The sequence below is a fragment of the Antennarius striatus genome, chromosome 7, assembly GCF_040054535.1.
Source record: "Antennarius striatus isolate MH-2024 chromosome 7, ASM4005453v1, whole genome shotgun sequence".
Taxonomy (NCBI): Eukaryota; Metazoa; Chordata; class Actinopteri; order Lophiiformes; family Antennariidae; genus Antennarius; species Antennarius striatus.
In genome coordinates this window covers 9,209,276-9,335,200 of record NC_090782.1, presented here as the reverse complement: position 1 = coordinate 9,335,200, position 125,925 = coordinate 9,209,276, and the positions used below count along the sequence as shown (strand labels likewise).

The 125,925-nt window shown below is 41.2% G+C and overlaps 6 protein-coding genes, 2 long non-coding RNA genes and 1 pseudogene across 17 annotated transcripts; 2 read left to right on the top strand and 7 right to left on the bottom strand.

Moving 5' to 3' along the window:
• The first annotated feature begins 10,255 nt into the window (after positions 1 to 10,255).
• erich3 (glutamate-rich 3) lies at positions 10,256 to 20,687 on the top strand. Its single transcript, XM_068319266.1, has 14 exons — positions 10,256 to 10,352; positions 11,306 to 11,399; positions 11,833 to 11,958; positions 12,071 to 12,142; positions 12,335 to 12,463; positions 13,661 to 13,819; positions 14,057 to 14,260; positions 14,579 to 14,759; positions 14,860 to 15,046; positions 15,218 to 15,444; positions 15,558 to 15,704; positions 15,974 to 16,309; positions 17,322 to 17,456; positions 17,563 to 20,687. Exons 1-14 carry the CDS (start codon positions 10,333 to 10,335, stop codon positions 20,685 to 20,687), a joined length of 5,142 nt encoding a protein of 1,713 aa, XP_068175367.1. The 5' UTR covers positions 10,256 to 10,332.
• Positions 20,688 to 21,443: 756 nt separating this feature from the next.
• On the bottom strand, positions 21,444 to 31,936 carry tnni3k (TNNI3 interacting kinase). Of its 6 annotated transcripts, none has more exons than XM_068319916.1 (25): positions 31,796 to 31,936; positions 31,397 to 31,505; positions 31,163 to 31,248; positions 30,768 to 30,865; positions 30,476 to 30,586; positions 30,287 to 30,385; positions 30,066 to 30,204; positions 29,801 to 29,945; positions 29,566 to 29,670; positions 29,397 to 29,491; positions 28,883 to 29,032; positions 28,716 to 28,799; positions 28,581 to 28,637; positions 28,168 to 28,260; positions 28,018 to 28,075; positions 27,738 to 27,932; positions 26,325 to 26,429; positions 26,188 to 26,240; positions 25,840 to 25,892; positions 25,268 to 25,400; positions 24,839 to 24,948; positions 23,728 to 23,787; positions 23,412 to 23,581; positions 22,265 to 22,431; positions 21,444 to 21,763 (listed from the first exon to the last, which is right to left on the bottom strand). In XM_068319916.1, exons 1-25 carry the CDS (start codon positions 31,833 to 31,835, stop codon positions 21,684 to 21,686), a joined length of 2,595 nt encoding a protein of 864 aa, XP_068176017.1. In that variant the 5' UTR covers positions 31,836 to 31,936; the 3' UTR covers positions 21,444 to 21,683. The 6 variants fall into 6 exon arrangements, 5 of the variants coding, with proteins under 5 accessions (XP_068176017.1, XP_068176018.1, XP_068176019.1 ...); XM_068319917.1 differs by having other exon boundaries at positions 22,290 to 22,431; XM_068319918.1 differs by having other exon boundaries at positions 22,352 to 22,431.
• A 416-nt stretch (positions 31,937 to 32,352) lies between these two features.
• Positions 32,353 to 36,181, bottom strand: fpgt (fucose-1-phosphate guanylyltransferase). Of its 2 annotated transcripts, XM_068319922.1 has the most exons (4): positions 36,034 to 36,181; positions 35,779 to 35,946; positions 35,594 to 35,686; positions 32,353 to 34,518 (listed from the first exon to the last, which is right to left on the bottom strand). In XM_068319922.1, exons 1-4 carry the CDS (start codon positions 36,104 to 36,106, stop codon positions 33,107 to 33,109), a joined length of 1,746 nt encoding a protein of 581 aa, XP_068176023.1. In that variant the 5' UTR covers positions 36,107 to 36,181; the 3' UTR covers positions 32,353 to 33,106. The 2 variants fall into 2 exon arrangements, with proteins under 2 accessions (XP_068176023.1, XP_068176024.1); XM_068319923.1 differs by having other exon boundaries at positions 35,594 to 35,705; positions 35,779 to 36,172.
• Positions 36,182 to 38,281: 2,100 nt separating this feature from the next.
• Positions 38,282 to 48,144, bottom strand: acot11b (acyl-CoA thioesterase 11b). Of its 3 annotated transcripts, none has more exons than XM_068318494.1 (16): positions 47,981 to 48,144; positions 46,753 to 46,947; positions 45,384 to 45,450; positions 44,610 to 44,670; positions 44,417 to 44,518; positions 44,131 to 44,266; positions 43,875 to 44,028; positions 42,637 to 42,756; positions 42,350 to 42,488; positions 42,144 to 42,199; positions 40,629 to 40,695; positions 40,451 to 40,534; positions 40,088 to 40,221; positions 39,695 to 39,826; positions 39,397 to 39,523; positions 38,282 to 39,243 (listed from the first exon to the last, which is right to left on the bottom strand). In XM_068318494.1, the coding sequence occupies exons 2-16, from the start codon at positions 46,928 to 46,930 to the stop codon at positions 39,067 to 39,069; spliced, it is 1,734 nt and encodes a 577-aa protein (XP_068174595.1). In that variant the 5' UTR covers positions 46,931 to 46,947; positions 47,981 to 48,144; the 3' UTR covers positions 38,282 to 39,066. The 3 variants fall into 3 exon arrangements, with proteins under 3 accessions (XP_068174595.1, XP_068174593.1, XP_068174594.1); XM_068318492.1 differs by having other exon boundaries at positions 38,283 to 39,243; positions 45,384 to 45,453; XM_068318493.1 differs by having other exon boundaries at positions 38,283 to 39,243; positions 45,384 to 45,453; positions 46,753 to 46,942.
• Positions 48,145 to 49,144: 1,000 nt separating this feature from the next.
• Positions 49,145 to 63,398, top strand: ssbp3b (single stranded DNA binding protein 3b). Of its 2 annotated transcripts, XM_068318495.1 has the most exons (18): positions 49,145 to 49,323; positions 50,015 to 50,087; positions 50,251 to 50,312; positions 50,420 to 50,504; positions 57,502 to 57,591; positions 58,609 to 58,683; positions 58,917 to 58,979; positions 59,079 to 59,142; positions 59,233 to 59,306; positions 59,739 to 59,803; positions 59,900 to 59,948; positions 60,235 to 60,270; positions 60,381 to 60,435; positions 60,526 to 60,590; positions 61,372 to 61,450; positions 61,606 to 61,634; positions 61,729 to 61,830; positions 61,997 to 63,398. In XM_068318495.1, the coding sequence occupies exons 1-18, from the start codon at positions 49,268 to 49,270 to the stop codon at positions 62,024 to 62,026; spliced, it is 1,152 nt and encodes a 383-aa protein (XP_068174596.1). In that variant the 5' UTR covers positions 49,145 to 49,267; the 3' UTR covers positions 62,027 to 63,398. The 2 variants fall into 2 exon arrangements, with proteins under 2 accessions (XP_068174596.1, XP_068174597.1); XM_068318496.1 differs by lacking the exon at positions 58,609 to 58,683.
• Positions 63,399 to 64,872: 1,474 nt separating this feature from the next.
• dio1 (iodothyronine deiodinase 1) lies at positions 64,873 to 68,184 on the bottom strand. The gene is made up of 4 exons (XM_068318497.1): positions 67,549 to 68,184; positions 67,332 to 67,475; positions 66,839 to 67,038; positions 64,873 to 66,524 (listed from the first exon to the last, which is right to left on the bottom strand). Exons 1-4 carry the CDS (start codon positions 67,883 to 67,885, stop codon positions 66,459 to 66,461), a joined length of 747 nt encoding a protein of 248 aa, XP_068174598.1. The 5' UTR covers positions 67,886 to 68,184; the 3' UTR covers positions 64,873 to 66,458.
• A 6,652-nt stretch (positions 68,185 to 74,836) lies between these two features.
• LOC137599096 (type I iodothyronine deiodinase-like) lies at positions 74,837 to 76,818 on the bottom strand (annotated as a pseudogene).
• Positions 76,819 to 90,116: 13,298 nt separating this feature from the next.
• Positions 90,117 to 92,125, bottom strand: LOC137599248 (uncharacterized). The gene is made up of 2 exons (XR_011036775.1): positions 91,166 to 92,125; positions 90,117 to 90,998 (listed from the first exon to the last, which is right to left on the bottom strand). It is a non-coding gene; the product is annotated as an uncharacterized lncRNA (long non-coding RNA).
• Positions 92,126 to 106,275: 14,150 nt separating this feature from the next.
• On the bottom strand, positions 106,276 to 117,741 carry LOC137599284 (uncharacterized). The gene is made up of 3 exons (XR_011036781.1): positions 117,493 to 117,741; positions 109,381 to 109,433; positions 106,276 to 106,499 (listed from the first exon to the last, which is right to left on the bottom strand). It is a non-coding gene; the product is annotated as an uncharacterized lncRNA (long non-coding RNA).
• Positions 117,742 to 125,925: the final 8,184 nt, after the last annotated feature.

The following is a 125,925-nucleotide window of genomic DNA, read 5'->3' as shown; positions in this document are numbered from 1 at the left end:
ACCAGACTTCCGTGACTTTTAATTGAATACCCTTGCCCTAACCCAACCCTAACCCTAACCCTACCCCAACCTTAACCCTAACCCCTAACCCTACCCGTAACCCAACCCTAACCCTAACCCCTATCCGAACCCAACCCAACCCTTACCCTAACCCAACCCTAACCCTACCCCTTAACCCTATCACTTAGCCCTAACCTAACCCTACCCTAAACCCAACCCAAACCCTGAACCCTAACCCCTAACCCCTAATCCTAGCCCCTTCCTAATCCAACCCTAACCCAACTCCTAACCCTACCCTAACCCTAAACCTAACCTTTAACCCTAACCCTAACCTTAGGGTTAGGGTTTTTTCCTGCATTGGATTTAGACTCAATTTTTATTATTGACATTATCTTCTTCGACAATACTTTGGTTCAGTCACAGTCACATGTCCTATCACTTCAGAAAGAGTTGTGAAAATCAGTTCTGTAGTTTCTACATGATTCTGTTAAAGATAAGCAAGCAAGCAAAACAAATAAACAAATCCAGAAGGGGACTTCTAGCAGTATACCTCCACAAAGGCCTAGTAGTCCTTCTAAACCAAATTAGACCTGTGTCTAACTCCCAGTAGGACTTGTGCACCGTGAACAGCTGCCCTCAGGGTTAGATAGGTAGATAGATAGTTAGAATGTTGTCGATTCAAAGTCTCATTTTAAAATTATAGATCCCTTTACTATAACCACATTTTTCTCTCTGTCTAACTCTGTCTTTGATGCTTGTTCAACCATTAAGACTAGGTTTCATGAAAGTCACTGATCTGTGGTTAAATAAAACCACTAACACACAAACTAAATTTCCTTACTTGTCATGATATGTAATAAATTAATCTTGACACTTTCTGCTAATGCGTGATGCTTGTAGGTACCAAGGATATTAGTTTTCTCATCTGTTGCTTCTTTGAGTCATTTTCGTAAAGCAGAACAGCCTCAGAAGACTTTCTGCATAACTGTTCCTCCAAACACGAACCTGTTTGATGAACTTACACAGTAAATGTCGCTCCTTATGAAAAACTGTCCTGCTTTTTTTAAATTATATTCCTACATATAAAGTAATTTTTCTAATCTTAGAAAATTTTATAGATGTCACAAAGATATTCAAGTATGAGTGGACTAGGGAGGACTCTTTCCTGGAGAAGCGATGGAGCATTTGGCCCCTGATAACCTCTATGAAAATCTCCTAATTTGCCACTTCCACGCAGAGCGCTGCTTTTCTTTGGAGCTACACCTACCCATTTATTTCATTAAAATCAGCACAAAATGGGATGGTTTACAATTGACACAACAAGTTTATCATGACCTTTTCTACTTGGTGCAAATGGGTACTCGTTGAATCTGAAGGTGGGAGTGTGGGGTGCAGGAGGACGTTAGGGGGGGGTGAGAGTTGCGTTGGCTAGGGGCCTAAGGGGGACTGGGTGGAAATCACAGCAGTGTGAAAATGGCAGTGCAGTGAAAGAGGGGCCTGATTGCATTGGGACAGCATGCGAGAGGGAGCAGCATGCTAAGCCCAATCAGAGCAACTTAAGGAAAAAGTGCTCTTATCAACGAGTAATGGCCCACTTGACAATCACACAGGCACAAAACTGCTCCATTTAGCACTGATTGCAAAAACTGCTGTCCCCCCACCCCCCATCTGAGAGCAGCATGACTCCCCGACATCTCCCAGTTTACAGCCAAGATCCTTTCCTGAATGGAATTTATAATCACCACTCCCCTATCTCCGCACTAATTGTTATCTTAAGACTTGCATTGTGTATTGGGCCATTGGTGTCGGTGAAATGCTGGCTTTGATTACTGTCTGTATGCATGTTGTGAGAATTTTAGCCACATTCATGTCAATTCCACCAATAATTTTTCAGGTAGTGAGTGTTGAAGCTGGTAACCTGGCGGGCTGCTCACCTTCACGTCCTCTGCTACCTGTGTGAGACCTGCTGCAGCGCACATCTGTTCATCACACCCTGCAGAGCAAAGCCTACACAACAGAACAGATGAATGAACAATAAAACCAGGCGTTAGCTTCCATCTTCATAGGGTTGGCCGGAAAGATAAGCATGTGTGCCATGTCTTCATTTTGGTATTACAGAACTGTACATACACTACAGGGCTCGAAATTAACTTTTTTTTCTTGGTAGCACTGGTGCTCCCAAATTTAGAAGTTAGTAGCACCAGCAAAGACTTTAGGAGCACCTACCCGAAAGCAAGGCAGTGGCGGAGCAATAGAGACGCTCCGTCCATCTCCGTTCCCCGCGCCTCTCTCCCTCGCCCAGGAGAGCAGCCGCAGCTGCGCTCTCATTGTTTCCTGGCAGGACCGCGGTCCTGCTCAGGCTGTTTTGCGCACATTCTCCGGCAGGTCCACAGTCATGTGTCCGCATCAAACAAGCTGTCGTGGTAGTGCGTTTGAGGGTGCACACTCGGTGCCTACGCGTTTTCCCCACATCCACACAAAACTGTATGAGAGACGCTAACCTGAGGATGCTGTGTTTGGCCCCGCCGGTCAGGGGCCAAACTGAGGCACTACCTGGGTGTGACTTAAATAGCGTATTGTGGCGCGCTGTCAGGCCAGCCCAGTACCTGGACAGAACCATTTTGGTTATTATTGGATTGTTTTGTATTTTAAAACATCACTAAAAGATGTTTTATGTTGCCCCAAACTCCACCATGCCTTTAGTGAACATTCGTTAACATTTTTCTCGGTCATTTTGCCATCAGCTCGGACGTCAGGGGATAATTCTGCGCAAAAGATCTGTGCTTTGTTTCATAGTGGAGCTTCATGTAATCACATTTAACTCATGCTACGTGTTACCATAGAGCATATAAGGTAAAATGGTTTTGAACTGCCTGATGGAGGAATAAACATAAATTTCATCCATTCATTGTTAAGCAGCAGTTTTCCCCGTTAACCTCCCTTCGTTTGGAGCTATGCTGTCTCCCTTCTTCTGTGCTCTGCTGTAGCGGTAAACTCACAGCGGCAGCGAGCTGTGTCACTTCCTGGTACGCTGACAGCACAGGGTAGACAAACGATCTGATTGGCTGAACTGAGTGGAGCTATTACCGTATTAACTGGAGGAGCAGCGCCCCCCATCTGTAGACGCAAAATGCAAGTAAAAATGCGCCAAGAAAATCTACTCTCATGAATTTATCATGGAGTGGTCACGGGTCCGGACAGAACCATCACGCGGTCTGGATGCGGACCGCGGTCCGCCATTTGGTGACCCCTACTCTATTGAGAGAGAGAAAGAGTGAGAGAGAAGAGGGAAAAAAAGGCGCACCAGATTTTTTCCCCTAGTCGCACCGGTGCTCCCAAATATATTTAATAGTCACATTGATTAAAAGTTGGGCACATATGTGACCAAAATGGTCGCAATTTCGAGCCCTTCACTATGCAATATAACTAACAACAGTCACACTCTGGTTATTTGTCCATTTTGCTTGCTCCTGGACAATCCTACTATCCATTGTTTGCAGACGTTAAGCAGCCACCAAACCTTGTTTTTTTTCACATTTCAATAGGCATGTCAGATGTTTGGTGACATATCTTAAGGAACTGAATTAATATCATCATTATTATTAATATTAATATTAATATTAATATTAATATTAATATTAATATTAATATTAATATTAATTTTAATTTTAATTTTAATTTTAATATTAATATTAATATTAATATTAATATTAATATTAATATTAATATTAATAATAATAATAATAATAATAATCCTGTATGGGGAAGTTCTTTATTTTTCCACTCTAAAATAATAATCACATGTGTATACAGTATGTGTACAGGCCTGAAAAACACACACACACACACACACACACACACACACACACACACACACACACACACACACACACACACACACACACACACACACACACACACACACACACACACACACACACACACACACACACACAATTAACAGGATTGTCAGGGTTGATTTTCGGATAAGAAAGAAGTGAATACAATTTAACCCTAACCCTAACCCTAAACCTAACCCAAACTTAACCCTACCCTAACCCTAACCCCTAACCCTAAACCTGACCTAACGCTAACCCTAACCCCTAACCCTACCCTAACCACTAACCATAACCCTGATCCTTATCCTAACCCAACCCTAACCCTAATCCTTATCCTAACCCAACCCTAACCCTGACCCTAACCCCTAACCCCTAACCCTAAACCTGACCTAACCTAACCCCTAACCCTAACCCTGACCATATCCCAAGCCTAACCCTAACCCTTATCCTAACCCAACTGTAACCTTAAAGGGACAGTAAAGTTAATTTAAGTGACATATATGTCATTATGAAAAATAGAAGAAAAAATACATTTTATATGTGTAGCATCATCCGTTTGGTCAAAAAAGCTTAGAATCTGCGCCACAGCAGCTTTCGCATTCAGTGGTCAAGTGGGCGTCATACGTCACTGGGGCCAAACATAGTTTAGCAGCCATAAGAAACAATGCAATTCTAGACGCGATTAACACCAAAAGTATCATGATTACCTGCGCAGTGAACAGTTGTGGCAACAGAACAGGGAAAAGACGCGAAGACAAGGACCTGTCGATCTCTGGGAAGGTATCACGCTAAAAGTGCTAATGCACTAGCCCGTCAATGGATTTGTCCATATTATGTTAGCATTAAGCTAACTGCATTTTTACTATTTATTACTATTATTACTATTGCATTTATTTATTTGGAAGACGCGTCTTTTTCCTGTTCTGTTGACACAACCGTTCACCGCTCATGTAACCGTGATACTTTTGGTGTTAATCACGTCTAGAATTGCATTGTTTCTTATGGCTGCTAAGCTATGTTTGGCCCCAGTGACGTATGACCCCCATGTGACCACTGAATGCTGAAGCTGCTGCAGCACAGATTTTAAGCTTTTTTGACCAAACGGATGATGCTACACGTATAACATTGATTTTTTTCTTCTATTTTTCATAATGATGAATAACATATATGTCACTTTAGCCTAAGCCTAACTCTACCTTAACCTAACCCTAACCCCTAACCCTAACCTTACCCTAACCCTAATGCTATCCTAACCCAACCCTAACCCTTACCCTAACCCAACGCTTACCCTAACCCTACCCTAACCATAACCACTAACCCAACCCTAACCCTTATCCTTACTCAACCCTAACCCTACTGTAACCCCAACCCAACCCTAACGCTTACACTAACCCAACCCTGACCCTAATCCTAACCATACCATAACCCCTAACCCTAATCCTAACCCTAACCCTAAACCTAAACCTAACCCTAACCCTAACCCTAACCCTAACCCTAACCCTAACCCTAATCCTGGGGTTAGGGTTTTTGCCTGCAATGGCTTCCCCCACAAGAATTGGGGACACACACAAATACACAAATAAACTAAATATCCTTTCTTGCCATGATATGTAGAGTATTAAATTAATCTTGACACTTTCTGCTAATGCGTGATGCTTGTAGGTACCAAGGATATTAGTTTTCTCATCTGTTGCTTCTTTGAGTCATTTTCGTAAAGCAGAACAGCCTCAGAAGACTTTCTGCATAACTGTTCCTCCAAACACGAACCTGTTTGATGAACTTACACAGTAAATGTCGCTCCTTATGAAAACTGTCCTGCTTTTTTTAAATTATATTCCTACATATAAAGTAATTTTTCTAATCTTAGAACATTTTATAAATGTCACAAAGATATTCAAGTATGAGTGGACTAGGGAGGACTCTTTCCTGGAGAAGCGATGGAGCATTTGGCCCCTGATAACCTCTATGAAAATCTCCTAATTTGCCACTTCCACGCAGAGCGCTGCTTTTCTTTGGAGCTACACCTACCCATTTATTTCATTAAAATCAGCACAAAATGGGATGGTTTTACAACTGACACAAGTTTATCATGACCTTTTCTACTTGGTGCAAATGGGCACTCGTTGAATCTGAAGGTGGGAGGTGGGGTGCAGGAGGACGTTAGGGGGGGGTGAGGGTTGCGTTGGCTAGGGGCCTAAGGGGGGACTGGGTGGAAATCACAGCAGTGTGAAAATGGCAGTGCAGTGAAAGAGGGGCCTGATAGCATTGGGACAGCATGCGAGAGGGAGCAGCATGCTAAGCCCAATCAAAGCAACTTAAGGAAAAAGTGCTCTTATCAACGAGTAATGGTCCACTTGACAACACTGGCACAAAACTGCTTCATTTAGCACTGATTGCAAAAACTACTGCCCCCACCCCCCATCTGAGACCGGCATGACTCCCCGACATCTCCCAGTTTACAGCCAAGATCCTTTCCTCAATGGAATCTATAATCACCACTCCCCCATCTCTGCACTAATTGTTATCTTAAGACTTGCATTGTGTATTGGACCATTGGTGTCGGTGAAATGCTGGCTTTGATTACTGTCTGTATGCATGTTGTGAGAATTGTAGCCACATTCATGTCAATTCCACCAGTAATTTTTCAGGTAGTGAGTGTTGAAGCTGGTAACCTGGCGGGCTGCTCACCTTCACGTCCTCTGCTACCTGTGTGAGACAATTTAAGTTGGATTCAGTAACACTGTCAATTCTAGAGTTCAAAACTTGAATGGAAAAATTTAAATTTCTTATTACTGCAAAACATTTGCTCTAACAAAAAAAGCCTTTTTTTCTTTCTTTTTGGGCCACCATATTGTCCCCTGTATCTCACCAGCAGCTCTGGTGGGCAGAGTTGTTGGTGAGTGTGAATGGACTACAAACACATCAGTAACATTGAATATTATAATGATAATATAACAATACTAATGATGATACTACTATGAAACTTTAAGATGAGATATTATATATATATATATATATATATATTTGTTTTTATATTATTGTGCATAATATTATTATGATGATGATTACAATTAATATTACTCATCATCATAAATCTAAATCATTAAATCATGATACACTGATGCTGACACACTTAATTGCAACTTATAAATTTAATATGATTACAACAGTTTGATCTGATTCTGTTGGGTTGCTTTTGTTTGTAGTTGGTTGAAACACACTTTAGACTTGTGTTAAATAGTTGAGAAATGTTTGCTGAATAATTGGTTGTGATTTAATGAAAGATAGCTTTCAGTTATTCCTTCCAGTTTCACCTGCTCTGCTGACAATCGAAGAACCAACGTGATGCCTGCAGCTATTTAACATCACAATGCAAAAGTCACTAGTGGACTGTAGAAAATAAACCTGTGTACTGTGGCTTTTTTTATTTTTACAACAAATACTGTATATTATAATATATTTTTAGTTCTAGTGGGAACCCGTGGAAATACCACGATAAAACAATAATATCAGACTTCATACCAAACATATGAAAACAAATGTTGTGTTGGCAAATCATGGATTAAGCTGACAGGTAGAAGCCATTGACTTGAAAGCTTCCTGTCCCTTAGATAAACGACATCTCTCTCATTGCAGCACATTGTCAACCAATTCATACATTGCATGTCACAAATCAATTTCAATTATTTTATTCTGGTACATTGTTGTTTTAATCCGTCCATTTAGTCCAATAGGCGTGCATCCTAGCACACCTCTTTGTCAGTTATTGAGAAGAGTCCAACTTTTGTTAATGTTCATTTTGTTATTCCTTTCAAGGGTTGTTTCTGGTCAATCTTATGATTTAAGCACCATTGGAGCAGCCATAGCATCTTGCGTGTGCTCAGTTACTGCACAAAAGTTACAGTGACTTTTGTTTCACAGGATTGACAACATGAAGTTTAATTCGCATTAACAGTGCAGTCCTTTAACCATCATTCACGTCAGAAATATAACCTTGCGAAATCATGTTTTTAAAAGCTTTTTTAAAGGCAGTTAGAGTTCCCATACTCCTAATTTCATTATCCAGTTTATTCCAGTGTTTGACACCAGCGAACGATAATGAGAATGTTTTCAATGTTGTTCTTGCTTTTTTCTGGACAAAGGCTGTGTTTTCTCTTAATTGGTAATTGGATTCATTAATCTGTATTTGTGATTGTATGTTTTGAGGTAAATTGTTATTGGCTGCTTTATACATAAGTTGTACAGTTTTATAGCTGATGATGTCATGTATTTTCAGTAGTTTAGATGTAATAAATAAATGGTTTGTGTGAGCTCTATAATGTTCATTGTGAATAATTCTCAAGGCTTTTTTCTGGGTCAGGTTGTAAGCCACTTTTATATGTTTCCCCATACTTCAGCACAGTAGTTCAGGTTGGGCAAGATTAGTGCACAATATATTAAATGGAGTGCCTTCTGATTTAATAGTTTTTGAGTTTTCCAGAGTATGGATACACTTCTGACTAACGTTATTGGCAGTTGTCTTACATGAGGTTTCCAATTTAGCGTCTCATCAATAATCACTCCTAGCATTTTAAATTCCTTAACCCGTTCAATATTTACTTCATTCACCTTAATATGAATTTTGTGTTTGCAGCTTTTCTTCACAAATAACATATACTTAGTTTTTGTTAGGTTCAAGGATAATTTGTTTATATCAAACCATAATTGCATCTTTGCTAATTCCTCATTGACTGTCTGGGCTACTTTATTTATATTATTTCTTTTGCAAAGGATGGTTGTATCATCCACAAAAAGTATCATTTTGAGTACCTTTGTAACCTTACATAAATCATGAATGTAAAGTATAAACACTTTTGTACCCAACACTGACCCCTGTGGTACCCCACACACAACTTTAGCTTTCATATGATGCTTTTCAAATACTATACCATATAATAATGTGTTCTTTTATGATTCATATTTAAACTTTAAACAGGAGAGTAATGTTTTCATTTGATCACGTGAAGTGGGGCTCCCATGCCGTCAGACAGAGACACGGCTCCCCCTACCGATCAACGCTGGAACTGAAATGAAACTCCACACGTTTGTGAAACATACAGGTCCTTTGACACGCGTGAATAAACCACCACACTTATATCTATATAGACTATATGACATATATTCATACATTTAACAGATGTGACTACTTGTCCTTTAGATTTAGAGTAATTCTAATTAACTTTCCTTAAGAGTATCCAAGAATCGGTGCAATCACCAAGCAAAATGAAATTTGTCCACAAGAGGGCGGTACAGAATCTACAGCTGATCTTAACTCAACTGTAAATAAAATACTCCCTCTGAAGTCATAGCTGGTCTTTACCACCGGTTCAGTCATGTTCTCATTAGACACATACTGTATATTCTGATCTTAATCTGGCTCTCAGTGACATTACACATCTAATTCATTACAAATTATGTAAAGTTTAAACACGTTCAATTCAATCTAATGATATTATACACTAATAACATCTGTAAGAGCATTCCTACATGGGTCTCAGAAATTATACACTGACAGTAGTGACAGCATCAATCAAATGTAATAACCTTAGTGTTGAGATACAGTTAAATACATTTACTACAATTTTTGCACTTATGTGGAATTCAGTCGTACTTATTACTTTTAATGTCTTTCATATAGACATAACTGATGAGTCACAGACCGATGAATCCTCATCCAATATGAATATATGTTCTTTCATCTTCACATCGTTGGAAGCATCATGTCTCTGCCCTGCTGTCACACAACTCTGTGACACAATACTTTTCCTATTATTTAATAAAATGTATTATTTCTTTCTTAACTCGTTCTACCACGTCAGATTTATGATCTGAATTATAGATTACAGTTTATCAGTTTTCAAAGTTGCATGGTAACAGGATATCATTATTTTACTTTGATCAATCAATTATTAGGTTTCATGAAACTGGTCAAATGTGGAGGAAAAACTAGAGCAGTCAATAATCTGCTCTCTTTTTAAGATGCACCTCAAAACTGAATCAACTCTTGTTTAACCCAAGATTGGCCACTGCTTTAATCTGCTTTAGAACTTTAATCCACAAGCATGAAAGTATAGAGAGCAGAAAGAGGACTTTATTCACAGAAGCACTCAAAGACACAGCTGAAGAAAAAAATCTGATTATTTAAAAGTAAAATGCCAACATTTTTAATTTTAGCAGCAGCGCTGTAAATCATTCAGTTTTGGTAAAGTGCACTTTTCGGCCACTGTTTTGTGTGTTGGTGGGACTGTAAATGGAAACCTGTCTTTTCGGCAGCATCGTCACGTGATCTCCATAGTAACCGAAGAGTGTCACCAGATTCACTCCGGGAGACGCGCAGCCAAGTTCCGACTCGACTCGACCTCCACGTCCACCAGAGACGCGCTGGTGGACTGAGACCATCTGCGTGGAAACCCAGCAGGACACTTTTGATTTCAAGACATCGGGGCTGCAAACCATGAGTCATCTTAATCCAGGGTAGGTTCGATTTAATCCCTTTAATCCGGACAGAGATCCAGGTTACAGCTAAAGGGAAGGGAAGTTAGTCCGTTTCCAGGTAGTAGTATTGTATTTTGCTTAGAAGACATCTTTCATTCACATCAGAATACTCTCATACTCTTGATTTTTCTTCTGTAGTCTTTTCAAAATTAACAAAGGAACTTTACATTTATAATGATAATAAACTACTGTGCTGTTAAACATGATGAAACACCTTAACACAGACTGAAAATACAAGTCCAGGTGGAGAGAAATGAGTCTGACTTGTTTCCTAAAATATCAGTAATACAATGAAAATGAAGTGTTACCAGTTCTGTAGTGCAGATAAGAGCAGTAGTTATGAGAAAAGTCAAACTACTTCATGTATGGGTGTTTGAGCATTTGAGTATCAACATTTTTTGATGTAATCTTCTCAGCTGAGGCAGGATGGAGGATGTAGAACAGTACCCATACTGTTCCTCCACACACCACACTTGGCTGACAGACACTTTATCACACAGCTATCCTAAACTAGAGGGGATGACACACTCAGATGAAATGGAATGTTCTATTTTGTGACAGTAGATCTTCTTAATTCCTCAAAATCTATCGCTGAACAGATGAAGATCATCTACTCCATGTCTCAGGAATAGGCAGACAGGATTAAGCCAGCCATCCCCTCTCCTACCTGTAATCAGACACCTGTAACCGATAGCGCTGAGATGTTGTTGTCTTGTACTAAAATACAGGAGGAAATCAAATCACGGTTGGAAAAACACCAAAGTGAGGCTGTGGACCTCAATGAGAACAACAAATAAACATGCTGTTGTGGTTTTCTGTTTGGAGAGGAGCTCTCAGATTGTTCTTGTGGGAGACTGAATTCAATGTCTGGATGAAGTTTGTTTGACTGTTTTAATTCAGTGTCTGTCGTGTGTCTCTTCTTGGTTGTGTAGACTTATTTCAGCCTACAACAGTTTGACAGACAAACATCTCGCCGGATACTTCAGCAACATTCGAATCAGGAGGCACCTGCAGAGAGCAGGACTGGTACGTCGACATGACACTGATCGATTGATCTATTGATTGATTAAACTTCCTTTAGGCTTGTCCTGTTAGTGGTCGCCACAGCGTGTCATCCTTTTTCCATTTTAGATGAATGCTCATGTTTGTTTGGCAAATTTTTTTAAACCCTCCGCATTTATCTGCCCTACCGTGAACAACATTTCTTGCCCGTAAGATTTTTCCTGCAGAAACAACCACATGAAAAACACATACAGAAATATCTCGTATGAAAAAGGAGAAGCTGTGAATGGACACTTAAGTGTTTAAGTGGAGGATCTCATTGCTCATGCTGAGAGGCTGAAATGATTTTGTCGACGGGCACAAAGCAGGAAGCTATTGGCGATAATTTGACACTACTGACAACCACCTTCAAACCTTCATGAAGACCAAACCCTTCTGGCTTTGTCGTTGGCTCTAGATCACCAGGAGTGGGCGGATCGTTCCAGATAAGGAGTACAGACACAAGCAGATCCAGAGAACCCACCAGAGACACGTTCGAGAATGCTTGGCTCAGGCCATTTTCCACCAGGTGCTCGAGATGGAGGTGGGAGTGACGCAGTTCACCAGAGGAAAAAACAGACTGATCCCCGGCAGCTAATTTGTGCTTCTCCTTGCATAATAACTGATGGTAATTATTGGTGTGCTCCTCCGTACAGCGTGTCCATCAAATAGAGATCAAACGGAGACTGGAGGAGTTTGCAAGGAGGGAAAGAGTGAATAAGATCAAGGTACATCATTTACATTTCAACGCTGATTCTCTGCCCTCTTTACAAACTAATGCACAAGTTGAATCTTTACCATGTCTTTACCATGACCAGTTTTTAATGATCCTATGTGTTTATTCACAGTACACTATTATACAAATATCTCTCATATCACAAAGAGTAGCAACAATATTAATGGATTCTGTTGTTTGGAAGGTGGAGTGCTCGAAGAGATATGAAGAAGACTTCACCCGTATCCTCTCTCCTCACCCACCCTCGGGTCCCAGGCGCCTCCGGAAACAGAACTCTGGGCCTGAAGGGGAGAATTCTGAATCCTCTGAGTCTGTGAGTCTAAACATCCAGTGGATGAAACATTTTTACCGTCACATTTTATGTTACTCCCTGTGCAGGAATGCCTGTCACCAATCACAAACACCACTTATCCAAGTTCCCACTCTAGTGCATTTGAAAGCTGGCCTTTATTGAAGAGTTCTTATGAATGATTCATCTCTAAATGACAGAACCTCTATTATAGAACAGTCCGTAAAAGACGCACAGATCCTTTATTAAACAAGTGAGGAAAATATGAGTCTCTATCAAAGTTGGTCCTGTTCTGTCTGAAGGATAAGAGCTGAAACGCTTCTTTGAGGGTCGTCATGAAATCTCAATTGATTATCTGGTAACTGAAAGAACTAAAATGAGGTTAAATTCAGCTGAATAACATATTGGGATTTCATCAGTGCATCAATCATCTAATTCTTCAGATTTACAGAGGAATAAAAGCTAAATAAATTTCTCATTTGTCAATTTAATATAGTCACAGCTCAGTGGTGACTGTGTTTCAGAAATTATGATTATTATACTCATAGTCAGGGGACTTTTGAAAAGCTGCCTCGCCTATGTTTTCCTCTGTGTGCAAACAAGAGTTGACACATTTTGAATTTACGGCATTAGAGGTGTGTTATCTTTGAAAAATGCAGAAAGTCACAGACCCTGACACCAGAAAAAAATAAAACCGTCAATCCTTGGCTTGTTCTCTGTTTGCTCTGTGAAATCTCTCTCCACATAAATCTGCAAATATATCAGACTTCAACAAGCAGAGGCATGTTTGAAATTCATCAATAGGTTGAATGAAATTTCAAGTCTTGTTTTTGGAGGTTAATAATGTACATTTGCAGAGTGTGATGTATCTACAGTGGAAAAGAGCGAAGAAAAATAATGCATGAAAAAAAAGCAGATGATAATAAATTAAAGTACAATAAAATATTTGGTTTTAGCATAAAGTGTGTGCAGAAACCAGCCACAGAGCTACAGAGACATATCCAGTAAAAAATGATGAACTACTCTATGGATTGAAATCATGTAAATATGAAATTAAAAAGAATATGGAACATTTAGAATAATAAAATATCACTTCTTCCAGTTATAAGTTCCTCAGACATGATGGATTCGTCACTATTTTATTTATTCTAACACTTATATAATACAAAGATAAAATTCATGGAACGATGCGACGCTGAGTGTGTGTCGTTGGTGCTGCAGCCGGGCTCTTCTCGACCCAACACGGCTCCAGAGAAGCTGCAGCGGCCGGTGCGTCTGAAACCGATCCACAGTGACAGCACCACAGCTACGCTAAGACACGGCTCCCCTTACAGACCCCCGGAGGCCTCCAATGAGAGCGGGCAGCTGTTCCCCTCCTCTGTAAGGCTGCGACACATGAGAAACATTCACTCATCTCCTCCTACGGAAGCTTTCAAAGACAGTTTGCTTTTCATAGATTCTGGAACGATACTCGTATTAGATTTTTTTTTTAAAAAACATACAAACTTTGCAATCCTAAATTTTCTCCTACAATTTCTATTTTTATCTTTTATTTGCAGCATTATCAATCGTTCCTACGAGCCCATGCTTAGTCAGTGTCATTAACCTCTCTCCCAGATGGAGTTCCGCAGACGTTTGGCCAGACCGGAGGCCTCCCATAGCATCTCACCCTACTGCCTACCGGTCATCAACAACTTTGTCACCCCGGTGCCTCCAGCCACAAAGAGGAAAGAGAGCAGGACGAAGGTCACCTCCAGCATCGCGCTTAGAAGCCGCAGATTTCGTCCTGCCACCTCCTTCAGTGGAGCTGAATTTAATGAGGCAACAAAGATTTCTACAACATATTTAATTAATGCAGCCCCTTTGTACTACAACCAAGGATTACATTTTAAAGCTTTTTTTGGAGTATATATTGTATGCATTTTATTGTGCATGAATCTTCTTGTCTAACCTTTACCAAAATACGGATATAGCACAATAAGAATATTTTGCGAATGATCTAGAATTTCATTCATAGAACAAAAAAAACCAAATGAAAGCAGAATGTCATCACATTCATTAAATACATTTTAGATTATTCTTCGTAACACTGGGACAACTCTTCCCTAACATGGCTGAAAATGTCTTTTTTTAATCCAGGACCCCCCCATCACGAGGAGCTCTGTGCACCAGAGCAGAGTGTCCGTCAACATGATGTACTTGGGCAAAACGGTGCATCTGTCCCGTGACCTGACCGACAGCAGGGACGAGGTCAAGGTGTTTCAGCAGCACTGTGGAGGAGAGAACCTGTGTGTTTACAAAGGCATGCTCCATGAAGGGGGTCAGTGTGAGGCTCTAAGATTTGTTACAAGTGAAAATAAGATCTCGGAATCCTAAAATTTGTATATGAACTCTCATCTACATTCTCATTGTTCCCTCAGAGACTTTCCGATTCATTTCAAGACGACACAGAGGTTTCCCCTTCAGCTTGACCTTCTTCCTCAACGGGCTGCAGGTGGAGCGGGTGAGCTCCTGCTGCGAGTTCAAACACAGGAAAGGCTCCAGACTCGGTGGCAGACACAGACACTTTGGTTTCTCCGGTGTGGAGGGAGCTTCTCCCTGCTACAAGTAAGTTCTCCTTCTGAAAGCTGCAAATGCTGAGTTGGAAAGGATTTCCTTGAACTGAACCGTGTAGCCTCCTCTTCAGTGAGAGAGGAGTGTTTAACAGCTAACAGACAGGCTTTCTGAAGGGTTAATGGATTTAGATAAAACATTGATTGATTAACTAATTTTTTTCAGGTGTATCATAGCGATGGGGCTGGACAAGAAGCCCACTCCTCCACCAAAGAGGCTCAAAGAGGATGGAGGAAGAGACAAGTCAGTGTTCAGCCCACAAGATGCTCCTCAGGTGAAGACAGAGGAGACGAGACAGGATCCTGCATCCCACTCAGAGTGTGAAACCAGCCAATCACAGGTCAGGGAGGTCAAAGAAGACACAGCTGAAGAGGAGGACAACATCAGACATGGTGAGGAGCCAATCACATTGTTTGTTTGCAGTAACCTCAGACTGTAAAACCGTTGTGCTATGAAAAGGCTTGATGTTTCCCTTACTGTGTACATTTTTCTGTTTCTCGTTCAGATTATGAGGAAGACTTTGAAGCAGACAATGAAGACCCTGCAGAAGATGCACAGACAAAGGCAAAGAAATCCCCGTCTCCATCCTGTGACTCACAAAGGCAGGTTAATGAGAAAGAGCGAGACTCAGAGACTGAGGACGAGAAGGACGGTGGGTGGAATCTACTGTTTGAAATCAATTTATTCATTCGACAGCAATATTTTATACAGCAATTTTTTTGGGTACCTTTCCAAGGTCTTTCCAATTATAATTTCTGCTTGTCAATTTCAATAACATGCTAATATTTACACGCATAAATAGAAAGTTTCATGTAATTTATATTTAAATGTTTAATCACTTATTTTTCTACTCTGGGAGGGTTTGCTCGTAAAGTGGAAGTTTGCACATTGATTATTCTGTGCTTCATTTGTCTCGCACAGAAGATATAAAGTCAACTTCAGCTTCCAGTTTCTCAGGCAGTGACCGAGAAGATAGTGATGAAACTGACAAAGACTCTGGAGAGAATGAGAAAGTGGAGAAGCCCAAAGCAGATTTCAAACGAGACCAAACTGATGAACAAAATCCAGTAGCAGCCAGTCCTACTGAAGCCGAGTCTGCTGTAGCCAAAGACAGTGCAGGAGACAGCACAGAGATAGACATGTCTGACACCAGCGTTCCCTCAGAGAACAAGAATAAACAGAATGATGACACCTCAGAAGACAAAGAAGTTGAGAAAATGGTAGATAAGAACAAACATGAGGAGGAACCGGAGAGGGGTGAGTAGAAGTCAGCTGACAGAGACCTGAAACCAGCTTGAATGGAGGTTTTTTCACTATTATCACCACCAGGGCTGCAGTTTATGTCATCTGAATCTGAACCAATGGCAAGAGTGGGTGTGGACAACCTTGACGGTTGTTAAGTAATTGCCTCAGTATTTTCAGGACAGTAGGTTTATGTTATTTCAACTAAGAATATGAAGGTGGTGTAAAATATGATAGTGGAAAATTTGATTCTTGTTTTGTGTGTGTGTGATTTGTGTTCTGTCAAATTTAACTTTGAAATTTTGTTTTCAATGTGATTTCTGAGACATTTAGATAGCAGTCCAAATTTTCACTTGTAAAACTCTTCTTAGTACATCATGCCAGTGTTTTCAGGTCTTTCTGAATTGTGTTTGCTTCTGTTTATTTTGTTTGTTCCATGTAGGCTTTCTTTATTCCAGTATGAAATAAATAAAAATTTCAAAAAGCAAAGATGAAAATAGTGAAGCTGCCACTCATACATTACAAACATGTCGTGATGTACAGTACAGTATAAGCCCCAGTCAGTCAATGGCTTGTTCAGGTTTATAAGTCAAATAATATTAAAAACACATTAAACAAAGAGTCCAGTTATTTTCAATCGGTACTCCTGTAATCCTGGAATATATTTGAACCAAAACTGAAGGTTTTTCTTTCTTGTTGTTTCTCAAAATAAACTCATTTGTTTGTGTGTTCTTGTTGGTTGTGTACTGAATATTTCCTATGCATGTGTTTGTTTCCTGTGCATGTGAATTATCATTTTGCATGTTGTGTTGCTGTGCTATGTGTGAACCTGGAAGGATTAAAGGCACTTTTTTTTTTTATTGTAAGGTTGTTTGTTTCTTTATTCAGTCGCACCTCCCATTCTTGTATGTGCTTTGTTCAAAGCGTCTCATTTATACTATCACAAAAATGTTGTGTATCATCATGAGTGAGTCATCATACATTTTCTTTAATGTTTGTTAAATGTTGTTTATTACTGTTTCTCAAGCTAAATCTGTACAGGAGAAGCTGGCGGAGGCCATTCTGAAGGAGTCCCAGCGCAGCTCTGAACCCGAGCTGAGCGACACTAGCACTGAAGAGGAAGAGGACTTAGTAAATAAAGGCCCACAAAAGGACAGCAAAGGTACAAAATGTATTAAAATGTCCTTTGAAAAAGTTCAGCACCAACACAAGATGACACTAGCACTGGGATAACTTTTCTGTTAACAACCTCTATAATATATCTGCAGATGTGCTTCCAGAGAAAGCGATGATGTGTGCAGAACAGCAGCAGAACCTCCTAGAGGAGACATATAATCTGAAAGAACATGAAGATGAAACAAAGCAGGAGCTCCTTCAGAAAAGTAATGGTCCTGAAGCTGCCAGCGTCAAAGAAGACAAGGAAGATGAGAAAGCCGAATCGGTAGAAAACACAGCAGTGAACAATGAAGCAGAGCTACCAGAGAACAGAAGTTCATTTTCTGTCCATGAAGAGGAAAAGCGTGACCAGACTACAGAGGCTGAAGAAGATGCAGCAGATAAATCTACTGATGGTACAGAGAAGGAGGAGGACAAGAGAGAGAGAACTGAAGCTGATGCTGACAAACATCTGAGTGAACCAGGGGAAGAGGCAGCAGGTTGTGATGAATGTGAGTCACACGTATCAGAGCCGGATAAAAAGATTGATGAGACAGTAGCGTCAAATAATCCAGAAGTGGAGGCGATGACAACAAACCAGACGAAGGAGATGACAGGAGAGGCTTCAGAGGAGCCAGTGGCCCTCGTGTGTGAAGAGGCACCTGTAACCAACACAGACCAGAGGCAACAGGGACACAGCGAAGAGCAGGAGGCGGCGGCAGACACACAAGTCACCACGGACAATTCAAGCAGCTCGATGGAGGGCAGCGGAGACACCATAGTAGAAAAATCAGCAGAAATAAATGAGGATAAATCACAGCCCGAGAGCAATAAAGCTGATATTGAAGAAGAGGAGGTGTCAGAAGCAGGAGCTGGAAAAGAACAAGAAATATCTGATGTGGGTGAAGAACAGGCAGGAAAGTCTTTAAACATAGATAATAAGGTAGAGAATAAATCTGAAGACGAATGCAAGGAGGAAGAAAAGCCTACAAACCCAGACGAGCTAGCAGAAGCTGACGATGGTGAGGAAAACAAAGTGGACGATAATGAGCGTAAAAGTGACTCCAACGATGAAGGAAAGGCCCCCGAACAAGTTGAAAAAACTGGTTGCAAAGAAGATAAAGCTGCAAATGAAGAGAGGGCAGATGAACCAGAAAAAACAAGGAAAGATGAAGACAATAATTCAGTCCAAATGGAGAATCACACAGAAGGAAATGAACAAAATGAAGCTGATAAAAATATTCAGGTTGAGAATATTACTGATGCAAACACAACTGATAATGAAAAAGATGATGAAGTAGTAGAAAATCAAAATGAGACTGAGGCTGAACCAAGTGTTGCTGCAATGAATAAATATAGTGGGGACTCTGAAGAGGTGGTAGCCGGACCTGCAGAGGAAGAGATAATCGAGACTGCAGAAGAACCTGAGAAAAAAATGACTGAAGATAATGTCAAAACACCTGATGAAAACAGTACGTTGGACATTGAGGCAGCAAATGTAGCAACAACTGTGGAGACAGTCAAGGCAGTGGAGGCTGAGGATGTGAAGAGAGAAAAAGGAAGTGACAAGAGTCAAAATGGAGAAATTGATGCTGAAAACGGAGAGATTTCTTCCAGAACAGACAACAAATCTCAGGTTGAAGGAGAGGCTGAAAGTGAGATGGAAAATCCTGTGAAAACAGCTGGAAACACAGCAAACGTAAATGAGAGCAAAGAGGAAATAGAAGTAACTGTGAAATCTGGAGCTGAAGACTGTGAAGATGACAATGTCGATCAGTCTTGTGACACCGATGTGGCTAAGGTTGAAGCCAAAGTAGGGCACAACAAGAAAGATGGGTCCGGTGAATACAACTGTGAATCAAAGACATCTGACACAGACATAGAAGAACCAAAAGGCTGTGAGGAAACCAAACAAGATGAAAATGGTAACTTGTCTGACCATGATCCTCAGAACAGAGATTCAGCTTTGATCAAAAACAGCACTGACATTGAGAGTGACATCACTGAAGCGAAAGTTCTTTCTTTAGGTGATGAGGAACAATTAATACCCATTACTGCAGATTTAGATGGTACCGCTCCCAAGTTAGAAGAATCAACAAAACCATCCAGAACAGACGGAGACCCACTAACCGGTGAAAACACTGCTGCTGTTGACCTTTCTGGTGTGAATGGAGAAGATGAAAATGCGGAGGCATTGAGCAAGGCCTCAGAGGAAGGACAGAGTCTTCTCCTCAAACCCCAAAGGCAGTCATCACCCAATACACAAAACATGGCTGCAAACACAGAAGCAATGGTTTCAGGAAGTAAGGGTACTCCAGAGGACCTTGGGGGAGAGGACAACATAGACCTGGTCAAAAACTGGGTGACCATGCATCAAGCATCCAAGTATTTTGAGACGTTTGTTGAACCTTTAGAAGACCTGAAGGAATCAGATGCTCAAGAATCAAACCCTTCAGAGGCTGCAAAGTTGTCGGGATCAGAAAGTAAAGTGAAGATTACAAAAATGGATGAGAACACACAAAAACAAATAGCTATAGATGCCAATGAATCAAGAGATAAAACCATAGAGGAAGGGTCAGAATTTAAGAGCCATCACTCTGAAGATAAACTCTCTGTCAAAGACACAGAACCAGAGGCAGAGAGTGAACAAAATAAGTGTGTGAAAGGACAGGATGTAAGATTAGAGGAGCACAAAGGAAGCAGGGGATCCTTGGAAGAAGGTAAACCTAAAGAAACTTCAATGCTGGATAACCCGGAACAGAGTGACGTTTCCAGAATAGAAGTGGAAAGCAGTTTAGATACTCATCATACAGTAAGCAGCGACAGGCCTGAGATCAGCTCTGAGATTCCAACAGAGGAGAAAGCTACTGAGAATGATCCAGACTTGAATGAAAAACAAAACGATGAAGAGAGGAAAGATGTGCTGCCTTCATCTGAAACAGAAAAGAGCCCAGGAGGACTTTCTGAATCGGACAGGAAAGAACAGAGATACACAAAGGAAATGGAAATGACCAATTCCCAAGGCGATGGCAGCCATGATGACCTTCGCCATAACGACGCACAACTTAAATCATCAGTTGTGAGCATCAACAGTGACGGAAGAAAAATGCGACTGATCCGAAATATCCAGCACACTCTCAGTAAAGACCATCTGAGCACCTTCTCAGCTGATGAAACACAGTTTGGTCACAGCTCATATCCTCTGCTGACGGCTGCAAGAGCACAGAGCGAGCATTAGAGCTGCTGCTAGTGCTTCCTCTTAGATTTAACTTTAAAATAAATACATATAGCAGCAGAATATTAATGAGTCCGGTGAAAGTGAGTCTGGACAATCAGCATGCCTGCTTTAACAGTTTGTAGCAGTCAGTGAATGTAGTTTTAGTTTGATAGAGAGCCTCATAAGTGGTTTGTAAGTTTACATCACAATAACTTCTGAGTTAGCTTTCATCCCTCAGTGACCCCAGAGAACAAGTTACACAATAAAGTTTGGGCCACTTTCCAAAATGTTTACAATACTTTATCTCATCCTTTTGTTGCTTACAAAGAGGTATAGCTTGTGAGCGGTATCATGTACGGCTGCTATCACCCATGGTCTGTAAAGGGATACGCTTCCTGTCATGCCCGCGAAGGACTGAATAATTTATAGCTGTTGGACTTCCACTACTCAGATCGCACACTTTACAATTCCACTGGTACAGTGTGACAGACTTCAGCTGTGATCAGCTGTTACTGTGTGTCGACAACGCACAGCAGAACAACATGATGAACCTCTATGACCGCGATGAGAAGTACACAGTAGTTGTAATAGTTATCCTCCCTTTGCACCTGACGTGTCAATTTGTGAGTCTTCATTTGTTCCTTTGGTTTCTGTGTACAATCGTGTTGACTGGCCACAATAAAAACAGCAGCATAGAGGATGACTTTCTGGTAGATGTGTTCTCTTTGAGTTCCAGCAAACATTTACAGGTTTGTCAAAGCTTTTATTTGAGATTCATGCTAATCACAAAGCTGAACATGAAAGTCACTTTATGTGAAACTCATTACAAATTTTATTACAATAATTAAAAACCTTAACAAAGTCTTAGAAAAAAACAGTTTAGAACAAATGAAACCAATTCGATTAAAGCATCCTCTATCATCCGTCTCTACAGCCTTGCTTAAAATAAAATGTCAAATATATTGATGAATTAATTAATGCAATAGTACTAGAAAAGACGTCAAAGCAGTCAAAAGGTTAGTTACTCTCCTCAAAGCTGCCGCTGTTGCTGAAAGATGAACAGAATCTCATGGTGCTCATGGGATCGGACACGTACCCTGAAAGAGACAAACCAAACCCAGCTGTTACTTCATGAGTGAATAAAGGTCACAGTCATGAATTAACAGTTAAAAGGCAACAACTAACGCTTTTAGAAGATCAAATTCAAACTTTGGTACGCTCAGGGACAGACAGAGAAGAAGAAGGGGGAGGCCAGTATAAGACCACGGATCAAAGCTAGTGCTTTGATCTACCTATGCACTAGCTTTGATCTATGGTCAAAGCTTGTGCATAGCTTTGACCTACCCTGAAAGGTCAAAACTATGTACTTGTCAGATAGATGTTGCAGTCTCTGACTGCCTTGTTGTGACTATGTGATTGTGTGCCTGAAACAGTACAGAAAAGTCCTGTTTTTCATACTATTTGGAAAGCCTAGTTCGTTTTTAGATTTCACTCTGACAAAGACAATGAACAAATAGATATACTGTACCGAAAATTAAGGGGATAGCTAAAAAAAACATTAAAAAAAAATTCTTGCATAACATAAACAAGAACCCAACCTTCAGTTTGAATCGATCCACTCACTGTAAGTTCTGCAAACACAGTTACTCTGACGGTATACGGCACCATGCATTCTGCAAACAAACCATTTCGATCAATAGGAGACAACTGCATGTTCCTTCTGAGTTCCTCCAATGAAAGTCCTGCAGACGCACGGCGGCGTTCACTAAAAAATAAATACATACATATTAAACTATCCCTTCCACATTAATCCACTAAAAATGAATGATAGATTACAAATGTAGTGTACCCTATAGTGCTCCACATATAAACAGGAAATTCAATACATGTTGTCTGAACAAATACAATGCTGCTCCAACTTTTCTTTGTTTGTTTTACAGTGTACAAAATAGATGGCATAGAACACACAGATGAAAGGAATTAACGTTCACAACGGATCTTTGATTTGTGAAAACTGATAAAGTTCTACATCCATCGAAGAAGGACCAGGGAATTAGAAAGTCATGGTCACAACACAACAACTCCTCCTGTTTGTGGGATCACTGTGTCCAGGCGTTTGATGGAGGTCGTCCTCATAGGTCAGAAAGCCATGCATGTTTTATTGCATTGTATCCTGTTTGGTATCTAAGCAACTCCTCACTGTAGTAGTAAGCATCTGAACTGGTAGACACAGCGTTCACTGAGAACAGTCGTTACGAACTCGGTCCTCCCCAGTTACACTGTATGATGATCGTGATGTGAGACTATAAAGCCTGAAACAGATAACTGAACATCCTCTTTGAGAATTACGTTAACAGACAAAGCTCTTAAAACCAAGACCATCAGGTCGTTCACATGGTGCAGAGATTAATAACAGTGTAAATGACCTAGAAATATTATGTGCTCTGTCTACAGTGACGACTATAAAGACAGTTTTATCCCAGATTCATTTGGTGGCAACTGTCTGCCAATCATTATACTGTTTTTAAACATTTCTTTCTCTTTTGTTCACAGCCATAATTGTTGCCTGGCAACTAAGTCTGAAAGACCCAATAGGATTTGAAAACCCTGTAAAAACAGCTTAGGCTGATCCCAGTCCTGATTAACTAACATCAGGTTTATGGGCTGAGTTTCATTGATACAGTAAATGTTCCTTCCGTCCCTCCAGACCTTTTTTTCATCTGTGGTGGTGCTTGATTGTCTTACCTCTGAGTCCAGAAAGCATAGGCGCGAGTATTGAGGGCATACTCGAGCTCAAAACGAGAGCGCAGGGCAGCCACGTGGCTCCGGCCGGGGCCGCTTCGCCCAAGCAGGCAATCGGAGGAAGAGGAGGGCGACAGGGAGCCGCTGCTGTTGCTTGAGGCAGGGGACATCAGCTGCCACGTTACACACGCACACACACACACACACACACACACACACACACACACACACACACACACACACACACACACACACACACACACACACACGTTATGTGCTGTAGTGTTAAATGGGTTACAATACGTGAAATGTAAAGCACCTCAACATTAGACAAACATTCCTCCAGGTTGGAAACCACCTCAGAGAACTCAGGTCTGTCCTGAAGAGACAAGAAAATTTAAATAAATATTTTTGTTTGAGTCCTGAACAGTAAGATCTATCAGGGACAGACAAATCATATTCTAACTCTGTACAGGTTGAACACATTTTGGTCCACCCACAGAAAGAACAAACAGTTCTCAGTAAGAGCTACTCAATTATACATGACCTCCTCAGACAACTGTGACGGCCTGTCAGTGTGCTGCCTCCATGCAGGAACACATGAAACATTAGATTGTGCCGTAAAAATTAAATCAGAATAAAAAAACATGTCACTCAGGATACTATCTGTGTGAGGTGATTTGGAAATGTCTGACATTGATGTCACAATTATAACATATTATTATAATTATCAGCAATTATGTACATCCTGCTTATGCTGCATCTTTCATTCTCTCCGGCTTTAACAAATACATCGTGCACTGCAAATCCTGTAAACACAGTGCAGCATGTTCCACTTACGAACCTCATAGGAGCTGCTGTACTGTGCAGTTGAGGCACCATGAGTTATTTGTACACATGAAACTTTGTGACGTCCAATTAAAATCTCAGTCTCATTAAAGGAAGTGTGTTGATGTGGTTGTACCGGGGATGAAACTATCACCGAGGGAGCGAGCAACGAGGTGACAAACAAGAACTGCATGAAGCGCAGAGGGAGAACTGTGCTAACATGCTTGGCTGTGTTGTAATTCCTCTTAATGAGGCCAAGAACAAAAGGCCTTGCTAATAATAGAACATGGCAGCGCCAAGGGAGGATCACTCATGGTCAGGTATTGCCGCTAAATGTGAAAAGACTGCAATCTTGTATTAACCGGGGACATGCTAGTGCTATTCATCAGCGACACACGCGCTTGCTGATGCAGCTGAGTCAGCATCAATTTCCTCTTTGTCTAAATGGCTAATAAGGTGGAAAAACCACAGTGTGATTTTATAGTTTGAAACCATGAGCCATGCATCGTTGTATAAAACAGACTTGATTAACCTGATGTTAATATTACTGTTTCATAGCTAATCAGATTAAATGATAACAAATTTCAAATCGCATCAGTTACCTCTGGGGAGGCGTACCAGCCTCGCATCAGAAGTGCAGAGATGGGTTTGGGGATGGAATAGCCAATAGGAGGCCGGATGTGGTGGTACGCCATGTCTGCTGCTGCAGCAGCTGAGGACGGAAGGAGATTTTTAGAAAAAAACATTAAAAATTTTATATGGAAAAACAATCTAAAGTTGATTGACAGCATTTTGTTCCGTCTTTTATTTTATGTCTAACATTAAATTCACCAAAAGTATTTTGTTGCCTGCTTAAATTACTTTCCAGGTCAACAGTACTCGAAAAATTCTGAATACAAAAACAGGATTATACATTTTGTTCACCTTATAACGCACCTGATTAATGATGGTTCTTCTTACAATCCATTAACACCTCACCTGACTCACAATGTGATTTGTCATACCAACTCTTTATCTCATCACTGAAGTACCAGGTTTTAAGTGAACAAAGGGAATCTCTCCGGTGAGCAGCTCCCACAGACACAGGGCGTAGCTGAACATGTCTGCCTTCACTGAGTAGCGAGTTGACTGTGTGAACACCTCAGGAGCCATCCAGCGCAGGTTCTATTCAACACGCAGACACAGAAACGTGTACAGATAAACAGAAATACATAAGGAAAAAAATGCATTGAACCAAGATTATAACATTCTTGTGATTCAAAGCAATCAATTGTCACACAGACGCTCGGAAACACAGAGTGAGGCCCAATTACTGACATGAACACTGTTGTCCTAACCAGTGAGCTTAAGCACTTCCTCATAACTGGTAGATCCCAAGAGATGTAACACAATTAATAGCAAAGTGCAGCCTAAGCACCGCGAGTAGTGCTGAGTCAGTACACTGAGATATAACATTCGTATAGGCAGTTTTTTAAGATGGTGAGTGATTGATGCTGACAGTCACAAGAAACACTGGCTTGATCTCCTACAAAACTCTTTAATAATAATATGCATTATTCGTCTCTTTGTATGAACTAAATCAGAAGTAAGAAAGAGCACTGACCCCTGGCTGTTTGGTCATATTATCTTCGTCGACGGATTGGAGAAATCTTGATTCTGCAGAGGAAGGGTGATATTATACCGTACTGAGTACAAACATTGAAGGTGAAACTAATCGACAATATTTAAGAGGAGCTACAGACGTTAAAAAGAAAACTATTAAGGCAGAATGAGATTAGCCATCAATAGCGACTGGTCGTATCAAATGAGACCACAGAACAACAGAAAAACAGACAAAAGTACAAGTACTTTCAATTAATGTTCTTGTTCTCCATATTTTAATAAAACTGAACTCCAATACAGATTTTTTTTTTTTTGTTCATTACATTAAAAAATTGAAAAATTCTTTCACCTCCAAAATCTGCCACCACCGCATGTCCATCCTCGTACAGCAGAATGTTATGACTGCAGGGAACATATCAGTAACGACAACAGTTATTCCAGCCTATCAATACCTCCCAGCACAGATGCTACTACTTCGGTACCCACCTGTTGAGGTCCCTGTGGATTATAGGCTGGGTGAGATTATGCAGATACTCCATGCCCTTCGCCACGTCAATGGCAATGATGAGTTTGGACTGCAAGTCGATGAGCCTGTCCATTGACACATCATTAAAGGAGCAGCCACTTACTTCCAGATCAATGGTACCTGCCAATCACACACAGCACTTTACACAGATCAATAGGACAGTCCATAAAGGCAGCACCTGGCAGCACCGTTTGCAAAACACTTCATGTGGATCAATGTGTGAGAGGACAATTCCAAAGAGGACTGTTGCCCTAAATAGTCAAATATGCTGTGCAAACATGTTGTAGTCAGACACTGAGTAACTCCTTAAGATGGTTTGATCAGGATTCAGGTAAGTGTGAAGTGTGAACAATCAAACATGATGTCAAAGGAAATGATTTTTTTTTGCACCTCTTGGTACCAAACAGAAGAACCTTCACTTGAGTTGAGTTTAGCTTTAACTTAACAGGAATACTTTGAATATGTCATGTGAATCTAACACAACAATAATAACATATCCCTAAGGGCTCCAGGTTGTAGTTTCAGGCAGTGCGTTGCATTATGTGGTCCTGCATTTACATATATGATGGACCAAAAATAAGAAATAAGCACAGCAACAATAATATAGTAGCTCAATGTCTACCACTGAGTTGTGCAAACAATGAGGGTGAGCAAACAAAAATCTTTTAAATCTGACAAAGCCGTAATTGTTTCATCTTATCTGTAACTGGGTCACTGGTTACGCTGGACTCTATCCCAGCTGACTATGGGCAGAGGCCAGGTACACTCTGGATAAGTCACCACTTTATTGCACAGCCGTTTAAAACAGCAAATGCAGACACATCACAGTTTTCTGAATCCTTATGTCATGTCTTAAAATAAAAAAAAGTAAAGAAATACAATTTTTTGTGATTGTTTTACAAATAGATTAATCACTTATTTCGGAAATAATTTAAAATGTCACTGTGAAAACATATTTCTATGTAAGTCTAATGTTCTCCTGCCATAATTTTAATCATCCAGCCATAATTTTTATTTGAAGACGAGACAACGAGAGGCGAGAAGCAGGGTACGTCCCGGAAGCATTGCCAGAGCATCGCTGGGCCACATGATAGACAATCAATCACTGACACGCCTACAGTCAGTTGGGAATTCACTTAAAGTAGTTGTCGGAGCTGGGAGGAAGCCAGAGAGAGCCAGAAGAGACATGGAAGAAGAATTGTGTAACACAAAGCAAAGTGTTCTGGCTGCATTCAAACCCAGAACTTTGAGGTTAAGAATCAGCATCCAAAGGAAAAAAACAGGGCAGGGAAGTCCAAAATTGAAGAGGTTTGTGTGTGAGGTGAGGGTGATCACACACTGTTAGCTTCATCTGGTAAAACACACCTCCTCACCTCTTCTGCTCATGAAGCAGAGAGAACAGGGAGCCTCCAGAGACGTACTGGGTCACGATGGCAAACTGACTGGGGTCATCTAAACACGCGCCCACAAACTGGACGATACAGGGGTGATTGAGACGACAGAGGATGGACACCTCCCTGCAGAACATGTCCACGTCCGACTTGGAGCAGTACGTGCTGGCTCGATACCTACACACCACAGCGGGGTTAAATGACCCATCAGGTTTCCTCTTCCCAGGGAAGGAATGCAAAAAGGTTGATAAAATGGACTCACCGTTTTATGGCAACAATTTTGTTTCGGCATTTGCCTTTGTAGACTCTTCCAAAGGAACCTGAGTATGAAGCAGATTTGATGCTTGAGTAAATTGAAGTTCACCTGAAGCCTTTTGTTTAAACATAAAACAGGCGTTATGAACACAGGTACCCGATCCGATCATCTCACTGAACTCCAGCTCAGACAGCGGAAGGTGGAAATGAGATGGGAGGCTGGCCCTGATCAGGAGGACCTCTGCTTTCTCTGGAAATAAACAACATCTTTGGAATCATTGAAGGGCTACAACATTATTGCCCATAACGAAAGTCAAGTCTTTTTTTGTGTAATCTTTCCAGGTTAATCTACATACTTCAGTATATTATTTTGTATTTCATGTGTTATTCTGAAGGCTCAGACCAATTAATACACAGATGATGACTAGGGTTCAATGTAGAGTTTGTTTGTTTGTTCATTTACCTGTCTACAACTGGAGGAGAACTTTTATTCTATATGACCGTGCTATTACAGCGTTTGCTGCAAATGCTTCTAAAGGAAGGTGATGTAAAGTATGGGCTTCACAGCACCTTTAGTCATGCTTTTGATCTTTCCCAGAGGAGACGGAACAGAGACATAGGACCCATCTGAAAGAGAACCGCATTCAGAAGCATATTCATAAACTTTCAAAGGACTCGATTTTTAGTTCTGGTAACAATATTCACCCCCTCCTGGCTGCGAGTACTCATTACAGGGGGCCTCATCTGGCCGTTTGTAGTGTTTCAGTAAAGTAACGATGGAATCGTGACCTGGGCAGAAAAACACAGCAGTGGTGTTATTGATTTCCATCAAAGCTTACCTGACAGCTAGGCTCACGTTCACACAAGCAGACCTTTTTCATAAGCCCACATCAGGCAGGTCTGCTCATCCTTCTCCCCGCTGGACCTGCTGGGGTCACAGGCAACCAGGTTCATGTCAGCTCCGCTGTCCAGCAAGAACTGCACCAGGCGGATGTGGCCATGAAAACAGGCACTGTGCAGAGCTGGAGACATTAGGGTCATTCTTTACTGATGATACAAGAACTAAAAGTATTGCCATATATGTCACAGTTGCAATTAAGAATTGTTTTCAATATGCAATAATCTGCTGGTTATCTTGATGAATTTGTGTCTTATTTGCCTCTCACAATATATGAAGCATTGATGAATAGAATAATCCAGAAATGTGACATGTTTTTTGTCCAATCAACAAGCCAAGCAACAAAATACTTCTGTTAACAGTAATTTAACACCAAAGGTTTTGACATTTTTGTGTGATGGGAAAGCAATTATTAATTCTCAATAAAATTAAGTTATGATAAAAATAATAATAATAATACAGCTGCTTTGAAAGGTATCAACAGTCACCTGTGTGTCCATCTCTGCCCTGATGGTTGATGTTCATGGCGTTCTGGCTCAACAAGAACTTCACCATCTCCAGGTCCTTCCCATAGGTGCACGCGCTGTGACACAAGACTCATTAACATGAATCTTGAGATTAAATGATGCTCATATGCATCTGTATGGGAGGGACTACCTGTGAAGAGCTGTCTCGCTGAATATGTTCTCTTTTGACAGACTTTCTGTGCCAGACAGTTGAATAATCTCCTTTACTGCATCAAATTTTCCGTTGTAGCAGGCCCTGGAACACGATACAGCACTTCAGACCCACCATGTCATTCACCAAACCTTGTAAAGGACTACTGAAAAACACGTACAATGTTGAATAAAAACTAAGTTAAAAAAAAAAGAAAAAAAAGCAAAACCCGTACAAATGTAAAGGTGTGTCCCCGTAGATGTTGATACAGTGAGGCTGTGCTTGGAAGTTGCCCTGAAGGAGGAAGCGCACAATCTCATGATGACCGAATCGGGCGCAGAAGTGAAGAGGAACATGATCCTCATTATCCTGAGCATTAACTGATGGAGGAGATTGGAACAGTTATTGATGTAGACAGTTCTAGCACCCTAGGAAAGTAAAGAATGTAACAACAATGCCTCAGTGAATTTAAAGTTAATATAGGGAAATTCAGGTCTCACCTTCAACTTTGCTTCCTTCCCCCATCAGCAGTTTGATAATGCCGAGGGAACCCTTGGCTGCAGCCAGGTGCAGCGGACGGTCCCCCACCTCACCACTGGCATTCACATCTGCCCCAAATTTCAGCAGCAGCTTTGTCACCTGAATGGTTCGAGAGAAAATAGTTTCAGACGGGATTTTCTGATCTGTGTCATTTTAACCAGTGACTACTAGAGCAATATACCTGTTCATGGCCGTGATAGGCAGAAATGTGCAGTGGAGTAAAAAACACAGCATCCTGAACATTCACATTAGCTCCATGCTGCAGGAGAATATCAGCTGCCTGTTGGAATTAAATATTTTATACAATTTATAAAGGAGCAAAGGCAATGGAGAGTCTGCAGGTGCAGGCAATAGGAAACTCAATTCTCACCTCATGATGCCCAGCCAGTGTGGCCACATGCAGGGCAGTCAGGGCGCCGTATCCCACCTGTTGCACATCTGACCCCCCATGGAGGAGCGCTGTCACCAGCTCAGCGTTATCCTGTGGTAAAGAAACATCCAAACACGTTCATAGCAGCCACCAGCCTCTAGTACATCATTATACAGCTCTTGTACTTGCACTCCACCATGTGGCAAAATGTCTTCACGACATACCAACACAATCTGAATAAAGATAAGACAATAGTTCATATTATTATTCAGTGATCTTTGATTCTCATCACCTTGTAAGCAGCCATGTGGAGCGCAGTGAATCCATTCCTGGACAGACGAGAAGGGCGCAGGCCTTTGAGTATCAGGGTACGGATATGGGCCTTGTTTCCTGTTCACATGGATTCAACATTATGAGCAGGTAAAATGTTAATTAAATGAAATGATATTCAAAAAAAGTCAAACACAGAAGAAACTGTATTCATTAGTGAACAACATTGAAAAACAGCATATTGTTTATGTTCTGTGTATAGTGTTTATTTAAAATCTACTGGTCGGTTTATTTTCTGCCTGACTGTATGTTTAAGGTCATCTTCAGACAATACTACCAGTCAGTCCATTGTAATCCTTCCTTTCACTGTCACATTTTGTCAGGCAGTTATTAATAGACTCCAGTAATCATGCATACCTCCACATGCGCAGCAGAGATGGAGCAGCGACAGCCCCTTCTCTGTTCGGTAGCTCACATTCACCTTCTGAAAAGCCTCATCAGAGCTTAGGAACAGAAAATCAACAGGAAATCACCATCCTCTGCCCATGATAAACGACTGACACATAAGTAGCCTGAGGAAAGTATTGTTATCATGAACATGCGCAATAAATATAGACACTATTATTCACACGGAGTGAAAAAAAAAATCACCTGAAAGCAAGTTTGAGGTCGGCCAAATCACTGTCTTTGAGCTGGAAGTCGTCATCCAGCTTCTCGATGATCACAGAGTATGACTCGCCCACCTTCTTCTTCCACTCGTCTTCACAACCCCACCATCAGAGTTAAACAATCATTCACTTTCATTCCTTCATTCACCTTCAGTTCAATATAATTGCCAATATGCATGATTATGTATCTTAAATTTATCTGAAGGAGTGTATGTTGTTCTGTATTTAAGCCCTGCTTTTGGACATCACGTGTGAAACCTGGATTTCAGCTAACAGGAAAGCCCACCTCTCCAGGCTTTCCTTCTTCACATCAAACCTGGTTCCCACCACGATGGATACATGACATAAGAAAACAATCTCAAAACCACAAACAAGAAATTACCTGTACACGTCTGGGAGGGTCTTGATTTGTAATTTCCCATTGATGTAGTCTTTTTCTTGTAATAGGTGCTACGTAGTTTGATTTACTAGAGTAGAAGCAATCCAATCTCTTTCTCTGTCTCTACCACAATTACACAGGTCCAGAAGTCCAGATAAAGGGGATCATGGCTGTGGGCTAAAAATAAACACATTTGAGTGGAATGCCTCACAACTACGACAACTGATCTCTGAATGCAGGCATGGGTGTGTGTAACAGTATGACTGCATGTATATGTACCGTGTACCTACTGGGACTTTTTCAGTTGAGATCTGGTGTCACCAGGACCAGTAATCCTCACAAGGACTAAAGTCTGCAGCAAAACATCATTTCTGAAGTCCTAATTAAATTTAGGAGTGAGGAAGGAATTGAGTTTCATCCAACTAAAGAATAAGTGCACAAATGATTATGTGTGTGTTTGTGTGTGTGTCTGTGTGTGCATGTGTGTGTGTGTGTGCAGTACAATCACAGAGGACATTTTAAAAGAAATAGCTGCTTTATTTCAATACAAAGCATTTTACACAGCACAATGTAGTGAAACTATAGTGCATTACACCCATCCCTGAGGAGCAGTGAGCCACTTCTATGGCTCCCAGAAATATAAAATAATTATCTGAAATAAAGCATTGATTACTAGAAAGAGTATTTAAAATAACAACAATAATAATCTGTTTAAACCTAATGGAAAGCCTCTCCACCATGTCTCATTCCCCAACAACCAACAAAGCAATGTAAGACGAGAGCATTTCTACGACACTTTCATATGATATAAAAAGACCAACCAACCAACAACTTTACAAGTCTCCATAAATCATTTTCCCATTGAAAACTAGAAAGCCTTTTTAGAAACATCTAAATAAAACGCAAAACTATTTGACACTGATAATGCACATTCAAAGTTTGCACAAAAAAATGTTTTCTGACAAACAGACGGACATGCATGACTGTATATCCCTGTAAATTTTCTAAAAATAAAGGGCCTGCATAGTATAGTATGAATGTGCAAAAAATCTGGTCTGATTATGGATTGTGCAAATCATCCCAGCGGAGGCATAAGTGCATGCACAGTTCACAGGAAGTACAGTTCACGTGCAAGAGAAGAAGTCCTGAGAAAGTACACTGTAGTCACACACAGTGATACTGAGACCACTGTCTCCATCTTAATGTCATTTATGGCACTATTAGTGTCAACAGATAATATACAACACACACAACCAGCGAGATCCTGTGCTCAACTTCAAGACAAAAAAAGTCTGAGTTAAAATGTAAACTCCATTAGTTCAAGTGTTTCTGTTTGATCTCATTATACAGTCCCTTCCTGAACTTCAACATCTCCTCCAGATTTTTACACTGTAAGGACTCTTCCATGGATATCAAAGGTGTGTCTTTTGGTAAGGTGAATGTAGATTTGTTCATGATGGCCCAGAGCATCTGAAGAGACATCAAGAATGAGCTTTGTGGTTCAGTGCAAACAGGAAACAAACAGGCCTTCCACAAACAACAACTGGATGCACTGCTGGAGAACCTCAGGTCTTCTTTTTTCAGCCCCCAGCGGGTCAGACAATCTGTCAGACTGAAACCAAAATAGCTTAAGTCATTCATAGATGCAGGACTTTCCACGGTGCGCTTCAAGTTATCATTAATGCCAAACATGACAGTAACAAAGCGAGTTTGCTGCTTGTGATTCACACAAAGTGAATGCATGAAGACTGCATCAGGAACCGAGAGGCCTGGACCGACCCAGCAGCCGCTGATGATGGAGCTCCTGCCTACAGAGACTCCTGCTCCCAGTCTGGAGTACTCCACCACCGAACCGGATTCAACAGTGCAGTCAGGATCAAAGATGCTATACATAACACAGCATCCCAAGGAAGACTCTGAGTTTTCATTCTTTTGTACACTGAAGGCAAACGAAAGCAAACCGAGCTCGTTCCTCAGCACCGGATCCTCAGTGAAGTGAAACAAGTACTCAGATGTGGTTCCCAGATGGTAAAACTTGGAGTTGTTCAGGACAACGACATTCAGGGGTGTCCCCTTTAAAAGATTGAAGATCTTTTGACGGATCTCCACCAGATTTCTTTCCTCTTTGGTGACATTCGAAGTGTTATTGGTGTAATCTATTGTGGCCGCAGAACCCAGAGCTTGAAGGAAGTCGCCGTATGCGTCTATCTCACAGTCCAGAGGCCCCAAATGCTTCAGCACATTAAGAAGAGACTTGACGGTCTCAAAGTCGACATAATAGGTGCTGTCTGTGTAGACAAACTCAGCATCAGAGAGAGGAAAACAACCACTCGGACTTTTAAAAACAGCTCCACTATCTCGCATTTTACTGATGCTTGGTTTGTGGAGAAACTGCATGCAGGGAAGGGTCGCCATGTCAGAGTTGGTAGACATTTCAAATGGATCTAAAACAAACACGCCATGAGTTGTCCCAATTAATAGCGGTGAAGGGTGAGCTAAAGCGGTAAAGCCAGGTTTGTCAAACCTAATGCTCTCATTTTCTGCAGTACTGTAGAGCTCAATATCATCTGCGCAGGTGACCAGTACACCGGGCTTCATCTGGGACGGGAACTCCACGTACATGGCCAGTTTGAGCTCCAGCATCTGGTACAGAGGATCTCCCAGAGGCAGGGCAGTGAAGATCTTCCCCAGAGCGCTAGCACTGGGTAAACGCTGACTCCATCCTCCTGAGTGACGGGACGAGAAGAAGTAACGTGACAAACATGCACACTGATTTAAATACTGAAACATTAGCATTCAACCCAGTCAGGGAAAATGGTTGGTCGACTGTGACTTTCTTTCAAGGCCTCCATGAGGCCTCTACCACCGTTCTGTCAGCCAGAGGGTAGAGATGACAGACTGTCAAATCATGTGGACGATACGCTTGTTTGTTTTTAGGCCAGTTTTACTGTCTGTGTCTAAATTTGATTTGTAGCATTAAAACCATAAGATAGCATAATTTCAAGATGACAAACTGGGCTTCAGATTATTTATAAACCAAAAGAATTGATTAATCAAGAAAAAAGATGAACTAATAAATGCTTGACACGGTAGTCACAAAAAAAGAGAAAGGAAGACCCCTTGTCACTATTACCAAAACAAAGCACTCCCTCTCAGAATTCACCTGAATTTGGAACAACCCAGATTTTACTAGCAACAAAAGATCACTTCATTTCAGCACTTGGAAAAACCAAGGTATTACACATCTACAACACTTGTTCACCGATGGCAGATTCTCCACACTTGCAGAAATGGTCCAGAAATTTGACATGAACAACAAATACTTCTTACAGTACCTGCAGAGTAAATCAATAATGAAACCCACATTAAATATCCTATCACCCAACTTAGAACTCTCTACATCTGTCTCACAGCTTATGAACATAACATCTTCTAAAAAGGTTCATATCTAACATCTATAAGATATTGATACAAACAAACAAAAGTATGAGCGGACCATCTGCCAAATGGGAGTCAGACCTTTCAATCTCTACCGATGCCAATTTCTGGACCCGAGACTTTTTTAAAATTTACTAATTTATATTAACATGACATGCACTCACACACACTTACACACTCCCTCCATCTCACACACACACAATCCTTTTAACCTGTCCCTGCTATTGTTCACCAGTGTTATACATGTTTAGTATTACATGCTATAATGTAATAAAGGGTTCTTACATTTGCTGTATTTGTGTGTGCACTTTTTGCAATAAAGAAAAACTTAACAGCAACAGGAAAACCACTTGAAGCCCAAACCTGCATGGATGATGATGACCCTCAGGGTGCTAAACGCCTTCCCATAGATGTCCTGTAACCGCTGCAGTGCGTACAGAGTGGAGCCCCCGTTGCCTTGGAGACACAACATCACCTTTAGAATAAACACCCTCCACTGTAAAGAAGTGCATTTAAAAAATAAATTTAAAAAAATCGGAATCACGTACCTATTTTACTGCCAGCTGGATCTGCGAAGACTTTATAATCAATTCCCAGAGGAATTTCTTTCTTGTCAACTTTCTCTGTGATCTGCAGCTGGTAGGATTCTCTCTGCTGCTCGTCCGCCGCGGTCACAGTCACCACGTCCCAGAACTGTCCCGGCAGCAGCTTCCGGTCTCCACACGGACAAATCAGCTGTTAATGGCATTAAATACAACAGGTACGTACACAGTGAGCTGTCACACAGCGGAGGTGAGACTCACCTCTCAGGGAGTTAAATTTCTTTAGTTTTTCTGCTGTGGCAGCTCGTAGCTTTCTGCTAGATTCCTGATTCATACTGTCGTTTCTATGTCGTCCTGTAGTAAAGACAGGTGAGCTGGGTCTGCGGCTCAGGTCGCACTGAAAGTTGTATCGCTTTGTGTACCTTGATTCTACGCATGCGTAGAATCTTACACAAGATGCGCATGCGCAGAATTTGACGTCTTTGTACTATGGTTTGTGCCATGTCATACGCCCGCCCTCAAAGTTCTATCTGACCAATCCCACGAGCCAAGGTGACAGATTTTAACCAATCAGAGAGGGAGAGTTCGTAGAATTGGCCTTCACCATAGTAGGAATCAAAATTCAGGCGCTGGCTTTCAATTACAAACGAATCCTTTTTTCTTTTTTTTATTCATAGAGAGGTTGCTGGATGGGAGCACATTCTTGTTTGGCGGCATTCCTCACAAATCACATATACAAGCAGGAGTGGTAAAATGAGAGAGAGAGAGACATATAATACAGCTTGTTAAGGGATAAACAAGGTTTAATTCAATGCAGGTATGCTAGATCACAAGTAAAAGTTATAACAAGGCACTTTCCAAGTAGATCAGGGAAAGAGCTGCTGATATGGAACCCAACTTGTCCCACATGAGCAAGAACATTGGTGACGGAGGGAAGGAAAATCTTCATTTTAACACGCAGAAATCTTGAGCAGGGTGGAGTGGTTGATGGATGGAGAGAGAGATTTTGATTTGATATTTAACATCACATTTATTCATTAAAGTCAAAATACAAAATAATCACGTAGACAAAAAAAAAATCCAAAAGAGATTCCCGTAAAGAGGATTTTAAATAATACTGTGCATTTTCTGAACAAAGAAACATCTACCCTTTCAACATTTATCAAACAAAAAAACAGAATAACAGATAGGGAGACAGAAACCAGAGGAAAGGAAAGAGACAGGAGGAGGGTGAAGGACCGAAAGACGAGAACAGGATCAGATATAATGCAGTTGCTAATATATGCAGTTTCATAGTACGTAGAGGAAGCTGCTGATGAAGCCTCTGATTACAGAGAGCTGCTGTACAGTAAATACTGTACTAAAAATATAGATTCTAATGCTTGCAGGGATGATAACAGTTGGGCTGATGATGTGCATCAAGGAGCGACCGTCACTGGTCCAGGTTCTGCAGCTCCAGGGACAGAAGGACCTGCAGACTAAAACAGATGGAACGACAACACAAGAGAGAGAGCAACCTACTATGGGGAAGAAAGGAAAATAGGGGCATGTATTTATGAAATGTGTATATAGAGATAGAGAATAGGATGGAGAGGGAGGTTCCCCCGGCAATCCAGGCCTATGACAGCGGAGCTACTGGATGGATTAACTGCAGGCTTTAAGGAGTCTTCAGTCTGCTTTAGAGAGATAGCATCTTTTTACATTCTGGAATGTGAGAAACAACATGTGTGTTTGAATGCTGTACTTTGAACACACTCTCAACACTGATTTTCTTGAATTGCTTATGACTCAGCTGCAGTTTGTCATTAGTAACAGATAAAAAAAAGTGACTATTACATAGAATTTCAATGGTATGAGGAAATAAACTCAATGTATTTCTCAAACAGGGTTTCTGCCGTTTTGCTGTTATCTAGATACCACCTGAGTACGATCTACTTGTTATTAACATTTTTTCTACACGGACGTTGCAAGAATAAGGTCATTCAATCTAAATTTATTTTCATATATGTGTTAAATAATGAATATATTACAAGAACCATGCAAAGGTCAGATCAAAGCAGTGTATAACCCAGAGTGATTCAAGTCCCAACAGTTTTTAAAACCAAGGATTTGGCGAGTCAGCGAGAAAGGAAATCATGAGTACTTCATTTATATTTTATATTTCCTTTATGTGAAAATTACTACTATAATTTAAGTTTATATCTTATATTATACTGAAACAGACTTATCCAACTTGTTATATGATATTTGTTCTATATTACTTACATTTACTGTATTGTTGCTTATAAGTTAAATGCAGGACAGAGGAAAACAATAAACTTTAAAAACCAGATTAGAAATGGCATAAAATCAGCAAAACTATATCATTCTAGGCCCAATGATGAGCTGGCATCTTATCCAGGGTGTACCCTGCTTTCCGTCCCTGTAGCCACCTGTCATAGGCTCTGGCAGACCTGTGACCCACAAAGTGGATATAAATAAATGAATGGATAGATATACCAATCTCTTATATTTTTATTGCTTGTTTCCTTGCTAAATGGGGAAATACATTTCCAGTATATGAGTGTCCAAGTAATTAACTGGGGCTACACCGCTCCACTCCACTGCTACCGTAAATTAAAACCACCAATTATAGTGAAATACAACAGGAAACTGACTTCTTTTACTCCTGTGCAAAAAATGATCATATAGACTAGTAAAAATGCAGGGTGAGAAAGGTGAACACCAAATACAACAGCAAAAAAATGACCATCATTCACAGACCTATTCTCTTTAATTTGCATCTTTGTTCACTTACATTTCAACTCTTAATCAAAAAATAAAAACGTTATTTCTGAGGTAGAAATGAACTATATCGGAACAAGGGGAAATGAATGAATGAATCAAGAAGAAAGTGATTTAAGCATCTCAGTCTGGACTACTTTTATCTTTCCTGACAGATTGTTGAAATTTTGTTTGATGTTTATTCTGTATCAAAATGTATTTCTCCATAAATTAGCATAGCAGCCTTAATGGCTCCACAAGACAGTCATAAACATTGTGCACTCTTGCTTCTTAGTTCTTTAATAAATTATGAAGCAAGATCTCAAGCTAGATTTCTTTAAGATTTTTTTAAAAGTAGAATATCTCTCATTTCCAGAACAGACAGTCAAACAATGACATCTCAAGTTTAAAGACGTAACAAAAACTACCAATCTACTGCAGAAATTCCTTTAAACTGTCATCTAAGTCAGGGCTCTTCCAGACTTCAGGCATCTCCACAACATGAAATAATGTGAAATCAGAATGATGATCTTAGCCCTGAGGGTCTAAGAGAGGAGGGGAGGGTGACAGAACATCCGTGCTGTCCTTGTTGGCCTCCAGGAAATGGCTACAGGCAGAAAAGACGCTGTAAAAGCTTGAAGAGAGGCCGGCGATGTCTGTGGAGATATAGGGAAGGACACCCGGCGTGGCCTGGTTGTAGTAGGTGATCTGAAATAAAACACATGGGTCATGTAGCGTCAAAAACACTGCATCTGTCCATTGCTTGGCTTTAGTTTAGCATTTATATTTTGCTTGTTTGGATGCAGGAAAGTACCAATAGCATCCATGATTGCTTAACAGCTTGTTTTTAATCAGACCAACCTTGGTGACAGTAGTGGACTCTTCCCAGATGGTGAAACCAGCACAGAGAACCTCTCCCCTGGTGTAGTTCTCGGTGGGAGGGTGAGTAGGCAACGTGACAGAACGCAGAGCAATCAGATATGGATCACTGAGCAGGACAAACCAGGATAACATCATGAGACTTTATGAAAGAACAACCAGGACACAGTGACACAATAATTTAACATAGAGGTGGAATATAAGGTGGAATAAGAAATAGGAATAGAATGGGAAAGAATCAAAATCAGCAATGTATTTATTATGTAGCATGTCACAACACCTGGTATCACATGGCTTCCTCCGAGATGCCAGTAAGATAAAGTCCTTGCCTTTGCCCCCTTTACTGACAGATGGTGTGGCTACACGGTAAATGGTGTCTTCCTCATCCGCCTCGTTGATCACCTCACACTCCCTACAGACAAGGAGCACAGGGTATGTGATGAAGATATAAAGGTGTGAAACTGAATTAGCTTTATGTCTCACATTGCCGTACTACCCTTAAACACAAATACTGTAGGTAATTCTGTAGGTTTTTGTAAAAGAACACATTGCTTACAAGAGAAAGATGTTCAAAAAGAAACATCGCTGGATTTTGGTTTGCGCACAAAAAGGAAAATGTAGAATAACATCAGGGTATCGTTTCAGATTATTCTGGTGATTGTATGCTACTGACTTATAGTGCTGGTCCCACTCCTTTCTCCTCCTCAGGTCTGAAAGCAGATGGAATGTCTGCTCTGCTGGCACATTGACGTACTTCTCCACCTTAAAACACAGCGTGCCATTCTCCTCCAGTGTGTACAACCTGACCTAAGAATGGAGCACATTCACAAAAAAGAAGGTGGGGATCAGTGAGTAAAGTTTAATTAAAATTCTGCTTCAGGCAGTATTTTCCGACATTCTGATTAATTCCATAAGTTATGTGACATGCACCAACCAGACCTGTCCGATAAATAAATCATGATGTATGGTAGCATTACGGCAACAGTAATTAGTTTCACAAGCTCTGTCTTACAATGCAAATACAAGCGATACTGACCTTGTTCTTCTCTGTGGTTAATACCCAGTTGTTTCTGGTATCCATTAGTTTCAGGGCAGATACATTATTGTAGCTCAGGTACATCTGAAAAACACGGGGCTTCTTCATTTCTCGCATGCAGTGGTAATATCTAATAAGCCTTGCTAAATCTACATACCCCTGCCTGATATTGCAATACCTGGTTACTTGGATCCCATGGAACAGACAGAGGCACTTCTGTTTGCTTGCAGGAGATAATGTATTTTCTGTAAATCATGCAGAGCACAGAAATTCAGATTCAGGGACAACAGAACCATCTGAAAACCAGGTTACTGTGAACCTGTTCTCATTCTAAGAATGACTCACCACATTTGGTTATCAACTACAACACTAAGATTATAGGTTACTGGAGGCTGGACATTTCACAGTTGAACAATGAATATATTATTCTTGCCAGCCTGTACGAGTCTGGTCAGCTCTGATACTGTTCTGCCAAGTCATGTGCTGCTGCAGAATATTATAAGTAATGGATTCTGTAGAACTGCACTGGAAAAACAAAGCTGTGACGACTTCCACTACTTCATAACGTGATATGTTCTACAATCTAGGATCCGGGCTTGGGACTGGCCTAAGGTTGACACTGGCTTGACGCACGCGCTCTACCACTGAGTTACATCCCCGGCCGATGTAACTCAGTGGTACATCGGCCACATATTCTGTTGTGTCTGTGTGTAATACCAGTTTATTACATCCAGCAAAAGAGTTATGTATTGTAATTGTCAGCGTTTGTGTGTTCATCCATCCACCAAACATCTTCACAACCGTTGCAGATAGAAAGATGAAACAAAAAGCACATTACTCTGGAAGCAAAGGGGATGAAAATGAGATGATGACCCTGAGAAAACTAGGTCAAATTTCAATTTTTGTACACTCAGGAACTTGACAAGATAGAGAGACGTGGGAGAAGGCCAACTTAAGACCATAGATCAAAGCTAATGCTCTGATCTATGGTCTGAGATATTTTCTATCCTGGAAATAGAATAGAATGCACCAGTTACATGTTGGATTATGGGTATTTTATCAAATGACCCTGACCTATGAAAGTAGGTCAGGGTAAAATTTTGAATTCAGGGGTGTTGCGGGATGTTGCAGTCTGTGACTGGGCCTTGGGCTTACAGGTGCAGGAAACTTGAGAGCACTGCAACACATTGACAGTTGGTGTGAAGCGTCTAGTGAAGCCACTTTTTGCTGCCAGGTTGTCAACCTTTTTTTCTGAGATAGACAGGTATGACAGAATTGATGGCAGCAACCATCACAGGAGTTAATCCAGATGGAGATAGATCTGTGATATTTGTTCAGTTCCTTTAACAGCTAAACATTGGGCTACTTTTAGTGTTTTTACCAATTCTGCTTAAACTACTAACAGAATTTCATGAACGATGGTGGAAAGGTAGAGTATGTGTCGAAGGAGAAACAATTACATTTTAAATGTTTGAGGGCAGCCATTTTTATGCCATACATTTCCTGTTGGAGACTGGATGAATTTAGAATGGAAGCAGATGACAGTGTAGTGAGTCCTTCAGAAGAAAGTAAATATGGTTTATGTTTTGCATATGGATCAACGTTTATACCAACAGCAGCATACATACAGTATTTACCGTGTCAGGCCTCTGATACATCAGTAGGCTGCGAAATAATTCTCACGGGTACTGACCTATCAAGACGAATCTTCTTTCTGGCAATAGCTTCTTGATAACGTCTTTTTCCATCCTGTAAAACATGTGAAAATCTTATGCTGAAATTTGTGCAAAAAAAATTCTCATTCAGTCAACTTTGTGCTCAAAATGTGCTTTTTTGCAGCTTGTCGTTTACTGTAGATCAAGGTACTTGACCCATTGACAGAACACTTAGAAAACTTACCACTGGTTCAGGTCGTATCCGTGGCAACGTTCTTTGTTTTCTGTCACTGTCCAGCACCTCAAAAGTCATAAAAGCACTGTTTATATGGCGTAGAGGTTCTCCACCCTGGTAGGCCTCAGCACACACTCCCACCTCCATGCTGGAGCAGGCCGTGTAGGAAGACACAAAAACAAATGCTCACAGACACACAATACAAAACCGCTAAGACTGCCAATGATTAAGCATTTGTTAGATGAGTTATTATCATTTGTATGAATGAGGATTTGTTGTGATGTTCAGAGAACTACCTGTGCTTGAATGCGTTGTTGACGATGGCTTTCAGCACCAGTCGATCACCGATATGAGAAGGGCCACGAAAATGAAACATGTCTATGCTCCTCAGGGTGGGGTGAGCCTTACACAAGCGACTAGATGAGAATAAAAGAAAAATATTGAAGATATTTGTTTGTCAGCGTTTTGAACCCAAGTTGAGAAACAATGTCTTAGAAAACTTATTAGAATTTCTGAGACTAAAATAGATGTTACCCAGGCCTTACATCTCAAAATGCTAACTGTCATGGTACCAGTTCCAGTTTTCCCTCCAGTCCTCTGTTTCCTGAATTCACTTCCACTCGTTTCTGACACCTGCTTCCCATCTCCCACCAGGTTCCACCCTACTTATGCTCTACTTAGACGTCAGCTTGCTGCCAGATTGTCATCGACTCATCCTACTCTCCAGCTTTCTTGGACTTCCTGGAATTTTTTTGCCTGTTTGTCCTTTACTTGCCTGATCTTTTAACAACCTGGTTTTTGATGATTAAAACTATGAATGTGGACTTGTCCCCTGGTGTACTGTAATTGGGTCCTAACCTCACCAGTGACAGTAAGAGATTAACATGATCTCTAATGTTTGCTCATTCCAAGTTAATACTTAGTAAGTATAATAAATGGATATTAGGGTTTTTTCCTTTTGTTGAACTATGTTTTTATGCCAGGTATAACACGTCCAGCAATTTACTACATTTATTCTCAGCAGAGACTCTACCATGCCATAATAGATAGATAGATAGATAGATAGATAGATAGATAGATAGATAGATAGATAGATAGATAGATAGATAGATAGATAGATAGATAGATAGATAGATAGATAGATAGATAGATAGATAGATAGATAGATAGATAGATAGATAGATAGATAGATAGATAGATAGATAGATAGATAGATAGATACTTTATTAATCCCGCAGGAAATTGTATATATCCACTGCTCAGGCATTACATAACAAATAATCACTGCTATTTCTCTGGCATTGACATAGCCTTGCTCTCAAATCTTGTGAAAACAGCACTAAAACAGGTGTTGATAAGTAGAACCTGTTGCCATGTCTGCTTTTTCAAATTCACCCTTTACGCGAGTCTAAAAAAGTGCTGGCTGTAATTTTGATCCTCTCATCAAACTTTGGAAGAAATTACATGAAATATTCTTCAAAATGTCAAATTACTACTTCAACTTTAACTTTTCGACTATGAGCTTGTTGAACACCTCGCTGCAATCGTAGCAACATTCTCCATCCAGGCCATGATCTGGCCTCCAAAGGTGCTGACTTGGTGGTTGGCATGTGGGGGAAGCACCAGCTCCACACTCTCCACTCGCGTCCGCTCGGCTGGCACTGCATCCTGGTACTCCTGGCATTCTCCTGGTCAGAGTACAAAAAAGGAGCTTTAGTCAGTCACATTTCAAATGGCACGGCCGCCTGGCCAACAGCAGTGTTATGAAGCCCTATTTTTAGCGCCTGTACCCAGTTGAGCTGTGCTGCTGCTCAGTAGGTCTGTAATGATCTCAGCGTGGATGAGCCTCATCCTCCTCCGCTCTGCTGCCAGGCTGTACTCCATCTGCTCAGTTTGTGTGTGAGGAATCATCTGCTTCAGCTGTACCTGTAAACACACACACATGCACACATAGATGCATGCACACGCACACACACACACACACACACACACACACACACACACACACCGACAGACAGGATGACGAAGCAGCTTTCATAAAATGCTCCTCCACAGATTTTTCTCATTGTCTCTTACCTTCCCAGCTTCAGTTCGTCTGGCAACAAAGGTAGCAAAAGCATGGCAAACATTCCACTGGCTGTCAGTGTAAAGGTCCTCACAGGTCACCAATATACCCACCTGAAATGAGCAGAATCCATTCATTTATTCATTCAAAGTATAAGCACAATGACCATTTACTATGCTGACAGAAAAAAAAAAGTACACCAACCTCCATACTGGACGTAAAGGCTCTGTTGACCTTGGCTATGATGTTGACTACTTTCCCCACCCTGAAGTAGATGCACACAGACGACACTCTTTACTATCAACATGGAGAAGTGATTGTGGTATCAACACAAGCTGAACATCTCTGCCATGACAGAAGTTCACTTGATTCTATGAGTTTGTCTATTTTTCTCTGTTAGTGACAGGAGACATCAAGGGCCAACCTTTCACTTTAGCAGCAGGTTAGTAATATTCCATGAGGACATCTATAAATGCATTTGTTAATTAGTTATTTACATGAACCCATGTATTCAAAAACTAATTAGGCTTTCATTCATCAATTTTGAATATTTTGGTAATGATTTCACATTCACCTTTGGTAAATTTTTTAAATACTTATAATCGAGAACAACTTAACTTAAAAATACCTGTACTTTATTTTTTTATGTTTTGTGTTTATGTCCTGTTATTATTTCTGGTAAGTCTTACGAAATGGCACTTCTGTATTAAGGGTAGTAATGCCATTTAAATGACATCAATTGGCAATTACAGATTGAACTTTAATAAATAATGACAAGAACGATTTAACTTAAGAACAATCTCTCGGAACCGATTGTGTTCGCATGTTGAGGACTATCTGTGCTGACATATTTTGTGTGTTTGCATATTACTCTTTAGGTTATCCCAATTTTAAATGCACACAATATGGTCTGTGTCTGTGACATGGTTATTCTCTTAAAGAAATGACTTGGTAGCTGCTTTGAGAATAATGTCTTACCCTATAGTGTGCTCAAAATGGATATCGTCCACAGAAGCAGTAATACAGGAACAACCTGCATGTCTCTCTGCTGAGAGAGGAGAGATTACACATATATTTACCTGTGAATGAGGAGAGATGACATGTTGATGACCAAGCATGATTCATTCATTCACTTTCTTGAAGGCAAGACAGTCAGTAATCGTGTCTCCTCTGTCTGTTAAAGCACTTTGACATGTCTGCTGATCTGATTAAGTGCAATATAAATAAAGGTTAATTGACTGACTGATTGATTCTTCAGCCACTCATCCTGATACAGTTCTTGAGTTTATGCTGGAGCCTAGCCCATGTGACTATGGGCAGAGGCCGGGTACACCCTAGATGAGCCGTCACTTGATTTCAGGGCTACAAGAGAGACAAACACCCATTTATATGGTCAGAGTGACCAATCCACTCATGTTGAGTGGGGAGATGTATAAGGTAGGAGGTCAGAACCCAGGCAGACTCAGGTAGAACATTCACATTCCATACAAAAAGGCCTCAGGTGGAATCAAACCCTGGATCTTCTAGCTGTAAGGCAACAGAGCTACCCACTGCACCAACATGCTGCCCTGAAGAATGATCATGACGATCATGATGATTATTCAAATTGTCCCTGTTTATTCCAGTATATATACGCATAATGTTTGATGAAAAACTACCAATTTTTATGCCTCAGAAATTCTCATCTGAGACAAAATGATCCTAAATTTACAGAATGGATCAAAATTCAACATGTAACCATGGAAACAAGAAAAATACAAATGACAAAATCCTGAAGCAGCTGAAGACATCACTGCAGTACTTGGTTGTTATGTGTAAAATGTTTCATAAAACTACATGTTTTGTTCAGCTCTGGAAAGAAAACAGGACCCCCTCCTGATTCTGTCAGGATTAGTATCTATCACAGGAAGATCATTTACAAAGAAACACTTTTTATTGTTTCATGTGGTCTACACAGCACTAAAATATATGAATGCATGTTGTGTTGCCTCCATGACGATATAAATGTGTCAGTCATCATAAATTTCTGTATACATTAATTAGTCAGTCTCATACCATATCAGTAGGCAAGCCATATCAGATATCGTTTCTAGAATCACTCTCAAAAAACACTATCTGAAGCGCCAGTGCTAGACTTTGTATCCATTGTTCCAACTAGAACACTTCAATATACAGGACAGGAAATTGTTTGACAACTATGATGTACGCTCAGCGTTATATACAAAAATGTGAGGAGTTTCTGATACAGTATAATTACATTATGAGCAACATGCTGTGATCTAATTAAAACTACTCATCTATAACTTACATTTTATTTTGAAAGTGAGTTTTTATGGTGTTTTCCTACCAGATAAGCAGGCTGTGGAGTCCATCCACTTCAACAGCTGTCCAGCACTTAGCTCTCCACAGTGGTTGGCATGACAGGGCAGCACGATCTGGCTCATCTTCACCTCGGTGGGGTTCCTGTACCCTTCCTCACTCTCTTGAGCGAACAGAGGATCTTCCGCGTGTTTAACCTCCAACATTGTAACTCAGAGCTACACTAACAAGAGACAAAATACTGATTACAATTGAACAAGTAAAATGGTCACATTGACATTGGCTCATAATCTGATGATGAAATAATAATCAGCACTACCTGTCATCCATATGTAAACAAAGTAGTTACCACATCACCATAAGTGTACAAATGATTGGAACCTAACCCACTGAATAAAACAAAGTCAGCAGAGTTAAGCTTGGATCAAATATGTGGTTACATTAGTTGTAAACAAAGGAATGACGCAGAGGCAGTTGCATCAAATATTGAATACAGTTAATGCGTACTGAACTCAGTAATCCAAAGAGCAAAATAAAACATCACTTTCGCATTTCATTTCCTATATTTATCCTCCTCCAGCAGACTTTATACAGTACTTTGTTTATTGAGTTATTGTGACAGTTAATTAAGATCAGATATGACTGGGATTCATTAAGAGACTTTAATCGAATAAAAAAAATCCACTTTGGTTACAGCTGTTTTCACCCACAATTTAACTTTATTAACAACTAAAAAAATAATTTCATAATTTTTTTATGACTTAATTTTGTTGACTAATAAATCTTAAAAGTGCTGAATCAGTGAGTAGAAGTGCTGCAACATAAGACGCTTTAAATAATCTGTAACTCAGTTCATCTGTGGAATTGCTCAACATTATCCTCTAGTAAAGGATCAGGACAAACTTTGCTATGTAAATTTTGCATTTCATGGTGTTAAATCTTAATGAATGCAAATGATAAACGCGATATATTAATTTCTGTCCAAAAAAATTGTATTTTAAGATCAGCTGAAAAATGAAAGACTTCAAGACGAACTATTTTCGTGGAGACTTTTTTTGCTGGGGTTCTGGGGTCTGACAATAACTTTGTACCCCAGCGGCACGCAGAGGTCAGCTGACTTTCATGTTTAACTAACCCAGACAGAAACTGACCTTTCCACTGACCTCCAGAGAAATCACACAGTCTCGGCTTGATTATAAAAACAACTTGTTATTCTGCAGAAAAAGAGTAAACTGACAAACAAGTCCCAGCCTTACCCAGTGTGCAGACCGCTGCTGATGGCGTGTTGGAGACAACGTGCCAACACACGCAGGGGGAAAAAAAAAAAAGAACGCTGAATGTCAAACTGCAGCTCGCACCGGAACTTTAACTCCTTTCCCCCATTCCTCACCAGCATTCACGCTCAGCCGCGGCGACCGAGTCCCGCAGCTGGAGGGGGAGAGATCCCGGGGGCCGGGCCCGCGCTTAAGGTGGAACCGGCGGGACCTCAAGTCTCATTACTGTATACAGAAAATGGGGTGAATGATTGAGAATAGACAGACTAGTCATCTTGTGTTTTATTGAATACTTAAAAAGAAACAAAGAAATAAACAAAAGGTGAATTCGCTTGTGCGCTTTAAATAAACATTATCTTCATTTTTTGGGTTTGATGAGGTAAACACTTGTCTTTCCGACAGTATAACCAAGATGAACTAAAATAATCTCACCCGTAAATCAGATGGGCTCCAGCAACCCAAATTGCCCCCGCGAAATAAGAGGCCAATAAGATGAATTAATGAACTACAATAATCGGAAAAACAAATTATGTGTCCCTTTAGGTCGAAATGTATTGACATATTGCAGTCAACGCGATATTTTTTTTGTAAATAAGAACATCCACATGCTGTTAAAGTCAATCCACTGGACGTTCTTAACGTCCAGTAGATTGACTTAAACAGCTTTTGGATAACCATGACCTGGATGACCGAGAATTTACACAGACGTCTCGTAAATAAGAGTAATCTTTTAAGTGGGGGCTCAAAAGAAATACAAACTTCGTCTGTATCCACTAGTTTAGAGGTTAAAGAACGTTTCAAGGCAACAGAATTTGGTATCGCATAGGTCTTATAATAATAGAATTTCGTTAATAAATAGGTTGCTATAGACAATGGAAGTCTGGCGCTTATGTAACATTATTGTATTGTAACATGTTGTATAGGGACAATAACATTACGTTTGATTTCTACTATTGACCCGCGTATTGCAAAGAAATTCTTAATTTTATCTTAATTTCATTACACTAATTGGAACCGCAGATAACAACGTCAAATCAGTAAACTAGGAATCCAAAAGGCAGACCTTAAAGCAAATACCGAGCTCTGATTGGCTGCTTGCAGCATCGATCACGCAAGCCCCGCCTCTTCCCTCCGGACCATGGTCGGTTGAGTCGTCGTCGGATTGAGCAAGAGTGTGGTTGGAGTGCGAAAGGGTCGCGGCCGCGATGATCTGACAGATGAAATAGCGAAAAAAGAAGCAGAAAGGCGGGCGTCCTCCCACATAAAACAATGTTTCCCAAAGGTAAAGGCACCCCGGTGCCGTCGGACGGCCAGGCACGAGAAAAGTAAGCGTATAAATATTTATTATTGTGTGTGCTCGCCTCGCAAGTTTTCCCTCTTGCTCTCTGTTGTTCGCTGGACAGGCTAGCGAGAGGCGATTTCCTCCTGCCGAGAATGGAATTGAATGAACCGCCTTGTCTGCTCGCCATTCCTCCCCTAAGCCGTGTTTCTGCTACATTTGACTTATTCCAGTCTCTTTGCAATTTTTCCCCCGACTGATTTTGACTGCAGTTTGGTTGTGTGTGTTTTGTTTTTTGTTGTTGTTTTTTTTAAACGGCAGTTGTCTCGTATTTTTTGCGTGTATTCAGTCGATATGACGGGGAGGAGAAAACAATAACACCGCGGCGCCACACACTACATTGTTTCCTCCGGTGCGCTCCCGATCGGCTCCGTCTTCACGTCCCCCCCCTGTTCCATCAGTGCCACCAGGATCCTGCACCCAGCTAATACAGCAGGCTGCTGCCGGCTTATTTTACGTTTCACATCACGACGTTAAATTTCACTGTTGCTCCACCACTTGAACCTCTTCATTGTGCTGCTTGTCTTTCTGCTCCGACTGGTGCGCACAGCCTTCCTCTACCAGCCATTGTGGAGAAGGCCTGTAACGACTCCAGTCAAGGCTTTAACACGCTGTGTGGTTTCATTTGACCAGTTTATTATAAAATAATATTATAAAATGATCTTTTGTCCATTCAGGTTGGCTTTGTATGTCTATGAGTATTTGCTACACATAGGAGCTCAGAAGTCTGCACAGACCTTTTTATCAGAGGTATGTTCAATTTTAAATAAAAGTTCAACCATACAAAAATATTCCTTTTGCAATTAAATGCTTTTATTACATAGGGATATAATAGATATGCTGTTTTAGTTACAACATTATGAATATATTTAAATGACATAATTGAATAATCATTGAAATCTCCATGTCCTAGATCCGATGGGAGAAGAACATCACGCTTGGAGAACCTCCTGGATTCTTACACTCCTGGTGGTGGTAAGGAAAATGTTTAAGATCTCCCCGACTGCAAACATGTCGTTTGTTTGTTTTTTTTGTTTTGTTTTGTTTGGTGTCATCTGCTTCATGACTTGTCTTGTCCACAGTGTCTTCTGGGACTTGTATTGCGCTGCACCGGAGAGGAGAGAGACATGTGACCACTCCAGCGAAGCAAAAGCCTTCCATGATTATGTGAGTGCTGATTACACAGGCAACTGTTGCACATGTGGCTCTGTCTTCTGCTAAAGATGACAACAGGTTTTCAGCTAAGGCTAATAAGTGGTGTAAATAATGTGCTTCACACTTAGGTTGTACAATCAGTCCAAATTTTTAGTTGGAACTTGCAGAGCAAAAATCGCCCACATTATATTTCAAGAGCGATACAGAGGGCCGATTCAGGTTATTGTGATTCTGTTTTAGTTTGAAGTTGGGCTGCATTGTATGGGAGAAAATATGGAGAAAGTGACATTGCAACATTTTCAAATAATAGCAGCCTGACACAATAAAAACATATTAAAAAATCAGGGCTTTCAGTCGATGACTATAGCTCTTTTGTAAGGAATTGATCATTCGGTGTCTTTTTTTTTATTCAAGCTGTCTCAGAGACAAACATCTCTTGGAGGTTGATCGCGGAAAATGAGGACCGTGGCAGTTTTCTTTTTATATCAAGTAGAAAGAAGGTGTACCACAATGTGTTTTGAGTTAATTAGCCTTAAGCATATTTAACATTGCCCAATCTGCAATGTGACTGTACTGTATGTACATTGCAGTGTTGACGCTGAGAGGATCATTTGTGTTGTACTAGGCTGAAGAACTACGATTCATCCCAAAACTAAATGTGGTTTCTCCTTTGTTTAGCGTCTTCAGTTTGAATTCTGAAGGTATTTCTGGGTTTCCCATTACCTATTTTTATATCGGTATAAACTACCTAAAGGATATTGAGTCCATAGTTTTTATACCACCAATCATTTTACTCTGCCAGTGGGTCAAGTGCGTCGCCCAACAATGAGTTTATAAGCTTCTGAGAAGATGATGCTGATTTCAGCACATCCTGCGTCAGACTTGTCCGGCGCTCCCCCCTCGTCTATTCCACGGCCGAGCCCCCGACCTCAGCTGTGTGCGCTGAAATTAACTCAGAGTGTATTCTGAAGAACTTCTTCATACACTCAGCTACATTTTGACTTGAACCTTCTGTTGCCCTGACGTTTCTGAGCCCAAGTACACGCTGACATCTTTCCTGTGCGGTAACAGAATGGATCCACTGTCTTTGTCATGCAGGACAGGTGTCCCTCCAGAAGGTGACACTTACATGGGTGTATGGTATTGGTGCTTTGCATCCTGATTACTGTGACATTTTAGCAGCATGTAGAACCTTATTTCCCAGTCTTTGTTAGCATTGCTGCATTGTTTGATCCTTGTTATTTTCTGACCTTTTTTTTTTTTTAACATTTTTTTTAGTTGAGATGAGATGAGGAAAGCTATGATGTATTTTAAATGAAGACACTTATTCAGGTTTTGCTGTATCAGCACAATCAATGAAATATTTTTGAGGAGTGGGAGGTTTGCTCTCAGGATGATATGCAGCCATTTTCCCCAGCTAGGGGGTGATATACGGGCCCATATGGGGTTGAAATGGTGCTGGTGCTCCTGGTCCTGGCAGAAAGAGACATCACACTGACAGACCTCCTGATTTGGGGGGTGACCTGGGAGTCAGTAGACGGACTGCGGCATGACTCTGTCCTTTTAAACAAAGTCTGTCCTTATTATTCAATCTCCTACCCCCCACGAAAACGGGATGCATTTTCTTTGCACCTGGCTTTTAATCATCTAGCCTGCTTTATCATCATTGGTCGCAATTACTGTAATTGCTGTTTGATTGCCTGTTTTTGGCGTCTTCTGTTACGTGTCACATTGCAGAACACAGGAACAGTGTCACACATGTCCCAATTTTGTAGAAATTATATTTGAAATCATTAATTACCATTAGTTACCCCTCTTCACCCCCCCTCCCCCCAGTTGACCGGGATAGGCTCCAACGACCCACGACGGCTGAAAAAGCGGGTTTAGGATGAATGAATGAATGAATGAATGAATGAATGATTACCACAGTGTTCTTAAAATTCTCAATTTAAAGACGTGACAAGAATCTGCAGTTGTTCAGCGTGTTCCTGTTTAACTGAGACCTTTTTCATAACGTACAAAGTGTTGGATTGATCTGATGGTTGCCTCTCCTTCTGAATCCGGTGCATCTGTTCATCTGTGGATCCTGTGGGGGTCAGTCGAACGTGTGTGTGTGTGTGTGTGTGTGTGTGTGTCTGTGGACATCAGCCCCTTGGATCCGTGTCTTTGTCTAGGTGTGGGGGGAGGTGAGCGTTGCTCTGTTCGCCGGCGGTCGTAAAGCCCCCCCACCCCACCCCACCCCAGCGGGTCAGATGAACGTTTCCCCAGGGACCCGTCGCCATGGTGTCAGCGTGTGATTGATGGCTGTCACAGAGCTGAGGGACAGACTGGAAAACAAGGGAAGGGGAGTGGCGCCGTGGCATATGCCCAGTATCCAGCACCGCAGACGAGCTGGGGGGGGGGGTGAGGGGTGGAAGGGACCTGCGAGAAGTCACGAGAGACAGAGAGAGCATCCAGTCGGGGTTTGGAGTGGGTTTTATGATGTTGATTGATGGTTAAACATTTACAAGCTAAACACAGGGGCTGGTTCCTTTTTAGTGTCGCCTCCAGTGGAAGAAGTGAGGACAGGAAGAGCGGGTGAGGTTGGTGGGGGGTGGGGCTGGCGACTGGGGTGGTCTGTGCTACAACTCAGTTTATTTAGTCTTTACATCCAAAAAATATTCTTCTTTCTGTTTCCGTTTCTGATTTTTTTTTTTTCTCCTTTTACACCACGACCTCCTGGTCGCTCCAGTCTCCACCCCCACCCCCGTCTCCCTTTCCGCATTTTTTTTTTCCTCACCCATGTGTTCCCCTCTCACCCTCTCTCCCTTTGTTTTTGAAAGGAGAGCAAAAGCACATCCGCTGCTGCTCTGGCCTTCAGTAACCCCCCCCTCAGTGATTCAAGAATTCAGGGAAATATAGTTGGCTTTGGCTTATTGCTTGTGCACACACTGAGTCATTGTGTGTGTGTGTGTGTATTTTGGAGGGTGTGGGGGGGGGGTTTCGAGTCTGTCTTTAAAGAGACTCCCTGGGGAGTTGTAAGGAGGACCCCAGACAAGAGCATCGTGGCCCCGGGCCGGGCCCAGACACACGCCCCCTTCCTGTACCACAGAGCATTCTGGGAGACGGGGTGTGTTCTGTCTGAACGCGGCTTCGGCTCGTCTGTAGGACGGTGGAACACGTCACAGCTCTGTCATATCCCTGCTTCATTTATTTGAGACGGAGCAGAACAGTTCTGTATTATTTTAAACAAGCTATAAATTATGGATTAAAAAGATCAACTTCCTCCTCCAGAGAGGACTGATATTTTTCATTAAAAACACAACACCCACCCTCCTGGCGCTGAAGAGTTTACTACTTAGTCAATGACTCCCAGAGATCTCACACTTATGATAATGAGGACTGATATATTTAAAGAGGAGCTTTAATGAAAAAAAAAAAAATAATCAGTGAGAATAAGGAGTCATCGTAAAAAGTACAATGAAAGATTCTTCGTCTTCGCATCTGAGATTCCTTCAGTTTTGTGCTGTTTTAAAACATACAAATCAAACAATCTGCAGTTATCTGCTATGCTAATCAGTGAATGACACCACTGTGTGAGTGATTGTGTGGTGGGGGTTTGAGGCAGGGGGGGGGGTCTGAATGGGGTCGCATGGCAGGAAGTTACAAAGAACTGTTGGTCATGAATTTTGAGGAGGTCAGAACTTTGAATAAGAAGCTAAGTGTTTAATGAGATCTGAAGGCAGCGGCAGCAGCTTTATGGTGTGGAGTAGCTCAGAGCCCACTTCTGCTGCATTTATTTGAAGATGTTTCATGTACAGTATGTGGATTATGTAGATAGATACCCAGAATCCACCTGTTGGGCTCGGCGAGCAGGTTAGACAGAGAAATTACTGAGTGACGTCTTCCTAGTCGATGGTTACGACTTGAAGGATGGGATCGTAAGTGTTACCTAACTCGCGCGTGGATGACTTGTTGGAGGGTTTAAATTCCTGCAAAACGGGTGCAAATGAGTGTGTTGGTTATTTAACAGGCTCGTGTCAGCAGCGCTGTCTTAGACATCAGATCAGATGTACATGAGATGCATAAGGCATGTCTACATACTCTCAGTTCATTGGAATACCTTTTAAATACCATTATCATGACTGTCAATAGATATTAACAGTCATGCCATGTACTGATGTAATTTCAGGAAGATATTCTATTTACATTAAATGTGTTTTGACGTTATTGCGGGGGTCTAGTTTTAGGTTACCTGTCATCAGAAGGTCAGCGTCAGACTAGAACATTGAATAAACCAGAAGACGCGTTATAACTGACGTACAGTCCAACCAAAATGTGCACGATCTACTTCAGCGATGCACCTGGAGTGGAATGTACCAAATGAGATGAATAACTAAATGTGTGTTAAGAAGTGTCTCCTCTATTAATATCATCTGGAAAAAAAACAAACAGGTGATAGATTAAAGAAGCCAGAGGGTGTTCTGGGTAATAGTTCAGAGGTGAAATCAGCTGCCTTGTCATTTGCATTGTCTCCAAACAAATGAAAGTCACGTGTGCTGATGCAGGGGGTGTTTGTGGAGGAGGCCATTGTTCAGTGTGACCAGGGACACATTCCTGCAGGGGATGGGCTTATGAAGCTCTAATACCATAGTAATAAATAATCAGTAATTCTCTACCAATCAGTAAGTATTGACCCCTCAAAGAGAATATTAAATAACTGGTGGGATAGCTTAAGGAAATGAGAAAGGTAAAACAAATTTGGATTTCAGAGACCTTTAGAGAATACACACACACACACACCTTTTATATATATTTTTTAAATTGTTTTAATAAGGGTTGAAAGCTTTCACTCGTGTAACCTGGTGATTTTTTTTTGCACAGCCTGTGACACCACATTGTAAAGAGATGGGATGGTGTGTGTATTGGTGTCTCGGCGGTGTTGGGGCCTGATAAGACTGTGAACGCCTCTCTTCTCTCCCTGCTGTGGTATTTCACAGTGGCCTAGCAGCCTGACCAGATATAATTAGGGAGGTGCAGTCGATATCATGGACTACGTTTTAGCCAGCGGTGTCTCACAACTCTGGACAGAGCTGTGTGTGTGTGTGTGTGGCATCATTGTTTTTTCCCCCCATACGTTTCCAGTGTAATTTTGGCGAGTATGAACAAGCAGCGCTGATGGAGCGCCTCACTCCGTAGCTGCTGAAAGCTACACCCACCCGTTCAGTGGGCATTAGCCCGGCTCAGATTGCTTTGGTTACAAGGAAGAAAACGCAGTCAATTATGGGCGTGTGACCGAAGCAAATGGCACATTAGTGAATTAGGGCTGTGGTTTGAGCAGGAAATTGGCTCCGTGGGCCCCTGCTGTGCAGCAGCACTCTGGAGTCAGTGACTCAGTGAACCCTGCTGGTACGTATCTGATCCACTGGATCGTCAGTGAGATCAGACCGGAGATCCACAGCAGACGTGGATCTCACGAGTGTTATTTCTTTCTTTGTGTGACTCAAGGCTGCATAGGATTCTTTTCAATGACGTCTTTTCACGATATACACATGAACTTGTTATGACTGCTAACTAGGATTTGGGTAGTTAATATCATCCATAGGAATATAATTTAATATCTACTGGCTTCTTGTACCATAATGCAAATCTGCTGTTTTTTCATTACATGGTCATAAAGGAGGCATATTACTATTATTATTATTAATATTATTATTATATCATATTGTAAATTATTATTTTTATTATGTATTGATATTCAATTTTATTTATTATTTATTTAATTTATTTTTATTAAACATTTTTGTTATGACCTGTTTCAAAAAAGTTGAGATGCTGTGTGAAAGAAGAAGAAGCAAGTCAACTTTAATGATCCCCTATGGGGAAATGATCTTTTACACTCTTGCATTACGCTCTTTACAGTTACATGCATATAGACATATAGAAAGAAATGTAAAACAGAATGCAATAATTGTCAATTCATTGAAATATGTGACTGAAAATTGTGCAAAGACAATAAATCAGTCGTGTTGGAACACAAAAATTTTGTGTTCTCTTACTTCTTTTCTACAGTTTGTTGTAAAACAGGAACAAAAGAACCAAAAAGCTGTGAAATGTTAGAACACCTGATTGAACCTGTCACACGTAATGACATTAACTGGAAGTAGGTCACAAGCAGGATCGGTTATAAATATGCATGTGGTACGTTATTCCTTCAGAGACTTGTTTCGTGTTTGGTTTTACATATTTGTGATCCAGTCGTCAATCATTCAAAGCCAGAATGTTTTATTACGAACGTTGACATGCTGTCAGTCGATTCCTGTGCCAACGGTAAGTTTGGTTCGTTTTCTTCCAAAGGTTCCAGTCAGCGTTGAGACGTCCGACCCTTCATTTCCTGTCACTTCACTGAAGCTAACAGATGTGACGTGTTTCAGCAGAATTCCACTTTCACTTTTTTGCAAACTGACATTCTTGTCATCTGTAATGACCGTCTTTAACCAAAGTGGTCATGTGTTTGTCATTTTGACCTATGACTGTGTCTATAGACAGAACTTAGAGTGTCCCCAAAGTTTTTCTGAACATTTTTGACAAGAAAACCCACGGTAATATGAATTCACTAGGAGCAAAACAAATCTGTAATAACATTTCATATGCATATTCCTGTTCCATAAGTGTATTGAGATTTCAGTCTTAAACGGATAACAGGCAAACAATTAGGCAGCTCGATAATGTCATTACCCCTAAAAGCAACAGAACCCTAAACCTACACCCCGAATCACTTTAGCGTCATTATTAGTTTGACTTTCCCTTTATTCCACTTCTAAAAGCTGTCATTTCTTCCGCGACTCATCCCCCACCGTCTCACCCAGTTTCGCGGTGATCCATCAGGTGGTGTTTGAGTTACAGACAAACGCAAAAGAAAGAAACTAACCCTGCTGGTGACAACATTGCCTCCTGGGTAGAGGTGATTTTATCTTGTGCAACACATTGACAGGTTGTGGGTTTGCTGTTGTGTCTCTTCCTGTCTTAGAGCGCAGCAGCAGCCCCCAGTCCTGTGATGGGAGGGATGGCCCCCGGCGAGGGTATGCCTGGAGGACCCATGCCACCCGGTTTCTTCCAGGTAAGCCTTTCACATACTTGTATACTACACAAACATCGGCTTCGCAGCTCGGTTAACTATCAAAGCGATGATCAAAACTTCCAAGCAGCTTTGCAAATGTTTCATCTGAAGCTGTAGGTCTGGTATGGTCTGCACTGTCTGTTGTTTTTCTCAATAAACTTGGAAGTAAATAGTCACAGACTTTGTGTCTGCCGAGCCCCTCCAGTGCTGTAAACAGGCAGGCGTGGCTCGGACATTTTCCCTAATGGAGAAATCGAAAGGTGCAGCACCTCCTGTAAATCAATATCTCCTGTAGATCAAGTCCTGGCAGACAGTTGTGTGGCTCTAAGAGGTGTGATCAAGTCACAGCATCGCTCGTCGTCCACCAGACCAGGCCCAAGCGAATCTAAGCCCACATTCTTATTACACCCCAGAAGCCACAGAGACACGACTCATTATGCGACGGCGTTAACATCAGGAGACATTTTTACACTGATGCACCAACAGACAGACTTTCCATCCCAGAAACCGATGGAGGAGGTTCATTTAAACTCCTCACTCCACCAGATCCGCAACACATTGTCGGTGTTTAGTGTTGTTACGCAACTAATTGCATAGAGTCTTAATTGGTGCTGTTAAATCAGGGAAATTAGCCCTGATAACATGCTGCATGCAGCAGGCCTCTTAATGCCTTGACTGACAGGCAAAAGAGCACACGTCCTCCCCATCGCCCCCCCCCCCCCTTCTCACTCAAGGCTTCATTTGCTTGCTCTGCTCAGTCTCTCCTTTACTCTGTTTGGTACATAAAAATTAGCATCTTATTTTTGTGCATTTGTTTTGTTTTTTGTTTTTTTTTGCGCCACACTTCGGTTCCTGCACTCGAACTGTCCTACCCTGCAGTAACCCCGCTTCTCTCTCTGCTCCTCCTCACCTCTGTTTATCACTCCCTCTTTCTCTATTTTTTTTTTGTCTCATCCTCCCCACTCTCCCTCCTCTTTTCTTCCTCCTTGCTTCCTTAATTTTTGTACAATGCCACAGGGTCCTCCTGGTCCCCAGGGCTCTCCTCACCCTCAGCCTCCTCCCCCTAACAGTATGATGGGACCTCACAGTCAGGTAACACTCCCTCTCGCTCTCTCTCTCTCTCTCTTTCTCTGTTTTGCAATCTGCAGTCATTTGGGATCTCTGGCTCTCAGTGCTGATGCTTCATGCTTTGGCATTCGTCTCAGCTCGATGCTTTTTGCTATTGGGAGATTAGAATACTGCATCTGAATATTTTACCCTCCCTTATACTGACTTCCAATGGGGGGGGTTTTCTTTTTTTTTCTGTTTCTGTTATGTTTTTGTAGTCTTTCATGTCACCTCGCTTTGCTGGAGGCCCGAGAGGTCCCCCCATTCGAATGGGCAACCAGGTAAAGCTAACACTCACATGATAGATATAGAGTACACAGCATGTATTAAAACTACTGGCTCTATGTCTCAACTGGGTCTTTGTCTCTTCTTTCTGGTAGCCCCCAGTGGGGGGACCCGGTCCTCATCCCATGCTGCCCAACATGGACCCTACACGACCGCAAGGTATGACTGAGCATTGTATCGATTAAACTACACTTGAAGAATTATTCCTATTATTGTGTTTTTATTTGAATTGTCTTTTTTCCCCTTCAGGCCATCCCAGCTTGGGGCCAATGCAGAGAATGAGCGGCCCTCGTGGCATGGGGCCCATGGGACCTGGCCATCAGGTGACGACTCATAGTCATGTTTTCACCTCAGACATATATATATATATATATCAGCTACTTCTGTGGTGTTAATATTCTTGGTTTTAATTACTGAACAAACACTTCGCCATTATATACAGTATGTAAGATAATTACAGTATTTTCTGCACTATAAGGCACACCTAAGAGCCTTTAATTTTCTCAAAAAATGACGGTGTGCCTAATAATCCAGTGCGCCTCACATATGAAAAAAAGTTTTTAAATAGGCCATTAATTGAAGGTGCGCCTTTTAATCAGATGCACCTTACAATCCAGTCCGCTTTATAATCCATTGTATCTTATATATTGAAAAACGTTTTTTTGATATATGCCTTTCGTTGAAGGTGTGCCTTATAGTCCAGTGCGCCTTATGGTGCAGAAAATGGTGTCGTTGATTTTTCACTGTCTCTTCAGAACTTTGGTGGTGGGATGAGGCCTCCACACAACACCATGGGTCCCGGTATGCCAGGAGTGAACATGTGAGCTTTTAAAAAATACATCTGTGTATTGTCTCACAAGTATTCCGAAGTCATAGTATTAGCTTTTTTTAATCTTCTAATGGTCTTACTATGTAGGGGCCCAGGGACCGGTCGGCCATGGCCCAATCCCAACAATGCCAACTCTGTGAGTGCTAATGCACGCACACACACACACACACACACACACACACACACACACACACACACACACACACACACACACACACACACGCGTAATTGCAGAGATCTCCTCTCAGAGTTGCTGAAGGCTAATGTGATCCAAGTTGTAGCCTGTGATGTAATTGTAGTATTATGTGTCACGGTTTCCACAGGCAGCAGGAGAGACGACTGTAATGCTATTAGGATGATCAGATGATGACATTTTGAAGTATGGAGATGTTAGCACTCACCCGTGTTTGCTTTGGTTTCAGATGCCTTACTCCTCACCCTCTCCTGGTGCATACGGGGTGAGAACTTACCTCACACCCACATATGGATTTAACGTTTGGAAAACAACATTTGAAAGACAGAATTTACATTCAATCATGTAAAATATGTCTTTTTTTTTTGTCCATAGGGTGCCTCTGGGGGTGGGGGACCACCAGGAACTCCCATCATGCCCAGCCCTGCAGGTTGGTGCTTCTCTGAGCCAAACTGTCAATCAGTACCCATTTCATAGATTATCCAGCACCAAAATGTATGAATGATCACATGTTTTCCAGATTCTAATAACTCTGGTGACAACTTGTACACCATGATCAACACTGGACCTGGCAACCGTAATAATGTGAGTTCCTTTTCATCACTCGTATGTTGCTGAAAAGGCAGAATAGTTTCAGAATACATTTCTTTATTGAAGGTAGACCTTTGTACTGTTGAATTTGTCAACACTGTCGATAAAGTGATTACACCTGATGTAATATCTTAATAACTTCCCATACTACTATTTATCCTCAATTTTTTTTCCCCACAAATCAGGAAATCACATCACTTTTATGTTAAAATGTTTGGAACTTTTATTTATCGTGCAAATTATTCTCGGAACAATTCATCTGATCATTGACTTCAAAGTTTGGTGATTCTAAGAGATCAAGATTTTGGTGAAATCCACTGGATTTAGTCAATTTGTTTTATGTTTTAAGTGACTTTTGACATATGTATTTTTATTTATGTGATTATATGTGAAATTTGTGTTGCTGCAGAAGAACTCAGTGGGATATGCCTGGTTAAATAAAGGCTAATGAATATATTTTTTATGGTTAGGACTAGAACTGGTCTTTGTGAAACACAGTTGTGCTCAGTGCTGGTGTGTCAACTCTCCTAAAACACATCTGTTACCTGCCCTTATCCATCTTAGACTGTGCAAAGGAGGTTCTTATAGAAACAGTATTAATGCATGTGCTATACCGGTTCTGTTTGTGTGTCTTTAAAACAAACGGGGAATGTTTCAGTTGAGACTAAAGAAAGATTTCATTTCATCTAACTTTGACCCTGCTGGTCGGTCTGACTTCCTCTATCGGTAAAACCTTGTGATTAGTGAGTCCATGCTGTCACGTTTGTGCCTCTAGTTCCCTATGGGTCCCGGCTCTGATGGACCTCTGGGAGCTATGGCTGGGATGGAACCACACCACATGAACGGGTCACTAGGTAACACCACTCACTACAACATGCTTACTAACACAACACAGTGTATTATATTTACTGTACATGGATACATAGGTAGAGGACAATATCCAAGCCCCGTTGTAAAGCTTGTTCTTCCTATAATACAAACTCTGCCTTTCATCTTGTGTCTATCTTAGGTTCTAATGATATGGATGGAATGAACAAGGTAAATATTTTAACCGTGCAAACAATCCTTGGCTTTGTAGTTAAATCTTTTCGAGAACACAAAATAATATTTAACTTTTTTTTTTTGTCTGCAGAATTCCCCAAACAATTTAAGTGGCATCAGCAATCCTCCTGGGACCCCGAGAGATGACGGAGAACTAAGTGGAAACTTCCTCCACTCCTTTCAGAGTGAAAATGTAAAGCTCCCCTCCTTCCATCTCACCTCTCTGGGTTGTAATAGTAGCGTAGTGACCGATGGGGTAGAGCGCTGCTGACCCCACAGTCTCAGCATGTGTTATCATCACTGACTGTAACAGTGAGGACAAGGCAACCACATTTTAATCCTCTGTCCTGTCTTCATAGTACTCTCCAACCATGACGATGAGCGTGTGACCGCCTCCAAACCCAACCGACATGATCTGCCATCATTCCGAGGACCTGCACTCACTAATAGGACACGGCCAAACACATCAGCACCGAATCAGGGACAGGCGCCATTTTGGTTCCACACTAACGCCAGAATGCTGATAGGAGAAAAATGGAAACGGCTGACAACCACTGCTCCTGACTCAAAATGAAGGACAATTTCTTCAATTATCACAACCCCCCCACATGTGACAAAACCAGCTACTGAAAATGCATACATGACACGTTGTATGTTCTGTGCGAAACCCTCATAACCCTCTCAGTTCCCTCTGATCTAGAACGAAGAGAAAAAAAAAACAATGGTTGAAGTTTACCTCTTGTACTTTTTAATTATTGCTTTGTGGTGCAAGATGTGCAGGAAATGTCTCTGCTTTTGTCACTTAAACACTGGAGAGTGTGTATATGCATTGTGGGCTTGGAACGTTTTTGTCTTATCATTTTTACTTGTCGCCATGCATACTGTGTCACGAAAGTCAGTTGACATAAGAATTTGCCTTTTATTCTGTGGCCACCTTTATGAATAATGTACTATTATTCCCAATGCCTACTCTTCTATTAAAAGAGGTTTGTAAGGGGAAAAGAATGGCTTTTATTCTGATGAACTTTCCTAGTATGTAAGTGCTCAGATGGTTCTTACAGTATCAAATCGAAACCATTTGATAAATTTCAGTCTCTTAGTGTTGACAGCGATGCGATCACGCACTCTTTACTGTTGTAATTGAAACAGTCTGACTGCTGTGGTGCTCTGTCAAGACATACCAGAGATCAGCAGAAGAAGTGAGTGCATGAAAGCTGAGAATCTGTGTACAACATACTACCTAGTGCTGCTCTTCTCTCTGTGGACACCTGCTTTAAAGATGTGGTGTATATCTTTACCTGTCTGTGCTTAACACTCTGTGCTCTTCATCGTTGTAGCCTTCTGTGTTATTTCCCACTTTGGTTGATCACAATGAAATGCCTATGAATGAGCTGCCCATTTTAATCCCTCTTTCATATTAGGTTGTTTTCTACTCACTCCCTATGTTCATTCGGCTGTCATCCTCTTGGCCCTGCTCTCTCATGCCCACCCGTACATTACTTTTCTTCTTTTTTTTTTTATACAGTCTTTGACGACATATATTGCCCCAGTTATTCAGTCAGTCAAAACTTTCTAAACTGATTCTAGTAGGTGTCATTATAAACTTAGCAGCAGTCTTGTAAATGTGATGAGAAGTTTTGTTAATTTTTTTCTGTGAACATTACGTATTTACACCTGTCCTATGTTGCCTTTATTTGCTGATATTTTTTTATTTCAAATTGAGAAAAGATTGCTTGTTAATATAATTTTACAATAATTTAACTACCTGTGTGGGTTGTCTTATTTTTTTCTTAGACTTTAAAGTTCACAGCTGAAGGTGTGGTTGTGAAGTTTATACATATGCAGATTATTAAAGTAATGCACTGAAGAATACCGCATAGAAACCTGTTTTGCAATAAAATGGACCAGCTCAGCTTTTTGCAACAGCTGTGAGAGAATTTATGCACAGAAGAGCATATGTTTTCCAGCAGCTAATGTTAAATTCACATCATCTCTTCTTTAATGGCTTCTTGTTGTCTCCAGAAACTTGACTGACAAAACGAAATCCTGGAGTACAAGGGCCAAACCGACAGCTGTGACACAAGGTCATACAGGTGGCAGTTTCACCATCAAAACCAGTGGCTGCCTTCCTTCAACTCCAGATGTTCACTTCTCAAATTGTTGAGGTCTTAATCTTTATGGGTATTAGTTTGAAAAGTCAGATGGTTTTACCTACCCAGTTGTTAAAGGTCCTTTACCTGCTTAGTGATGTAAATGGATCTTTCTGAAAACCGCCCCTAATCTACATAAAAAATGTCACCGCCCCAAGGACAAGTCGTTGAGAAAGTCTAACAGGTCCTGCAGGATTTGGAAAGCTTGCATGAAAATAAAAAGGCAGTTACCCAAACTTAAACACAAAAAGATCACATCGCACAGACTGAAGCATAAACTTCTCCACGGCAAATGTAGCCAGTATAAAAAAGGATTTAAATGCAAACTATTCTCACTTGGCTGCACTCTTCCTTAGGTTTGAGGAAAATACACTGCTCTCTGGGTTTGTAATTGTATATGATAGGCAAAGTTGTTAAAACCAAAGGTATTAAATTAAAGTTGCTGTATTTGTTTCATTATGAAAGTGATTCAGCCAAATTAATCATTCCAAAGTGCATTGACAAAAACAAGGCCTTAAGAATGAGAAAAAAAGGCTTCACATTGCCCTCTAGTGGGCATCAGCGACACATCTAGCTTGACACATACTGTATCTGGTGCATGCATGCAATGATGCTACCCTCCTACAGGCAAATGTGAATACTGTACAATGTGCAAGCCAGTTCGGTAACAACATTTGAACACGAATCCTGTCAGAAGTCTGTGGTTTGGAGGATTTCACGTCATTCTGGCTCCTGTCAGGAAATGAAGCCAACCTGCTGGTGGTCACTTGTTACAGGACCTGCATGGGCTGCATCCAAGCCTTGTCTCAGAGGTGACACTTCAGGGATGATGTTATGAAGCCTGCAACCACACATTGTTCATAACACCAAAATCTAGTAATAGACCAGACCGTTAGTTACGACCCTCAAGTCCTATTTGATTAGTCACAGCGTTGAGATGGGCTTTATATAATGAAAAACATCATACAACAAGATTTACTCTTTACATTGATCAGATAAGGCAATGACCTCTACCACTGCCCTTTATTACATAAGTCATTAACAATACTTTAAAATGACAAATGTAGTCCACACAAATATATGGATAGAGTGTTTTAATATACTGGTGATGGGAAGAAAAAGTGTCAAACACCATAAACACAGAGGAGAGGAAAGTGAAACTAATTACAAAAACTAAAATACTGTAGATGTAAGGTTTACATCTACAGTATTTTTGACTTTCCAAATATAAGAATTTTGTCATTATTTACAATTTTCACCGACTTTAAAAAGCCATAAAACACACATTTGATTGAATAAATGAGTGCCCTTACAAACACACAAACAGACAGACGCATAGTAGATGTGTAAGATCATCTTAAGAGCCACTGGATGCCAAATCCATTAATGTGTAAAGATTAAACAGTTATGTATTAAAGGTTAAGTATTAACTATAACAAGGCCTGAGTACCTCACATGTGTACATTTGTACACTGGACTGGATTTATGGAACTTGCATAATCAACATAAAGTACAGAACGTTTACCATTTATCACTTCCAGACGAGACGGTAAATAACAACCACATTTTATGTGCTGGAAAGAATGCTGCATGCATCAACCTTCAAACTCTGTAGCCAACTTTCTGAATAAATATGATGTCAATATGAAAACCACTGGAGTTTCCCAGCCCATCGCATGTTGTCTCAGTGGGATCAGGAGAAAGAGGGGGTCACATTGATGATCAGTGATGACACCAGTACAGTGGCTTACAGTTCTGGTGTCTCACATTTTAAAGATTTACTGTCATGCATTTGAGTCATCAATATTTTTAGTGATAACTGACAAAAAATATTTTTTAGATTTAAGTGGAGGGAGGAGTATAGAAATGAACTATGACAACCAGTGATAAAATAAAAGTTAATAGATTACCAATCAGCAGAAGTTTTCTTTCACCTTTCATTTATAACTTACAAATGTCAATCCAAGTCATCCCAGGTTAATGTTTATATTCTAATGTAACTGTGCTTGAAAGAAAATCTATTGTCATGTAAAAACATTCAAATGAACTGCATATTGTTGAACAAGATGCTCGCGGTACTTAGAGTTTATAAAATGCTCCAACATTATTAAGAGAACACCAACCTTTAAGCCATATTTTCTCAGATTACAGTATTCAGAGGTTTGCACTGTAACCATCATGTAAAAGGCAGCTTCCTGTGAAATCGTGTTGGAGCATTTAATAGACATAGAAACCTATGGTTATGAAGACGCATTCAAACACAGATTGTTTACTTCAAGCTGCAGGAGACCTGAGACACACGTTTTTTTTTCATCTCTTTGTTAAGATGTGGGTTCTGTTAACTTTAGTGACATCGCCTGTGCATTATCTGATACACCAGGGGTAACCTCTTGAATCAACCTTCTCTCTGTGTTTCATGTCATCTGACTATGGGCGCCAAAGGTTTACTCTATAGCCGTCATAAAGAAACACCAAGGTGAGGGTTCAAGCTCTGGACACGGCATTTGGTTTTATGTTTATAAGGCACAGGGCAACATTAGTGCAGAGAAAGAGATTTTCTGCTCATTAAATCATCAATATCAGACTTTCCAGTGAAAAGTCTGATTCCAAAAACAATGCACTGCTGGGTTACATCAACAATACTCTGACTGAACAATGAGTTCCAACCTTATTATTTCATCTTCTCCAAAACTGAACGCACCTCCTGTGGATCGTAGCCCCACGGTCCCGGAGCCCCCTGAGGAACACAGAGCGAGGAGGTGATGTGACAGAGCCATGTTACATAACAATCAATATTTTGATTTAAAGCATATTTCAGCATGAAGCACAGACATGTCTTTGTCATTCTATCAATGGCTCCACTCCAAGGACTTGAACATTCTTTCTTTCACTGCTCCTTTTCATGCAAACGCAGCAGAGCAGATTTTTTTTTATTCCCACAGTGCTAACATTACTTACACTCACGCAATTGCATTGGAGGTGTAATCGCCTTCACACAAAAAGAAGAGAAATTTGATCTCAATGTTTGTACTGGTGGTTCCCAAATCTCACCTTGTACACAACTTTCCCAGCCTGCAGAACGTAAAGCCTCTCAGGCAGCGCTCCGTACTTGATGCAGGTGACATCTTTCATTCCGTCTACGACCACTGGACACAGGGGATCCTTCTGGACCAGGATCTGAGCTGCAGACAGCCTCTCCTCCAGGGTGCGGTGCTGCTTGATGTCAAAGTTGTTGGCAAACGCCCAGCCATCTGATGAAAATAAAGAGTGTGATTTTATTAGAAGGCTGAGGAGTCACATAACTAAATAAGGCACATTAAAAAAGTTAAATACACCTATGTTGATTTTCAATTTTTGATTTGTCTCATTTAAAACACTCCATCTGCAGGATACAAAGTAAACAAGGTGCATAGCTAATAAAAGTTACATATTTCAAGACAAAGTTGATCAAGTACTTCTGAGGCACACGTTCACCTGGTAACTTTCATTTTATTTTTCTTATCTTTTTACACAAATTTGACTCCAGCTGCCATCTCTGTCCCACCTGTTGCGTGCGCCTCAGCGATGTAGACCACCAGAAAGTCCGCCACATCGTTCAAGTCCCTGACGAGTTGCTTGAACTCCTCAAGTTTGAACATAAACGGGGGTCAGGTGCAACTTCCAAAACTGAGCACCAGAGGTCTGTTGCCTGATGGTGAGACAGAAATGTTAAAGAGAGAAATACCTACAGCCATGCGTAAAGCTTCATCCTCACACCTCACCTCTCATGTACTTGCAGATGCTGGTTTTTTCACCCTCCATGGTGACTACAGGTGTATCTGGAGCTTCTCCTCCCACAAAAGCCTCTTGTCCGAGGGCCAGCCACATGTGACGAACAGCGGCTTTGAGGAATTTCATGGTCATAAATGTCAGAGCCCAATCTTCATACTTGAATTTAGGATCAATAGACATGGTGGACTTTTGACCCATTTTGAGAATTAATTTTTTGGTGAACCTTGGAGAAAAAACGTGTAGGATCCGTAGTGTAATATAGAACCAGATATTATAACAAAACATAAATGCTGCTAACAAATAGACTCTCAGCTTTTGCAAAAACATGTTTACTCCTTGGTGAGGATGTCTCTTTCCCCCCCAGTCCGACTCGCTCACCTGTAATCTGTTTATAACCTCCTTTCACGCCCATCAGCCCCGAGATCAGTGACAGACGCCTTCAAGGACACCTTCAAAGCTCGTTCTGACGCACAAAGTTAGGAGATTTGTAGGACTACATCAACTGTGCTCAAAAGCCTTCTCTCGTTTCATGTCACTACCCTATCCAGGAATAAAGTAAAGATGCCATTTTAAGGTCTCATTTTATGATTAAGTCTCTGAAGAGGCATAAATCCAGTGGCAGGAGAAAGTTGTGTTCTGTTTCCAATAGACAAGCCTTACGTGTGTTGACATTGATATGTCCGAGCATGTCCCCAGTACTTTGAACCTTACTCGTGGGAGTTTCAGCCAGTATGCAAAACCCAAACTTTTGGTTTTTTTCTACCACACGGAGGTATCAGTCAGAACATTAAATTAATGATTTACCATAGAATGATAAATAAGACTCTCTCTCTCTCTCTCTCTCTCTCTCTCTCTCTCTCTCTCTCTCTCTCTCTCTCTCTCTCTCTCTCTCTCTCTCTCTCTCTCTCTCTCTCTCTCTCTCTCTCTCTCTCTCTCTCTCTCTCTCTCTCTCTCTCTCTCTCTCTCTCCTCTCTCTCTCTCTCTCTCTCTATATATATATATACACACACACACACACATATATATATATATATATACACACATATATATATACACACATATATATATACACATATATATATACAGTACACACACACACACACACACACACACACACACACACACACACACACACGCACACACACACACACACAAGGGACCTATGGGTATGCAATAGGAAGTAGGGTGGCAGCCAGCTCCTGCTTGGTGCGCCCAAATGATCCACTTGTATGGCGCCTTGCTCAGGGGCGCCTCGGCAGTGCTGTGAGCTGAGTGAGTGAGTGAGCTGACACCTCCCACTGCTGACACCAATCGAGCCGCCGATCTTGGGAACTTTGGATGACCTCTAGATATTTGTGTTTGTCTGGTTTGTGATATTAGACTTTGAGGCTCATAAGAACCTACCATTCAAGATTTCACAAGTAATATAGCTACCTTGATAGTCATCAATACAACTGCAAAAAATTATGAATATAATTACTGTGTTAGAAATGGTTAAATCCAAACAGACAGATGGGAAGGATGGTGGTGCAGTGGGTAGAACTGTTGGTTCACAGACAGAGGGTTCTGTGTGGAGATTATATGTTCTCCCTGTGTCAGCGTGGGTTCTCTCTGACACCATCTTGGACATAAACTTGCACTTAAATTAACACAACATCACAAATAAATCATTTTTTAACCTGAACTTGAAGCCCCACAATCCTTTGCACTCCTGAGAACCATCAACAATGATACTGACAGTTCCCTTATGTGAAAGATGTTTAACCTGCACAAACAGAAGGCCATATTTCATCATACAGTTGGTTGAGTGTGGGTGAGTTTGTTTTGTCTGTCAGGATGGCACTGCATGTTTTTAACATATCCGTTATGCATTAAAATCTAACTTATAGCACAGACAGACATATCCTTGGCCCCTTGATATTAAATCTGACATCTTTGTGGCCCGGGTTACATGAATCCTCAATCCGCCCCTGTTCCTATCACTGACACCTGGAGCAACCCAAGACCATAAGTTTTATTCATGTTGATGGCAGAGAGTTTATAAAGCAAATGCAGTGATGACTTGAATAGGTTATATTTTAACTGGCATAAACAAAAGCTAGTCAAGTGTGAGCAGTCGTCATTTCTGTGTTATGAACTGCAGTTGTTTCATCTGTCCATTTTCAGTTTATGAATGTGCATGAACGTGTCTTTGTGACTTGGTTTTATTCTTAACTGTCATCAGAACTGGGAGGTAAGTTTACTTTCCCTGAACCAGAGGCAGAGTCAAACACACAATCCGAATGTGCAAAAGGTAACGCTGGAAGGTCAGGACGAGCACTAACAATCTGGCAGAGAGCAGAAGGCTGAGCTGGCATATGAAGGGTCAAGGCAGATTGGGGAGTGGCTGCAGGTGTGAGGAGAGAAGACAGGTGACGGGAAAGAACTGATTGCAAACAAGGAACCGGATCTGAAACAACTTGATATGTTAGTAAATAAGAAAATCAAAATATTAGACATGAGATGTGACTGAACCCCCCCCCCCCCTCTATGGACGTCCCTTGACGTCCCTCCAGGCTGATCGGGGTGGTCCCGAAGAAAATACCCAATCAGAGATGGATCCAGGATGCTCCGAGCCGGGACCGTAGACCGTTCCTTCGGGCCGTACCCCTTACAGTCAAGAAGGTACTGGAGACCCCTTCCGCGACATCGAGACCGGAGAAGGCGGTGCACTGAGTAGGCTGGGGCACTATCGATGAGTCAGGGGGGTGGTGGGGGTCTGAAGGGGGGCTGGAATGGACTGTGCTTCGCTTCACCGGCTTAATCCTGGAAAAATGGAAAGTGGGGTGTATCCTCATGGAGCGGGGAACTGTAGACGTAGGGCCACAGGGTTGATGACCTTGGCAATGGGAAAAGGCCCAATGAACCGAGGAGCCAATTTTCTGGACTCGACCTGAAGAGGAAGGTCCCGTGTGGACAGCCAAAACCGTTGACCAGGGGTATATTGGGGAGCAGGAGTATGTTTCCGATTGGCTGACCGTTGACAACGGTCCAAAGAGCGGAGCAAGGTGGCTCGGGCCTGTCTCCAGCTGCGACGACAATGACGCATAAAAGTCTGTACTGACGGGACTCCAACCTCCTGTTCCAGTTCAGGGAACAGTGGAGGTTGAAAACCGTGAGAGCACTGAAACGGAGAAAGACCAGTGGCAGAGCAGGGCAAGGTGTTGTGGGCATACTCCACCGGGAGTAGCTGTTTCGACCAGGAGGACGGATTGCGAGAAGGCAGGCAGCGCAGTTCGGTTTCCATCTCCTGATTCATGCGCTCGGCTTGACCGTTAGACTGCAGGTGGAATCCAGACGACAGGCTTACCTTAGCCCAGAGCAGGTTGCAAAATTCATGCTAGAATGCGAAGTAAACCGTGGCCCACGATCAGAAACCACATCTTTGGGCAAACCGTGTAACCGGAACACATGAAAAAGCAATAACTCTGCAGTTTGTTTGGCTGTGGGTAGCTTGGCAAGAGGTAGCAGGTGAACAGACTTGGAAAACCTATCGATTACTGTCACGATAACCGTATTACCCTCAGAGGACGGCAGGCCTGTGACAAAATCAGAGACATGCGCGACCAGGTGCGACGGGGCAAAGGTAATGGATGGAGGAGTCCAGAGGGAGGGAGATTTGAACTCCTGTGCTGCGCACAGGTAGGACAAGCAGCAACAAACTCCTTGACATCATCCTCCATGGATGCCCACCAAAACCGTTGCCGTTGTAAAGCCAAGGTGCATTGAACCCCCGGGTGACATGCCAGACGTGAATCATGTCCCCACTGCAGGACCTGGGAGCAGAGACTGACAGGAACAAACAAACGATTATCTGGGCAAACACTAGGAGTAGGATGTTCTCTCAGGGAACTCTTTACCTGATCCTCTACTTCCAAGGTTACGGCCCCAATAACACAGGAATCAGGGAGGATGTTTTTAGGTGAAGCTGGAGGATCGTCCAACTGGAACTGTTGGGAGAGGGGCATCAGGTTTCATGTTCTTGGATCCTAGGCGGTAAGAGAGACAGAAGTTAAAACGGTTAAAGAATAGTGCCCATCTGGCTTGTCAAGAGTTTAGCCTCTTGGCAGATCGAATATATTCTAAGTTTTTGTGATCAGTCTAAACTACGAAAGACTGCTCCGCCCCCTCCAACCAGTGTCTCCACTCCTCGAGGGCCAGCTTCACCGCAAGTAGTTCCCGGTTCCAGATGTCAACTTGAGGGAGAAAAAGGCACAGGGGTGGACCCTTTGGTCCTCGGCTGACCGCTGAGACAGGACCGCCCCTAGGGATCGGGAAAAATCAATATGGGAGCAGAGGCAAACCTGAACTTTAACTCCTTGAAGGCTTCCTCTGCTGCTTGAGACCACCTGAAGAGCTCCTTCTGTGATGTGAGGGCTGTAAGTGGAGCTGCAATAGAACTGTAGTTCTTAATAAACCTCCGGTAGAAATTCGCGAAGCCCAGGAACCTTTGCAACTCCTTTCGTGAAGTAGGGGTGGGCCAGGCTGTAACCGCTGAAGTCTTAGCCGGGTCCATAGAAACCTTTCCAACACCAATGACAAAACCAAGAAAATTCGCACTTTTCAGCTGTAACAAAAAGCTGATGATCCAGAAGTCTTTGCAACACCTGGCATACGTGCATCACGTGTTCCTGTGGAGACTTGGAAAAAATCTAAATATCGTCCAAATACACAAACACACAGACATTAACAAAATCACGAAGTACATCATTGACTAGCCCCTGGAAAACAGCTGGGGCATTTGTTAGGCCGAAAGGCATGACCAAATACTCATAGTGGCCACTAGGAGTGTTGAACGCCGTCTTCAACTCATCACCTTCTCTGATACAGACTAGTTGATAAGCATTTTTTAAGTCTAGTTTACTGAACATGGTCGCCTTGTTTAAAACCTCAAACACAGAAGAGATGAGTGGAAGGTGGTAACGGTTCTTGACATTATCTCATAACCCTCTATAGTCAATGCAAGGTCGGAGTGTCTTATCCTTCTTTTCTACAAATAAAAACCCCGCCCCCGCAGGAGAGGAAGAGGGGCGAATGAGGCCTGCTGCCAGTGATTCCTGAATGTAGGTGTCCATGGCCCTCATGTCTGGTGCCGATAAAGAATACAGTCTACCCCTAGGGGGGGTTGTACCTGGAAGAAGGTCAATAGCGCAGTCGGAAGGTCGATGAGGTGGAAGTGAAGTGGCCCGCGCCTTACTAAATACTTCCTTGAGGTCCATGTAATCCTTCGGCACCCCAGTTAACTCTGACAACCCGACTGGACAATTTGGACTGAAAGTTGGCATGGTGGATTTAAGGCAAACAGCATGGCAATGAGTACTCCACTGAAGGATACTTCTGGAGACCCAATCTATGTGTGGGCTATGTCTTCGAGGCCAAGGATACCCCAAAATCAAAGGCTGGGGTATCCTTGAAACGACATGATATTAGTAAATAAGAAAAACAAACTATTAGACATGTGACACAAAAAGCATTTAAATACACACACACACACACACACACACACACACACACACACACACACACACACACACACACACACACACACACAGACACACACGTATATATGATCAATTCAGACAAAGAAAGATCCCTGTTCAAAGTTCAACCACCTCTATGCATAATTTAGTTGAATCTATTTGTCTAACATTTACTAGGAGGGGACCAGTGTGTGTTGTCACAGTGTGGTGAAGGAGAGAGGTGGAGAGTAGAGAGTAGAGTATAACTTTATTTATTCCTTAAGGAGGTTCCATCAGGGAAGTGAATTTCTCTGTCGCACACAGCACAGTAAGTACACAAAACACAGAAAAAGCACACAGAAAGCACCAGCACATAGAAAGTTGTATAACGCCAAATAGAAAGATTAATAAATATCCCATCAAGAATATATAAATAGAAAATCATAAATAGGCATAAAAAAATAAAATAAACAGGCCTAGTTAAGTATTGGTATAGTGAAATGTCTATAGTGTTTTGTTTTTGCTGTATTGTTTGTGTCATCCCTCAGCTCTTGTGTGGACTTTCTTCTTCTTCATGTCCCCCAGAGAGAGGAGTTGAGCAGTTTAATGGCTCAGGGGATGAACGAGTTCTTAAGTCTGTTTGTCCTGCATGTTGGGAGGCGCAGCCTCTGGCTGCTCAGGCTTCTCACTGTTCTCTGGTTGTTGGTAACAGTGTGCAGAGGGTGGCTGACATTGTCCATGATGTCCAGCAGTTTGTCCAAGGTTCTCTTCTCTGCCACCGTTGCCAGAGGGTCCAGCTTCATCCCGACCACCGAGCTGGCCCGCCTGATCAGCTTCTCCAACCTGGAGAGATCCGCCTTTGTCACGCTCCCTCCCCAACACACCACAGCGAATGACAGGACGCTGACGACCACAGACTGATAGAACATCCACAGGAGCTTGCTGCAGATGTTGAATGCCCTCAGCCTCCTCAGAAGTACAGCTGCCTCGTGTAGACATGACAGAGACATGACGTGACAGAGACATGACACTGCCACCATTAAGCGGAGATAAAGCAGATTCAAGAGCTGATATTTAGATAGGTACAAATTGTGGTAGAAATCTACTAACCTAAGGGAAATACTTGTCAGGTGATAGGCAATGTGCAGAAGCATTTATTTATTGTGGATTGAGGTGTATCAAGAATAATTAAAGATGGGCAGCACATGTGAAGAGTCACGACTTTTAGTGCCATCATCAAATCTTAACCATATATTAGTCCCAATCACCTAAATTATGAAAGTCTATAGGATTATTCCACTGTCTTAAACATCTTTTCCATAAATCCCATGTCCTTGTTGCTCACATGGATTACAAAATTAAGTGTGTTGGGTCTAGAGCTGAGTACAACATATCTTCGACCCTGGATTTGCTGCCAGACATGCTGCAGCCTGACCACCAGAGTAAACACACTGAATGTGACTGTGTCACACATCATTCTGTCTGTGAAGGTTATTTATTTATCCACGGACACGGTTATCTAAAGGCATCAAATCAACTTGAAGAAAGTTTGTTGAAGACATTTCACCTCTCATCCAAAAGGCTTCTTCAGTTCACAGAGCCTGGAGAACTACAGAAGCCTCATGCATGAGAGGTGAAACGTCTTCAATGACCTTTCAACAAGTCCAGTAAATTTAATACTTTTGAATACATGTGTCATCTGAATTAGTCTAATGAAAGGAATTCCCCCACACAGATCCTCCATTTTCCATTATATATTTTTTTATTTCACAAAGAACTGATTAGAAAAACATGATTCCAGACGCACAGAGTGAATGTTTCAGACATTTAGGTAGTGTTACATATTTTGGTATAAGGCTGGTCAGAAGAAAGATACAACATCATGGCAACTTCATGGAGTATGTCTGATAAGACGATTACTAAACATACATAACATTTGAGGCATTGCTGAGACAAATTTGCTGACATCTCCTGTACATTGTGCGACACCGCACAGCAAACCCTTCTCTCAGCGTTTCATGTCATCTGACTACAGAAGCCAAAGGTTTACTCTATAGCCGTCATTAAGAAACACCGAGGGGAGGGTTCAAGCTCACAGACTGAAATTTCACACATGTTCACAAAGAATACGATATTAATACCTCAAGCTTGGAGCAGTTGCATTTGTTTAAGAAACTGTCAATACAAGGGTCGCCAGAAAAAAGTGAGATTGTGACATTTAGACATGCAATGTAAAGTTTAAAGTCTGATTACAAAAACAGCGTAGCCCTGTGTCAAATCAATGATACTCCCACTGAACACAAGGTTCCCTTCTTGACTGGAGTCTTGAACAACCATCTTAGTTCATCTTTTCCAAGAAAGATCGCACCTCCAGTGGATCGTAGGCCCATGGCCCCATTGCCCCCTGAAGAACATAGAGTGAGAATCGTCATCACATGCATGTGATATCACATTCATGTCTTCGCCAAACAACATTACGAGGAAATATAAACTGCCGGCACCCGCGCAATTACTCGTTTTTAACTGTTCCTTCTCATGCAAACATGACAGCAGGAAATGCAGGAACTTTTAATCTGCTTACATTGTTCCTAAACACGCAATTGCACGAGAGATTTAATAATCATCACATATTAAAAAAAAAGAGATCTGATCTCTCGGTTTGCACTGGTGGTTCCCAAATCTCACCTTGTAAACAACTTTCCCAGCCTTCAGCACGTAAAACCTCTCAGGCAGCGCTCCGTACTTGATGCAGGTGACATCTTTCATTCCGTCTACGACCACTGAACACAGGGGATCCTTCTGGACCAGGATCTGAGCTGCAGACAGCCTCTCCTCCAGGGTGCGGTGCTGCTTGATGTCAAAGTTGTTGGAAAAAGCCCAACCATCTGATGAAAATAAAGAGTGTGATTTTATTAGAAGGTGGAAGAACCATCATACATAATATTTAGGCAGTTGAGCTGAATAATCAGCTAATTACCATATTATGTAAATAAAACAACTCAGACTTAAATACATGTTAAAAAACTTGCTTTCTATGTTTGCTTTGACGCATGGAAAACTACTGGAGGACGATGCTTTACAGAGTATATTATTATCCTTTGTCACCATTTTAAATAAAGTCGTTACATTTTCCAGCTATATTATGAATGCAGAATTCCCCCCTCCTCCAGGACAATGGTGACTCCAGCTGCCATCTCTGTCCCACCTGTTGCGTGCGCCTCAGCGATGTAGACCACCAGAAAGTCCGCCACATCGCCGAAGTCCTTGACGAGTTGCTTGAACTCCTCAAGTTTGAACATAAACGGGGGTCAGGTGCAACTTCCAAAATTCAGCACCAGAGGTCTGTTGCCTGATGGTGAGACAGAAATGTTAAAGAGAGGAATACCTACAGCCATGCGTAAAGCTTCATCCTCACACCTCACCTCTCATGTACTTGCAGATGCTGGTTTTCTCTGCCTCCATGGTGACTACAGGTGTATCTGGAGCTTCTCCTCCCACAAAAGCCTCTTGACCGAGAGCCAGCCACAAAGAGCGAACGGCCGCTCTGACGAATTTCATGGAAATAAACGTCGGAGCCCAATCTTCATACTGAAATTTGGGATTGATAGACATGGAGTTTTCACTCATTTTGGAGACTATCATCTTGCCGAGGCTTGGAGAGAACAAATGTACGATCCTTAATAGGATAAATAAAACACTAACAATACAAAATAAACATCCTGTCGACAAATACACCATTGCTTTTTGCCAGAACATCTTCATTCCTCGGCGCGAACCACGCGTCTCCACCGCGTCTCTCGCCAAAACGCCTCCACCTGACTGTTAAACGTGTCGGACCACGCCCACCTGGCTTGAGTCCGACCGCTGATGCCTTCACGGACTCTTTCTGCGCTCGGTCTTTTTACTACTCTTACGAATACTTTTGAGGTACTTAAAAAAACAACCCCCACATCTTTATCTGAAAAGTTGTTTTCAGAAGTAAGCATAACATGCTGTCATCATTTTATCCATAAACAAAACGAACAAACAAAGAAAATAACTAACTAACTAACTAACTTTTTTTCATTTTTATGTTTTTATTCAACTTTCAATTTTAACAAACACCACCACCATTAACAGCAACTACATCTTCAATGGCATGAAGATCCATAAAACTCCGAACGATGCCTACTTGAAGAAGAAGAAGCTGAAGAGGCCCCCTGTCACCATGAGGGAGAGATCTTTGATACAGAAAAAGAGAAGTACCAGCTAACGGAGCAGAGGAAGGAGGACCAGAAAACTGTTGATGCTCTGCTCTTGCCCCGCATTAAGAAAGTTCCCCAGATGAAAGGGTACCTTCGCTCTTTCGTCTGCCTGTCCAATGGAGTCTAGTCCAACAAGCTGGTTTTTGTAAGTATAATGTTATAAAAAGTACCACAGTCACACAAAAAAAGACAGACAGACATTTCTATCTATATTTACATCTTCATGTATCTTTCCGAGTCACTATTTTTTGAGATCCATGCCTGTGGTTAAGTATGAAGAATGACCTTTCAACAGAAAAAGCTTTATCACATTTTGTCCACTAGATGGCGACGTCTCACTACTTAAAAGAATATTTGTTTCATGGCAGCCAGCCGAAGCCACTGACAAACAAAGTCTACTCGCAGCTGGAGCAGACAGGCCTGAAGGACAGGATGGAAACAGTACAAGAACAGACCATAAACACCAGATCCACAGAAGCAGAGGGTCTGCTACTGCGACAGTCCAGCACATAGCAGCTGGGTTGAAGATAGAAGCTAGGACAGCATACACTGACAACATAACCAGAAGTTACAGGGGATAATGTGGAGCAATATCTTAACGAAGTATGAATTTTAAATCTGGAAGTCATCAAGGGATGCACACTGAATGTGGTTGCCAAGGTCTTGCAGGACTTCAAGTTCCAGTCTGATAAGAAGCTGCTGGTTTACAACCAACACATAGTGTTGTTTCATCAGGAACAGAAGAGAGACGTTGTGACAATCCCAGCTGACAGATGAATCATAAAAGGAAGCAGGAAAAGTTGGAGAAACACCAGGGGCTGAAGGAACAGCTGGAACAGATGTGAAAGGTGAAAACTACAATCCCACATAGGAGCTTTAGAGGCTTTGACCCCCAAACTGCAGGAGTGTCTCCAGTAAATCCAACATCTAAGGTCTCAGCCAAGAACAGCACAATCCTGGGAGGAGTGTAAAATAGGAATACCTTTAATGAAACAGCTTACATATGTTACCGCTAAAGCTGGTAAACCAAAGTACACAACCATTGTGCATAATTGAGTAGATCATTGTGACAGATTGTTGCCAGCGTTTCATCCTCTTGAAATTTCCATGCAAGAAAATATTACAATCAAACCCTACTGGCTTCAACCAAATCTTAGGAGGGAACTGATGAAAGGTTAAACCCTCCTTTGTAGGTTCAGAAATTTGCCTGCACCCTTTACATATAACCTTTCTATTACTTTTACTGCTGCTCAGGACAGATGTCCGTCACTTACAATCTCTTGAAGAATTTAAGTGCCAAAAACACTCTATTATCACACCTCATTCACCTCAATAGACACTTATCTTTACTTACTTATCTTTCCCCTGTCCCTTAAATAAAAATCAAGAATTTGATGCAACATTGTTGTTAACATTTTATTGGTCTGTATGTTTTTCTGCATGGTCTTCTTTCTTGATTTCATGTTTTATTACCCTGAAATAAGTCAGCTTTTATTTGTACAACATTTAATCATATCAACAGGCATGTCAAACAACAGAGTCCATACTTCTTCAATTTTCTATCTAGTATTTATATAAAAATGTAATTCTGTAAATATATGTATAATTAACAAGTGGCATACATTTTACATGATAAAACAGCACATCTTTACAATCTGGCATTTTTTTGTCAGGAAGACTAAAATTGCATATTTTCATTTGTTGTAATGAAAATATGTTTTTCAATCATTAAGAGTTCATGACCACCAGTTGTCTGTTTAATGTGAAATTGGTTGCTTGAGGCAGTTCACACGGCCACATACAAATACACACACATTGGGAAACAGCTTTTGTTCAGTATTAATACAGATGGAGTCGGAGGTCGCTGGGTTACAAGTTAATTCGTAGGCTCAGAGAGTCAGAGCTCTCTGAAGCATAATTTGTCAAATAACTCCCCCAATAAACAAAAAAGAAAAAAAAAACACAGCACAAGTGTTCTGCAGGAGTCCTTTTACTCGTCTGTGCATCCTTTCTCCAGTACTGAGACCTTTACGAAGCCAAACAGTGGATAGTACACTACTTTTCCAGCCCAGTGGGCCTGGACACAGAGGACTTGTCTGCAGAGAGACGGGGGGCCGGGGATGGATGAGGCAGCCTACAGCACAGATGGTGACACCTTGCATACGTCAGAGTAAAACCACAGTGCGAGATGGGTCAGAGGTCACCAGAGTGGACAACAAGCTCCAAAGACTAGAGTGACTGCTTCAATGCTTCAAAACACAAACAGGCTTTACAGACTGTCAGTTAACAATTCAGGAAAAGATAGATTGAGGATATGAATCATCAGCAGGAGAACAGTAGTAACATTTAGTGGCCTTACATTTAGTATTTGTCACATTGTGTTGCATAAGCATCCTTGTTTTCCTTGCACATTGGTTTACATACTGTATACTACAGCAGTTGTGTTTTTTTATGTTACATGTTCAAAATGTTGTTCTCCTGTCAGTAGAAAAAGAGTTTTTGTAGTTACAAGATGTGTCCAGCAGTTGTTGTGTTGCTCATCACTTCCACTTTGTGTCATTACATCCATGAGGACAGTGTGTCCACAACCGTCCCTCAGCTCCGTCCCCTTCAGACATGAGTCCCTGAGTGTCACAGCTTGATTGTTCCTGTGTTAGATGAATGTGTGTTCACTATCAGCACATTGTCTTTGTGTTTATTTATCTGTAATTATGTTAACCACATTAGGTTACAACTAGCTGCATTGTCATCTTCCAGTGGTAAAGTTATTTTATGCATTATTTTACTTACGTATTTTAAAATATGTACATCATCAGAGAATAACATGTATGTGCATCTTTCACACAATAACTGTCCTAGACAATTACACAAGGATTTATAACGTTTTCTCTTTTGCACATTTGTGTTATTCTTTTTTCAGTTCCATTCCTGACTTTTGATTGGACAGGTATCTTACATAGTTTATAATGTGACCATAATACAGACAGTGAGCTGGTGATTTCTCTCAGATTCTGAATGTTTTTCTGCTTGTAAAAACAAATAACTTGACCTTCAATGACTCAATGCATGAATTACAACACATTCTGTGTTACGTATCAATTTTTTAAGCATAAAAACAAGCTTAAAGTTGTGTCTGGCAACGTGGCAGAAATCACAGTCATTGTTGGGAGATACTCACCATAGAGTTATTCAACGACTAAACAACACTAATTACATTAGTTGTAAACCTCTTTCTGTTTAGATGACCACTCACGACCTTTTACTGTAAGCTCAGAGACGTTGGAAGCGGCCAGATCATAGCTATCTTGCTTTATGGTGTTGTATACTGTTAATCTTAGAAGGTATATGAACTCAGTTTATGGACAAATGGACAAACTAAAAGTGTTTAATTCTCTTCAGTCACCCTAATTTCTGATTTGTTCAGATCTACGCCAATCAATTAAATTCTATTTACACTGTTTGAAGTCTTTGCCTCAAAAGGAGAGGCTTTTATTTGATGTTTCGAAAAATTATATTTTAAAACATGGCAATCCAAAGATTTCTACAAGGTACTTTATCATCGTGTATTTTCATTGATTGAAATCACTGAGCAGATTACATTAGTGTGTGTGCGCGCGCGTGTGTGTGTGTGTGTGTGTGTGTGTGTGTGTGTGTGTGTGTGTGTGTGTGTGTGTGTGTGTGTGTGTGTGTGTGTGTGTGTGTGATCACTTGTTTACACACAAACAATCCAAACATATTTTGACTTTGCTTTATCTAATAAAATTACATTGAACTTTTAGAACAGTATATCTTGTTCTCAAGGTATTGGCCTTGTCTGAGAAGTTGTGTATATTTCACTTTTTTTCTCTTTGCCATCTTAAAAAGATGAAATATTAACACACCTTCAGCTGTTTAAAGTTTTATGGTGTAAATCTATCAGGCAAAAAAGATCAGCTTTGAAATGCAGACCTTGGCAACATTAGTAATGTTATCTAAAATATAGGCATTCAGCCACATACAGAATGACGACAGAGAAAAATGATAATGGGCAGTAACTACAGGTGACCTTCCTCTCTGCAACACAATATTGAAATAGGTGAATACAGAAGTGTCCAGAGAAGAAAATTATCTCAGGAAACACAAACGAATCCATGGGAAGCTGCATTATTGAATGAAGAATATACACTCGTTTTCTCTCTTCTTGTGAATCTTGGAATCTTGTAACCCACCATCCCAAATGAAGTGAGACTGAAGTGGAGAAAACATGTAGCAACACTGCTAATTCACCAATTACTACCAATAACTGTTGCCTCCCAAGGAGAGGTTAAGAAGACAAGTCACTACCACCCTGGGTGTTGCTGACTGGCTCCCTGCCAAAATGTCATCCGTCTCAAGACCTAATCAAGTTATCATATCAACATATCTCCATCAGGGGCCCTGCAGCTGCATTGAAAAAAAAATGACACCCCGGGTGGGATGACAAATTTCAAGCAGCAGGACACTGGGTTAAGGAACTCTTCAGGCATCCATGAATGCTACCTGTAGGTTTTGGTCAAGCTCCCCTCTGGGACGACACTCTGTGCACTCCCTGCAGCTCCACCCGTGCAGCAGTGGACATTCTCTGGGAGTAAGGATGAGAACTGGGGAAATTTAAAAAGCACATTATTTAACACTGCACACAATAGTTCTCAGGCAACACAATGTGGCATCTAGCAGAGGTTGGAGGGGAGAGTGGCATCTGCAGACCCCCTGTGGTGGCGTGAGAGGACAGGGGTCAGGGTTTAAGAGGCACGGTGGCCTCGTCTAAGGGGAGAGTTAATGTACTGTTAATCTGAGGTCAGAGATGCCCCTTCACACTCATATATCACCACTGACAGCACCAATCAGAGATGACTAGCAGCATTAATCCTCCGTCATAAACTGCACACTAAAAAATGGCAAACTCTTTGAAAGTTTAACTTGAGCCAAAGTTAAGGAGAGAAAATTTTTTTTTTCATTAATAGAATTTACAATATTTAGAGGAGGACAGGAACTTCAGTATTGTATACCATAGAAGTCCACTGAGCAGAGCAGTATGTTTGTGTTTGATGTGCTGATGGAGGCATTGGAACAAACATTCCGTCGATGCACAGGTGTGTCAAGATAAGGCGGTAGGGGCAGAATCTGCCTCAGCAAATGTTTTACATGTTCTTTCACCATCCTGTCCCATATTTACAAACACATATGCATGAATGTCCTATGAACACCACCTTATGACTCAGTCCCACATCAACAAAGAGATTAACTGAGATGGCATCAAAAGTTATTTTTGTTTTTTAGTCCACGAGAAGTTTTTTATCCTGCAAAAAAGTGCAGAGATGAAGCTTTGTAGAATGCAGAGAGGAGCCTCTGACCTGCCTCGCTCGTTATTCCCTCTCCTGGGTCCGTTAATCAAATTAGTGATTCATCGAAAACTGAAGAGTGCACTGAATTAGTCTCTCCGCTCTGCTACCTCTCAATCTAAAGAGTCTCCTTAGTAGTGTGTTGACTGGTTTCCATTGTACGTCGCTGTGTCCCTGCCTGCTTGTGAGTTTGGAAGGGGGAGACAGGGCAAGGCAGGTATAGAACAACCCACAGGGGGGCCGACCTTTGACCCTGTTCTGGAGAGGGACTCGGTCTAGTCGGCAACACAATACTTCCATGCGTACAGCCCGCTGCGGCTGCCTGCTGCTAGCCATAATGAAATCTTTTGCTGGGGTCTCCCTGGGCAGAAAGACCCCCTGGAGCGTTGACGGCCATCCGGAGATCCCCGGTCACTTTTTCCCATCTCTACCTCCGGCTGTCACCTAGAAAAACAGGAAAAACTCAATAACATAGACGATACAAGGGGAACAATGGTCTTTAGAAGACATCTTAACCCGCAACAAACAGTGTCAACATCTGTGGGGAGTGGATAGAAACATAGACACTGTGTCCACCACAGACAGAAAAGGTCCTTTCCTTGTGGGCAGTCACACTGAAAAGACTACAGTGTTGTTTTGTTGTGTATGAGAGGGATTTGGTCTCCGTCTCCTTTCAGTTGTATTTGAACTACACTGTGGAGCCGGCGAAGCGATTTTGTCTCGCTGGAGAGCCGGGGCAAAAGATGAAGCAAAGCCTTGAGAGCAGGGCCTTTCTTCCCATGGCCTGCTCTTTGGAGGGGTGAAAAAGATTATTGTCGTACACATCAAGTAAAAAATGCATCAAAGTCGGCGGGGAGTGTGGCCCATATCGAGAGAGCGAAGGGTTGATGTTGCGAGGAGGGGATAAACATGGACACATGTGGCGTGTAACGCTTGTGTGTGTGTGTGTGCGGTGGCCACACACAAGCCGGGACGCGTGGGAGTGTATTGGATTCTCATGGACCGTCTGGGAAAGACACTGTCCTTCTCTATTTTTCAATCTCATTTGCTTTCAAGCGTGTGGTCTCCACTCATGTGAACACACTACCAGCATAAAGGACCTCTTCATCTCTATTTGATGTGAAAAGCGGTCATTCATGAGCTCCCACTCATCCCAATTTATCAGTTACCGCCAATTGGGCCTAACTGGGCCCTTGTGGGAATCCAGGTGCTTATCATTAATGCTGCTTCATTGTGGTTTGTGAGAATGCAGGAGGAACTATATGTCATGTTGCTGCATGTTCGCAAGAGCTTTGCCAAACCATGCTTCCCCTCTAAATCAAGACACACACACTCCCACACACGTAGATACAAATAAGACGACGCGCCAGCGGAGATGCTTCTGTAGAATCTGTCAGTAAGACTTAAGGTGAAATATATCACAACTATTCAAGTTGATACCATTGCTTAGCCTAATCTTCCTGATGTCTCACCAGTGATGTGTGCTTTTGGTCAGATTGTAATAATGTTGTGGTATCATTAACTGCTTTCAACTTTGCCAGTAGAAGTATGTATTTTCACATCTGAATTCAAATAGGTACAACATTCAGAATCCATCAAAAAAGGACTAATGACAAACAAAGGCCCTCTGTGCCACACTGTATCATTTGAAAGCCAATTCCTTCGGAATAACCACATCCTGAAAACTCACTGCCTCAACAAATGTAGAACCCTGGCAGGACTTCCTGTCAGACGTTTTAGACACAAATAGACACATTCATACTGATCAAAGTTCTGCGGGCATCTGAGCAGACAGAGAGCTTATGTTTGGTTCAGACACTCAGCATCTTCATGTCAGATGATCTTTTCTACATGAGTTCTGAAGAATCATTGCATATTTTTCAATGTAAGTATTCATTTAAGTTTTTACTCCCTGTTTCTGCCCTTAGAATAGATAATATGTTAAGAATAGTGTCTTGGGCTGTGGCTGAAATAATCTCACCGAATATAAGTAGTCCAAATAATCTTTTATCATAACGTATTTCACAGAGTGAAATCATTGTTATTTTTGTAAATGTACAGATTGAATAAAACCTGCTCAATATTAGTGAGAACACAAATCAATTTCTATACATCTTTTATAAATTAGTGTAAGATTTGCTCACTTGTTGTCTCCAATTTGAAGCATGATGGTATTAAATGAATATATTTTTATTATTTGAAATGAACCCTGATTTTTGACACATAAGGCTCACAACTTTCAGTACAGATTGTAAATGGTGCTAGTTTAAGCACTATAAGCTTGTATTTGTATGCTCTTTAACACTGTCTTCCCTGGTATTTCATGACGTTATTGACAGGAGTGAAAATGTTAATTTTTGACAATCTCAAGTTAAGCGTAAAACCCACAACCAGACAATTTCATAAGCGACTCAGATGAGGCTATATGTAGTTAGTACCTAACTTGAAAAACGGATAAATCACTTGCATTCAAACTAAAGAGGCAGCAGGAGCTCCAGGAGTCTCAACTTCCATGTATTGGGAAAGAAAATTGTTGTTTTAATTTTTATTTTTCATTGTTAATACTGTGTCAAGTCTGTCGACCACCAGGATGCTCTCAAAAGCCACACGCTGGAGCAGCATTATGCCAACATTGGTTTGTTCAGTGTAAACAGAAAAGTTACATTGAGCTGGATCTTTATTGTGGCATTGCACAATCTCTTAAAAAAAAAAAAAAAAGCATTTATGCACTCACAACCACAAAGACGGAGTTAAGGTGAGACATCCCATTTCCTGTTACAGGGGCGGTAAGAAGACAGACTCAAAAAAACTGAAAGACCTGTAAAAGAAAACAATTTGTTTGAGCAGAGAAGCACTTTCTTTGTGGATCAACAGGAAACCCCAGGAGGGAGTGAACGTCTGCGGTGAGCGTCTTTAGCTTCTCAGTGAACCAGTCTGTAATGTTCATTAGCAAACCTGGGGAGAGAGTGTAGCACATGAATGGAGGGTACACCTTTGTTCTGTAATCCTGTGCCAGCAGAGGTCCCACAGCATTAGATATGGATGACCTGAGATGAATGTTGGCCTCAGACGGTCCTATAATAGGGGGGATGAAGAGGAGAGGACAGGCTGCACCCTCCAAAACCGATAATCTCATGATCTTTCTTATTCGCCACCTCTCATACCTTATATCATTTCCCTCCTATCGTTTGTTAAGCCACTTATTGATGACCTGACCTGATGCACATTTAATCAGGATTCATTCCTCTGTATTTTGCTCAAGGAACATTAAGATATATTTTTGTATTTTTGCCAAGTTCAGAGAATTGAGACGTAACGACAGAGAGACGTGAACAATTCATATTTTTGTAACACAACAATTGACTTCCACTTATCTGATCCAGACACCTAACATGTGGACGTCCTGCACCAGACCATGTGTTAAACACTGCATTGTAAAAAAAACATGATCAGTGGTCATGCTAATGCAAAACACCCAGGTTTAGGAACAAAAGAGGAAATACAGCCCAGTAAAAGGTCACTCACATAACAACACAGATTTGGTGTCGGTGATGACTGTAAAAACTGGACAGTAAAAGTTTGTCTTCCATTGGGAAGTGAAACTATAAAAGCGGCAGTTGTTTCTGGGTGTATTTTATATGCCACAACAAATGGTAATGCCTGAACATGAGAAGCCTCCCAATCCCTCATTCCTTCCCTCTCTTCCCTCCCTTCGAGGCAAGCAGCTCGCAGTTTAATGTGTGTTCACACGGGCTGAAAATACACACTGTGTCAGACTGTGTTCCAAACCACAAAGAGCCCTCCTGTTAGGGCCGACCTTAATGAGGCAGGCGGAGTGTGTGTGCATGTGCTGCTAACACCTGGACCAACTGCTAGCTATAAAGCACTAGTGCTGTCAGGGACTATCAAAGCACCTTGCAGGCGGCCATCTTTCTTACTTCCCCTAAAACTCCAGCGATGCCTCTAAAATGACTTAACGGCATCCACCATTAATTGGCCCCTTACCTCCAACAAGCTTTAAGTGGGGTGCATGTTTGTACCAAGGCATGCTAATTCACAACCGCAGAATGGGCTCACACACATTAAACCACACACACACACACACACACACACACACACACACACACACGCACACACACACACACACACACACACACACACACACACACACACACACACACACACACACACACACACACACACACACCCTCAGGTGAGTTAAAAACACTGAGTTTCTTTTTTTGGTTTTGGTTTTCCCACATCTGAAATGTGTGTGTGTGTGTGTGTGTGTGTGTGAACTAACTTATATTACCTTAGGGTGATTTCAGACCTGGATTAGACCAACGTTGTGGGGCCCAAAGACCTTAGGCACCCCAAAATGGTGGGCCCCACAAGGTTTTTCATTGCAAAAGGCTCAGGGGACACTCCTGATATGCCCCCTGCCTTTTTTTTGACATGTCCCATAAGGTAGCAAAAGTTGGGTACAGGTGTGTGTGCATTTTCACCCTGGTGGTAGGAAATGGTACTGCATCGCACACACACTCCAGGAAGTGTGTATCCCAACTTCCTGCAAGAGCAGGAAAAGCAGGAAGTGCTGCTGAGCTGCATATATGGACATATTTTTTCAATGCCATTGTGTTTAATCCAACTCTACAGCAAATGTTAATGTTAGATAATGTTAGCTAATGCTAACGGTAGCTAATGCCAACATTAATGCTAACGCTAGCTAACGAGCGTTAGCTAGCGCTAGCGTTAGCGTTAAATAACGTTAGCTAGCGTTAGCTAGCGTTAGCGTTAGCTAGAAATAGCTAACATTAGTATTAGCTTTTATTGCTAACTGCTGGTCATAATGATGATAGTTAAATGACATAAAAATAAACAGATGGATGGATATTTCAGTAGAAATGTAGAGATGGATGGGTGGAAAGATGGATGGACATTTCAATGGAACGCTCATGCAAATGTTTTAACCACAATACATGGATCTCTTGTTTGTGCTTTATGTTAGCTAGCTACAAGCTAGTGTTAGCACTCTATTGTTAACTGCTGGTCTTGATGATCATTGGATGGATGGATGAATGGATGGATGGATTGATAGATGGATGGATGATAGATAAACAGAAGATGGATGAATGGATGGATGACATTTGTACATTGATAGTTTTTCTATGCCATTGTGTTTAATCCAACTCTGAAGCAAATGTTAATGTTAGCTAATGTTAACTAACGTTAGCTAGCGTTAGCATTAGCTTGTATTGCTAACTGCTGGTCATGATGATGATTGTTAAATGACAATGATAGACAGATGGATGGATTGATGGATGGATATTTCAATAAACCTCTGCAGCACATGTTTAACCACAACTTCAAATGGATCTATTGCCTGTGCTTCAGAGCTTTTTAGCTAGCTACAAGCTAAGGTTGGCCCGCTTTCTTTTGTTAACTGCCGGGCATGATGATCATGATTTTTAAAACACATACATGGATGGATGAATGGATTATAGATAAATGGGCAGATGATAGATAGATGGGTGGATAGCTGGTTGAATGTTTCATTAGAACTCTCATGAAAAGGTTTTCATTTTAATTTAAAAAAAAAAGTTTTTATTAAGTGTATTAATCCCCAAAGGGAAATTAAGACTCCACTCTACACACAGGTTAGTAGTTACATGCATCTAAATAGTGTGTACAGGCCTGTAACACACACAAGGGGCCTTTGGGCATGCAGGTGAGAGGGAGGTAGAGTGGCGGGCAGCTCCGTCGTGGTGCGCATCCAATGCGCAACTTCTAAGATGATGGCGCCTTGCTCAAAGGCACCTCAGCAGTGCTCCAGACGTGAGCTAACACCTCCCACCATCAGCTCACACTTTGGGTGTTTTTGGGCACGAGCGGGAATCTGAACCCCCATCTCAGAACATTGGACGACCCGCTCTACCGCTTGCTTTACCACTGAGCAACTGCTGCCCCAAAACCACAATACATGGATCTCTTGCTTATGCTTTAGAGCAGCGGTCCCCAACCTTTTTTGCGCCACTGACCGGTTTCATCTAAGACAATATTTTCACAGACCGGTCTTCATTTGCTCGATAATTGTTAATGTTGCCAGGACAACTGTTGTCTAATAATAAATCCTCCGCAGTGGTTTTATATAAAATGCAGACATTGTTGAAACAGACACAGACCAATGGATGGATAGATGGATAGATAGATGATAAATAAACAAAAATGTTGAAATGCTAGTTTCACCGAGCCTTTGTATGCTATTGAGGGTCATTAGCATGAGACACATCACCTGGGTTAATCTGCTGAGACAATCTTTTTTGGAGTTTCGAAAGGACCTGATTGTAAATAGGCGCACAGCCTATCTGTGAACCGCGCGCAGCCTATCTGTCTCCCTAAAGTGGTGTTACAGAAAGCCAGTCGGGCAACGCGAGAGGGGACATGGGGAGAAAGACAAACGCTGCAGGTACATTAATGGTTAGAAGTTATAATTTTGCTGTTTCAATATTTAAAACTTTCTTAACTTGTTAAACTAGTGTCAACTTATAAGAGCTCACAACCAGCGCCAGAAAATGAAAGTTATTAAAGGACAGTAAAGTTAATTTTAAATGACATATATGTTATTTATCATAATGAAAAATAGAAGAAAAAATAAATTTTAAATGTGTAGCATCATCAGTTTGGTCAAAAAAGCTTAAAATCTGCACCGCAGCAGCTTCCGCATTCAGTGGTCACGTGGGCGTCACTGGGGCCGAACATAGCTTAGCGGCCATAAGAAACAATACAATCCACGTCGCGGTTAACTCCAAAAATATCATGATTACCTGCGCAGTGAACAGTTGTGTCAACAGAACAGCAAAAAGACGCGAAGACAAGGACCTGTCGTTCTTTAGAATACCTTCTGGGAAGGTATCGCGCTAAAAATGCTAATGCGCTAGCCCATCAATGAGATTGTACATATTTTGATAGCATTGAGCTAACTGCATTTATTACTATTGGACTGTGTGGAATGAATAACAACTCTAGTTGTTATTCATTCCACAGTGAATTTATTCGAAAGTCGCGTCTGTTGTGTCAAGTCTGTTGACACAACCGTTCACCATGCAGGTAACCATGATATTTTTGGAGTTAATCGCGACGTGGATTGCATTGTTTCTTATGGCTGCTAAGCTATGTTTGGCCCCAGTGACGTATGACGCCCACGTGACCACTGAATGCGGAAGCTGCTGCAGTGCAGATTTTAAGCTTTTTTTGACCAAACGGATGATGATACAGATATAAAAAATGTTCTTCTATTTTTCATAATGATGAATAACATATATGTCACTTAAAATTAACTTTACTGTCCCTTTAAGTGATGGGAATTCCAGCTCTTTTTTTGTTGCTTTCATCAATATATTATACCAATAATATAAAATTATAATGTAAAATTATGTACAAATGAATTAATAATGTAAAAATCTCGTTATACTTTTTATTTATATATGTTTATTATATAAGTATGCCTTTATTTTTTTCACTCTACAGTGCACTTTAAATGAATTTAAACTTAAAACTTATTTTATATAAAACAAATCGACAGTCAAACAACACAGAATCCCTTAAAAACTCGTAACACAACAAAATATAAATGAAAATATGTAAAACAAAAGAAAAAGATCAGCATCCAAATAATGTGTTTAGTGAAGATTGGCATTCAGAAACACCATGTGTGTCCGCTTTGAGGGACTGATTCGGCTTCTTCTGTCAGTCATGATCTGCCTGGTTTTGGAGAAAATTCTCTGGGAGGGAAATGACGTTGCACCAATGCACAGTCTCCATGTCATCACGTGTGTGAGGTGTGGGCAAAGTGAAGCCTTGTTTTCCCACCAGTTTAGTGGATCTGCACGTAACTGGCAAAGGGGCTCCTCAAGGTAGGGTCTCACTTCCAGTATTGCATCTGCTGAAGGCTTCCTTCTTGTAGTGTCTTCACTTGCTCTTTCTTCAAAGAATCTCCAAACAGCAGATGCTTGTGGCCCCTCTTGCTCATCCTCTGCTCCATCTTGGCCCCCTGGAAGTGGAGCTGGCTGGTTGAACCTTGCTGCTGCTGCAGTTATTCTCTGAATAGCTTCATCAACTGCTTTAGTGTCATTGAAGGTCAGCTTCTTGAATCTTGGATAAAGAATGTTGGTTTCTGACAGAACAGTGTTATATTCCATTCTATGGAACTTTCTGTCCATGGATGCACAGGGAGCCTCTACTAGCTCTTTCACATGCTGTGGTTACGCTGGTCTGGTTCTGAGCTGTCACTCTCTGCAGAACCCTGCGCAGGATTAACATTTTGGAGGCTGTAACATAGCTGAAAAAGAATAAACAATGGGTGTTAATATTACGCTTTGTTTTATGTGCAGGTGTATTAAAATTATTTCATGTATACTCAGCCTTTTATTCCAGTAATGCAACAACAATTACTACTACTAATAATAATAATACTAATAATAATGTAACAACATTTGTATACTGCACCTGTCTGCACTGATCTCCACAGCGACCTCCTCAAATTGCTCCAGAACAGTGCATGCCTCCTGCAGTCCCTCCCATTCCTCTTGGCTCGGAGGATCGACCGGTACATTGATAACAGCTAGGTTAGAGATGACTGCATCCTTGGACTCCAGAATCCGTTTTATCATATGAAAGGTGGAGTTCCACCTTATCATACAATCTTCTCTGAGCTTCAGCTCAGGCATGTCCATCTGTCGTTGTGTTATTTTGAGCCTGTGTGTGGCTGTTGTGCTCCTGTGGAAATATTCCACTATTGACTTTCTCCACAGCAGGCTTCATCACCTTCAGAGCATCTCTCACAATCAGGTTAATTGTGTGTGCAAGACATTTCATAATTGTGCTGGGTTCATTTCAGGGTTTTAACTGCTTTGGTTATGTTCGCTGCATTGTCAATAACACAACCACCTACTTTGTTTATAACATTCCACTCTTTTGCCACTCTGAGCAGTTCCCCTGCTAAGTTCTCAGATGTGTGTCTGTCACTGAACTCAAAACAATTCAGAAGGCAGGACACCATTTTATCGTCTTCAATAAAATGACAGGTAACTGACGAGAAGGATGTGGGGGTTCAGGATGTCCAGCTGTTGGTTGTTAGAGAGGGCTTTATTAACCCTCTCTTGCAGGGATGATTTTTTTGAGAGAGGGTTTTCATGCTTGGAATGTTGTACACGTGATCTCTTCTTGGTGTATTCTATTGATTAGTCATGCGCTACAATTTTGTAATGTCCTAGAATTCAAATTCTTTATTTGGGGGCCTTTAGCAGGTATGAGATTAAAATGTGATTAATTAGATTAATTACAAATCCTGGTATTAATGAGATTATTTTTGTAATCGCCTGACAGCACTACTTTTTACCGTGTTTAGGAATATCCTTGTCCCTCCCTGTTGCTCCTCTGTCTGGCCTCCCCTGACTCTGCTGTCCTGACCTGCGGTGTGGAGCTGCCGCCGCCCCTCCCCCACCCCCGCTCCCCCCCTCCGCTGTGAGAGACTGGCGGTCACTTCTGAGTGTGAGCTGACGGCGGGAGATGTCACTGAATGCAGGAAGGCCCCTTGTGTGTCTGAGTGTTACGGGCCTGTATGCATAACACCAGAACTAATAGTGGGGTCTATACTGTGCTACTAATAATTTTCCTACAGGGATTAATAAAGTATATAAATTTACTTTATTAATCCTGGGCAGAAATTATCTACTATCTGCTGTCATACAATCACAGAATTTACAATATTACACAGACCACAAGACCGCGTTTAACTTGTGAGCATACATTCAGAGGTCATGTAGCTGTTGGGCTACCAGACCTGGTTTCCCTCCTGAACTCCTTCATGTATTCAAGGCGTCAGTGTGGCTGCAGGGAGCCGGTCCGCTGTCACGTGATCAGTGTGGCTGCAGGGAGCCAGTCCGCTGTCACGTGATCAGTGTGGCTGCAGGGAGCCAGTCCGCTGTCATGTGATCAGTGTGGCTGCAGGGAGACAGTCCCCTGACACGTGACAGGCACGTGACGCTCAGACGCGCGCGACTGCCGGCGCTGCCAGTCAACTCATCAGACGTCCGCATCTCATTAGAGTCACGGAGAGAAGTTGGATGAAGAGCAGCGGACACGGAAGTTCTGTTTCTGTTGTGGCTGAAAGCACATTCCTGTGGTGAAATCCGAGGTAAGTGTGTTAATACGTCACGAATCTAACATGGCTTTAACAGAAAGTTGTCAGACAGGCGATGCGTCACTGCACGGTTTTTGACAGCAAGAATAATAACCAGTACTGATGCTAGTTTTTGTGCGCGATGAGTGTATGTACCCGTGTGCGTAAATCACGTTTTAAAAGTTTTTGTGTGTGGTATTTGGTCGTATATGTGTGTAATTACACATTATTTTTGACTGATAGCCAGAATAATACAAATATTAATGCTATTTTTATATATTTAACCTGCGTGCACGTGTCGTGCACGTATATGCTAGCATGCATGTAACGCTCGTTTTGGAAGGCGTGTCAACGTAGTTCATACTCATCCAGAGTCTGAGGCTGATGGTCAGGTGACTGATCCTACTGGATACATCTGTAGTTTCTTGGAGATATGCAGAAAGTGATTGTAGTAATTTAATTTACTGACTTGAGGCCGTATGCAATGTTAGTGATGCATTCAGGGTGTTTGGATACTGTCCATTTGTGTGTGATACAGCCCATCATACAAACTGCAGAAATGTAAATTTGAGTTTGTGGTGATTTCAGAATGGTTGATTCAGCAACCCTTCTACATGCATGTTTTTACCCCAAAGGAGCACTTCTCAACTTACGAATGCTTTTTGAATGACATCATTTGATTATATATATAGCTGACTTTTCTCTAACTGTACTTTGAGTTACAGTGCAGTTTTGGGAAAAAATAAAATATTCATTTTGCTTTAAATTGTGGTTTTGGGTGAATACAGATGCTCTGGTGACAACAATAGAATTTGTAGATGATGTGGCATTTTGCTTGTGAGAAGCATTGAGGTGGAAATTCCTATAAAAGTATATTGATCTTTGCTTGACAAAATGGATATGAGCAATCAACAAGAACATGTATTGCCTTCTCTTTTGGGGGATAAGTAGAAATGTTTATCAGGGAATGGACTATATCTGGTTATGGGTTGAGTGAATCCAGTTCTGAATATTGATCTATTGAAGCTGGAATGTGTTTACATTTGTGTCTCCCTGTGTGTGCACCTTGACAAAACAGATATTTAACCATTATAAAGGACAGTGCCTGTAAAGTTCTTTTGATGAGGGCCAGGTATACTTTGGTATACCTGTAACATAATAAAAATTGGGACAAACTGAAAAAAATGTAATACATAACTGGCCTAGCAGCATCAAATGTTCAGGGTGTGCCATGTGGAGCAAACAAATGTTTGGTGAGGTGCTGACCATGTGGAGCAACCTACTGAAATAATTAGGACTTAAATTGGATGTTGTAGTGTACGCGTTGTAATACAAGGTCATGTTGATATAAAAAATGTTCAAATGAATTAGAATACACTAAACTAATAGTAATGAATGTAGGAGATTGGAAAAAATTGTGGTAAGGACAGGCTGGCTCTATCACAGTACCTTAAAATTTGTGCAACTTCCAAGTATACATCAACATGACTATTCCAGATGATTATGAACTATGATTATGAATATGTCTTTAAATCAGTTATTAGTTTGGAAGGATGTTGTTTGTGTTGTTGGATACATTTGAAACAATTTAACAATATTTTCACAGAGGCCTAATGTCAACAAGGAGAACCAGGATTAGGGCCTGCAGATGATGCAAAATCATACATTCTGTCTGCGAGGGACAAACCAGCATTTATTGAATGACATATTGACGCCAATAAAGGTACAGGGCATTATTTGGGTGCACAATACACTGTTATAAAGTTGATATTTAGGATGCATAGCAAAAACATATCTTTGGGAACAAACTTCATTTCAACTGCTAATTATTCAATGTAAAATAATTAAGTTCTTTACCTTACAGTCATATTTCTAGTTCTGTCTACACTCACCTCTATGCATTTACACACTCATGTGTCCCTGGTCTTGTCCTTGTGGGGTCTTGAAATCCTGGACACACAGTTTTCTCTTTTGTTGCAGCCAGTTAACTTTACACACTCCGTTTCTAGTCTTATCCTTGTGGGGCCCTTCCGTCTGTAACTTATAATATATTACTTTATAAACAATTGGCAACACCTGTCAACAACCAAGTCAAGTCATTACTGTCATAAAATAGCACTTTATTAAGTATTAGAGGTTTGACATGGCTATGTTGAATGTAACCCATGTTACTCCTTCATTTGTTGTTTTATTTCCTTGTTCCACTAGTATAGACTGAACAATGCTGTTATTTTTGAGTTTACATGTCATTTCAGAAGCTGCTTTCACTTGAACTAGTGCTTTTAAGACAGAAATATCTACAAATAGCAGGTTTTATGTTTACCAGCTTGCAAACGATTGTTTTGATCTGAATTCACAGGTGATAAACAAGCAGCCTCCCATTCCAACATCCGCACCAGAGATGGTACCCTTGGATCTACAATCTCAGACTGATTACATCAGCGCCTGTGACAGCATACAGGTAAAGTAGCAATGCTGAAGCCATCATTCCCAGTTATTTTAACTTGTACATTAACCAGAATAAGAAGGGCTAGTGCTGCTTGTGTTTCACTAATGGTTACTGCCTGGATTTGTGTCCTATTTGAAGTAACAGACTTGACCTTAGTCATATTTCTAGTTCTGTCTACATTCACCTCTATGCATTTACACACTCATGTGTCCCTGGTCTTGTCCTTGTGGGGTCTTGAAATCCTGGACACACAGTTTTCTCTTTTGTTGCAGCCAGTTAACTTTACACACTCCGTTTCTAGTCTTATCCTTGTGGGGCCCTTCCGTCTGTAACTTATAATATATTACTTTATAAACAATTGGCAACACCTGTCAACAACCAAGTCAAGTCATTACTGTCATAAAATAGCACTTTATTAAGTATTAGAGGTTTGACATGGCTATGTTGAATGTAACCCATGTTACTCTTTCATTTGTTGTTTTATTTCCTTGTTCCTCTAGCATAGACTGAACAATGCTGTTATTTTTGAGTTCACATGTCATTTCAGAAGCTGCTTTCACTCGAACTAGTGCTTTTAACACAGAAATATCTACAAATAGCAGGTTTTATCTTTACCAGCTTGCAAACGATTGTTTTGATCTGAATTCACAGGTGATAAACAAGCAGCCTCCCATTCCACCAGCCGCACCTGAAATTGGTACCCTTGGATCTACAATCTCAGACTGATTACATCAGCGCCTGTGACAACAAACAGGTAAAGTAGCAATGCAGAAGCCATCATTCCCAGTTATTTTAACTTGTACATTAACCAGAATAAGAAGGGCTAGTGCTGCTTGTGTTTCACTAATGGTTACTGTCTGGATTTGTGTCCTATTTGATGTAACAGACTTGACCTTAGTCATATTTCTAGTTCTGTCTACATTCACCTCTATGCATTTACACACTCATGTGTCCCTGGTCTTGTCCTTGTGGGGTCTTGAAATCCTGGTCACACAGTTTTCTCTTTTGTTGCAGCCAGTTAACTTTACACACTCCGTTTCTAGTCTTATCCTTGTGGGGCCCTTCCGTCTGTAACTTATAATATATTACTTTATAAACAATTGGCAACACCTGTCAACAACCAAGTGAAGTCATTACTGTCATAAAATAGCACTTTATTAAGTATTAGAGATTTGACATGGCTATGTTGAATGTAACCCATGTTACTCCTTCATTTGTTGTTTTATTTCCTTGTTCCACTAGTATAGACTGAACAATGCTGTTATTTTTGAGTTTACATGTCATTTCAGAAGCTGCTTTCACTTGAACTAGTGCTTTTAAGACAGAAATATCTACAAATAGCAGGTTTTATGTTTACCAGCTTGCAAACGATTGTTTTGATCTGAATTCACAGGTGATAAACAAGCAGCCTCCCATTCCAACATCCGCACCAGAGATGGTACCCTTGGATCTACAATCTCAGACTGATTACATCAGCGCCTGTGACAGCATACAGGTAAAGTAGCAATGCTGAAGCCATCATTCCCAGTTATTTTAACTTGTACATTAACCAGAATAAGAAGGGCTAGTGCTGCTTGTGTTTCACTAATGGTTACTGCCTGGATTTGTGTCCTATTTGAAGTAACAGACTTGACCTTAGTCATATTTCTAGTTCTGTCTACATTCACCTCTATGCATTTACACACTCATGTGTCCCTGGTCTTGTCCTTGTGGGGTCTTGAAATCCTGGACACACAGTTTTCTCTTTTGTTGCAGCCAGTTAACTTTACACACTCCGTTTCTAGTCTTATCCTTGTGGGGCCCTTCCGTCTGTAACTTATAATATATTACTTTATAAACAATTGGCAACACCTGTCAACAACCAAGTCAAGTCATTACTGTCATAAAATAGCACTTTATTAAGTATTAGAGGTTTGACATGGCTATGTTGAATGTAACCCATGTTACTCTTTCATTTGTTGTTTTATTTCCTTGTTCCTCTAGCATAGACTGAACAATGCTGTTATTTTTGAGTTCACATGTAATTTCAGAAGCTGCTTTCACTCGAACTAGTGCTTTTAAGACAGAAATATCTACAAATAGCAGGTTTTATGTTTACCAGCTTGCAAACGATTGTTTTGATCTGAATTCACAGGTGATAAACAAGCAGCCTCCCATTCCAACATCCGCACCAGAGATGGTACCCTTGGATCTACAATCTCAGACTGATTACATCAGCGCCTGTGACAGCATACAGGTAAAGTAGCAATGCTGAAGCCATCATTCCCAGTTATTTTAACTTGTACATTAACCAGAATAAGAAGGGCTAGTGCTGCTTGTGTTTCACTAATGGTTACTGCCTGGATTTGTGTCCTATTTGAAGTAACAGACTTGACCTTAGTCATATTTCTAGTTCTGTCTACATTCACCTCTATGCATTTACACACTCATGTGTCCCTGGTCTTGTCCTTGTGGGGTCTTGAAATCCTGGACACACAGTTTTCTCTTTTGTTGCAGCCAGTTAACTTTACACACTCCGTTTCTAGTCTTATCCTTGTGGGGCCCTTCCGTCTGTAACTTATAATATATTACTTTATAAACAATTGGCAACACCTGTCAACAACCAAGTCAAGTCATTACTGTCATAAAATAGCACTTTATTAAGTATTAGAGGTTTGACATGGCTATGTTGAATGTAACCCATGTTACTCTTTCATTTGTTGTTTTATTTCCTTGTTCCTCTAGCATAGACTGAACAATGCTGTTATTTTTGAGTTCACATGTCATTTCAGAAGCTGCTTTCACTCGAACTAGTGCTTTTAAGACAGAAATATCTACAAATAGCAGGTTTTATGTTTACCAGCTTGCAAACGATTGTTTTGATCTGAATTCACAGGTGATAAACAAGCAGCCTCCCATTCCAACATCCGCACCAGAGATGGTACCCTTGGATCTACAATCTCAGACTGATTACATCAGCGCCTGTGACAGCATACAGGTAAAGTAGCAATGCTGAAGCCATCATTCCCAGTTATTTTAACTTGTACATTAACCAGAATAAGAAGGGCTAGTGCTGCTTGTGTTTCACTAATGGTTACTGCCTGGATTTGTGTCCTATTTGAAGTAACAGACTTGACCTTAGTCATATTTCTAGTTCTGTCTACATTCACTTCTATGCATTTACACACTCATGTGTCCCTGGTCTTGTCCTTGTGGGGTCTTGAAATCCTGGACACACAGTTTTCTCTTTTGTTGCAGCCAGTTAACTTTACACACTCCGTTTCTAGTCTTATCCTTGTGGGGCCCTTCCGTCTGTAACTTATAATATATTACTTTATAAACAATTGGCAACACCTGTCAACAACCAAGTCAAGTCATTACTGTCATAAAATAGCACTTTATTAAGTATTAGAGGTTTGACATGGCTATGTTGAATGTAACCCATGTTACTCTTTCATTTGTTGTTTTATTTCCTTGTTCCTCTAGCATAGACTGAACAATGCTGTTATTTTTGAGTTCACATGTCATTTCAGAAGCTGCTTTCACTCGAACTAGTGCTTTTAAGACAGAAATATCTACAAATAGCAGGTTTTATGTTTACCAGCTTGCAAACGATTGTTTTGATCTGAATTCACAGGTGATAAACAAGCAGCCTCCCATTCCAACATCCGCACCAGAGATGGTACCCTTGGATCTACAATCTCAGACTGATTACATCAGCGCCTGTGACAGCATACAGGTAAAGTAGCAATGCTGAAGCCATCATTCCCAGTTATTTTAACTTGTACATTAACCAGAATAAGAAGGGCTAGTGCTGCTTGTGTTTCACTAATGGTTACTGCCTGGATTTGTGTCCTATTTGAAGTAACAGACTTGACCTTAGTCATATTTCTAGTTCTGTCTACATTCACTTCTATGCATTTACACACTCATGTGTCCCTGGTCTTGTCCTTGTGGGGTCTTGAAATCCTGGACACACAGTTTTCTCTTTTGTTGCAGCCAGTTAACTTTACACACTCCGTTTCTAGTCTTATCCTTGTGGGGCCCTTCCGTCTGTAACTTATAATATATTACTTTATAAACAATTGGCAACACCTGTCAACAACCAAGTCAAGTCATTACTGTCATAAAATAGCACTTTATTAAGTATTAGAGGTTTGACATGGCTATGTTGAATGTAACCCATGTTACTCCTTCATTTGTTGTTTTATTTCCTTGTTCCTCAGGTATAGACTGAACAATGCTGTTATTTTTGAGTTTACATGTCATTTCAGAAGCTGCTTTCACTTGAACTAGTGCTTTTAACACAGAAATATCTACAAATAGCAGGTTTTATCTTTACCAGCTTGCAAACGATTGTTTTGATCTGAATTCACAGGTGATAAACAAGCAGCCTCCCATTCCAACATCCGCACCAGAGATGGTACCCTTGGATCTACAATCTCAGACTGATAACATCAGCGCCTGTGACAACAAACAGGTAAAGTAGCAATGCAGAAGCCATCATTCTCAGTTATTTTAACTTGTACATTAACCAGAATAAGAAGGGCTAGTGCTGCTTGTGTTTCACTAATGGTTACTGCCTGGATTTGTGTCCTATTTGAAGTAACAGACTTGACCTTAGTCATATTTCTAGTTCTGTCTACATTCACCTCTATGCATTTACACACTCATGTGTCCCTGGTCTTGTCCTTGTGGGGTCTTGAAATCCTGGACACACAGTTTTCTCTTTTGTTGCAGCCAGTTAACTTTACACACTCCGTTTCTAGTCTTATCCTTGTGGGGCCCTTCCGTCTGTAACTTATAATATATTACTTTATAAACAATTGGCAACACCTGTCAACAACCAAGTCAAGTCATTACTGTCATAAAATAGCACTTTATTAAGTATTAGAGGTTTGACATGGCTATGTTGAATGTAACCCATGTTACTCCTTCATTTGTTGTTTTATTTCCTTGTTCCTCTGGAATAGACTGAACAATGCTGTTATTTTTGAGTTTACATGTCATTTCAGAAGCTGCTTTCACTTGAACTAGTGCTTTTAAGACAGAAATATCTACAAATAGCAGGTTTTATCTTTACCAGCTTGCAAACGATTGTTTTGATCTGAATTCACAGGTGATAAACAAGCAGCCTCCCATTCCAACATCCGCACCAGAGATGGTACCCTTGGATCTACAATCTCAGACTGATTACATCAGCGCCTGTGACAGCATACAGGTAAAGTAGCAATGCTGAAGCCATCATTCCCAGTTATTTTAACTTGTACATTAACCAGAATAAGAAGGGCTAGTGCTGCTTGTGTTTCACTAATGGTTACTGCCTGGATTTGTGTCCTATTTGAAGTAACAGACTTGACCTTAGTCATATTTCTAGTTCTGTCTACATTCACCTCTATGCATTTACACACTCATGTGTCCCTGGTCTTGTCCTTGTGGGGTCTTGAAATCCTGGACACACAGTTTTCTCTTTTGTTGCAGCCAGTTAACTTTACACACTCCGTTTCTAGTCTTATCCTTGAGGGGCCCTTCTGTCTGTAACTTATAATATATTACTTTATAAACAATTGGCAACACCTGTCAACAACCAAGTGAAGTCATTACTGTCATAAAATAGCACTTTATTAAGTATTAGAGGTTTGACATGGCTATGTTGAATGTAACCCATGTTACTCTTTCATTTGTTGTTTTATTTCCTTGTTCCTCTAGTATAGACTGAACAATGCTGTTATTTTTGAGTTCACATGTCATTTCAGAAGCTGCTTTCACTTGAACTAGTGCTTTTAAGACAGAAATATCTAAAAATAGCAGATTTTATCTTTACCAGCTTGCAAATGATTGTTTTGATCTGAATTCATAGGTGATAAACAAGCAGCCTCCCACTCCAACAGCCGCAGTGTCCCCCGCCTCACGCCCTACGCCAGCATGGGATAGGCTTCAGCACCCTGTGACCCGCCACGGTGGACACAGTGGCAGAAAATGGATGGATGGAGATGTGGCCCACTTTATTTTCAGTTTTTTCTTTTATAAAGTTATCTTTCTTTAAGTTTTTTTTTTTTTTTAATTGACTAAGGCTAAAAGAAGGCCTCAGGGTAGAAAGTTTTTGTTTTATGTTTTTCACTGCCTGTTTTTGATTTTATATTTTTGAAATGAAGCCCACTTGTTTTTTCTTTTATAAAGTTATGGTGATCTAAGCTCAAAAGAAGGCCTTTTTGGAAAAAAAACCCAGTGGAGAGCAAGGCAGTAAGGTTTTGTATGTTTTTGTCACTGCCTGTTTTTTATTTTGCATTTTGTTGTGATGAGGCCATATTTATTGAAGTTTTTTCTTGTTTGTTGATAAAGTTGGGTTAATGTAAAGCATTCATGTCTTTGTCACATGTCTTGTACCACGCTACGATATAAAAGCTAGAAATGTGTGTGCAGGTGTGTAAAAAAGGACGTCTAAGGTAGTAAATGCTAGAAATTGGGCCTCACAATGCAGCAAAAAACTTACTTGGAGACAAAAGTTTGGAAATATGTTAAACTCAAGTGATATTTGTGAAATAGATTTTTTTTCCAGCTTGCCTGATTTTTTACAAAGTTGTAGCACCAGTGGAAAGGGTGGACCCCACAAAGTAGCAAAGATAAGTGAGACCCGGTAAGGTAGTATAAGTGAGTATGTGTGTGTGTGTGTGTGTGTGTGTGTGTGTGTGTGTGTGTGTGTGTGTGTGTGTGTGTGCGTGCGTGCGTGTGTGTGTGTGTGTTTGTGTGTGTGTGTGTGCGTGCGTGCGTGCGTGCGTGTGTGTGTGTGTGTGTGTGGTTGAGCACTGGAAGAATTTTTTCGTAGTCAGAATTGTGTGTGCAGAGTGAGCCCTGTCCTGGGACATATACATACACTTGCATACATACAGTTATTTGTGAACTAAAATGTGGAGGTACTGTATTTATTTTGATGGTGTTTGTGCCCAGATAAACTAATCTTATTCTGCATTTGAACTCTTCTCAGCATCAGTGATATCACACAGAAGATGCATCATTACCAAAACACTAACGACAAATGGGATCCAAAAGTTGACACGTTTTATAAGCTTTTATCTCACGGTCATGTTGGGAAATGTTTTCAAAGGTGTCGTTAAACTGCTCTACTTGTTAGTTTTTAAAACATAGAAAAATACTGTCAAATACAAAGCAGTAAGGAGTTTCTTTTTAGAAAGTTTGACATCTTAATGAAACCAGAGTGTTGACTGAACAAACAACCTCCGGCCAAGACCCAACTATCACCTTTAGTTCAATCAAATTTGATCTAAAATTAAACTCATAAAACTGTAACCATAATTCACTGGATAAACTACTTTCCTTATGAAAATATAACCACCTTAATATGCAAGATCATTTTTGTTTTGGATCATTTATTTCCAGAGGGATTACATACAAAGTAAAAAGTATGGCAGTATCAAAGAAATAAGAAAAATTCCTCTCTGTGTCCAAATCTTCATCAATATTGAATGTAGCCCATTCTAGACAGAGACCAACTTTCCCACCAACTCAAATTATGTTCATTACTTTCTTACATACTCCTGCTGACAAACCAAGAAACATGAGCATGTGTAAAAATAAATACCTGAAAGGTATGAAATCATGAATATGTTGAATTTGTATTTATTATGATGAGTAAAATTCATAATAAGGTTTAGGAATATCAGGTCAGCAACAGATGGACAATAACAAAAGTTACTTTGGAAAGACTATTTTTATGGTCTATAAGGGCATTGAGGGGTTGTTTGTGAATCAAGATACATAAATTGGTTTAGTCCATCATCCTGGTTCACTTACCTCTATGTAGATGACATGATCTTCTCTACTCTGATTCTGACTGGATTGTCATGGCAACTGGTGTTTCAAGTAGCATCAAGTAGCCTGTCATTGATATAACTTCTAGCATGTGAGAAACTTCATTGTAATACCAATCCAATCAAAATAGTAGGACAGTTATGTGTGTTCTATGTGTGCCGCATGCTTAATAACAAAACAAAGATTTCGTCTTCAATATCATTTACAGCACATATATACAATGCCAGATGGTGCAATTTGTTAACACTTGCTATGATTTATTTCTATTTATTCAGGTGGGAGGCATGGGTTTTTATGACTGGGCAAGTGTGGTACAGAGTGGCAGAAATATTAGGAGCCATGCAGGAAGTGACTTACAAATATAATCAAGATACTTTTCATCAGGGGTCTGACAGTTGACCCCAAGTGAAATGCGGTAAACCCGGTCCACCTGGCTCGAAAAACAAACACTGAGAATTATTTGAAAATGTTATTTAACTCTGATCTGCTTAGCAGCTCCTTTGGGTGTTTGCCATTTACGAGTCCATGTCAACATGAGAAAGATTTACTGCCTCTGAGCCAGGGGCCCATTTAGCTTGAGAGTGAGAGGCTGATTGACTGAATATGTGTTTGGATGGAGAGTGTGTGTGTGTGTGTGTGTGTGTGTGTGTGTGTGTGTGTGTGTGTGTGTGTGTGTGTGTGTGTGCGCGCGTGCGTGCGTACGTGTGTATGCTTGTGAGTGAGTGAGTGAGTGAGTGAACGATGGGGTGTGTTTGTGGGTGACGTGACGTCTACATGTGCTGTCAGACAATCGGTGTTTGTGCAGAACATTTAATTCACAGCAAATGTATGGAGTCCAATTTTGCGAAGGTGCACATGGGTGTAATTGTTGTATGTTTTTGTTCTGTTGGAAACCAGGCAATGGGTTAGTTTGGTGTTTTGGGATGGAGCAGTGTTCACAGTTCATTAACACTTACACTAACATTAATATTACAGGCTGCCTCCGCTCGCAGACACAGAGAGAGCTGGACCAGCAAGCCTCTTGGTGAGATATGCCACCTGTGTGTTTATATTTTAAGTACCGGTGTTAGTGCACATTCAGGAGCACTGCAGGACTGTCTGGACTTCTGGACACACGCGGACAGTTGAGGTTTTTTTTTTAAATTAGAGCCCCGGTAAACACTTAAAGCAGTTTTGTGCAAGTGCTACATGGGAGGTGGTTGTGATCTGAGAAGCTTCTGTATATAGGAAAATGCAATGTACAGAATGCTATATGTAGATCTCTGGATTGAATAAAGTTGATGTTTTGATATTTTGGCTCTAAACGAAGCAAAACATCCTCAAGCTTTTCTTACAATTCCAGCTAACTTTTTTTTAACACAGAGATCCCTCATGACTGGGATGGCCGAGAAACTTCACATACAGAATACAATTTGGTTTAACAAAATGATGGTGTGGATGTTACTGCAGGATATCAGCTCCACGGAATAAAAAATGTCCAACACTTGGTTATGTTACTGGTAGATGTATGTCCCGGAAAGGGGAAGGTTTTTGTCTACATATATGGTTACAATAGATTAAAACTCTTTAAAAATTAATAACAAACTCACAGTAGAGGAACAGAAATGAACTGAAAAATTTACATCTATGTAAGCAGAACAAGATGACATACAGTAGGAGCACGACTACATGGGGTTGTGCCATTCTCTATGATCCATAACAGGTAGATTTAAAAAATTGCTGGGCACTAACTATCTACAAAAGGGATGAAAATCAACCACAGATGACTTCAAATTTAAGAGACAATGTGACTTTTAGCTGATCCGTGGATCAATCGCTACCGGTCCACACAGAAAGAATACCTAACTTTTTCCATTGTATGTATTATCTAATTCTGAATGATGTTTTATTTTGGAAAATTACCGGATTCTCTTCTAAATCTGTTTAAGACTCACTCTTGACGCCTGTCATGATGCTTCCCTCGGTTACATGACTACCTACTTAAAGGGGTCACGCCGCTACATTGAAATTCCCAAGCGAGAAAGACGAACAAAAATCAAACGGTGTTACGGGGGCCGCTGCATCATTTTTTCAAATGTATTTATTCGCCACATCTCAAAGGCCAGTCCATGAAAATACTGTCTGACATTAAACTGGTCCGTGGCGCAGAAAAGGTTGGGGACCCCTGAGCTAACACGAGATCAGAAACCAAGTAAAGAGTGAAGTTAGGAGTTTCTTTCCCAATGTTCTTTTTTTTTTGGTTTGCAAAGTGCTGCTAGACACACGCAAAACATCACACTAGATGCTGGTGCTGCTATTTTACACTTCTTTTGCTTGCGGCGCACATTCTAAAATTACTCACCCGGGCGACGCTAGCTGCTGGTGGTTTGTTTAGTGTAAATGAACAAAGATTCAGAAAATTTTTGTTGTAATGCTCTTGCACAGCAACTGTGTTAAAGAGCTACTAATACAGGCAACTGTTATGTTTTAACACTTTGCTCCACAAACTTCAAATGCGTACTGAACGTCTGTCTACACATTAACTACTTCTGGTGCTTCCTGCATATTTAACAGGGATTTCAGAGAGACAGTCTTAAAAGATTGTCTCTCTGCATCCGTGCTCCTCCTAACAGTCATAAAAGAGATGCTAATTTATCCTGCTGTTTTAAAACTCAGAAATGATATTTTATCCTATAAAAAGTATTTTATTTTCTATCGGCACTTACTGTCCACAGTGGCAAATGTAGTGTAACTCAAAAGGACATGCAAATGAACAAAACAATAAAATTAATAAAACAATTTTATCACAAAACTTTTGTGATATAAAGACCCTCATGCTAATTGTGTCGGCATTTAACATAATCCAAATAACTTGTTATTTTCTTTCTAGGGGACGGGGGTCCTCTATAAAGATAGAGTAGGACAACAGGACTTATCCAATAAATTTGATTTATGTATCCAATCACATAATGAGATTTTGAGTGGGTTTTTTTGTAATGGGCCTGTCTAGTAAGACAAGACAGGCTCATGGAGATTTAGGACAGAGATCATCAGTGAGGAAAACAGGAGTATCAGGAGCGAAGACACAAACACCAAAAATCATGAACTGCCAACAAGAAAGTGACTCAGGGGTTGATGTTTCACACTTTAAACATTTCTTTAATAACATATACGTTTACATTTATTACATTTATTCGCTTCAGTCACATTTGCAGTATGCATGTCAGGTAAACAAAGTTCAATGGTCATTTTTCATTGCCCCTGGGGAGGACAGCCGCCTGCTAAATAAGCTCATATACACTTCCCATCCACAGTGCAAAGGAGGTTTTGTATTACTGTCATCAGTCCTTTGCGTTCCGTACATCTCCAAGTTCCTTCAATGACAGCTGACGCCACTTGGTGATCTGTTCATGCCTCAAAATCTGTCCATTGTGGAGAAAGCAAAGAAGAAAGTAACACAATCTCCTTATTATTAGGCAAACAAATGAAAATGGAAAATATTGGTTTTGCATTCCCACTCCTCCCCTAGCAATTTCAGTGTTAGATGTATTTAGTTTTTGGCAGAGGAGTTGATGAGAAGGGGATTGTTACCTCCATGTGATTTTTCTTCTGAATGCTCCATTTTTCTGACCTTTAAAAATGGGAACGAATAAAATGCAATAAAAAAAAATTCCCATTACTTGTCTTTTAAGTGGAGAGGCTGACAGAGACAGGAGAAAAGGGAAAATTGGCTTCTCTGCCGTTTAAATCATTCACATGACAATAGAAATAAGGTGATTGTTTACTCCAACAACAACAACACCAACAACAGGTATTTTGTATCTTTTGTCTTTTGTGGTATGATGAATGTGCTTTCCTCTCTGTATCTCTTCTCCATCTTAATTACAATAAGTTGGTGCCATAATAGGATTGTCAACTACCGAGGAGTGACAGCTTAAAAGAAACGCTTTCCAGTTGAAATGTGCCTTTGAGGCCCGATTTTCCAGAGCTTTCTTGCTTCACTTTAAAGCTCCATCCAATTCAGCAGAGCCCTTTCAGTGTAGCTGGGATACAAATCCATGGCACCAGCTATCACAGTCCCAGAATGAGCACAGAAAAGCTGCATTACATCTTGCTTCATTTTTGAGGGTTCTCTTTGGCTTCTTGTGTACAGAGGCCTTCTATAGTGCAAAGTGTCCCACTTTGGTCTGCCAGTTGTCCGTGTTACTGGGATTTGTCATAGGGAAGTCAAAGAATCGCTCCTGAAGACAATGCATGCAGCCACCATTTCATCGTAGCTCAGGTTCTCTATCTTGTTTCAGAAATACCATTGTCATGCTGCTGCCTGTCAAAATGCACACTCTAGGACAGCGACCAATCAGACATTTGCAGGGGTGATTTTTTTTCCCCAGCCGGTGCTTTCAAGGTTGTTTCCTAATAATCCATCTCTCCCTCCTATTTATTTTCTTGTTGAAGCTGAAAGTTTACTCCAGGAGAGGTGGAGTTTTAGTCAGACTGTCTTTGTGTGATAACCATCCCTGGCCAAAGGCTACTACTGTACCTTCGGTTTCATTGTGGGTGATTTTAAGGCAATCTCATGCCACCCCAGCACATGTGTCCTCTGAGAGACTTTACAAAAGCGAGACATTTTCTAACCTTCCCCTCACACTTCTTCACTTTTTTCAAAGGAATAAAGGGGAAAAAAAGATCACACATTGATGTCGCCTAAAGCAAGCCCGCTGATGATTTTCACTGATTTAGAAATGGATTAGCCCAAACCAGACAGACAGATGTGAGCAAGAGAGGTAATGGGGCATACTGAAGATGCCCAATGGCCTTTCCTGCTGCAGACCACACAAGTATAAATCCTAGATGCTATCCTATCAGTTCAAATTTCCTTGGTATAAAGATTGAAATGATATCCATAACACTATTGCATCATCAAAAGACAGCTAGAACAAAGGGTACATTGGTGAATTTTGAGGACATGCCAATGCAAGTTAATCTAATAATTAGTGTTTACTGCTAAGGAAAGGAGGTTCTGTTTGCTAGAATCACATTCAGGGGGAAACAGTGCTGTTGTCATACACCACATGATGCATGCTTAACCACATACTTCATATTATCAGAACAGTACCTACAAGAGATCACAGTCCAGGTACCCAGAGGACACCATGTACAAACTAATCATTGTTGTTTGGCCAGTCATTTTTCACAAATAATATTGTCTGAACCCAAAGAGATTTACTGCAGAATGTTCTTCAAAAAGGATGGGTATTTGAGGATATGACTGTGCAGCAGACAGGTTCTGCACCAGTATTTTTTCTCATCAGGAAAATAAAAGTAACAGAGATAGATCGTCAAGACTATTTTCGTTCATCTTTTGTTCATCTTCTTGAAGACGAGACGATTGTAACTGTCTCTTCTTCAGATGCTCATTCAAAGTCAGATTACAGGTGTTGCTGGAGACTGTCCCCGCTGATTACGGATGAGAAGTGGGGTACACCCCACATTACACGCGAGTGCATTGCAGAGCCACACTGTAGACACCCACCCACACCAATGGACAATTTGTTGTGACCAATTCAATACAGCTTGCCTGTTTTTGGTGGAAGGAATAAGCCACAGAATCTGGAGAGAACCGCAGAACGCAGACATGAGGAGAACAGACAGTACAAATTCCACACAAAAAAGCCCCAAGTTGAATCAAAGATTCAGCCATTTTCCTGCACTTAAAAGTTAACCTAAGATTAGTGTTTTTTAATTATTTAGTTATTTAAAAATATTGTGTAATTAAAAGATGCGTTAGTGGTTTACCCAACATTTGAACAAAATGCATGAAAATGAAAATTAAATCTTCTCTACCAATATTACATATCATATGTTAATATATTATCATATTACCATAATATGAAAGATGAAACACAAAATAAATAACATGTTTATTTTATGTACATTTTTGTCTTTTTCTTGTTTCTGTCTTTCTATGGGAAAACTTCAACAAGACTGGAAAAAAGAATTTAAATTGGATGAAACATTCCTTTGAATGATTACTATTGGCAGTAGGCCACTCCTATCAATCCAAACGGCACCATTTGCATTTGAAACAGACCTTGTACACACCCAAATAAAGAGAGACAAAGAATAAAAGAGACAGGAGGGCAAAAATGAAAGGTAAGACTCTGAAAGAAAATACAAGCAAACAGAGGAATTACAAGGGAGGAGTGCGCGAGGGAGCAGTAAACAGAGAGCAGCCAAAATAGAGGAAAAATTGACTGGGTGAGTTGGTGGTGCTGAAGAGAAGCCAAACCCTGCGGCCCTCACCTCAGCCGGATCAGAGCTGCGGTGCCTCCCTCTTCCTCGTTCAGCCCCTGGCCCTGCAATAAATACATTTTCAATTACAAACACTTGGGAACAAAAAGGATTAGGAGGAGAAGAGGAAGGAGGAAGATGGCCCAAAAGGAGTCTTAGTGAATCCATCTGATAGCACCTCTGGACACGAGGCTCAGTTCTGCTTACAGCCGAGGCCTCACCACGGTGTCCCACCACATGCGTGCAGCCTATTCGCTCTTAGTACCCAGTTTGACGTTTAACGGTGCCTGGGTCCCAGTCCAGAACAGCACCGGCCAGTATTTTGCAGCACCTGCAGTGAAATGAGAACTTCACTGGGAACGCCGCAACCTGAGCCCCACACAGGTGGTAGATTATGGGACCCGCCATGGAGTCAGATGCATGAACAGGATGTAGCCTCCAGATTTACCACCACGGGGGCCTTTGAAGACTAACGTAGATGGCTGTTGTTGAGGTTAATATATAAGGTTTGCGTCAGAGTTTTAGCATGTAAGGGTGATATCACAGTTCAAAAAAGAAAAAAGAAAAAACCTGTTACACCCATGCTGCAACACCCATGCTTATGTTATGGACAGTTTGTGTTTGCAAAGTGGCCGTGGTGACATGAAACACACATGCAGCATGCTCATCCACTTTCTACTCTGTAAATAGCAAAATCATAACTGTGTGCATGTGTGTGGAGGAAAGTCCTATTGTCACAGAGATAGAAATGAATCAGTTACAAAAAATAAAAACGAAGAAAATATGAAACAAAGACAATCTTTGTCAAAAAAAGTTGACTATGAAAGGACTTCAAGCCAGTCAAAACACTAAATAAGCACGATGATCTACAGTATAATGTAACACTTTTAGAATTGCTAGAAGAAAAACTAAAATTATGTCAGACCTGATGACTTACTGGTTCATAAATTCAAAATAGTAGCATGTTTAATTTGGAACATGTGACCATTCTGTGAATCGTCCTCTTGCTTAGTTTACACCACATGCGTCAAATTCAAGGCCTGGGGTCTGAATGTGGCCTGCTACACCATTTCACGTGGTTCGAGAGAGCGTAACATCAGAGTATCTAAAAATAAATGGGTCAAAAGCTTGCTTTTACCAAAACTTCATTTCCCACAATGCAGTAGTTAAGCCTATTTTAACTCTGACAAAAATGTTTTGAACAAAGTTAATGCTCTAAGTGGTGTTTGATCTTATTTTTCTTTATTCATTTGGATATTTTGATCATTGATTGATAGTTATGTGGGTTTCATTACCTGAAAAATTAAAAGGATTTATGTTATAACAGAGAGACAAGCAAAGATATCTTTTCTGTGCAACTGTAATGTTTGTAACTTAAATAAATAATAAATTCAGTTATTTAACATAGTAGTTGTAGTAGTTACATTTATTTTACATTACAGTGAGTTACATTTAGTATCATTTATAAGTTACATCTGGCCCTTTGAGGACAGACATTATGCTGATGTGGCCCTCGGTGAAAATGAGTTTGACACCCCTGGTTTACACTGTAGTAATACACAGCATACTGGTGGCCTTTATAACATTGTTATAGCAACACAACAGCAGCAGAAATGAATTGATTGATTTATTACAAGAAATACAAATTTATAATGATAAAAATAAATTAATTAATAATAATAATAATAATAATAATAATAATAATAATAATAATAATAATAATAATAATAATAATAATCATGAGAGGGACCCAAGTGGAAGAGTGAGGTTACAGGAAGAAGAGATCAAGAAGGTGGAGGATTTTAAGTACTTTGGGTCAACAGTCCAGAGCAATGGAGAGTGTGGAAAAGAGGTGGAAGTGTGTACAGGCAGGATGGAACGGGTGGAGGAAAGTGTCAGGTGTGATGTGTGATAGAAGAGTTTCAGCTAAAATGAAAGGAAAGATGTACAAAACTGTGGTGAGACCAGCGATGGTCTAGAGACAGTGTCACTGAGGAAAAGACCGGAGGCAGAGCTGGAGGTAGCAGAGATGAAGATGCTGAAGTTCTCTCTGGGAGTGACCAGGAAGGATAGGATCAGGAATGAGTACATAATAGGGGCAGCACATGTTAGAGGTTTTGGAGATAAAGTCAGAGAGGCCAGACTGAGATGGTTTGGACATGTCCAGAGGAGAGATAGTGAATATATTGGTAGAAGGATGCTGAGTTTTGAACTGCCAGACAGGAGGCCTAGAGGAAGACCGAAGAGGAGGTTTATGGATGTAGTGAAAGAGGACATGAAGGTAGTTGGTGTGAGAGAAGAGGATGCAGAAGACAGGGTTAGATGGAGGACACTGATTCTCTGAAGGGAAAAGCCGAAAGGAAAATTTTTAAAAAATAAAATAAAAATAAAAATAATAATAATTTCTATATGATTTCTAATGTAATGATGTGAAAATTTGTAGTGAGTATTAGAGTGAACATCAAGGTCATTCTCTATTTTCAAAAGATGGTGGAGACTGAAGATTTCCCTGTGAATTTTCAGTGTTAGGCCCTTCTCAGCTCAACTGATCACATGGTAATGTACTTTGAGACATTTGCTTCCAGGGTAAAGTTAACAAGCTTTTATTTACTGAAGTCATGCAAAAAGAACAGAACAATTGAAGAAGATGTGTGGTCAGAAGAGCACGTACTTTGTCAAACAGAAGAAGTCCTACATTATTAAATGGTCTGCGTGGAGGCAAGAGACTGTTGAAAGTATTGAGGCTGTTACCAGCCATTCAAATTCAAGTGGTTGCAATTGATGACAATGACCTGAAACTGTTTGAACCACACATTGAAGGTTTCACCCAGAAAGAAATAATAACACAGATGGTCTTTTCTTGACTTGTAATTAAAGAGTTTCCTTTACTCAGTAGCTGAAGACAGCTCAGCTTCAGCTGTTTGTAGGTACATTTTTCATCAAACTTATTAAACTGACTTGACTGACATTCATGGGAATATTTTTGAAATGATTACAAAAGTCATTATAGTCTGATAACTCTGTCAACAACTCCAGAGGGCCCCTACTTAGTCTGTGAAGTACTTATCTGTATCAGATCGGTGACAACCAGATGCCAAAATATGAATAGTTCTTAATAGCAACTCAAGAAACCCTTTCCAACAGCCTGCTCAAGGCGGAACTGGTGCCCCTTTTTTCCTGCCTTGCTGCGCTGTACAAACAAATGAAGGCATCATTAGGGGTTTGTGTTGTACCGTTTCTGAAGAGCAATGGATGGAGTAACAGATCCTAATTGGACATCTGTGAAAACATGAGGTAAAAAGGCGAAGCTGAGGAGTCATGTTATGATGACATTTTATGCAGCTGCAGCTGGAAGATTTAAAAAGCAGCTTGTAATAGCTAGCAGCTAACTCAAACATGAACCAAATCAACAAAAAATGTCTCCAAACTGGGAAAACATTGATGTCCAAAAGGTTCTTACCATCCAAGAGAGGAGTTTCCAAGAAGTTGGATAACCCTCCAGATCTGGATTTTGAAAATATATAAATACATTGGTCCCTATAATTACAAAATTAATTGGTTCTGGCAGAAATTAGTAGAAGTAGAAAATTTTATAAGCAGGGACGCGTTTTCCATGCAAATGCTCTAATCCTTTCCAAGCCCCCCAAAATTCAGACATAAATGTTTTATGAATCATAAAAATGCATCAAAACATGTAACAAATACATGTTACAATTAGATTATCACACAATAAATGAGAGTTGTGCATAATGTAAAAAACAAAGAGTAGAGTAAAGAATAAAAATGATGGTCATTTACCTTTTAACTACCGTCCTCATTGTTTTTTGCCCTCTTTGGTTCATGTGCTACTTGCCTCACCATGACGAACAACAGAGTGAATTCCAGTCCTCCTTCTGAACTTCTCCAACCACCCACTCGATGCCTTAAACTCCCGGTGTTCTTTTGCCAACTTTCCCTCGCCTGAATCCTCCTTCACGAGGTCATTAAAAAGTTAATATATTTACGTAAAACTATCAGAACACGTCATGGGTCGAGGGCCGAATGACGAGGACGCTGCATAGACACCTATCTTGCTGCACATAGAAGTCCCTCTTAGCCAATGGGATGCCAGGAAGATGCTAGGTAATAGCCAATGGCAGAGCAGCTATAAGAATGTTGCATTCAGGGAACTTGGGAGATGCGAGTAGCAGCCCATACTGTATTTTTACCTTTGCTATCCTGAAATTTCTTTTGTAACAAGAGGCAATATTTTCCTGTTGAGGCGTTTCGTAACTTGAAAATTTCGTATGAAGAGACGTTTGTAAGTAGAGGTACCACTGTAATTCTAATCTGGACATACTTATTTCTAAAGTTGTAGTGGAGAAAAATGTAAACTTCATTCTCTTTGCTGGTATTTTCTAATCCTATTTGTGTCCCTACAGCAGCTAAGCTATAGGGTCACTCCAAAATTACATATTTGAATTCAAAAGTTCTGCATTATTATTTGATTCTGTAACACACAAAACACACATCATAAATATGTATCAATAAGATCAATCAATCACTCAATCACTTGATCAATCAATCAATCATTCAATCAGCCAAGCAACATACATGACAACATAACCTCCTTGATAGTTAAATAGTCAATTCTTCATCTGTAATGTGACTCTAACATTTTCTGCAACACAATAAGTAGCAACAAACTGTTTAATAAGAATATTTACATATTAATATTTCTAATATTCTATTTTTAAATTAACTTTTAAAGTAAACTGTTGGTATTCCTCATTATATGAGGCACAGAAACTCCAACACAGTGTCTAGTATCGCTGATGCAACAGTTCAACAGTTGGAAGGCATTATAGCCATCATATACGGGTTGTTGTAGTGAAGTCAGTGATGAATTTGTCTGCAGGTTCGGTTGTGGCAACACAAAGCAGAACCTCGCTTCAGCCTCTCTGGCTGTCATTGTGCACCGCCCAGGGTCATGGTCTCTGTTGCGAGCACTGTGACCGTTATGGTAATTACCCAAATTGGTGAAGAAAAAAAAAAGCTTCAGCATTCCAGGAGTGTCACAGGGGCTGGGTTTGTGTGGGCAGACTGAGCTGGATTCTCTGATTCCAGGGTGGATGTGGAGGGATTTAAGCACTTAGGAATTTTCCCCTCTCCTTATTCTCTCCTGTCATCATCCCACCCATCACCCCACCCACCCCTTGATCTGCTCCTCGTTCCCAACAGGGGAAGTCAAAGAGGGTAGGAGGGGAGAGACGTGCTGGAGGTCAAAAGAAGTATGTGGTCTGGCTACCCTGGTCAGAATAGGTCAGTGGGTTGGGTGACCTTGAGGTCACTGGGTGTTGTCATAGCAGCTGATACTGTACCAAGATAATAAGGTACTGTCTGGGCTCAGATTAACTTATTAAGAAACTATTAAATAATTGATTTTGATGATTTAATTGGTAAACTACCTCTGCTTCGGTCCTTGGCCCCAGAGCCAATTATGTTTCACCTCTCCCTTCCCAGCCTCCTGGCAGTAGCAGCAGCAGAAGCCAAGCACACTCCCCTGAGACGACGAGCGCGCTAGCGTCATCTCAGCTAACGAGGACCACGCTTATGCTGTTTCCACCAGGCCTGCCAACATTTCCCAGACAGGGCCCCATTTCATGGCTGCCTGCTCAAGGTGTGAGACCAAGCTTTGGGCCCCCATGGCTGTTTTGGGGGCCTGTTGAAAGACAAATGATGTGTTTGGATTTTTGTTCATGTAACGTGTGCATATGTGTGTAAAAGTGACTTATTAGGACTAGGTAACCATAGGTTTGGTCAGCATGAGACATAGTTGTATCCTCATGGTGTTCTGTCCAATTTATTTCTCCTTATCCTATCTCGCCCAGTAAAGCAGGAGGTTGTGGGAAACGTGGTCTGACTGCAGGGGCTGATGTGATTTAGGCCTCACTAGAAGGGAACACATGCCTATTTTGACAGACGCTGGCCTCCTGCTCAGACTGAGGTCTGCAATTACACAGGACATAAACACGGTGCGCTGAGGCCAGGCTGAGCTCCGAGGGCCCCTGGGAACGGAAAAGGCTGCATGGCTTTGTGGAGGCTGCAGAGGCCTTAGGAGCAGCCCACAGACGGCCATCGCGTGACTGTCTGACAAACATTCAAACACATACACGAAGTTCAGAAATACAGGAGATTGGGGCACATAGAAATGTGTGTATGTGTCAAACATTTAGACAAATATTCTGGCCATCACATATTGTACCTGCAGGTGGATATACTGTATCTATGCTGATATATGAAGTACACACAAGCAAACACCCACACGCACGCACGCACACACTCCACACACACACACACACACACACACACACACACACACACACACACACACACACACACACACATACACACACACACACACACGCTTTCTCCTTCAATTCAAGCAGACCACATGTTCGCTTGTAAAACAAAATTTGTAAAAGAAACTTGTTTCTCATTTTTTTTGAATTCCTAGCCAGGAAGGAAACTCCACCAGGCCTACAACAGCTACCTATTATGTGTGTTAAATCAACTTGCAGTAGTGAAACAATGCGACGACTGCCTCTGTTATTTACTGTAATGAAATAAGCCCCATTGTGAGCGTGGCACCCTTTGGGGACCTCTCATTGAGCTGGGCTTGAATGCAAAAAGCCTGAATGGATGTCAGAGTACATAAAGGTTTTTGAGGAACAGTTAAAGTGTTGCCTCGTGGATAAAGAGTGGTGGTGAGATTATATTTAGCCCCCATTCAGCCCTCTTTATATACGCCCATCAGCCACATCCTATTTGGATAAATCAGGGACAGAGGGAGCAGCCGGCAGACTTGAGTATATTTTCCACAGTCAATTCAGAGCAGGTCTTGACACAAGCATGGGAAAGCAAATAACCCGGATTAGGCTTCTTCAAAGGCCTGGCTCTGTGAAAGATGGGAGCAGGAGGAGCAGACAAAGGTGTGTGTATGTGACTTACTGTTTTGACAGTAAGACACACATGCTGAAAGTTGAGATGGTCTATGAAACTTCATCCAGCTCAGGTGTGGGTTTATTTTGGTGTTTTTGAGTTTTTCTAAGATTTAAGATCAACCATGAGGCCATTCTCGTGTGTGTGTGTGTGTGTGTGTGTGTGTGTGTGTGTGTGTGTGTGTGTGTGTGTGTGTGTGTGTGTGTGTGTGTGTGTGTGTGTGTGTGTGTGTGTGTGTGTGTGTGTGTGGTGTATGTGGATGCGTGTATTCACGGGGCAAGATGGGGGCAACGTGAGGATTACATGTTGAGACATCTACACAGCAGGATCAGACTTCACCTCATTTTCTTGGTGTGTGAGTCTGACGCTCAGCCAAACCAAGCAAGTCCTGCCATTGCCAGGGCGTGTATACGCGTACGTGTGTGGAAACATCTCATCCCATGTTCGAGTGCAACTGAAGTTCAACAGAGGATGTCTGCGTTTCATTAAAACCATCAACGGAGCTCAGCTGCAGAAGAACACACACCATCATGAAGCTAGTTTCCCTCAGAACGTGAGGGAATCTGACTGCCGCAGCTTTGAAGGGCTCACTGAGACTCGCCACATCAGTTCAAAACATACACATGGTTTTAGCAGCAATCGACATATAATACTCTAAACCACAAGGATATTAATGGCACAGTGGGCTAATTTCTTGCAGTTGAGATCGACAGTGTTTCCCTGACATGAAATCATGTTACACACATGTGCTACATACCACTGTAGAGTCTTTTGAGCTGACATGACGAGCATTCAAAGACACCCCTATTCTGTGGCAGGAATGTTCACAGCTGCGTGTGCATCTAAGTGTGTGTGTGTGAGAGCGTTTGTGTGTCGGGGGTGTTCAGAGTTTTTCTCCTCTGTGTTTTTGTGTATTTTCCCTTGCTTCACTTTCTTCATCACTATCAAAATCCTCACTCCCTTTTCCCAACAGGGAGAGAGAGAGAGAGAGAGAGAGAGAGAGAGAGAGAGAGAGAGAGAGAGAGAGAGAGAGAGAGAGAGAGAGAGAGAGAGAGAGAGTAGCCTCCTGATGGTGCACACACACTCACTCAGCGGCATGCACAAAGCATAAAAATGCACACATGCACATACATTCACACTTACACGGGCTGGAGTACAGCACTCCTTTCCCTCAGGCGGTTTGGCTGTAAGATGATACCTTGTCTCGGAGCATTTCGCACATGCCTTCCTGGACAGTTCCCACAGTCCCAGCCGCCTCAGCCTGTCTGACCTTTGCCAGCCTGCTACGCTCCCCACTGCCCCCCCCCCCTTGAGTCTCCTTCCTCCTTCCTCAGCCCTCGCTACTCTTTCTCATCTTCTCCCAGGGCCTGCGGTTTGGACAGCTGCTGCAAAGCTGGCTGCTCAGCGTGTGGAAAACATCCGCCACACATGGAGGACTGTACTGATCCTTCTTGGCCTCTTCTGGTTGGCCGAATGACTGGTTGTCTGTTTCCCAATCCCATGAACACATTATTTGACGCAACGCTACTTATGCAGCAACACACCATCCAACTCTGAGACCTCACCCACTGACAATAAAACGTCAAGTTTGATGCATGTTCTAGGTTTATAGGTCAGTATGGAGACCGTTGAGGAGGTTATCGTGTATCGTCAACTCTTTGTTAACATGTTGTGTTTGCGTTGCCCCAGCAACCTCTGACATTCCCTAAATAACATTTATTAATACACTGAAACATGACGGTATACCTAATGAATCTGTATTGAAATCTGTTCCCACTCCCACTGACAACCCTGTTTAAATACAATTAGTTCTCCAGACAAGAGACCAAAGATAAGTGGATATTTTTTGCAGTGCAACCCTAATCCCCTGCAGCATGGCTCCAATTTAAGACCTCCCCACTGACATAGTGTGGTACATAAACAGGCTTGGGTTATAGCCCCCCCACCCCGCACACATGCACACACACAGACCTCCACATGTGATACTGATTTTGTTTTGGATCTGGCCACTACTTGGTGCTACATTTGCAAAGATACACGCACACACACACACACACACACACACACACACACACACACACACACACACACACACACACACACACACACACACACAGATTTTGCTAACTGCTCTAACTCACTCTCCCCTCTCAGACTGTGCCGCTGGTGACACGTTCTTTGTTGCCCACACAAACACAGCTAAGTCTTTCCTCCAGTTTCCTCACCTTCCCTTCTTCACACAGGGATGAAAAATGAAGTGTGATGAATAGAGAGAATGGTGTAAGATGGAGGATTACACCCCTGTTTAGAATTGTGAAGTAGCTTTACTGTAAAGACAGAAAAATACAATCTTGATGATGTTGCTGACACCTTGCATCACATTTCCCCTCTGCTTGAGAGAGGATTATGGCAGGGAACCAGTGTCTTGGCAGAGTGGTGTTGGCCTGACCTGAGAATCAGAGGATTCCTCTGTGCTTGAGGTTGAATTCAACCACGATGTACACACAAAATCTGTCAAACAAAAAGGCAAAAACAAGTCTATCTGCTAGACCATACAGTGTCAGACGGAAGACTTAATTTACTGCGAAATTTAAAAGTTCTGCGGATTATCCCTGAAGTATGTGGGAACCTTTCTGTAAGGGGTCAGGTGTGAATCAGAATTGAGAAATTCAGTAAATGTTCCTGCTAGCTTTCAACAGCAAGTCGAACTAACGTTTCAGTAGAAATATCAGTAAGACTCAGTAGTGTATGAATAGTTGCAGCTTTCTGACCATCACTATGATTGGATTATGTGGAAATAAAATGAATTTGTCTTCCACAAGGAGATTTAACTCGCTGAGTTCAAACAACAAGTTGGGAGGCCGGTAGTGTAGAGCAGCGGTCCCCAACCTTTTTTTGTGCCACGGACCGGTTTCATCCAAAACAATATTTTCACGGACCGGTCTTCATTTGCTTGATAATCTTTAATGATACCAGGACAGCTCTAGTCTAATAATAAATCATCCGCAGTGGTTTAATGTAAAATGCAGACATCAACAGACAATAAACAACCTTTTTTTCATAAATTGATAATCAACATCTCTGTAAACGAAATAATTGTAAGAAATAATTACAGTATATTAAAACCTCAAGTGAAGTGACGGCACTGATGAGGTTTATTTTGAAATATAGCGACATACAATCAGTGCATTCAACTTAGGAGAAATACCGATCATTTCCAATAAAAGGGTGAACAAGTCAATAATATAATAATAATTACAATAATGAGAATTAGTGGTTGGGGACCGCTGATCTAGGGGCAACGGGAGACAATGACACCTGAAGTGTGTTCCGGACGTCCGGTCTACTCCGCAGTTTGGTTTTCTTTACGGTCACTATAGAAAATCGATACTTTTTGGGTGATCTCAGGATAATCTGCCTTGACGTTAATCCAGGACACTGGCGCAATTGTGGGCGCTTAATTTAGGGGTAGCGGCAGGTAACCTGTCACGTGACTGAGACCTGTCAAGCAGAATGACGCACGCATTCGTCTGTGCGTCATTCTGCATAGACGTCACTTTTCAAAATAAAACATCTTTAGACTAATGATCAATAAAAAAAAGGAAGTCAAACATTCTGTGCTGCACAGTGGGGTGTTGGTTGGGGACTACTGACGTAGACGGATGTAACAGAGAATTGGGCAATTTTTCAAAATAAGACATCTTTCAGACTCCGAAATAAATAAAACTGAAGTAATATAAATTATATTTTTTCCCCATGTGGCCCGGTACCAAGGACCGGTACCAGTCCGTGGGTCGGGGGTTATGGACCACTGGTGTAGAGGAAAATAAGGAAAACAGCACAAGTTGGAACTGCATTTTTGCTTCTCAACATTTGGAGCATTCAGACACCTACATAAACACTAAATTATCTGCCCATCATTTTGCCCTACTCCTCCTCCTCCTCCTCACCACTTCCATCCATCCACCCATCTCCCATGAGGATCTTTTGCTCCAAGGCTGCAATGCAAGTGCTTATAAAAGAAAAAAAAAAGCTTGCCCTGATGATGGAAAAAGAGACACCAAAAAAAGAAAGAGAAAAGAAATGTAGTAGGAAAAAGCATGTTGAAAAGCGAGTAGTTTCTCTCGCTCTGAGCTCTTGGTCCAGGCTGAGAGCATCCCTGGATGCCAGAGTCTTTCATCATTTGGCAGCACGGCTCCGCAGTTCAGTTTTACCTCCTGGCTGGAGGCAAGCAAACCACCACTCGATCTCCACACAGCTAGGAAGAAGGAAAGAGAGACGGAGATAGAGACAAAGAAAAAGGGGGAAGCGAAAAACAGTCTTTCATGCAAAAACAACCTCTGGAGTCATTCAGGGTCATTCATGGCCCACTGTTTTTTCATTCCTTTCTCTTCCCTCTGCTCCTCCATCTCTATCCAGTGCTTGGTTCATTTCTGATGTGCTTTTTCTCCAGAAGTAAAATGCTTGTGATTATATAATCTGTAGTAGCGGATCGCTCCCAGTGATGGAGATGTGAGACAAAAAAGCAGAAAGTGTGCTCTGGCGAGGCAGAACAGGATGATCTCTGGCGCCGTCTCCATCTTTTGGAAGGAAGTCTTGATGATATCATCTTTCTAACAGCCATTCTCTGGCCCTGTAGATTCCATTACCTTCACAGGAGATTTCAAAGTACACCTGCTACCCTGTTTTGTTTTGCCTCATTTTCTTCATGAAAATCTCTAAAATCAACTCAGCACCAACACCTCAGGTTATTTTATTTCACCTTTTGGTACTTCTGCATCAGTACAAAACCCTCAAAAACTATTCTTACTGACAACCAATTTCCATTCAGCAACCAGAAATCCCTTTCAAAATTTTTATTTTTATCAAAGTGATTAAAGGTAAATTAAAAAAAATAATTATACACGTGCGCACGCAGCGGGCAAAATGTTTTCAGAGGAATAAGATCATTACCTCCCACCAAGCGAGTAAACTGCGCCAACAGCGCTGAACACTTAGCTAATGCTCTCCACCGCTGAGAGTGAACACAGGTTCCCACAGGGCTTGATAAAGCACCCCTACCATATGCATTCTTTTGCCATGGATATGCCACCATGAACAAGACACTTGGGCATGTCAGGCCAGGCTGAGAGGAAGACTGATGTCCCATCATTAGGGCGGCTGGCCTTCCCCTGCAGCGTGATATATGTTCCCACTGCGGCAGCCCAGCGGGACTTCATTGGCACCCCGCTAAGACTTCTGGGAGCTGAGGCATCTGGTGGAAAACCTCTTCCTCTCTATCAGATTCATAGAGCAGAATGGGGAAAGTCACACATATACCCAAACACACACAAATATTCTTCAGTGAGCAGGGATTCTCATTGAATGTGCGCACATAGGCAGACGCATTCACTAAATCCTGGTGAAAAACGGGTGTGATTTGGCCCCCGGTGAGCCTGGCTGCCGCCCTGCTGAGTTTGCCCAGTGGGAGCTCCTGAGCTAGCTGTTAGCTGCACAGTGGGGTGTCGGGCAGATGCGATCCTGGAGACTATAAGGCAAGGAATAGTGTGGTGACCATGGAGGCCTTGTGCCTCAGATGGGCCGCAAAGACAGACCATTTCACAGGCCCATGCATCGGCCCCGAGACATGGACGATTGTGTCGATCCCATTGCAAACGTTGTTCCCATGGCCTCAACTTGAAGGGTCCTGAGAAATTATTTCAAAGCTCTTAATCATTGTTTTCAACGTTAAAAGGCCCATGAAAAAATATATACCGAATAGAATCGTGGGTCATCGTTGGTAAGAGTTGAGATTATGTGCTTTACTTCACAACATTGCTGCCGACTTGTGTACATTTGTATTTGTGTGTGTTATGGGTTTTTTTTAACTGACATCAGCAGGTAAGTAACTGAGTTGTAGCCTGTAGTAGAAGACCATTTTACATAAATGCTAGTTAACTGAAAAAAGAGAATGAATTCACTGAAGAAAAAAGAACACTTCTCTTTTATTCTACTAGTTTTTCAGAACTGAGAACATATGATCAACTTCTGATTAGAAAAATTACAACATACACAACTTGGAACCAAATTCAACTTCAATTAATTTCAGACATTTGGAAGCTCAGACAGACCCTTCACTGCCCAGAATGAAAACAGATATTTCTGTTCTCCTCTGACATCTTTAAAATAGGCATCATGTGTAATTTTTGAATGCTCTGTATACAAACATAATTTTAACATAAACGATTAGATTGATTTTTGAAGTAAATGACTAACATCTGTTCAGATTTGTGTGTTGTCAATATAAATACCATATCACTAAAAGTAGTGATTTTATTTAATTGCATTATTCTAGGTGGTCACAACCTGGACTAGATAGGTCTTTTCTACTCCATCTTCCAAACGACACAATGAATCCAGTGAATGCAGCTCCTACCACCAGTCACACAAATGATATGACTGCTGACTGCTTTGGTGACAAAACACCCTGCTTGTGACCGTGGCTGCCATCAATGTTATCGAGTAAGGCATGGAGGCGCTTGCCAATTTGGGAACTAAATATTGACTGGGCTATTCACATTCCAGATGTGAGTGATGAAACTTGGCTATAAACATGCAAAAACCACTTGGAATCCATAGAGGAATGTGCACAGTTAATGCAGTTTTATGTCAAAACCTGCTGTATCTAATTAGACATGTTCATCTGGGGTTGACCCAAATATTGATTCCAATTTCTTAGATTTGCAGGGTTTTCCTTCTGTGTTCTCAAGACTTGTTGGAAAAAGTGAAAATTTTGAACCACCATCAAGGTGAGCTCGGCAGGTATTTATGATTCTGCTTATGGTTAAGAGCCATGTTACCCAATCAGGGTCATGTTTCCAAGTGTCCCTCACCATTTTGTCAAAATAATGCCAGAGTTTACATCTGTTACTACATGTGCTGAACCATTTGGGTAGCTGAGCTTCTTTTTCCAAGGATTCTGGGGGTATTGCTTTTTAGCTTATGCCGCTAAGGGTTTGCAGTAATCATATTCTACATCTACTCATTGATTCTACTCAGTAGGACATATGTTAAGTGTTTAATAGACTGTGTGATAAAGTGATTCTCCACCTTCACAAGTTTCCACAGGCGTAATGGTACAGCCCCTCACTTATCTGATTCAATGGTCACTGTGAATTAACTTAAATAAGACTCTTCTCCAGAAAGTTTGTTTCCAGGTAATACAAACTTAGCAATCCAGAAATTAGACACAAAACAATTACTAGGAAAACAAAACTTTAGGTTCTTTGCATTGCACAAATGTATGCATCAACAGACACCACCCGTGTCGTGTCATCAGTGAGGATTGGCTGGTGATTGATGATCCATCTTACAATGGTCACAGTTACCTGCCACAGCTCAGAGTGGACAAAACCTTTGGGCTGGGCCAGAACTAACTTAATTCTTGTCATCCGCCCCTTTGCAAGGTATGGGAAAAATGGTCTGGGCTGAAGAGTTTTGGAGATGAGAGAAGTGGGATTTGAATAGAACCAAAAGGAGAAAAGAGCTGAAAGGAAAAGGAACTCAGTCCATGGGAAGGGGGCAGAAGCGTCTGAATGCATCATTGCGTGGTCTACAGTGTTGATATTTCCCTCAATGGTCTCTTCTAAAGTGAGTGTTTTAAGCCACCCCGACACACTAAATTTGCCCTTTGTGCATGGAGAGGCCCCAAGCTGTCGTGATGCAAGGTGAGGAGGCATTGGGGGCAGATGGAACCTGCTCGTCACCTCAATGGTCTCTATTCTCCCCCCCTCTTTGCCCTCCCTAGTCCACCCCGCCCATTGCTGCCATTCAGTCAGTGCTCCAGTGGGAACGTCCAGGGACCCTATGCTTTGGGACAGCCCCATATAATGAGCCCCTCTGGATGGCTTGAATGTGGCACCATTGTTCTACCGAAGGCCATTAAACCACCTCCTGGGCAAACAAGAGCGTCCCTCTTCCTTTATGGGGTCCAAGAAGGCAACAAAGAGAGGAGTCATTGAGACACAGAGGGGCCGTGCTTTGTTTGGTGTCCTTTTTGCTGTTTCTCAATGCCTGGGCTGGGAAGGGGAGGCTCCTGTTGGTCTTTAGCGCTCCTCATATCGTAACAATCCCTTGTTTGGCCAAAGTGGAGATGTGAACTTAATTGACTTGAATGGCCCCAGTGCACCATGTAGCAAATACCCTCGAGGACATACAGGGAAGGTATTGTGTATTAGAAAATGTTTTGGCCCTTCTCATAGTGATGAAACCTTGTGCGGAAGGTTTTATGACCCCTGAGATCAAATGAAACTGGAGAACTTCATACCATCTCATTTCTCCTGTGAAATGTGGCTGAACTGCAAGTGCAGAGAGGTGATAGCTGAGTGTATAAAACACATTCCCACCTTATTACTGCAAATTATCTCTACACTGAACTCAAATAGACATTTTTCATCTCTTTACACATTCACACCAATCTTTATCCCACAATTATTATTGTACCTACATCAATCATAACCTTAAGAGAAGTTTTACCGACGATAATCTGGTTCTTCGTGGGAGTTACTCAGTAGAGTATATATTGATAGACACCTGAGATATTCAGGTGTCATCCCATGCAGGTTTTCAGACAATGAACCCCTTTGGATGTCAAGAGCCCAAGTGGCTGCAGACCAATCTCAAGATGCACCGTCATTAATATCTAAACAGGCACTGACCCCAACCTTTCCACTGACCATCATGTTGGGCATACGGCTGATAATCTGAGGGCAGCTGCTTGGCACCAGGCTCTAGAGAGGAGGTTAAAGAGACGAGTCACCACCTCCCTGTGCGCTGCTGGTTGGCGTGCTGCCACAATGTCATTCGTCCTGTAGTCTAATCGAGTTATCATATCAACAAATCTCCCATCAGGGGCCCCACGGCTGACACTCCAAGAAAGAAACCCAGAGGGGGCCAACAAATTTCAAGCAGCAGGATGCTGGGGAAAGGAGCCGGCCTGCCAGGCGGCAATGAAAGGTACCTGCAGCCTCCGGTCAAGCCTCCCTCTGGGGACGACACTCTCACTGGACGCCATGCTGGGGCGGTTATTCGATTAGGCTGCCTTGCTATGTGGGCGATTCAACAGCCCCGTGTCTGACTGAACCACCCACTGGGAAAACTGTTCAAGTTGCTATAGGTAGAGAGAGGAAACAGTGAGGCCTCAAATGGTTAGAAAACATACAGTATTAAACTTAGAGCTGCTATGGGTCGACAATATGAAGGGGAAGCAAGAGAAACTGAGATATTTTGCCCTTTTTTGCAAAAAATCTTGTTTGTCTTAAAAGTTCTGAATAAAATCTATTAAAATTTGAGGGTGTTTTCCTCTTCAGATGGCCTTGTCTGTATAGCACTTGACAAAATCAACTTAGTGTAAAAGTTAAAAAAAATTGACCAAAATGGTAAGATCAGATCAAACTAGTATATGTGCCAAAACGTTTTTAAAAAAATGAAATTAAATCTTTACATCACACAAACTTTCACAAAATGCTTTCATTCTAGCAGAGAGTAACCCTCAGCAGGGGTCAGTGGGAGAAGGGGGTAGTTGTTTTGGCCTGAGAG

Excerpts from the sequence above, each read along its gene's own strand:
- acot11b (XM_068318492.1), bottom strand. The coding sequence starts at position 46,930 with ATGTTGGAGGTTAAACACGCGGAAGATCCTCTGTTCGCTCAAGAGAGT. Across the intron at positions 42,757-43,874 it reads GTTGCTACGATTGCAGCGAG|TCGCTTGTGTAAGGCTCACC; the intron begins GTGTTCAACAAG and ends ATTCTCATCTAG. Across the intron at positions 42,200-42,349 it reads GGATACGACCTGAACCAGTG|GATGGAAAAAGACGTTATCA; the intron begins GTAAGTTTTCTA and ends CATGTTTTACAG.
- ssbp3b (XM_068318495.1), top strand. The coding sequence starts at position 49,268 with ATGTTTCCCAAAGGTAAAGGCACCCCGGTGCCGTCGGACGGCCAGGCA. Across the intron at positions 57,592-58,608 it reads TGCCACCCGGTTTCTTCCAG|GGTCCTCCTGGTCCCCAGGG; the intron begins GTAAGCCTTTCA and ends ACAATGCCACAG. Across the intron at positions 60,591-61,371 it reads GACCTGGCAACCGTAATAAT|TTCCCTATGGGTCCCGGCTC; the intron begins GTGAGTTCCTTT and ends TTGTGCCTCTAG.
- tnni3k (XM_068319916.1), bottom strand. The coding sequence starts at position 31,835 with ATGGGAAATTACAAATCAAGACCCTCCCAGACGTGTACAG. Across the intron at positions 30,386-30,475 it reads CACTGGCTGGGCATCATGAG|GCAGCTGATATTCTCCTGCA; the intron begins GTGAGAATTGAG and ends TAATTCCAACAG. Across the intron at positions 26,241-26,324 it reads ATCCACAGGGACCTCAACAG|TCATAACATTCTGCTGTACG; the intron begins GTGGGTACCGAA and ends TGTTCCCTGCAG.
- fpgt (XM_068319922.1), bottom strand. The coding sequence starts at position 36,106 with ATGAATCAGGAATCTAGCAGAAAGCTACGAGCTGCCACAGCAGAAAAA. Across the intron at positions 35,687-35,778 it reads TCCAGCTGGCAGTAAAATAG|GCAACGGGGGCTCCACTCTG; the intron begins GTACGTGATTCC and ends TGTGTCTCCAAG. Across the intron at positions 34,519-35,593 it reads GGTCATCATCATCCATGCAG|GAGGATGGAGTCAGCGTTTA; the intron begins GTTTGGGCTTCA and ends CCCGTCACTCAG.
- erich3 (XM_068319266.1), top strand. The coding sequence starts at position 10,333 with ATGAGTCATCTTAATCCAGG. Across the intron at positions 15,047-15,217 it reads GGAGCTTCTCCCTGCTACAA|GTGTATCATAGCGATGGGGC; the intron begins GTAAGTTCTCCT and ends AATTTTTTTCAG. Across the intron at positions 16,310-17,321 it reads TGAGGAGGAACCGGAGAGGG|CTAAATCTGTACAGGAGAAG; the intron begins GTGAGTAGAAGT and ends CTGTTTCTCAAG.